The sequence below is a fragment of the Zeugodacus cucurbitae genome, chromosome 5 (genome assembly GCF_028554725.1).
Source record: "Zeugodacus cucurbitae isolate PBARC_wt_2022May chromosome 5, idZeuCucr1.2, whole genome shotgun sequence".
Lineage (NCBI taxonomy): Eukaryota > Metazoa > Arthropoda > Insecta > Diptera > Tephritidae > Zeugodacus > Zeugodacus cucurbitae.
This window is the reverse complement of record NC_071670.1, coordinates 71,056,049-71,194,025: the sequence shown is the minus strand read 5'-3', so window position 1 is coordinate 71,194,025 and position 137,977 is coordinate 71,056,049. Positions and strand designations below refer to the sequence as shown.

Sequence of the window (137,977 nt, the reverse complement as noted above, 5' to 3'; positions counted from 1 at the left end):
GCTTTATACTTGTGCACCGTCATTCCTTTCAACAGATTTCGATACAATCAAGGTAACTTTGCATTTGCATTTAGGTCATATGGGTGATAAAAACCGATAGGTGGCGCACCGGAGTCGAATTATTGTCAAAGCTTTATCTATCATCCGATTTTGGTCATATCCGGGACATATATATATATATATCTACATGTAATTTTAAATACTGAAAGCTTGACACATCGATAAAATCAGGCTTGGATAAACCATTTTAAATTAGACGTAATACAATTCGATAGATGGCGCCGGAATCGAATTATTGTCAAACCTTTCTCCATCCACCGATTTCAGTCACATTTGGTGTATATGATTTTCGTGAATAGTTGGCTTCTGGTAGTCCATTTTTAAGTTTCCAACAATAATCCGCTAGCATTCCTGCGCTCCATTTCCCTTGATTGTGCTTCTCCGTTAAGGAAATATGCTGATGGAACCTCTAGCCTAGTTCGTCACTCACAGCACCCAAATTTGTCGTAAAGAAATCTAGATGAGAGTCCATTTTTAAAGACATATTACACCTCCAAGATTTATATAACATTATAAGTTCATTTATTATGTATTTGCAAGGTTTCGATTTATGGTTTCCTAGAAAACTTTGGACAACGTTCACAAAACACTTCCAGGCGACATTTTCCTGATCATTCAGATTTCTTCAAAGCTCTTATACTTTATCAGTTGCTGTATTTCTGGGCCTAAAAATATTCGCTATTTAATTTTTGACTCGTTGAGTCGTGATTCGTAATTTATCTCATCGATTTGGAGGCTTTGGCGCAGTCAGTTCGACTCTATATAAGATGGGTCAGTTGGTCGAAGACAAGTTGGGATACTTGGTAAAAAATTTATGAAGAACACAATAATTTATTTCAATGAAAAATTCTTTCATTCTCGTGTTAATCTATGTATTTTTAATTTAAAGAGAAAGCAGTTGATTGAAATGGAAGAACACTACGCTTTAATATTAAACGCCATTGACACAAATATAATCGACACACTTCATTTGATGTTGCGCTTCATTTGAATTTTTCTTTTGTGATTATCAAGAGAACAGTTATAGAGAACAATGACTATTTAATAACACATACTTCCAACACAACACCTCGAATAATAACGAATTTAATACAAGAAATGGAAAAATAATATTATTGAATTTTGCGGTGAATTCATTGAATAAAACAACAATAACAACAGCAACAACAAAATGTGAAAACCCGGAATTAAGCAGAACAAAAATGAAATCAATTGCGCAATTTTGAGCAGAAGCGCAATGTTATATTTATGTAATAAAAATGACAATAAATGATAAGAATGAAATTGACTTTTGATGGCTCTCGTGACACCTGCAGGCATTTTACACAAGCCAATTCAATACTAGTGAAACTGTCAACACAGCGAGGTGCAGGAGGCGGAGTGTGTATGCATTACATAAGCGCTGAAGTCGAGTTAAGTGTTGCCAATCGAAGTGTGGTCAACAATAACCTATTCCAGTCAATCTATTTTCTTTGTGGCTTCAATGATATTTCCAACCACAAAATTAGATAAACTATCATTGAAACAGGCCTGAGGCATCGTTATTAGCCGCTCATCAGCAGCTCATCAAAATTTGCCAAAATTGAGTTTTGCCTTTTTTTGTCGCGCAGTCACAGATACTTAGTCAGGGGTGAGTTGCCGTTAGCTTGTAAGTACCCACAGAATGGCAGTGAGTTCATCAAACATCAGTTCACTGCCAAATCAATGGCAATTGAAGCTGCAGTTGACACGGGTGCCATCGCCCATGAATGATGCTGAATTGTAAATGTGTTGACGTTTCCTGCCTCTGTGCGCGCCGAGCAGGTGTGTTTATAGCGTTGTCGAAGTGGTGATGACTGTTACCCCGCACTAGTCAATGTCATGTGTAAGTATGTTTGGCGCTATGGGATACAAACATACACCCGTACACGGGAGTCCCACATTTGCGTTGACACGATTGCGCTTTGTGATGTGAGATGTGGTGACATGCACCGGAAACGGTTAAGACAATGTTATGTTTATGCACTTATACGTAAACACCGATAAGCACTTTAGCAGTTTGCCTGTAGGTGCCAGGGCGTATGCGCAACATTCATACTTGCCAATTGACATTCACACTCGTGCATGAGAAACGGTCGCGGCGAGCAATTTCAACATTTGCTGCGACATTTGAGAGCGATTACCAATAAATGTATACAAAACAAATTAAATAGGTTTGCACTTCCGCTAAATATATAAAATATTTAATATTTTTGACGATTTTTTCATATTATAAGATGAGATGAGAAGTGATGAGGGAAAATAAAATCAAGATTTGATGCTAAAACCTTAAAGAGAGTCCTGAAGGTCAATATACATACATAATAGAGTTATGTTCAAAAATTAACGGGAATTTAAATTTTTTTTTAATATTAATTTTTTGAAAAAAAAAATTTAAAAATTAAATTTATTCATTCGTCAGGAGCACAGATACCAACATAATAAAAAAGAAGAAAAAAATTACAATTGGACTCTTCAAACCGGTGAGATTTTACAAATCCATTTATTTTTTAAACATACATTAAACAAGAAAAAAAACGTAAACTTCGGCTAAAGACGTAAGAAAAAGTAAGTAAAAAAAAAGAAAACATTTTACTAATTCTTTTTAGCCGGGTTGTTTGCTAGAAACATATATAACTTTAACCGATCTGAACAATTTCTTCGGAGATTATATTATTACCTTAAGCAGTAATCCATGTCAAACTTCGTGAAGATACCACGTCAAATGCGAAAATTTTCCATACAAGCCCTTGATTCCGATCGTTCAGTTTGTATGGCAGCTATATAATATAGTGGTCAGATATCGGCAGTTCCGACAAATGAGCAGCATGCAAAATTTCAAAACGATATCTTAAAAACTGAAGGACTAGTTCGTATATATACAGACACACAGACGGACTAAATCGACTCAGTTCACTGATCATTTATATATATACTTTATAGGGCCTCCGACGCTTCCTTCTGGAAGTTACAAACTTCGTGACAAACTTAATATACCCTGTTCAGGGTATAAAAATTAATAGAGATTACTGAGGGCAAACAAGTTATTTATTCCATCTCCCTTTCTAAGGTTTGTTAATTTTGAGAATCTGCAAATCAATATATAATACATAAATCGAAGAACTTTAGCAGTTTGGGTCTATGGAGAATCTCTCTTTCTCTCTTATCTTTCTTATCAAATATTTTTGTCTCGGAACATGTAATAAATAATATATTCAAATATATTTCACTTGATAGTGAGTATTTGATTAAATAGTTAAATTTTTATTATTTTAATTTTCCTCTGCGAATCATATTTTATTCGCGGCATTCGAGCTCCATATGTGCTCATCAAAAATCGTAAAAAATATGACGGACATTCGTTTGAAAAACAGCAATAAAAGAGAATATGAAAAGTGCTGGCAATTTTCACGCTCACGCTCACCAAAGCAATCCGCAATCACTAAACGCATCCGTTGAGAAACCGTAAAACTGTAATATCTGCATTTGCGTTGGGGTATCTGTGACGGTATGAAGGCTGAAATGTACACTTTATTAAAAAAAACAACAAAACAAAAAAAGGAAAAACTTGTGAAAACACGCGTGCACGCTCGCATTTTATAGCGGGTATGTCGCTGTATGTTTTTGGCAATGCGTTGCAATTTTCGGATTTCATTCTCGTATCCGTTTAAGCAACGCATTTATCACGCCTTTTATTTTCACTCGCCACGATACGTGCGCGCAATTTTTATGCTCTTTATTGCTTTATTTTTTGTGTTGTGTTTTCATGTTTCTTTGCGCATTTCTCTAACCTGCTGTTGACCATTCGCATGCGTTTTCCCAATAAACTATTCGCGGCTTGTGTGAGCATGCTAGAACATAGACTCACAATAAAAACAGAATAAATACGGTTATGCCATGGTCCATGTTCGCACCTGCGAGATGCAGTCGCTGTAATGCGTACTTCAAGGAGGACGTGTGCGTACACTAACACTCGACTCAAGGTCGGTCTACAAGCTGCAGTGAAAAAGCGTTGTCTATTAGTAATGTATGAGTACTCGAGTTTTTCTGCAAATATTTCCCTAGATTAAGCTGTACCACTATACTCGTATTGCACTGAGTTTATTTGCTTTGCACTCTCAGTTCGCGATTCGCACTTTATCACAAGCAGCATGCGGGGTGAGCAAAAATATCTGCATACTGCAGAGATGAGACAAAAGTCAGTCGCACAAATTTTCGAGGTGTTGCACTGGAATAGGATTTGACCACAAACTAGGTTTGACTGATGATGCCGATTAACCCGTTGACAACAGAAACTGAATGAGCTCAAACCGTAGAAAATATACCTTTCTTGAGACTTAAGATGAATCAAGACTGCTGAAAATAATTTTCAAGTGGGGGAAGGAAATATACTTTTTCTACAACAACAATATCCTTAAATCACAATGAGGGATTAAATCACATTTTCCGAACCCAAAAATACAGTTAGTCCTGCAATCTCGGCGATCGATATTTTAAATATCAACTTTTTGTTCGTTTTCATCCCGATTCTTAAAATAATAATGGAAGTATTAGTACAGTTACAAACAAAATAAAAATATTATAACTTGAAAGTGACTGATAAGAAAAATTAAAATAAATTGTAGGAAGAAACACACATTTCTTCGACGCATCTCGGTTGTGAATAAAATCATCCGTTCACCCCTTGTCGTTTGACCACTTTATTTTTTAATTTTTTTTTTAATTTTTTTCTGAACCATCAACATCTCAAGAATATTGTGTTAAAGTTTTAGGTCATTCGGAGAAAAACTAACGAAGCAGGTTGAATAACGGTACCTCCAGCTACCTGCGCTGAGTGTACAAAACTTTGAATCCATTTTCCCAAATATGCCACTTTTAAAGTCGGTGACCAGCCTACAGAAAAAACGACTGCATCGATCGTTTTGAAATTTTGAACAAATATTCTACATATATATAGCTCTCGAATGACGTCGTTTTCCAGAAATAATTTAATTACTAACAATTTTACAATAACAAATGGGTCGATTTTTTCGTCTAAAATCGTTATTTGGCTTGAAAGTGGTACCAAAAATTTAAAAATTTAAAAATTAAAAAAAACTCGACGTCAATTGAAAGATAAACTTATAAACTAAAGAAAGCATTTTGATTTTTTGGTTTCGGATGATCCAGTGATGCTGTAGGCTGGTCACCGCACAAAAACTTCTTTTCGAGGTGCCTGTAGAGATCGATGATAAATCCGTTATTCCTCGCTATTTTTCGATAAAACTTTTTTAAATATCCTTCAAATGTTGTACTTTCATAAAATAATAAGTAAAATAAACCTACAACAATAATATTTTCTAAAAAAATTCATGAAAAAAGGTCTTTTTTCGACGAAACAAACCTTACCTCCCTTAAATAAATAGATTTTTACATGAATGTATATATTGTTCTCACAAGTTGATTCCACTGCAACGCACGCCGTTGCAGCAACGTACAGACGTCACGACGAATGATCTGAATTCGTACGTTTGTTATTTCACATGTTTGGGCCAAAATACTTATGACTGTCGCGACTCTCATGTTTATGATTACTACATATGTATGTACATGTAAACTGAGTGCCCGCCCTGTCTTTACGAGCGATTTTACGCTTTGCGTTATTATTGATACGAGTAATGTAGGTAAAAACGAGAATTTCCACTTACGCTTCGCTGCAATGAAAAGAGAAGAGTGAAAATGGGTTATTAGTTAACGTTTGGTAGTTAAAAACTCTTCGGTAATAAAAACTTAATGGCTGCTCATGAGCAAAACAGCTACGAAATTAGTGTGAAAATGTGGATAACAATAAATGGAGAGATATGAGTGTGATGTGGTGCTGTACAAATGTGTTTGCTGCATACATATGTATATTGTAGAAGATTTTATGAGCACTTCGTTAGAGTGCAGAACTCTTGAAGTCATAACGTTCGACTCCGGATATCTGGAGATATTTTTTGTTGTTTGTATTTGTAAATTACACTTACTACTAAAAGTAGCGATAAAATATGCGCGCAAAACTGAAACAAAACCAAAAAAATCCTGTTCAAAATTCATAAATTTCTGTTAATGCCACTTGCAATTCCTCCAGCCCCCACAGCTATAATAAATACATGATCGATGTAAGCGCACAAAACTGTGCAAAAGGAAGAGCAAAAATGCGGAAAAGAAGTTGCAGCAGCATTAACAATGTTGCGAACAAGTTTAAACGGCTGTCGGAAAAAAATTAGCAAAAACAATTTGCAAGTGAAATATGTCTGAACCCGAGCTGTGTCGCCTTTGGTGTGGTTACACGGTCCGTTATGCCGTGCAGCTGCATGACATATTGGCTTTTGGCCACCAACCGTGCAACAAATGGCAGCCTCCACTCTGGCGGCCGAATGCAACATGTAGCGACGAGCCAAGCGAAGAGAGACAGTGTCAGCAAAACTTCGCCCACGTCGACCCGAGTGACCCCCCCTCTAGGCGACATAATAAATTGTAAGGCAAATAGAAGATAAATTGGCGAATAACTTATATATGTAAATGGAACGGATGGAAAGTGGCAAGGTAGCAATGGGAGAAAGCATAAATTTCGCATGCATTTAGTTTAAGGGCGCTCAAGACAAGCAGTAAGTAGGAGGAATTATTACAGCATAAATGAGCTCGGGTTATTTTTAGAAATAACGGAAAGTTCTGTGACTTTTTCAAATGCAAATAGCAGTCAAATTCTGTTAAGTGATATACACAAATGACAATTTAGAGAGAGAGCTGAGAACTGAGAATCATACAGTTATGGATTTTGTTTAAATTTTTATTAAATTATTTATAAATTTTTGAAATACAGTTGAACTTCCCTAGCTCGAATCACCATAATCCACAAAAAACACTTCGAGTTAAAGAGACTAACGAGTTACGAAAGGTAATTTGTATGAAATTTGACTTCTATTGCCAATTCAAGAAGTCGAGTAATGGAGAACTTCGAGTTATGGAAGTTTGACTTTTCAAGAATCATTATTTGAGGTTATGTTCGAACAAGGTTACGACATTAAAAATGAAATGCGTCAACCTTTCGGAAACGTCGTCAAACTTGTGGAACTATCCATTTCTAGAAGAGTTGACTTTTCAATAAAATCAATCATTGCAAGAAATTCGCGATGACTTGGCTTTGAGCGCAAAGCATTGATGAATTCAAGATTGCTTTATGAGGCTACACACTTTCCACGGCTGGAGATGTTCGTTTGGTTTAAAATCTGTGGGATTTGTGGAAAGCTTGGCTTAAAAATTTATTTGAGTATAAAAGGGTTCCTACGTTCTGTCGACTACGACTATATTATCACACGCAAACATTGTCTACGTCTAAGGCCTTTATTGTAACTCTAAGTTCCAGTTAACTAAAACATGTATACTCATAAATATAAGACTCCAGTACAAGAAGAAGAATGTCTTTATCCTGCTAACATTTTGGGGCAACAGCTGCGCTATAAATAATCAGAGAGTATGCAAAAGTGCGCAAAAATTATTGCGAAAGCAATGGAAAACTGCGAAATTATTATGATTAATTACGCGCGCCAGAAGTGTCAGACATGGCGGCGAAGCAGTCAACCGAAAGTAAAAAGGTAAGCGTTGCCAACTACGAGTAAGACACTCGAACTACAAGAAGAGTGCAAGGACAACTGGACAACAACAACAACATCGCAGACAATGAGTACAACTGCAAGGGCAGACAAAATAAAAAAAAAAAAACAAATTAAATAATGAAACAAAAACAACAACAACTAAAATAATAATAATAATAAGTCATAATTAAGTATCTCAACGAAAGGTCAAGATCAAAACCAAACAAATGCAAATGGAAAAACAAGCCAAGCAAAATACTAACACAAATAAATAACGGTAATTACGCAGCCGAGGGAATTTCCACAACAACACACGCCGAAGGGAAGCTCCTGCGAAAATGAGCGAAAATTAATGCAGAATGCGGCAACAACAACAACTACAACAAGGCATCATGTAAATTTTGTGTAAACAAATGATTGTTGTGTGTGTGCCACTTGCAATTCGCAACAACGAAATTAAATGCCACAACGCAGCAACAACCAACAACAACAAAATTAAAACAAATATTGCTGCCAGCGAAGTGAACTAAGTCGAAGTGAAGATTGTGGACCTGTGGAGGAATGTAAATTTCCATTAGAAGAAAATGCAAGCGCAGCAAATGCGGCTAAGCGAAAGCTAAAGAAGAAGAAGAAGAAGCAGCAGCAACAAATTAAGTAACTAATGAAACTTGTTCCCTCGGACGAACTGCATATGATGCATAAATAATTTCACACACTCGCCATACAATCGGACTGAAGAAAGCAACTGCAGACTGTAGAAGAATTGGACAGCGAACGAAATGAATTCCTGCAGACTTAACCAACGACCTTGCCATAAGTCGACTTACTGTCACGGTGAAAACAGAAATTCCAGCGTTTACGCTCACCTCCTATGTATGTATGTGCGCGCACATTGTAAATCGCCCCCAGGTCGCTGTTTACCGTAATGTCTGACCATCAACAAAAGGTAGCGGCGTGAGCAGCTTGTCGCCTGTCACTCGCAAGTCAACCGTCTGACGAGGTGTTGCAATTGCAAAAACAACACCGAGAGAGCAGGGCGGAGAGAGACAAATAAACAATCGCACTCGAGTTCATTAATATTAATTAAATAATCTTGTTGGGGAAAAAAGTTGGCGACTTATAGAAATACCAACACTCGGCAGGGAGCTGATGTCATTTCAGGTGTGGAGTCGTTTTGGCGACGTTCTCAGTTCAGTGGTCCTTTCAAGCAAAGTTTTCTTTTAATTTTAAATAAAGCATTTTACTGTTTGGTTAAATTTTCTTAAATAGAAACCAGTGATCCGATGACACGGCACTAGGAGTTTTCGAGAGAAAGGTTTTGCAGAAGATTTATGGTCCCTTAAACATTGCCAGCTACGCTGGCTGGGTCATGTTGTTCGAATGGACGAAAGAGCCCCAGCTCTGAGAGTTTTCGATGCAGTACCCGCTGGTGGAAGCCGAGGAAGAGGGAGGCCTCCACTCCGATGGAAGAACCAGGTAGCGAAGGACCTGTCTTCACTTGGTATTACCAATTGGCGCCAAACTGCCAAAAGGAGAGATGCGTGGCGCGCTGTTGTGGACTCGGCTATAACCGAGTAAGCGGTGTCTACGCCAGTCAAGAAGAAGAAGAAGAAACCAGTGATTCAATTTGGTAATCTAGGAAAACAAAATGAAAAGAATTCTGAGATTAGGTACATTTGATCGGTCTCTTCTTTCACCATCAGCTGATATAATTTTGAATACATGCAGAACTGGAGACATTACTGTATCTCTTCGAACGACATGTTCCAGACAGAGTATCTGGTGATTTTTGATTCACTCGGCAAGCCCTTAGGCCCATCCTGGTGTACAATGCCAAATTGTGGAAGGTATTGAGGATATCAAATTGTATTCGATATTCAGTAGGTTTAGTCTACGAGTATTGTTTTTCAAGCGGTGATACAGTTATAAATTGAAGTTTATGCTCAGTCCTGACTCTCCGGTAAATAAACAGTGATAAAAATTCCATGAGATTGTTAGACCACCGAATAAATTCACGACGCTACTGACCCAAGGATATTTTATATTCCATGGATATTTTAAATCTCTTATCCAAGCCCTTTCAAAAGACGTTTTGAGACGAGTTCAGATTAAGAACTAGCTTGTTTGAAATCTCTCTCTCTCTCTCTCTCTCTTACACTCCGTCGCCTCCATAGGTGATTTAAACGAGTCCCATTATCTTGTTTAGCAACGAAGAACTGAGTATCTTGGAAGTAACATTAGTTAGGTCCGAGATTTTATAAGGTACCAAACATTTCGGGAATACACACGATTTAAAATAAAAAATTAAAAGGGTATATAGGGCTGTATAATATTTCGGTTTTCACTTGCATTGCTTTTTAATTAAAGTCCATGAAAAAATACCGATGTACTGAAATGTTTTCATAATTACATAACGAATATATGACACAAGTATTATTTGATTGTGTGTATTCACTGGCATTCGACATTTTTTGTATACGTTGTGATGCAATGGTATTTTAATTCAATTAGCTCAAAGCCTATAATTGCACATTCGTTTCCATCATTTCATTTGCATTGTGGTGGAAACGCACTAGCACACACACACACACACAAAGCCACTTACAATTCCTCCACCTCGAGCTCATCGTCATCGTCCTCCAAATTCGGATCGTCCACCATGTCCTCGAAATCGTTGATGCTCGGCCGACGACTGGTGCTGGGCTGCACCCGCCTACCGACGCCCTGCATCTCGTCCTCGTCCTCATCGCTTTCGATTTCGAATTCCTCGGCGTCGCGTCGATTGCCGTAGCGTTCAGGCATTTTCGATTGTTATTTTCTTTTTTAACACAGTTAATTCAATAAGAGTCCAGTTCGCTGGTGAAATTTTTAATGTCACAAAAATTACGCAGAATTCAAATAACTTGGAATGCTTTTGTTATTCCGTATTTTTTTAATACACAACCGTATATCCCTTCGGCCTCAACTGTCTTCTAAAGAATCACAATATCCTTTACGGAAACTTCAAAGTCCTTTTCAGTCCAATTATGGATTATCCTTTGCAGAATTTTTTTATTTCGAATAAAAACACACGAGAATCCTGTTAATCGTCACTTTGGAGCCACGAAAACCAATCGAACGCACGTAAGAACGCCAACTGTTTCCACGCGTGGTCGCCAGCCACGTCTTCACCTCGTAGCAAAGACGCCAACCATTCTTGTGGGGCTTCTCGCAAAGGTTGGAACTGGGTCTTAATTGAATTAGCGCGAATATTCAGATTTTCAGCTTCGCAACGAACAGCGGAATGGAAAGGGAATGTCGCGAAATCGAAATATGTCAGACTGCATGTTAGCCCATTTTTAAACCACACCTTCCTACATTTTCGCATTTCTTGAAATGAAATTATGATTTACAAGAGCAAAAGTGAACAGGAATACTTTTAAAGTGTGGCTAGGTCAGGGTTACAACCTGTTGGATAAGTAAAGGCCTGTCTAAACAAAAGAAACGAACAAAACGTTTTAAGATAGGGATGTTTTAACAACACCAACGCGGTAATCCAATACAACACTCATTTCATTGTAACATTTTTTAACGGTTATTCATAAAATAACGATAAACTTGATATTTAGTTTTTCGAAAGAAAAATGACAATTGCGGTTTGAAAACCGAAAACTTTTAAGTTAATAAGGATAGACTATAACATGAGCCTCCTTACTACGTTTTTGTTTCACAAAGGAGATCAATATCTTCATATACTCATAATATTGAAAAGATCGCCAATTTTCTTCCTTTAGACTTGCCACAGGAAAGGAAGGAAAATATTTGGAAAAATGTCCTGAGGAGGCTAAAAAAGTATTCTCACTTTGTTTATACCCATACGAGTATATTAGAGTCTGGCTTCAGCATCGGCCAAAAATTAGGAATCGGTCGGACAGTAGAGTATATACATCTTGTTTAAGAATGTAACAATTAGTGGCTGGTATCTCTTTTTCCGATAATCGCATTTGTGAATGCGATTTGTCCACAAACGCGTCTCTGATTTACAAATATTTTGCAGTAAACACCACAAACTATATATATATACATACGAGTATGATATATTTCGCAAAGGCCCAATTAATTAGTTCGTTGCATGCGACGTAAATAATCACGTGAGCAAATGTGAGTCCGAATGCGGTCACTTTTGTCGTGGCTGCGCGGATTTTGCTTTGTACATAACGGTTATGCGAGTATGTTGGAAAACCAAGAAAGACCGTCATACTCGCGTATATAATGTGAATATTACGAGCAAAACAGAGCAAATAGAATTGTAAATTTAGAAAAAAAATAGAAAAATCATTGAATGTCAATGCGCTGGAAGCCAACAATGTGCAGGTGATGTAACTAAGGGCAAAATATAAATACCTGTTCGAGCCAATTTTAAAGAACATTCCTAAGTAGTCTTACAAAATTAATTTTATTATTTATCACCAAACAATTGCGCCTAGATTTATGCATTTTTTTAGCGAACCCTAGATTCCAAGCTGGAGATTTCCCAATGTCATTCTTGTTATATTCGCCGATGGATCGGTAGTGACCCAATAATTCCGATTTACACCAAGAAAATCTCCCAAAACTCAGAATAAGATTCCAAACTGGTCCTCAGTCCATATTAGTTTTGTTTCTCTACCAGTTTTTTCTTATCTTATCAAATTGATCATGATGATGAGACGAGTTGTTTTCTTGATTGAGATATATTTTTAAAACTTGGTACACATGTTCATCGACACGCTAAGGAGATTATTATTGTCACTGAATTTAGCTATTTCTAATGTACCCCAGTCAAATAATTATATGTGCATTTCTGCTTTTGTTTAGATTTCTTATTCACTGTTATTTTTTGGATGCCGGTAAATGTGGAATAAAAGGTTGATATGTTACCGTTACTATGCCACGAAAATTGTTTCATACTTTTCTCGTTCGTTGTACAGTTACATTAAGAATGTGCTTGTGAATTGGGTATTGCATAGCAAATATTTATATGTGCACAATCAGTTTAGCGGATCTTTCTTACTGATAGTGTCGCAGCAAAAACTTTTTTTCCTAAAATTTGTTTTCAAAATTATTATAGGTGCATTAACTTAATGAATTATTAAAAAAATTGATTACATTTATTTAACTTTAAGCCTAAAATTCCTCGTGGTACTAGTTTATCAGCCGAGGAACAAGTAATAATTATAGGAATGCATAAAAGCGGTTCCAAAATGGCTCTAGACCAAAGCGACATCGGAACTGTATCTCAAAATTTCTTAAAAACCCCACTAATTATGGTATAGTGCGACGCAGCGGACGAAAAACAACATTGATGAGCGGTGCGAAAGGATGATTCGACGGCTAGTAGTTGCGGACTTGATAAGCAGCGATCAAAAATTGACCTAGTTAAGACAGAAAATCACAATAAATATAATTTTTCAAATTATACATAAAAATCAGTTTCTGAAACACACCTCCATGGCACCTAAACCAACGCTAAAGAAAGACACAATAAAGCACATTTGAGGTTTGCAAATAAATACCAATTCTGTGCCGATGAGTGATAGAATACAGTCTTTAGTGACGAAAAAAAATTAAATTTGGTCGGCACAGGTCATTGCAAGAAATATTGGAGAGATTCGCACCAGGAACGACGGTTCTACTACAAGCGATGTTATGGAAGCGGTACCTTGATTTCATGGGCTGCATTTTGCTGCTGTGGAAAGCTATCTACATGTTTTATATTCACTCAAATGAATGCTAATATCAATGTAGATCTTTTGGATAGCGAGTTAATAAAATTTGTTGGCAATATTTATGCATATAATTGGACATATCGAAAGGATAACGCTTCAATCCACACGAAGAACATCTTTAACGACCGGAAAATTCCGGTATTACAATGTGCAGCATTGAGTTCGAACCTAAATCCTATTGAGGATCTCTGAGGGAACCTCTCTGCTCCTGTTTTCTAAAACGGAAAGCAGTTTGAGACAGTACGTCACCTTAAATTAGCCATAAAGCAAGAATTTGCCAATATTTACATAACTATTCTGCAGTCAATAGTTAATACTCTAATTAAGTGGCTTAATTTAGTTTTAAAATATAAGGACAATTCTACTGACTATTAAAATAAACATTTCTTTCAGTTAAACTCAAATGTATAGGCTTTACTGGTTAAAATAGTAAAATGCACATATAAATATTTACTATTAGCTTAAACTTCAATTCTGTTTTATAGTTTAAAAAATATTTTGAAATTTCTTATTTTTTTGTTTTTTATATCGTATACCGTATTAATAATAACAAACCTGCATACTCAGAATTATTTTGCAATTTTGTAATCTTTAATTTTTTTTGCAAAAAGTTCATGCACATATAATTATTTGACTGAGAAATATCTAAGCGTTGAAATAGTTATATCTGAGCTTAAATATTTTTGATTTACATGAGTTCATTACGGTGTGTTCAAAAAATGAGTTGTAAAACTTCACGGCTTTGGAGAGTCCAACTCTCAAAAATTTTTCAAAAATAAAGAGAACCCTAAAGCGCTGTCGTTTTACAAGTACATACAAGAGAAATCGCTGAAAAGCTTTCTTAAAAATAGAGTTTGAGAAGTGTTCCGACGATTGGAAGAAGCGCTGGCATAAGTGCATTACCTCGAAGGGGAGTATTTTATAGGCGACAACATTAATGTAGACGAAAAAAAAAATTTGCGTTTCTTTTGAACACACATCGTATGGTAGAGAACTAAAAAGTGAAAATTTTGTAATTTATCTCGGTTGCTTCGATGATGAGTGAGAATATAATTAATTTCCCAAATTATTGCTAAAAGCGAGACAGAAAAAATCAGTTAATCAATGATAATATTGGCTTAGTAAACCGTTATTACATCAACACTTTTGCTTCAAACCTCCTTAACGCTAAAAACGCTTGTGAAACATCAATAAAAATAAAAATAAAAAATAAAAAACAGAAAAACATAAAGCAAAACATGAAATATCAAATACCAAATAAATCAACGCCATGAATATTAATGGATTTATTGGAAGAGATAAGAGAGCAAATCAAATTGGCAATTCAAAGCAGCACACCTATTAGCCCCAGCCATTAAGCGACTGACTGCAATTAGCTGTATCAGCGGGTCGTCAACGGTATGTATATGAGTATTGTTGTTGTTGTTGTTATTGTGACTGAATAAATTCCGCGCATTTGACTGATAAGACGAAGCGTTTGTGTCAATAAGCGCCCGCGCGTTCGCAAATGTAGTCATTCATTTATTCATTCATAAATTCGGAAACGTGAACGATTTCAGTTGAACATTATTGTTGTTGTTGTTGTGCTGTGAGTAAGCGCCAAAGTCATTTAAATACTACTATTTGGCGGGCTAAATACATACAAGCGAACAAAGCGAAACAATAAACGACCGTTTTAAGTTCGCTTGCACGCGACAACGAGTCTTTACGTGTGCGTGTGTTGTTGTATTCCAGCGACTAAATTTTAGCGTATAATTGTTTTTGTTGTTTTTGTCGACTCACTGCAATGAACGTTACTTAGCAGCGCCGTTGACTAACGGCGACTTTGACATTTTAACCCGTTAATATGTTTCGATTAAGCGCCGCTGTGACAGTAAGGTGCGGGGGGCTGTGAAACTTAATTGATGCTGCCCCTGCCTAGTGGCGCGTTCTAGACAACCAGCTACAATTAAGACACCAACGAAAAACAAGCGAATGCGACACATATAAATAAAAAGATTTGCTCGCTGTCATTTATGAGAATCAAATTAATCGCAATTATTTACTTTACCCTCGTCGCTATCTGCCTGCAACGCCCTTGCTCCAGCCTCCTCAACGAACGGCCTAGTTGAACGCATGGCGCAGCAGTCAGTGTTATTGTGCTTGTTGCAGCTGGTGTGTGAGATCACTTGATAGCTTCAAGTGGAATGGTGGAGTTGTTGGCACTTCACTCGTTGGCACTAAGTGCCTACAATTGTTTGTGTAATGCCGATTGAGTGTCAATGTCAAGGACAAATGGCTGTCAATATTGCCACTGATGCTGACCACTTCCAGAGGAAAAACAAAAAATGCTCATAAAGCGTTTGAACACAAATATTCTTAAACGAATGTTGGAGATGAAATAAGAGCAGTAGAAGTGTCTAAATTTAGAACCCATATGTTTCGCTAGCTGCTCGCCAAATCTTGAAGGTCATTTAACATTCAAACATTTCTTACGACAGTCGTCGGATCCATGGGAGACCATAGGTGTTACGCTCCAGAGAAAGACAAACCCGTGAGCTTATTCAACTTTTCGTCGGTGTTTAAGGTTATATGGTTTATTTCTATATCACGTACTGAGTCGGATGAGGATATACCCATTATTCAGTCCATTTCCTTCCGTTTCTAATGTACTTCACATAAGGAGGAGAACTGGTGGACAAGATTTCTATGCGATTAATACGCAGACTACTTGTGACTTTATCCATGACACGACGAACCTATAAAAGGTGACTTGAATCTCTTAGCCCTTCCACTGTTCCTCGGCATCTACTGGCTATTATGTAATTATCCGTGACACGAAGGCTTTATAAGGCGATAATTAAGATCGTTCAAATTCTTAAACTGTTTCAAAAGTAGGGGTAAGTGACAAAGAAGGAAGGTCATACGCTCGCTTATGAAAGATAAGTTTTAAAAGATAAGTGTTTTATTTGTTTTGACACAATTAGGGAGGGGATCTATATGCACATACATACATACTTATATGCACGCGCACATGGGACAATATTTGCTTGATAATTTTATTAAACTTTAAGTGGCGTTAATTGTTTGAGTAAACCTCAAATGGCAACCTTGCTGCTCGGCACAGCCGGTAGTTGCCGCTAATAATTAAAAATGCAAATTGTATAACTGTGGTGACACGGTAAAAAAGCTTAAGTCAACTTGCGTTAATTTTGACTATTTATAATTTTCTTATTGGAGAGACACCACGAAATGTTAATATCTTAAAAAATACTATGGGAACAGAGACAGTTAATTCACTCAAATAGTTATACTAATACATACACACATATTACTGAATGGTTTTTGAGCCAAATTCACACTTTAACCGCACTCGACTTAAGCCTTTTCAAGAAAAAAACATATTTCCACAGATGTTTACCCAAATATGAATGATAAAGTACATAAATTATATAAGCATGAAAATAAGCTTCCGCAGTCACTAACCAGAGAAGGTGCAAATTAGCCATTCAATTTCAATAGCAAAAGCTTTAGTTCTAAATGACCATAGCAAACAATGCCAGCAAGGCCAGCAACTGCTAAGCGAATCGGCGCATAAGCAAAACACGCGTTCAGCGGCACTTTATAGCAGCTTATTAAACGAAATCATACAAACTCCGCAACAGCGCGCATTTCAAGTAGAGAAATGCTACAGAAACGCGAAAATGTTGTTTACAACGCGCAGAGTTGATTATCGAGCGACGGCAGGTGGTGAGCACATTCACACCCACTTCTGCTAGGAGCCGCTACCAGCACTTGACCTTGAAAGCAAGTAGCAATTTTGAATGCAAACACCGGCTGCGGCGTTAGCTCACCGCTCAGCACTCTCGCTTCAATATCGCCGAAAAGCGGCGGTCGCATTGTGGTGGACTCACTTGTTGGGAATGTGGTGAGCGGTCGCACATTTTTGATAAGCAAATCACGAACTCGAAATCTCTTATGTGCATATGTAAGCAAGTGTCGTGTGAGTGTGTGCTTGTGTTGCATTTGTAATTTTTTACTTTCGTAAGCCTTTGAGCGTACAACGCACGACGCTTTGGGTTACAGCACTTTGCTGACTGGCTGACTACCTGGGAGGTAAATCACCGACGCGAAATGCACTGCCATGCCAAACGGTGTGATGAGCAGCACGTGTAGTTGACATTTCTGACGTCAAATATGTGCTACTATGAACTTGTGTGAATGTCTGAATGTGCATATCTACCTTAGCGATAATATATACATAGATAGATACATATGTACAGGTGTAGATAATGTGAATGTCAGCTATCAAACGCTGACGTTTAGCTCGCACTTTGTTTTCTAAAACACCACTCACGAATTGGAATATTTGCCGAATTTTGTGTGTAAAATGAGCTTTAATCAAGTATAGATAGGTAAGTAATATAAGAAAGTACGGAAGTAAAATATATGGCTTACCCATTGCTGGTGGTGTCCAAGCCATTGGTGCCGTTGAATCCATTCTCCGGCCCACCCGAATTAGCCTCTGGAGACGTTGGTATTGGACGGTAATTCAGTGGAGTAATATCCGGGTCCACCTCATCGAGGAAGACAACATCGTGTACCGGAGTTGTGCGATGATCGGCATTCGCGAAATTCAATTCACGGAAAGGCCCATTTAAGAGGCAACGCAAAGTGGGTGCAGTGGCATCACTGGGCAGCTAGAATAATACAAAAAAAAATTAAGCCAAAACCCAAATCTATCGACCTCAAAAATATCACATTAATTTGTTTGCTTTGTTGTTGTGATTATTTTTGAGAATCTTTATAGTTATGTACCTTAATTTTCGTGTTAGACGCTGAAAACATTGAATCTTGAAATTTCATAGCACAATATCGAAATCAATCAGACACTGAGATAACACAAAAACAAAACACATGTAGGTAAACAAAATCAAGACCTGCCGTACATTGAGTATTGTAATCTCTAATGGGAATGGTGTGTGAGGTGAACGACGCTCGGCGCTACCGCAAACGCAACGTCATCAAAATATAAACAAAAATCACTAAAATATATGCATGCATATACATAAGTATGTACACTTGTGTGCGCAATTGTTAATTGAAACGATCGCCTCGCTCGTTCTCCCAATTTACGGCAAGAGGCAATGTTTTCCAACTGGAAGGAGGTTTGTAAACAAATATTTGCGCTCGTTATCGATTGGTGAATCAATTGAAACAACAACTATAAATATAAGCTGCTACGGCATTCGCACACGCGTACTTCATAATTCGAACATTTTGTTGTTGGAGGCGCATACGCACGCTCAAAAACCCATTTGATTATATTCTTAAGTGAATGTGACTTTTTCTCAATTCTAATTAGATTTTGTGGGCTTTGCTTATTTAAAGAACTCAGCAGAATTACCAAAAACGCTGGAAATAACTAGAAACTACTTTCGGCGGACCAACTACTTGAATTTGGGCACGTTTCGCAATACACTTTTCACTGATTAAGCTCTACAATTAATCTTCTTGCACTAATATGGTATCACAATATTGAGAAATCTCCAATTGTCGAAAAATCACAGATAATCATTAACATTTTGCAATTTAGCGCGACGAAGCCGACATTTCGCGGTTTTTTATTTTTCGTAGCTTTTTCCAGCCGTCACCGCACATTAATCGTCACTTTGGCGTTTCTTTAAGATACTTTTCTGTCTTGCCTTGTATTAGGTTAATTCAAGCGTGAGATATATATTTATACGCGGACAATAACAAAGCGACGGTAACTTTGTCAAACAAAAGTCAGCTGATGGTAATATACTGACAATTGTCTGAACGTAACTCACCTCAATAAGCGAAATACAAGAAATGATCATTCGTTGGCTTATCTTGTGTTTCATTATCGCTATATCTTTTACGAAGAGATAAAAGCGAGTGAATGAGATGGATAATTTAGTAAGCGGTGGTGAGATAAATAGTTCTTCATTTCAATTAATTGTAAGTCAGAAATGATCTTACCATAGTTTCTTCCGTAAACAATGTTATGGAAAATGAAGCAAAATTATTATTGAAAATTAAGTTAATTGGCTTTTACATAATGTTAATCTGGAGCTGAAAGCAAAAAACATAAAAAGACTTTAAGTAGATGGTCCTATGGATTCGGGTTGATTTAAAATTTAATATTGAGGCTATTTACTGTTGAGTTAAGCTTTTAATATAAGCTATATAATGAATGGCTGAAAAATATATTACACACACAACATTTCAGTGCATATTATTAGTTCCATACATATTGCTTGCAACCCTGTAAATGTCGTAATCTTTCCACTTAATCATGTTAACACATTTATTATTATTAAGATTTTTTAAATAAAAATAACAGAATACACAAGTGCATATTACTCTGCTGGATAACCGCATACTTTAGTAGTAATCGGTTAATATCTTTGTACTTTATACAACACTAAAAATGCACTCGCTACTTCCGCTACTCGTTATTTGCATGTGGATTTCTATCTATTTAATGAATTAGAAGGAGACAGCTAATATGCCGTATCGCATTTCGGCGGCGCGGTTATATGTGAGAAAAGAACAGCGATATACACATGGAAGCCGACTAAGTTTGACAGCATCAGAAAAATAATTCTTGCTCGCGAATATCATAAAGCAGTGGAATAAATATTAAAAGAAAAACAAACTTTGCAAACTAAATAATAATAAAACGTGAGTAAAACACATTATTGTTTTTCCTTAAGGTGCACATAACTCTCTACACTTGAATTTATAGTTGAAAAACGTGGAGCAACGAAAAATTCAAAAGCAAAAACATATCGAGCCAGTGTCACAGCGCCGGTCAAGAGCTGCCTTGTTACGGGCAATTGGATAAAAGCACGCCGCTTCTAGAGCCTTCTTCCTCCTAAAGTGAAATAACACTGCCACAGAATCAACATGTCTCATACAATACTTTTAGTGCAACCTGCTTCACGCCCTGAAACGCGCACCTACAGCGACTACGAAAGTGTCAATGAATGCATGGAGGGCGTTTGCAAAATCTACGAAGAACACCTGAAAAGGCGCAATCCCAACACACCTACAATTACATACGATATCAGTCAACTGTTCGATTTTGTTGATCAATTGGCGGATATCAGTTGCCTCGTTTATCAGAAGTCGACAAACACTTATGCTCCCTACAATAAGGAGTGGATTAAGGAGAAGATCTACGTGCTGCTGCGACAGGCGGCAGGCAATTCAAATTGATGTGGTAGACGATATGCTTGAGAGCTGTTAGCAACATATAAACGCAATACGGAAGGAACGGAATCAGTTTTGTAATAGAATCTACTACAATTGTGCGGAAATCGATACAATATGTAATGAAATTTTATTTAAAAACAAAAACCAACTTTTGTCCAAAGCTAATCAAATAATTTGAGGCTTTTAAGTCATTGCAACACACATAACGCTACTCGAAAAGCACTGTAGAAAAAACAAGTCATTTAATTTCATCTTCAAAACCTTACAGTAAACACAATTGACAAGAACACTTTTTTGTATTTTTGCTACAACAACATTGAATTAAATATTTATGTAATCATTTATAACAAAACGAATAACAATATTTACTTTTCACATTATCCTGCAGCAGACTGCAGCAACTGATTAGCTGTTTCAGAAACTGAACGTACTGAACCTCGAAGTATTTGAAACTCTAATTTGTGGGCACTTGAACACCTTAATTAAACTTTTAGCGATAAGATGGTAGTAATAAGTATTTCTTGAAGTTTGTGTTTGAGGTAAATGCAAGTTCCGCATAGATTTTGTAAACTGCGAATGCAGTTACTTTTGTAAATGGAAGCGAATGGACGTGTACACTTTGAACAATAAATGTTAGAAAACCAAAGGGGACCTTTTTATTATCTTCATAAAACGCTTGCCGCTATATCGTCGAACTTTGCGGTTTACTTGATTACTGCATTTATAGAAGTACGCTTTCATACATACATACATAGAACGCAACTTATTTATGTAGATTGTTTGGAAAATGCTGGCGTAAAACTTGGCTTGGCTTTGTGTAATTAGCGGCAACGACGTTACAATGTCTTCAATAGGAAACTTATTGTTGTTGTAATTAGAACATAGAGAAACAATTCTCATAATTAAACATTTTTTTAGACTTTTGTTGACAAAATATTGACAGCTTCTTCTGCTGTTCCGAGTGAACTATTGTATGGACCAAAAGTCGAATGTTATATTTTACTAACTGTGAGTAATTAAAAACTTGTTACGGTACACGTGCTACAACTCTCTAATATTCAAATTCTTTATAGAATATTTATTTTAGGAACGTATATTTCATTACAAGTCGATAAACTTTTTTTAGCGTTTAAAATGCTATTGAACGAATAAAATACTGGAAAATTATGCAATACAATTAATGGAGAAAAATTTGCATCCACGTTCGCAAAAAAAAAACAGTTAGCTTCGAATTCTGTATAATTTCAATATGGTTTCACTTTCAATACTTGTTGTTGTTATAATTATGCAAAATGATGTAGAGTTAACAGTATTGGTCGGATAAATTTGGGTCCGTTCCGGTTCGTAGACCCGATTGTCGTAGGCTATATGTACGTATATATAGCAACATCAATACTATATACCTCAGCTGTGATGATCCCTTCATGAAGTCAATACTTTGAGTGTTTAATAAAGCACTAACAACAATTATAGCCATACTCCCAAAATAGTAATTAAACAGCGAACATGCGAACTTGAACTATGAGTCGATCACAATGTTGAGGTCAACTTCAATCGTTTTTTTTTTTTTTGTTTTTGTTTTTGTGTTTTTCTCAGAGCTAACACTGTTTTGCGATTTTGAGAATGAATATCGTTCTGAATAATTAACAAATACGTATTCACAATTAAGGCAGTTCAAATGAGAACTGGTTTTTCGACAGGTGCGATACACCAACACAGCCTGTTAATACGTGACTAATACAGACGAACAATCAATTTTGCACTTAATTGCAATAATTTTATTTCATACATAACTATAGCACTAAATTGATTTAAAAAATGCATTACTACAGGTAATGCCACAACTTCCCAAGCACAGCGAGAGTTGAATGGATAAACCGACACACAGATTCGACGACGGTGGACGTAGCATCGTTGCACATACATATACCTTAGTTATGTAGCCTTTGCCTCTCTGCAGCAGTTTCAGTTTCCATTTCATATTCGATTTCCACTTTAGGCTTCTTGGTTCGACGTTTCGCTGTTTTACTGCTGCTCGCCGTGTCTGCGGGCGCTTGTTTACTTGATTTCGCTGGAGCACGTACAAAGGCACCGGGCGCTGGTGTATCCTGTGTTGCATGCAAAAACTTTAATTAGTTTAAATTAATTATAGTGTTGTTGAGAGCAACTCAAGCACTAAATCTATTTGTTATTTTTTGGTTTCCTAAACATTTTTATTGTACACATAATTGGTATGATTCGCGAAAATTATTTAATTATTTAATAGTTGGACAAAGGGAACTTTCAACTTTGAACGGCGACAAGGTGAAGCGCTAAACAATTTCATTGTTTTTTACACCACTGTATTATTTACTACTGTACACAAGTACTTAATTATTATACAAACTGTTTATTTGGCATTTTTCAAATTAACACGCTATAACGTAGCTTTTATTCTTATTTATTGAAGTCTGGCGAGCTGCGTTGCACATGCGCGACAATTGCGAAAGGCAGCAAGAAAAATAAATTGGTATCACAAATATATCATTATAATCCGCATTATTACGTTACTAAAAACACTTTGAGTGGAAATCTAACTTTTTACTCAGACACGACACTCACGCAATAAAAGTTGCTGTTTAAACACCGCTTATTATTTATTACAGCGCGACGAGCCAATCAGAATGAAAGCGCTTGGCGTACTAAAGCAACTGTTTTTTCAGAATGCATATAAATGTAATGAATGACAACAGCATACGATGAGCGGAAATAAGATCCGAAATGTTTTATCATCTATCAAAGTACAATGTGATCTAAGCAGTCACTTCACGTTAATCTCAGCTAATAAGATAACTGATGGCGGGAGCAGAAGATGTAGTATGTGTTAAGGTCCAATTACGAAACACAAATAAAAAAATTTACTACAAATTTAAAAGCTAACGAATTGTTTAACAGTGTTACTTAACTGCGAGCACAGGAGACAATAAACTGAAACTTTGTTGTCGTACGAAAACCGCAAAAAATGCATAAGTTTTTAAATGTCAATAAAACAAAACCAAATGATAACTGCTATATGCAATATATGCTTATAAAAATTAGGGGCTATACTACTCACCTCTATATCGTCAGCATCGTTGTCGCTATCTGAAGCTGTGAAGTCGCTATCCACCTCAATTTCCTCCCGTTCGCCCGAATCACTATCCGCATCGTCATCATCATCGTCGTCTTCTTCATCAGAATCGGCTTCCACGAATTCTTCGTCCAACAATTCACGGCGCACCTCCTCATCAACTTCCATTTCCTTTTCGACCTCTTGCTCTTCCTCGTCGCTGGCCTCCTCATCTTCCACCTCTTCCGCTTCCAACGCTTTATTGAATGCAGTTTGTGGGAAGTTGTATATGTCTTGGTATGTGCCGCTTTTCAAACGCTCCAACAGCTCTTTTTCAATGTGATTATCAATTTTAGCTGCTATTAAGGCCTTTTTCTCTCTGCGCGATTCCCTTCGCTCGATCTTGCGCGATAGCGGCACTATCAATTTCTGCCTTCGTAACTTCAGTTTACGCATACGTATGAGATACTGTGTAATTTTCAGAAATCGTTGTTTGTTTTTCGCAATCATATATTTCGGCCAAAACACAAGGTTTTCATTGATCTGTTCGAGCGCCTTTTCAAAGTTGCGTGATAGTTTCACGCGCTCCCACAATTTGTTGGGCATATGCGCTCGTTCCGCGGTCTTCATGTATAAATAAATGATACCCTTTTCTTCGCGAACTGTGGCATATTGTGAGTTGGCCAGCGGGCATGTTCGGCGCGTACACAGACCGGTTAAATTGTATTCATGTCGACAGAATGTGCGCGTATCGGTCCTGTTAAAGTAATCAAATACAAATAAGTGATAAATAATTACAGTAGACGTTTATTTATGTACAACTCACTTGACTTTGTGTGAACAAAAGGATTTGTTTATTATACTCCACACCACCTGTAATAGGAAATGATTTTACTATTTAATAACAATTAAAAAATTTCAATATTATGGCTTACATCGTCGTGTTGCATCGTGCTTTAGTTTTTAATACAATAAAGTGGTAAAAATATATTTAAATTTAATAAACACTAGTGTAAAAAACACGTGTGTAAACCAAACTCAAAAAACCGTCCAAAGATGCGAATTGTCAAATCCATTGACAGCTGTTTTGCCGTATACAAATGTTGCCACCTCTTATTTTTAAACAATTTATTTAATTAAGTAATTAATAACTTGAATTAATAAATAATTAAAGATTAAGCTCTTTAAATAAATATTTAATTAAGAGTCTATTCAATGCGAAAAGAGTAATGAGTTTTTAATTACACATTTGTAGACATCCTACGTATTTATTACCTTTTTTTTGATTGTTACAGTGCTGCCAAGCCACTGGTGTGTTACTGCGAATTGGCGGTCTTTCCCATTATTCACCACATGATGGAATTTATTGTGGCCAAAGTAAAAATAAAAAAGTGACAAACAGTTGTAGAACGCGTTGGTAATAACAGCGCGCATTTTGTTTAAAGTTAAAACCAATTATTTGTGAATAAGTTAGATTTTATTAATTGGTAAAATGTATAATCAACTGCTGCTATCGCTGGCGGTGAGCGCGGTTCCAATCCTTGCTTTTGCATTTGTGGGATTTTTACTGCTGCACAAACTATACGTGAAAATTCGGTAATCTCGCGTTCAATTGGGGCACACCAAAATTTCTAACCTCCTTGAACCGGTTTAATTTTGCGCTTACAAATATAATTTTCACAAGATTTTTTTTATTGTCAATATTTGCAAATTTATTCTGTGACATTGAACGTGATTTTCGCATGGTAAACGCAATTAACAAACTTTTTTTTAGCTCCAATTTCGATGTTAACGTAAATTGCTGGTTTTGCAATCAAAATACGCGCGTACCCTACCTGGAGTCGAACAGCTGGACGTGCCCTCACTGTGAACAATACAATGGATTCACCAAAGATGGCGATTACAACCGTGAAATATTTTCACAACTTGATTGCAGCAATTCATCTGCAGGTATAGCGAGGCTCGATCAATCAACTGAACATGATTCCTCAGAATCAGCGCTGTGCGCTCCCAAGAATGGGTTTTGTAACGAGTGCAATGAAGCACAAAGGTTGAAAGTGGAGAAGCTGGCACAATTTGAACCCACTAAGGAATCACGTTTCGATGAAGAACTAAAAGCTTTTAAGTGAGTATACTTTCAAAAAATACAAAAACAAATAATTGATTTACATACATAATGCTTTTAGAGTGAAATTGGAGCAACAATATCGTTTATGCAGCACATGTGAACGTCATTTAGGCAAAGTACTGCATCAGAAGAAGAAAATGGTTCTTGGATCCAAATTTCTTGATTTCATTATAAAAGGTGCTGAAACATTGAAACAACCACATTTCAGCCAAGTCCGACATGTGCAGCGGCAGCACTGGAAACGCCGTCTATCGCTTCACATAACTCTACTGACAATAGTGAATTTGTTTTGTTTGTGCTGCATGTTGCCGACATTGACGCGTGAGCATCTCACATCAATATTGGGTGAGCGAGTCGGTGAGCAGCTGTTTATAGTCATTTCACACGTGTTGGCATTGTGTCGTGTGTTGACCGCATACCTGACACAAATTGGCGCGCATCCATTGTTTGAGAAGTGCAAACTGTTCTCGCGTACAATTTTCATGATGCTTATGTATTCGCTTGGTTTGAAAATGCCCCAAATCACACGCATTAACTTTTTTTCGCTTTACGTGCTGGCATATCCGTTCGCGTTACTGGGCATATCTTTCGGCTATAAAATTTTTGATGGTTTCAAACTGACACGTTTCACCTTTTTGTTGGCCTTATGGAGCGGTTTCGCCGGCGGTCTAATGGAGGAGCAGCTACACTTTTCGCCCAACACTTTAATGGTTTGTTTTTGTACCAATAAAATTTATTTTGTCCAAAAACTTTACTTAATCTTTTCCTTCAGCTCATCGCTTCAGCGCTAACCCTTTTCCTTTCGTTGACAAATGATGTTGAACTTTCGCCGAAACTTCATGATACTAGTACCACCAGCTTCCATAAAATCTATTCCGAGGACTACCTGAGCGATGAGGACACAATTAGCATGCTAAGCCAACAGTTCAATTGCAGTAACGCAAGCACCGTTCGGTCGCCTTCAATGCGTGTACGATCATCGCCACAGCAAAAGACTCAGCTTTGTAAATCGCCAGTTACCTCGTCAACTCTTTCTTTGCACAACACGACAAGCACACAATTTTCTCCCAACTCCACATACAAAACCTCGTACTTTGATCTGCCACAAAATTCACACTCAATTCGGTCTCATTATGCCGCTTCGTCCATTGGCGACTTTAACTCTGCGCTCTCATCCGCCACCTTGACCCCACGCTCGCCATTTTTTGGTTCACACCTGGACATAAACAACCATGAACGTGTACGCTCGCCAATGTTTGGTCAAAGTGGAAACTGCACCAACGCCTCAGTATTAAATGCATCTTTCAGCGGTGAATCCAATGCACATTTGTCAGCACAGAAGAACGGTTTTTACGGTCAATATCGCATCGGCGGACCAATGAGCCAGCGAAACTTCGCAGGAAATTCCGGTGCATTACACTCCCCATTTTCATTGTCCAGCAACACGGTGTATCAGCGTCCAGCTTCGACCAATTTACTCACGCCATCTCGCTTCAGCACCACTTGTCTGGCACAAACGACTGACACGCCCTGGTTGTCAACCGGTTCGTTGAACCAACTTAACAAACATTTTCCCGAACCACGTCAAACGATGACCACTATTGGCGAGAATTTATCGCGCGCTTCATCGCAGTCCTCGGGGTTTGAGTCACAAAACGACCGCTTGAATGTCTCCCGTGAAAACTCGTTCACCAATGAAGGCAACGACATTGCGGCGCATCCTCCTACAGTTGCAGAAGTCCCACGTGGTTTCCAGCCAATTGACACTGGCAGCCGTTCGGCTTTCTCACCACGCCCGTCGCTTTTGTCCAACCCTCAATTAGCAGCTCCGTTGACAGCAAGTTGTGGCTTGGCATCACCTGCCGCCAGCCAAGCGCCATCGGAATTATGGGGTGCACCCGCTCAAAGAAACGGACTCGGTGGTCTGGATATTTTCAATTTGCGCAAAATAAATGATGAACTGCCACTGCCCACTCACAAATATAAACGCGGTGATCTGCTCAAAAAGTGGAAGGAGAGCCAAATGATTTCCTAACCGCTAGACAATCAGCTGATTTCATACACATGACTGTTTTTACCACCTTATACTGAATAATTTTCATTTAATTTATGATAACTAAGAAATTTTTAGTTTAGTTAAATTTATACATATACATACAGTTAAGTTTGCGCAGAGCCAAAAGCGAAGTGTAATTTATTGTTTAGTTAACAAGATAATCGTAATTTTTTACTGTTGCAAATAGCACAATTGTTTTACAGCAACGTTGTACATACATATATATTATTATATTTTTACTGTTTAAACAAAAGACGCTACAAGAACGCAATGATTGAAAAACACACAAAGTTGCGTTAAAATAATTTTGAGTTGCTGACATAATACTGACTACATTAATGGTTGCATTAGTGGTTTCGGATTGTAATTTTATTTTTGAAGTTCTAGTTGTAATTGTAAACTAAGCACTGCCATGTAAACTGATTTATAAATTGTTTCTACAAGTTGTTGACATGTTCAAACAAATGTCTTAAGGAATAAAGGCTATCTTCAGATTTTCATAAAATAACGTTTTTCTTTTCAAATGCTGAACAGGTAATGTTATGCTAAAAATGTGTCAGTATTTCCATTGAGTAAATACATACATACACATACTCAAACTTATAATAATTCGTCAAGGTCATCTATTTGTTGTTGCTTGTAATTTGACATCTAGAGTCATTTATACTTCGCATAAACTTATTTAAAAAAACCGTAAGCTATAGGTTTTTTATATATTAAGAAATTGTCACAAATAGAAATTAGTTTATGAATCTCCAGTTTTAGAATCAACTTTTTGTTTTTATAAAGGAATATTTTTTATGTGCGGATCGGTGCAACCCTGCACATTGTTTGGATCAAAACACTATTATCACTGCATTCGCATTTCACCCACCACCCACCTATTGGTGCACCGACACTTTGGGAGAGAGTGAGAAGGCGGCACACGCTCCCAGCTCCCAGCCACCTGCTGATATCAAAAGCAAAAGTTTGCAAACATCGCCACTCTCGGCCGCAATAAGCATTTGATAGTCAGTCAGTCAAGTTTCGTTGACATTGAACTGAAGCAATGAGTGGAAGGCGCACAGTGATTATCTTCAAATCCGAATCGGAGAGTAGTGACCGGTACGCGGAGGAATTGCATGCCAATGGCTTCAATCCGATATTCGTGCCAACACTCAGTTTCGGTTTCAAGAATTTGGAACAATTGCGAGGCAAATTGCAAACGCCCGACAACTTCGCTGGCATCATTTTCACCAGCCCGCGCTGCGTCGAAGCCGTTTGTGAAGCATTGCAGTTTGCCGAACTGCATGGCGGTTGGAAACTATTGCATAATTATGCAGTTGGCGAGGTCACACACAATTTGGCACTGTCGTCGCTGCAACAACTATTCACGCATGGCAAGCAAACAGGTAATGCCCGCAATCTGGGCGATTACATAGTGGACACGTTCGACGGTTCGCGCAACTTGCCGTTGCTGCTGCCTTGCGGAAATCTTCGCACTGATTTGCTGCTCTCGAAGTTGGTGGAAAACGGTTTTCAGGTGGACGCATGTGAAGTGTACGAGACAGTTTGTCACCCGGCGTTGGCCGAGAATATGGAACGCGCCTTACAGGCCGACAACATCGAGTACTTTGCCTTCTTCTCGCCATCGGGCGTGAATTGCGTGCATGAATACTGCAAAGCTCACAATGTGAATATGGACAAATGGAAGTTGGTGGCAATAGGACCAAGCACGCGTTTGGCTATGGAGGAGCGTGGTCTGCAAGTGTTTCAAACAGCCGAGCGACCTTCGGTGGAATACCTCATCAAGGTTTTATTGAATCCGAGTGTTGGGCGGCCAAAGCCGACTGGTGAAATAAAAGCGGAAGACTAGTAAATTGTTGTTGAGTGGTGGGAGTGATTCCCAGCTGTTTGAAGTTTTTCCTTTTATCTAATTAACTGTTAAACGCCGTACAAAGGGTGGCCTTATCGAATATTTATAATGTTTGTGATCGAATGTATTGTAAATACATATATACACGTTTTTATTTACATACTTATGTATATATGCACATTCATTCGTTTAATTGCAGTGAAAACAAATAATTGTTATTGTAATAAATGCATCTAATATACAAGTAGATACGGTGCATACATATGTATGTAAGCAATTTTATAAGAAAACGTTCAAATTGATCGGCATATTTTTAAATTTTTTCTATTATTAAGCACATGAAAGTCAGCTAAAGCGCTGTAAATAAGCATAGAGGCAAGATATGTGCAACTTGCACTTTCGATGAAATTACACATGCATTGGTGATGTACACATATTGTTGGTACATATGTAGTTCTCTCAAGAAGTGATCTAATAAAATACACAATTTTTTTCTTTGTTCAATTTCCGAGTTTTTATTTATTTTCTCCTTACATATAAATATATCAATAAATATATTGTAAGAGCTCACTTTAGACCGTCTTCACTCGTATGCACATACCACACACACACACATGTGGATCCGAAATAAATAATTATTTTTCGTCTATTCAAACAGTTGTGTCTCATATAAATTATCTATTATTCACAAGTGCTACAGATACTTAAACGTAATTTAATTGGATTTAACGTTTGTGTAAAAGTAACGGAACTCGTAGGCGTTGCATTTTCGTAAACAAATTCGGTACAAAAATACAGTTGATGTAATATACGCTAATTTGATTTCATGGCAAATATATGAAGGTATTCAATCTTGGCGAGTATGTAAACAGTGTAAATATTCCAGCTGAAAATAAAAAGTTTACAAGCTTATCGAAAAACGGGCAGGTGGATGGTGTGAATAAATCAACAATTTTGTTGGTGTCAAGCAATACCGCCTAAATAGTTCTAGGGAATGCCACTGAGGTTATTTCTATTACATATGTAGGTCCAGCTCTTATAGAAGAACTATTTGAGTTACATCTATAGGTTATTAATGTTGATGATTCACAATAAAAAATCCCAACAATTCACGCGGCCTTTGGACTCCTGTTCACATTTGTTCCGTTTCATGGAGCTGAATGTGAACTTGTAGGTAATAGAAAACTAGAAATTAAAAGATCAGATTTCATATCAAAATCAATATTGTTTTATTTATAAATCATCCATTTGACTTTTTATTGTTCCATTAAAACCATTTTATTTTTTACATTTAAGAATATTCATTTCATCGCATTTCTATATTTATATGTATGTATACAAAACTTGAACTTCACTCTGCACGAAGAACCAAATGACTTGTTGCTAAGTTTCAAAAGTTTAGTGTTGATTAGTTAATTAATTCAGCAATTTTTTGCATTTTGTATTGGCCTACCAAGTGGTTGAGAATTCAGTACATTCATCTTCTCTACAGTTGTAATACTTTATCTTCAAAAACAAAAAAAAAAATAAAACCTTAGCTATAACCTAGTGGAATTAAACATGCTTTTAATTGCAAAACACGAAAAAACATATAATTAGTTGGGAGAAAGTGGTAACGATAAGACAGCTGTAACAAGTTGCATTCAGAGTCGGTCCGTGTTGTGTGTTATTGCGACGTCAAGTCAATCCCATTGGCGCAAATCCTTAGCATAATACTCAATCCTCCCACTATAACAAAGGTGCAGTTATGAATTCTTTCATTCAATCCATTGGTGGTGGTGTTTATTACGCTTAGAACAAATGCAAAAAAAGGTTGTGTCTCTAATTTCAGTAGACTCGTGACTTAAAGTAAATATTATTGTAGTTTGTTAGTTAGTGTAGGCTTTTGGAAACCCCATTTCCCTTTTGCTCAAAACTTGAAGTTCTTGCGTCATTTACGTTCATCTTTCAACCTCTTCTTCTTCTTCTAATAATACAATGTTTTATTTTTATTTTATTATATTATGTATAATATAATTATTTTTGCCAATGAATAATAACAATTTTTTAATGTAAATGGATTCCCGTTGCGTTGCTCTTTTCTGCTTGCTTGAATGATTACGACTTCCATTTATATTTATCCTTTCAAATTAATAGTACTGTTATTTAATAATAATGTGTAATAATTATATATATAGAACAACTATACCTTAAATTATCTTTTATATCATTTAAAAGTTTTTCTCAAAAAAACAAAAAAAAAATACAATTTATATATATCTGTATTGTGTATATATATAAAGTTGGTACTCAATAATAAAATAATTAAGACGGAACGATTCAGAAAATGCGTGGATCTACGTTTCTCATTTTGGCGATTGTGTGTATGTGGCTAAAAAGGAGAAAAACAATTGACATTTTAGTATCGCGCGGGAAAGTTGGTTTTCAATTTCAGATTTCAAAATTACTCTTTTCTTTTATTTTCGCAAACTTTCAGTTTTAGTTTAAATACTTAGAAGCTTTTAAATAAATGCCAAAAGCACAGGAATATTTGTAAATTAAATTTAAAAAGAATGAACAAAAGGCAGAAAACAAAGTAAATGTAAACGATTTCACAATGAAATCGCTAACTTTTAGGAGGAACAGCATTTCTTCTGTTTTTGTTTTTTTTCTTGTTTGCCATTAGATTTATGTACTTTTATTCAAAAAGGAAAGAAAATGCATTTGATTGTTTCTACGAATTTGAATTGTAAGCGTTTTTTTCATTTTTCATTATCATTTTTGTTTTTGTTTTATGTTCTTCTTTAGGGTATTTTATCTACTTTGCGACATCGAAGACTTTATCTTATCAAAAGTGTATCAAATTTCAATTCTTAATTCGTAAATAGTAATGCTTTCATTTAAATAATGATCGACTTGCATACGGCCGATCGAACGGAGGTGTGTTTTTCGTTAGTTGGTTGATTGCTTGCTGGGAATTGTTGTTGTTGTTTTTATTGTTGAAATAGCCGCTGCTGTTGATCTTGTTGTTCTATACAAAGGACTGGCTGGACATCATAGTACCATACCAGTCATCCTCGGCCAGTGCGCACCAAGCTCCCACTCACCAATTTACATATTTTCAAATTGGTCCACGCGACGCTTTGTGTTGCCCTTACGGATTTCGCGCAATGTCTTGTATTTGTCGCGACCTTGACGCACGTTCTCCCGATGGATCTTATCGTTTTGCGTTTCTTTCGTTTCGTCACGTGATTGTGCCAAGTCTTGTTTCAGAGCCTGCAAATGAGAATTATAAATTGACGAATTGACGTTAAGAACAGGCTAACATATCACAATTATATGCAAGTCGCAAACTCACCTTCAACTGATCATGCAGGCGCTCGTTGCGCTCGGCCAGTGTGCGTCTGTCCTCGATGGGGTCCTTGATATGTTCATCTGTATCCAGATCGCGTGAAACATCGCCGCCACCGTCACCATTCGTCAGCTCCTCCTCATTCTCGTTCTCATCTTCGGCCACATGGTGATGTTGGGGTGTCGTTGACGCGGCCAAGAGCGCTGCAGCAGCTTCCGCCTGAAAGTGCCACATTTAGAGTTAGCATTTTGTTCGAAGACAACAAAAGTAAGATTTATGCCAGTTTGTTTACCTGCTTGCGTCTGGCTTCTTCCACTTCGTCTTGTAGACGTTTGGTCTCTTCATCCTTGGCGTTCACCTCGTCCTGAATGCGTTGTACTTCCATTTGTTTGGTCATGATCTCCTCCTCCAGCTTGGCCTTCTCAGCTGCCTCCATATTCTTGGCCTCCTCAAGGCGCTGCAACATTGCTTGCAGTTCTTTCTGGCGCAGCTCCAATTCGTCCTTGGCTGCCTGCAATTGACGTAATTGCTCTTCCAGACGGCGAATCATCTCCTGTGCTTCCAGCAGGTCCTTCTGAGAGCGCTCCATTTCTTCTTGCATCTGCTTCAGACGATCCTCGTACTCTTGCTGCTTCTTCTCTGCACGTTCGCGTGCCGCTAGTGCCAACTGCAACTTCTCCCTGAAACAGGAAACATACAGTAAACAATCAGTAGAGGAAATTAAAATTTTGAGTCTCTACACAAACTCACCGTTCTTGCTGCTTGGCATTCTTCTCCTCGCGTGCCTGCGCCTTCATCTGCTGCACATCGATTGTGTCGGGCTTGCGACGTCTCATGTACAGTTCGTGGTTGCCCATGCACAAGGCCAGGATTCGTTTGTTGATGCGTACACGCGGCGCAAAGAAGACAAAGTCGGGCGCTTTCTTATCGATTGGCTTGATAATGAACTTTTTGTCCGAAAATGAAATATTACGGATTTCCGACCAAGGGAAACCGATTTTCGGCGTCAACTTGTCGTCCTGCTCGTAGATATTCAGGCCAAGTGCGTCCACACCCAACCACAGGTCGGTGCCCTTCTTGTTGCGGATTTCGAAGTAATTTACGCCATACATCTCGAGATCCTGTGCGATCTTCAAGTACTCCATCATGGCGTCCTCGCGCAACATGCCGCGATGCTCCTTCCACCAATTCATAATCGACTGCTCCCACTCATCCTTGGACATTTTGTGTTGGTCGATGACACGTTGCGGCAATAGGCGGTCGTTGGCCAAAAAGCCGGCTGTGTGCATGCTCTTGTTGTAGTCGCCGTGACGCGCTTGAACGGCGTAAGAGGCGAGCAGCACGGACGTTTCCGGGGGACAGTAGATTTCGTCGGATAGTATGGCATTCTTCACTTGCAAATAGAACAGGCGCAGTGTAATGTCTTGAATGAGCTCCTCGGCGACATCTTCCGGGTAGAATTTGGCGCGGAATCTGAACTGCAGAGGATTCTCCTTCTTCACGTCCTGATTCAAAACCTATACGAGGGGCAAGATGACAAAGAAAATATCGGTGAGAGCATATTAGATTGGCATGGTCAAAGGGAATTAGAGACAGATTTCAACAAATTCGTAAAACAATTACCCAAGTGGAGAATGGCATTGATCCAGTCTATTGACATACGATGCGATTTATGGGTGCATTAGTAAGAATGAGAGAAAGGTGGCAAATAAATGTTTCATATTATAAATGTACTCCTTCGATTTGTATAAAAACAGCGCGCGAAAGGATCAACAAAAACAAAAATAAATGTAAAAAAAAATTGGAAACATCGAAACTAAGACTAAGGCACTACACTATATTGGAGTATAAGAGATCGAAAATAAACTAAAAAAAACTCATTTCACAAGATTTACAAAGGAAACAACACTTGAGGGTCACATATTGAATTACTTTCGTTTAGCTCGTTGTCTACATTCCAACTCTGGCTAAAGCGGGTTGCAACAACTACACATTTGTATTGGTATGGACTTGCTCTACAGATGATGAATACGACGGGCTCACCATATCGTCGGCATCGTCGTCTTCGTCACTAACATCATTGCTGTTCTGATGGCCATCGGCTGTTTTCTTATCCACATATTTCTTAACGCGTTTCAAATACTTTATGGTTTTTATGGCTGGCGACTCTGGCTGTGCGGCAGCCATTGTGTATATAGAAATATTGATTATTTTTAGATTTTATTTCGTTTTTCATATTAAAATTTAATAAGAAATGATAAAACGACAAATGTGTGTGTAGGTATTCGCAGGTTTTGAATATAGAAATGTTTTTAACTGAAATTATATGCGTCCTTGCGATAGATTTTTCAACGATTGGATTCAGTGAAACGATATAAATTTTTTAAATTTTTGTTATTTTCATGAAAAAGCGGTAATGTGTACAACAAGTTCGCTGTTAATTTAAGAAAAACTATTTGTCACCGATAGAACTGTTGACAGACATTACTTCTCAATTTGATGTAACAAAAGAAACCATTCGAGAAAATTTAGTTACTCGCATTCGCCGCGGATCCGATCGCCTTTTTTGTGTTTGTTTAAGGCAGCGCTACTCGACATTCAAATTTCAAACAAATGAATATAGAAATCAATAAACCAATTCATGTCAAAATAACTTTATTCAATTCAGATGAATCTTTTATGATCGAACAAAATGAGAATGAGTTATGAAATGTCAATGAATTTTTGTGTTTTTGAAAAGTATAAATATATACACCATCGTACGATGATGGAATAATCTTAAGGTAATGACGTTGTTCGCCAAGGGAGAAGAGATCTCGTCGTAGGATCTATCTATCATCCATATTCATTTCCTAACCTCAAAAATTTCGAATTTACTTAGTTTTCTAAATATAATAATATTGGTAAACTTTTCAAGAAATATTAAAAAAGTAACAATAAATAAGAGAAATATAAAATCTAGACTTTCCATAATTTTTATCTTCATTTGAAACTTTCAGAACTGCACTTTTTATTCTTTGCTCGTAAGTTATAGAAAAAAATTATTATTATAATTTTTATTGTATATAATTTACGTTACCCACTATAGAATAATCGCGAAATTCCGATGATTTTGAGTGAAGCAGAAAAATTAGGTTTAAAAAAAACCTTCTTTAAGTAATATACAAAATGTTGATGACATGTTTTATCCTTATCATACTTTATATCGTATGTTTTTCTAATCAATATTCTTTGCATACATTGAATTCAAAATGAGCCCCAAATAGTTCAGCTTTCCGAAAACAAAAATCAAAAATTAACTCAAGCCTAAAAGAAAATTAAAAAAAACGATTGCTGCGATAATTTGCAGTCCATAACTTACCTTTTTGTAAAGTTTAATCCATGTGGAATCACCCTTTGAATCGGTGTACTGCAGGCCAAAGAACCAGACCTCACGCAGGCCGATCGTTTTGACGACCTGGTCGAAGAGCTGCTTGCCGGTGGTCGTGTGTTGTATGGCAAACTCCAGCTCAGCGTCCATGGTGGTGACGCGTACATTTAGCTACAAGAAAAACAAAAAGAAGTTCGTTAGAAAATATGAAAGACACAAGAAATCAAAGCACAACAAAACCCGTGCAGTGCAAATCACTTTAATTACATAAAAATTCCGCTTTCGGTGAATCAAAAAGGAAGTGCAGAAAAATAGACAAATCGTCAGTTGGGCGGAAAGGTATGCGCTAACGCTCTAAACGCTTGAATAGCATTGTCGCACAGATGGGTGGGCGTGCAAGGCGGTTGCTTAGCGGCAAATCGCTATTGTTACTGCGATTATGCAACAATCTATTTAATTTGTATGTAGTACTTGTCTCGATCGATCGATTACTGTTGAATCTATGTATTTGCTGCTTTTTTTCTTCATTTGCGCTGTGGACTATTGATTTTGTTGCTAACAATTGTACTTCGCGAAAAGCACGTCAAGTGCGAGTCAATGAGAAGCGACAAGCAATTCGACAGCAGCGATAGCGATAAATATGGAAATATTTCAATTTTGCATTTGAGGCTTGGTAGAGCATGGATAGGGGTGAGGGAGGTGAGGGGGCGTCATTTGGGCATATACTACCTGTAAGTAACGGAGAGACGCGAGCGTCGGCCGAGTGTCACGCTTACATGCACGTGATGTCACACTCAAACAACAGCTGTTGTCTACACACGCACGCATTTCCCCACATTCGTGAAAACAACTCGGACAGACAGATCCAATGGAGCGGTGCGGTGCATGCGAACACATCAAATCGCTACGATAAACACACACACACACACTCACACTCAAATTAAATGAAAAGCACACGCGAACAATTGTCAAGGAGTGGGCAGGGGGAGAGGGGTTCGTGAAGCATTACTGCTTAGTGCTCATTAGCAATTGGACAGTGGTCAGCAGCAATAGTGGACGCTCGCTCTAGACTTGCATTTGCTTATTTTGCATGTACTTAAGCTTATACATATGTATGAACTGGTGTATAGTACAGTCAATAGGTGTAGCATACGAATAGCAAACCGAATGCACGCACCGCCATGGCAAAAACAAAAACAACAGCGCAACGGCGACCAGCTTAGTAGCATGTGACGAGTTCGTTGGGGTTTTACGGCGCTTATATGACCGCTTTGCGCGGTGCTTTGCTGGGCATAGCAAAAAGCTTGCATAACCGAACGGCAAACAGGTTCCAATAGCGTTGGAGAAAACGCATGAGTGCGTTTAAATTAATTCACATCCGACACGGTGCGGCAAAGGGGATCTCAAAAGAAATGACGCATTAAGAAACTTGATTGTGGAAAGCAATGCAAAGCAATCCTTCAACTTGACCAACCATTTACTCAAACATTAATTTTTACTTAATCCTCTCCCTCTAAGAAGACCTCATATACCGTTATTGAAATGTAAGCTTGATCTCAACAGGTTTCCTTGACCTAAATGGTTGCTTTAAATTATCACCCGCCCGTCCGCGAAAAGTTTCACAGTTTATGCTAAGTAAAAGAGCGAAATATCATAGCGCAAATTCATAGTTTCGAGTTTGTTTTTGGTCTCAGCGCGTCTAATTTTCAGTTAGACGTGCAACAAACGTGCGAATGTCCAATCCAATTAACGTTTCTGGGTTAATGCATTCATAGTCCAAACGCACAGAAAATGTGTGCAGCACAAAGCCAAGCATAACTGCACATATGAACATATGTACATATATACATGTGAATATATATACATATATTATATAGTTCGGGATGAAAATCAAGTAAACCGGTAGGAAATCAAGTAAACTTTGAACTAGTGCGAATGATAGGAGTCTTGAGATCTCATAAACATAATATTTTTATAGCTTAAAAAAATAAGACCTTTTCTAATACAAACAAAATATGAAATAGAATTAGTAAATTACAAAAAGGGGTAGTGAAGTGTCTTATAAAATATAATATCTGCGTCTTTTCTCTTATAACAATAACTTTATAGCTTGTTACGAGGAAAGGAGCAGCATAATGTCAGCTTATAGGCAAAAGACTCTTTTTGCTGTATCTTTAACTATCGGCGACCTCTCCGCAACAAGAAATCATCGGTGTAAACGCAGCGTTATCATTATTACTGGTTGCGCCACCCCACCCTACAGCATAACGGACACAATGCAATAATACTATATACAAACTTGTCACGCTTAATACGATTTTATTGTAATACAAAGTATCAAAAGAGGCGCCAATTGAAGTGACAGTAAGAAGACAGGAAGCCACGGAGATTCTGTGAACTTTAAAAATTAAATTTGTATTATCTGCTTTCAAACACATAATCTGAGTGAAAGCGTTCTCATGAAATTAACAAAAGGCCGAAGAAACCGTAAAGTCACTGCTTGGTATAATTTTTATAGAAAAATAAATGGTTTTTATAATCTCACAACAGCTAGGAGTTTTCCTAGAAATTCTTTGGACTTTGTAATTTAATGATATTTCAATATTATTTTTAAAGTTCAGCAGTTTTTCACACAAAGTCATACCGGTTCCACTACCAATAATTACAACATTTCTTTGAATAAATACTATTTATAATTAAATATATAAATATTTAATGCACGAACCGTTTTTTGTTTCCAACTGCCAACGTAGCGCGGCAGCCGGACCCGGCTATCGGACACGACCATTGGGCCAAGCTTTAATTTGTTTAATTTATAAATTGCTACCACTTTTCACACTTTGTTCAGCGATTATTAAATGCACTCGCTATAGCGTTCTTCGAAGCGAATTGCTTGCACTTTGTTCCAGAAGACCGTTTGTTTTAGATTTGTCGAACGCGAAGAAACCGTTCTTTTAAGCGTTTCCGTCAAGACTGAAATGCTTTCCAACGAATTCCAACGTTATAAATCAATTTCAGAACGCCAACAACCTCAGCAACCCCCAGCACTACATGTGTAGATGGCCTCTGAGCCATCCACTCTTGGAGGGTGGGCCATTTGGGCCCTCGTTAGATACTACTAACTGTCCCTCACTGCCTGTCGATGTTCGAGACGAATGGTATATTGGCACGTTGTACACACCACACCTTCATGCCTCCACAATTAGCAACAACAACAGCAACACCGATCTGGCGAGTAAGTAGCCACACGCAAGCCCAGCGCCGCAACGGAAACACATTTTAAGCGTGAAAGCAGTGTTACGCCCTGCGCGCCAACACAAGAGTATGTCTGCTTGCGTGTAATTGAAGAAGCTAACATCTAGCAATGGCTAGAAACAAAAAGAATACAAGCAACATGCACTTGCAGTACACACCCGCGCTAAATTAGAGTGAAGTAAATAAGGTCGGCGCAAAGCTGGGATCGCGACGGTAGTAATGGGGAGCAACCTTATAAATTCAACCCCTCGAATGGGCATGGAACATCATCCTCATATGTAAATGTAAATAGAAATAAAATGCAATGGTGTGTTTCGTTGTTGTTGTTCCATTTGAATGCCTGAAGGAATTAGGTAACGCAAAATACGCAAATGGAGCAATGGAGCCTCGCCAACCACTTATTGATGATGGCAAAGTGCCGTTAAGCAAATAAACAATGAACGTGTAAGCGTTATATTTATTTACCGTAAAGCAAAATGATGTACGAGCGCACACACACAGGTTCATGTATGTGTGTGTGAGTGTGCGTACTATCTTTTTAGCGCACTAGGTCATTCCGAGTCCACAGCATGAAGTAATTTACGCAACATTTGCCAAGTCAGTGGCTATTTATTTACATATTTTATCGAATGATTTTACGTACATCAGCGTAGTTTGTCTTGTGTCGGTTATGTACATAAATTGACGCTCATACACCTGTATCGATGCCGTTCAATGAGACACCCCCCGGATAATGCTCGTTGTTGGCGGGAGACCAAGCCCATTAATTTTTGTCTGAAACGATTTATAGAAAAACAAAAACACAACAACAAGAACATTGCGCTTGCTGAATAATATGTAGGCCACTGACTGAGGCTGAGTCATGCCGTGAGAATCAAAACAAACAGAAAACGGAAATGGCAATAAACTGTTATTTTCTTCCATTCTAATGTTCCACCCACTGAATGTCAATCTACGCGAAATGGAAAAGCTAAAACATGTTGCAGCTGTCCGTCCGCTTAAGTCTTATTTTTGGATATTTGCCTAAATATAAAACTTTGGAACTCGGAGGCATGCAACAAATTATGAAATATTATTTCAAAAGGAAAATATTTATAGAAACATTTTTAGGCCTATGAGTCCATAATTAGAAAAAAATAAACGGCCGAGAATGAAATATTCATCGGCTAGTATCCAGAACTAACATGGGGAGTATCGGATGGCATCGAAAATATGACTAGTAAAGTATAAAAGTATATTTTAAAATTATTATTAACGGTATAACTAATTTTTATTGCAGGAATAATACGTTCTCAAAAAGATGTAGGTACAATGGCCAGGCACAGTCTGTTTTTTCTCCGCAGGGCCACCACTTGGGCAGAACTAACATGGGGAGTATCGGATGGCATCGAAAATATGACTAGTAAAATATAAAAGTATATTTTAAAATTATTATTAACGGTATAACTAATTTTTATTGCAGGAATAATACGTTCTCAAAAAGATCGGATCAGTTAAACAATGGTTGACCTTGAAAAGTAAGTAAAATTGGCAACTTCGTTTTTAAATACTACAGTCTCCTCAAACCAAATAATTAAATCTTAAGATAGCAATTTTTCCTCGTTAGAAATTTATATTAATTATTGAACAAAAAAATTAAAAATTGAACAAAGCTAAAAAAATAGTTTACCCTATGTATAACAATGCATACTTCATTGCGGAATTCGGCACTGTTTATGTTTTTTGTTTAATTTTATCCATAACTTTAGCTAATATTAAGAAAAGCACGACCTATTATCGATAATTACGCTAAAAAGCCCACAATTATTTTTATATATTTTTCGATAATTAGCAATTTTATATTAAAATTCTGGCAATGATTAATTTCGCCTCTCTTTCGAACTATTTATATTCAACCCAAAGCGGTGCAAACCATAATTTCCCCACTAGAGGCAATGTGTCATTAAAAGTCAACTGATTTATATTTTTAAACCTTACACTCATGTCTCACGTCAACGCACCCACGTCCACCCACCGTATGAGTAATGCCGGTATTGTATAACTAGCGCTGAGGTGCGCAGTGGGGGCTGTTGTAAGCCACACTTAATAATTTGGTAAGCGACTGTCAGTCGTTGCTGCATAAAAAGCTCATTGCGCTGTGCATTTGTAATTTGTGTGAGAAAGTTAAAAATAAAATATTTTCAATTTTCTGTTTTATTTTGGTTTTTAATATTGTTACGCAAATAGAAAAAAATGAGTCCTTTTGTAGAGAAATATTTCTATAACAAGCGCCGTAACCTTTGAAAATTTTAATTTTATCATTTGCATGTTTCCTATTGATTTTCTTTTTTAATGTCGTATTGCGGTATTTTCGATTTTAACTGATTTGCGCCATTAACTATTGACATCACGCCTACTGCATAACTCTAAGCTTCTTTATTTATAACGCCAAAATGTCTTTGACGTAGCGTTTTCAAAATAATATCTGACATTTATAATCACTGCGGGCACTTGAAATGGTAGTTTATGGGAACTACAAGAGTATTTGCACTTAAGCTCAGTATGTGAGAGTACATGTACATACATACATACATATAAATTGGTTAGCAATTATCGTAGGTTACACTTCTTGTACAATATTTTTTTCCTTGGCTCTAAATTTGCGCAAGAAATGTTTTCATATTGATAGCAAGAAACTCGCACAAAATCATGGGTTCTACAATGACACACTCTATCTTGTTCTGTGCATAAAGAAAATTTCGTGATTTCCACATTGCGTTAATCGATATATTATTTGGCACCTTAAGAGCTTATCAATATTACAAATATTTCCATTTCATACATACCGATTTGCGCGACATTTTGGTATGTGGCTCCTCCGCTCTGGTCAGCACAAATCAATTCAGCTTTGTATAGGCAACAGAGTCAGTGCGGAAATAATCTGCAATTAAAGGAAAGGAGTAAAGAAATTAGTAAATATACAATATATTCAATCAATTCAGCTGCAATTAAGTAAATTATAATTAATTTGCTATTTTTACAATTTCTTATAAGAATAATAACTGCAAAGCAGTTAATATGACACATTTAACATTTGCTGGTACTGCTCTCTCTCTCTCTCTGGAGTGAGTCACCGGGTTCATAACAGATTCAGCCAGGTTTTGACTGGTTGCGGCAATGAAGTGTTTACTTTATTCAAACGACTTTTGTCATGAATACATTTTAAATTTGAGTGAAATACAAATAAAAAGTGATTTCATATGAAAGCATGATTCATTGAGAAATAAATATTTCTTTAACATGGATAAAAGCTCACAACATCTAATGTGTAATAAAATAAACAATATGGAACCAGTTTGAAGCTCATATAGGTATACATATTAGTTATTTGGATGCTGAACTTAAAAACAAATATTTTCCGCGAAATTTGAAAAATCATTTTGTTTATTGAAAATTGAAGAAATCGATACAAATTATTTCTTTTAATAATGATACATAATTCTAACATTGTAGAATTCCGATTTTTTTTTAACTCTTAGAAAAATTGTAAATACTTATTTGACCTCTACAACCACACGGACGTGGAAAAGCGGCCCGCAGAGTAAGGTAAACGAACGTTGTGGTGACAAGTGAAATCTTGAAAAATAAGTGAAAAAAACAAGTTTCGCTTTTCTTTATGTTTAGCGCTATTTACACAGCGGTAGCACGGCCATTACAGCTGCTGGACCAGCCCGGCCAGTTTGGTTTAGCGGATTTCACCTAAACCAGGCAAGCAGGACGGACGGACGGACAGTGCATTTATACGCAACTATGTATTATTAAGAAATTGTTGGCAATTAAAGATGTTGACCACATTGTAAAGCTTGAGTTGATGATCATGATAATGGCAATAACGCTGGAGCCACCACTTTTCATAATCACATTGGCCGGGGCCAACGTAACCGAAGCCGAGGAAATGGAAATGCACGTGTTTGCTGCTTGAATATTTAAACTCGCTTGAATGGGTATGAGCGGGTTCATATATTTGGCTATTACTTGCCGACTTTTATACGCTCGAATGATGATGGCATAAATAAAAACCGATTATGTACACACACTGTCGGAAGTACATGTACGGCGGTGACGTTGCATTGACATAATCGTCAAACCACAAATTTGTACAAACGAATTTCCCCCTCCCCACATGGTTGTTGACCAGTCGAGTATTGTTGCTGTTGTTTTGTCTATTATTTACGCTTGCACATTTGCGTCAGTGAAATCGCTAAATAGCATCATTGCAATTGCCAACGTGGCTGAAGGAAACTTCCAAGTTGTTTTATTGTAAGCGTTTTTGCAATAAAAACAAAACATTACACTGAGTTACATGCTTACATATGTATGTATCAACGTATGCATATATAGTATGTACATGATTGATATGTGGTAGGTGTGAATTGCTAGTAAAGTGCAATAATTTCTTGAAAATTATGGGCACAGGTGCAAGGCATTCAAATAAGTCATTAAAAAGCAGGCATTTCATTCAAAATACATATACGTACACTTAGTACATAGTAGTATGGTACGTATGTGTGAGTTTATGTAATATACATATATACCGCCTATAAGCTTAGCTAAGTGGCTGCAGTGCTCGAAGGCAAATAAAAACCCCACATGCCGTTAAAATTTAAATAAACGTTTCTGTGTATATAAATTGTACATACTTATGTATATAGCAAGAAGTGACTTTTAATATATACTTATATTTATGTATATTTGTAGATACATTTGCAAAACGAAAACGTCGAAACGTTTTCAGCTCATTTCAATTTTACCCAAAAACTTTTTTCTCGCTTTGCATCATGGTGCATCTGTTTTGCCTTTGTACATATAATTTTGCACAAATACACACACACTTGAAAGTTCATAATTTGCATTATGCGCCGCGAACGAGACGAAACATACATTTTCATAGCAGCAAAATTCACCTTGAACTTGATTTCATTGGTACACATTTTTTGAGGGTATTTCAGATAAACTGGCCATTATTGCACGTTTTCGCAAGTTTTATTGTGAGCTGCGACAATAACATGACTTATAATAAAGCTTTTGTGTGCAATTTTTACATTATTGCTTATTATATATTTTTGTAAGGCATAATTAAGGCTTTTCATAAAAAAAATTAATAATTGATAAATAATAAAATGCTGTTATAATACAATACACAATTAAAAACAACAAAAAAGTAGCGCTTGAGGCGTATTGTATGAGTATGGCAACTTTTTAACGGGAAAGAAAGCACGAAAGCACGAAATTATACTATTGGGTCCTTCAATGAAATCGTCATTCAAGCTGGAGTGCAATTTTCTTTAATGAAAAAGGAAATAAATAATAAACGACTGTTTATAATCGCTTGCTTGCTTTCGTAAAGTATGCGGTACGCAACCCCTCAGCAACTAAATAATCCGATCATAAATCTAACTTTAGCCTCAATATCAAAAGACGCGCTTCCGTTTTAATTATAGAAGAGAAACACACACACAAAGCAATGAAAGAAAAAACGCATTGACACAAATATTTTCGTTTGAATTTCGGTAAGTAAATAAGAAAAACAAAAACATAAAAAACGTCTTAAAGTGCTGCCAAACATAATGCAAATATACATTGTATAATATGTAGATGTGTGGTGTGCTTCGACTTATCCGAAAGCGAAACGGATATGACGCATTCGCCCCCATCGTTAATAAAGTGGCAAGCGTAAAAAAGTTCGTTAAACAAACACCGAATAATTAAATGAGCATAAGATATTGCGCTACACACAGATATTCATGAATGTACATACATATATTGGCGAAGACTGTGGATTCAACAATTGCTTGCTTACGCCACCAATTGAATAAATAATAATTCAAAGATTAAGAATTATGTCCCCAAAACCTATCTATAATATCACTCATAAAAGCACTTAAAGCAAACGAAACACTTCACATCATTCTCTGCCTTGTTTCAAAAGATGTAACGTGCTTAAATACACACACACACAATAATAATAATAATATAATATATAATCACTTAAGACAGAGAGTATAAAACTCGCTTTCAAGGTAATCAATTGCACGATTATATTAAAATTTTACATAACATTCCGTCTGGGAAGCACAATGAATGCTAAGAAGTTTGGGGAAGATGTTAGCGAGTGGATGGAAGAGTTAAAAACGAAAACAATTAAATTAAAAAAAGGCAACCGCACGCACGTAACTGTGTCAAGTTCAAAATGCTACGAACGCTCTCCACGAACTTTCATATACTATACATATATAATACATAAATAGTAGAAGCAGTAAGAACACGTAAAAGTATTTTTAACAATTTTTGTTTTTTATAATTAAAGTTAAAATGGTTTACTAATGGCTGAAACTTCACTACCGAAATTAACAAATTGCTATTACGATGATCTCATTATGACTGGACACTTTGTAAGCGATAAATGTCTAGATGTGGAGAGTAGCTTTAAATCAGCGAGTGCGGCGTGGAGGAGCAACCCCGTCTCCGCGTCTATTGACGATCGTCGCTGTCGAATTTGGTAAGCAAACTTATGTGCTGTTCACTGTCGCCATTGACACGACGTAAGTGCAAATAAGCCAGCACACAAAAGCGAGCAAAGACGAGTGGAAAGATAAATGGTCAGCGCAAAATGAAAAATATTAATGTGAAATAAACACGAAATGAAAAGCACACTTTACAATTAATTACACAAAAAAAAGCAACCGAATTGATTGTGTTAAGTGCATAATCATACAAAATCATATAATGTCAATGTTGAGCGCCGCGCGATGACATCATAACCACCGACTGCAAACGAGTGTGTGTGACAAAAATCATCAAAAATGTTAACCAGCTAGCGATAAAATGATCGTTTGGAGCGACGAGTGCGGAAATAAAAGAAAAAGAAATTCAAAATGAAAGCAAAAGGCAAAATGAAACGCTCAAATATGAAATTATCTCGAGTGCTCCCCTATAAATGTGTCTGTGAGAGACCGGGCAAACTATTCCAATAAAAGTTAGGCGTTAAATTTAAAAATCGAAATCAAAAGAAAAGCTCGACCTACCGAATTGTAATAGCAATTAAAGCAAATAATGACACATTTGGGCTGAGGGTCGCCAATAACAATTTCGTTTTTATTTTCGTTTTTAAATAAGAGGCACAACAAATTAATTAAGTTCCGTTGTTGGTACCAGCCTTAATATTTAAAACTGGTGCTTAAGTCATGGATCACTGTGCGATTATCAAATCGTATTTCTTATATACAAAGTTCATTTACACCGAAAACCGAGAAGAGTGCTATGAAAGTGAAAGCAAAACAAAGCATTAAAAGCAACTATTCAAAGATTAGAATATGAAAATATTAATTCCAGCAGACAAAGGAAGACAGACAAACTGCAAGACAAAAAAATATAAATAACAAGCAAGTGAGTCAAGCATAATATTAATTATTATTGCCTAATACGTTGCTCAGCATGATGGTACTACAGTCGGCGTGATCCCCACTTCCTCTACACAAAGACACATGCTTATACACACGCAGCAGAACTCGCCAGTACATTAACAGTTCCATGTGGCCGAGCGAGCCTCAATTAACATAGCGAAAATTAGAGAAATATTGCTTCATAAAAAATTAAAAAAATATATATATAAAGTGGTTGGGAGAGATGATTTCAAAATTGTAACGAATTTCATGTCCATAACGGATTTTAGTGTCACGAGACATCAAATGTCAAAGCGTAAGAGAGGGTTTGGAACTGTGAGTGCTCTGTGAGTTGGCACTCGTACGATCAACAAATGGATGAATGAATGAATATTGTCACGGTCATCAGTGAATTGTGGTTGCTCATATGTTATTTAATTTTTTTTTATTCTAAATAATATGGCGATAACGAAGTTACAATAATATAATAAAAAAATAAAAACAAAACAGAATAGCAATAATTGTGGCAATTAAAATAAAGAATTTATCTTTATTACAATTTTTAATAAAAATAATATTATAAAGTTTCTATATTCAATTTCGTAAATGTGGCTAAGTAGATGTTTTTAAGTTGTTTTCCATTCATGTCAAATTACGACGACAAAAGTATTGAAAAACGAAAAAACAACGAGAAGAAGCGAGTAGATATCAAAAATCTTAAGCGCAACTAATTAAGTCCTCATTTGGAATAAATCGCAACGATAAAAGACTTGATGGGCTGCCAAAGTACACGCAAAGCCAAAGCTCACAAATAATCTTACATATATACTTATATAAGTACGTATGCCGATGTTAAATATAGTTTTTATCAAACATAAAAATTCAATATAAAATTCTGTCAGTAGGTTTGTTCACCGCCGTGTTATAGTTAAATTCCATCAAAATACGGCCAGTAGCCGATCGGGCATGTGCGCACGAGCCGTGACTTAATTCTCCACTGGAATCATTAGCGTTTTTTCACACATCTCCAATTCGACATGTTTTTGACATTACTTCACTAATTGTTTTAACAAATCGAGCTTAGAACGTGAGAAACTGGTGAAATTAAGTAATTGCTACCGGCAGAGCAGTTTTCTGTGTATTGCTACAGGGCAAACACAATGAGCAAGCATTTTTTTTCATTTACAATAAATTGTTTGTACGTGTAGAATAAATAAATATATTTTAAATATTTTGGAGACCCTCAAATTGTCAATATAAATATTCTAAATTGAATTCCACAGGCAGCGAATCAAGAATTGCTAGATAAGTTAATCGGAAAGAATGCTTTAGAAATAATATCCAGAAACAGTTTAAACTACTTCGAGGTCGATTGGGGTTTCGAAATAAAATTAAAAAGGCCTAATAAATCAATAAACTAAATTTATGATGCTCATTTGGGTACACAATTGCAACTTATCATTTGATTACTGTGAATACTGAATAATAAATTTGTTTATTAAGTAACAATTTCGGAGGGTGTATACATATATATGTTCGTACATATATCGTAGTAGAAATGATCGCTTATACTTTTAAAATAAATATAATCTAGGGTAGTTACTAAGTCTAGCAAAAGTATTGCCAATACCCGTATGCAGTAAATATCTATATATAAATAATTATACGACAAACAATCATAGATAAGAAACGGTATATAAAGACTAACATAAAATTTGCCTTTAATATACTGACGTATATGGTATTTTCAACAACACAAAATATTATAAGGAATTTTAAGCTTAAAAGTTTAGATGGTTTTACATTAACTACCCGCTGACTAAGCCTTGAATAAAATCCTACAAATTAAGGATGCCAGCAGTTGTTAAATCCTTGCTGAAAAAGTTCTCACAAAACCCATAATTAGGGAAATTTTAGTAATTTAGCAATAACAGAATTTAACATAAACGAAATACCAAAAAATGAGTAAATCAAATAGTTCAAATAACAAGAGTAACAGTTAATTTAAATGCATTTCGTCATTGCTGATAACAAACGAAGTGAATTCGGGCCGGAAAATCCACTATGATTAACTCTAGGCAATATATCACAATTTCAAAACACTTTGGCATAATTTACTCTTAATACCCTTTGCTAATGACCGAATCAATTGGCTAACAACTACCTATAATCCTATGATTTTACACTAATATCATTTCCAATACGAAGGTAAAAATAAAAATATCATAATGGGCGACGGTATTTGTAGAATGCCAGCAAAAGTGTTTGTTCGCCAAGCGTTTGTATGACAGACCTCTCATCAACTCCACTAAAATAAATAATCTTATCATAAGAGCTTATGCAAAATTCTACTGATATGTAAACGAGCACAAACAACGGAAAACAAAACGGGTAAGGGAGTACTTGGTTCGACCAAATGCGAACATTTAATTAATAAATATAGTAAATAATAACCATACCAAATACTGAGAGAACCCAGTTATTATTAGAAATATCTCCAGTTCGATTTTGCTAAATGTTTAGCGACCCCTCGTTCTTTATAGATATCTACGATATAGCCTTGGCGTATATTTGATTCCCGCAGAGACTCTATTCAAGATTAATAATTGTGTTATTAGCAATCTCGTCCATGTAATTTTGCGTCATCGGAACAGCGATTTGACGTTGAAAGACGTCTAAAGCTCTTAAATTTTACCTCGAATATACCACAACAATAGAAAGTTTTTAAGAAACACACGAGCGCTCGAAACATTTCCGTTATATCCTCTATATACAATCATGACCTAATTTATGCTTATCAGTATACTTCATCTTCCTATCCAAACATTTTAAAACCGCAAAACGAGAGGAAGAGTGTTTACGCGATAACATTATATAAAGTATGACTAGAACCATTAAAAGGAAGCTATAAAATAATTCATGACCTTCAAACCACATGCTAGGAAAAAAAGAAGTTTTTGTGTGAGCACCTTCACCTCTTTGAAGGTTCACCCACAAAAAGGTTAAGAAATAAGTTCGTGCAAAAGCCTTTCGTTCATTCACATGATAACACATCTAATGGATTTGCCAAAACAATTGAACATTTATTGGCGCAAAAAACATTTGACGCTCTGAGCGAAAGCTAAATGCTCAATCCAACAATCGAGTACATATATGTATATGTATATGGAAAAACAGGCGTGGGCGATACACCTGTTGAATCGAAGTGAATTGAATTTGGGAAACACTCCATTGAGAGTGGATACTGAAAGAAAAGCGATGACACTGAACTTTTTTGTCGTCAATTTGTGGTGCATTCACCTAATTTAAACAGCAATAAAATGGGTGCGCCACAGAGCAATGACAATTGGCGGAACAGACACAAAGTGAGTTTCTCGGTAAGAGCATACAAGAAAGGTCAATTGAATGACTGAATGTACTTACAACAAACAGATCTGGCATTTAATTATACTTTCAAATATAAAGCGCTTGAAGTTATTGTTGACTGTTTAAAAATATCCTCGTTCTCAAAAGCGGCGAGACTTGTGTGAATCACCGACTGCTCGGCACACTTTCGGTGCAAAATAATTGCATAATTTTCAAGGTGGTAAAAAATTTTCGGCTGGTGACGACGACAATGAACGAGTGTGGACGCAACCGAATAAAGCGCGAGGCATGAGAAAGCCGCTACCTTGGGAGTTAACGTAAAAGAAAGAAGACGCGCACCGTAGAAACAAAAGCAAACAGCCACAGAATGCGAAGAAGAAAAATGCGTCAAAACATGGCACACAATTACACACACATACATTTATAATTACTTAAAGCTAAGATAAACAATCGAGATACCGTCTAAAGGCAATTTTCTGAATTGTTTCAACAAAGTAAATCGCCTCATCAGCGTTTATTAATTCCGCGCTCTCTCGCTCGTTCACTTTTAAAAAAAAATATTAATTTCTATCTGTCTTCTTGCTACGCACACTTCGGTGCGTGCCAGCGTCGCCGCTGACGATGATCGTGCCAATAAAGCGATATTGTAGCTGCTGATAAAGTCATGACCACGCACGGACGGACAGATATGCATGCGTTCTCTTGAGCATAACAAAATGTTGGCAACGGGCTGGTTAAAAGTGAATGTGAAGATGGATATATACATACATATGTATGCATGTGTGTGTGTGTATATATAAATGATATTTGATTGTAATTCTAGCGTAACTAGTTGACTGCACGCAATTCATTTAACGGGCGGGAAAAAACACAAAAGAAATTTATTGTAAAATGAAAACAGAAGTGAAAATCAGTCAAGTTTATCGGCGGCCCAAAGCGAATATCAGAACCAAAAGAGGTGGAAGAAGAAGACATTCGAATTATCAACACTGGGTTAACAGTAGTTTTACGAAGTTATCCGAAGATAAATTAAGTCACCTTATAGAGAGAATGCTGAATATTAGTCAAAGGTGGAGTAACGGCAATCAATCAATTTTTGTTTTGTAGCAATCTAACGTGCGACCCTCTAAGATTTTTCAAAAAATTCATGATTGAGGTCTTTCAAAGTTCCAATTTGTGCCATGGTACACACATCTGTATGTACATTTGTGTAAATGTATGAAAAGCAAATATTGAAATTATGAAATCGCTATAAAAATCGCGTGAATTCAACAGCAATTACAGCGTTGCGGTATTCAGTACGTGGGCAAATGAGGTAAACTATAAATTGCTAAAAAAAACAAACAAAACAAATTTCAGCAGCAAATATATGGCATACACAAAAAATGTGTTTGGGTTTTTTAAGGCAAAAGAGAAAACAACTTGTTTGCATAAAACTACTGTAGATATGCTCATATATGCAAGTGTGTACCACATAATTTAGCGAAATGTCAGCAGAAAAAATTGGCAAGCAAAAACAATTGCTTTTTATGTCTTTCCGCCTCAATGACTGACATTGGATTGTGTTACAAACATATCTACATATCTACATAAATATGTACATATGTATTTTTATTATAGTCTATATTTATTATTTTACATAGATTTATGTCGGTATAAAATCGGCAAACGCCTTAAAACTATCAATGAGCAGCGGATTGTTTAACATGGGGCATCTGGGCTTGGAATCTTTGAAACCATTTTTGTGGTTATAAAGAGTTGTAAATTTAGAAAAGATATACATATAATATCTAGTGGCTCAAGGACGGATTTTCCGAGTATTGAAATTCTTTAAACTTTTGTAGAGTGGGATTATAATAAATAACTATCCTGTGGTGCCCATGGAGCATGACTAATAGTATCTCAACTACAACTTAGCCGTTCTCAAGATACCAAAACAATAACTGATCAAAAATTATATTTTTTCCAAAGATCCAGAGAAATATTTTTGCCAACCTAAACGTGGACCTGATCAATCGAGTTGAATTTTATATAAATATTGGACTTTTTACGAAAAATCCATTTAGAGAATGGAAAATGTGAATCTTGGTTTATAAGTATCTAATAAAACCCGGAAGATGTATGTGTGCCTATTATTCTAACACATAATGACCAGCAGTGTATCTATATGTATTCGTATAGGAATATTGATATGCCTATGTGTATGCCTGAAAGCAATTCAAAGAAAATTGAAAAACGAGCCAACAACCTGTTTGTGTGGAACGAACGCATACATTGCCACATTTCCACTTAGAAGCAATGATTGATTTCAATCATATGACCACGTTAAACTCTATACGACCGACTGGGTATTGGTAATGTTTCCATTTTACGAGCAACTTCTTCTTTGGTTTCTTTTGTGTGCTTTTGTTGTCATCGTCATTTTTATGTTTACCTAATTGAAATCGGCTAAACTGGTTCGCGACACACAGATATTTGTACAGACATTAAAATATGTACGCACTTATAACTGCATATGCGAAAATGTGTCACAAACTGAAATGGATTTCATATACGGCAGTCAAAGTTGCATAATTTTGAAGTCCATCTTTCGAAAAATCATTTGTGGAAAACTGACGAGGTTATGTTAGCATTTAAGCTACGCATGAGCAGTTACAGCATTAATACAAAGCTAGTTGGGAAGACTGGGGTGTTAATTTAACTTTAAAGTGTGAGTCACTTACACACATGTATTTTCAATTTGTAAGTCCAAGTCGAAATGTCCTATAAGGCGATTGTAAAGTTAATGAACTGTGCGTTAAGCTGCCGAAAACGCAATGGTATCGCGTGTTGGCCAAAATTGCAAATCACGTAATTCGACTTCGTGACAAAATATTGGGATGAAAGTGAAGCGAAAAGAAATTGGAAAAATTAACGCTGGCGATCATATACAATCGGAACTCAAAAACACGGTCTTTGACAAAACACATACAAATGTATGTATGTAAGTATAAATATAATAAAAGGAAATAAATAATAAGAAATATGGCAATAATTAATATTCTATACTTGATTCTTAAATAAAAAAAATCATATATTATACTATTTTATTTAATTCCACACTGAATGACGTCATAAAGGCCAGTTATCATGCACATTTCGACGAACAAGTTCGTTATATCTCGAATACCATAAATTGTTTAATGTTTTCAAATGTATGCAAAATTTTTGTTGTTTTCTTAGCAAACTTGAATAATGGCAAAACTATTCGCAAATTATACAATAAACGCCATATCGCACCGCCCGCCTGCTCGTTCATTTCATTAGCGACAGCAGCAGAAACAGAAACAACAACAACAGTGTCGAAAGCATGTGATACGGCGAATCAATGATTTTGCACCTAACAAGTTTTTGTTAACTCGAATAGGTTTCGCAGGCATAGCGGCCAGGAGCGGTGGGTGCATACCAACAACGCACACACACAGATGCACAAACACTTCAGCGACGATTGAGGCATGCAGGCGTTGCTTTGCGTTATCAACTTCATGTAGTGACATAATTTCGTTGGAAATTTTGAAGGAATTTGAAAAATATTAACATTCCTTTTAACAATCGTGTGCGCCACTATATTAGTGGAAAGTAACGATGATTTCATGATTTGGAGCGATTGATTTTGATTGCTTGTAAGTACTTTTGCCGCCCGGTTACAAAACACGAAAACCTGAAGTGGCGGCGATGACTAAAACCGCAAGAATTCCGCTCTAACGCCAAAAGCTCAGCTGACGACTTTGACGTTAATAGAAGGTGACAGCAGCAGCGCGCTGTTGACGACACCGGTTGGGTCGAGTCAGTTATATGCGCCAACGAATACAATTCGTTATCGATTCAATGTAGGTACTACACACAATGTAGATAAAATATGTGAACAACGAGTAATTGAAATGTGTATTTTCGTATTTGCTTTGTGCGCACTCAAGAATCATCTTTTCAAGCGAAATGAATTAGTGGCGCCAATAATTGAAATCAAGTAAATATATTTGAATTTGGGTTTCGATAAATAAGTATTCAAATTACCGCAATTTGTGTTTTGAAAGCGCAGTTTGGTTACTTCACAACAAACTAGCTCCATGGGCGCTCAGCAGCGTTCGCCTGTACAAGTGCAAACGGTCGAACTTTATCTCATGCCTTGAACTTTAGACGGTGTTAAAAAAATTGGCCTCATCAAAGTGTTTATATACAGGTACGCGTTTATTACTTTTTTATGACTGAATAGTAGATATACTCCGCGACAACTGAATAACTCTAAAATGATCATGACGCTGTACCAAAATTTAAGCAAATGCTCTTTTCAAGACAGTCGGCTCTACATAAGTGAAACCACTTTGGATTTGGCCGTTCAATCATTTACTATTTCTTCTTGAACAAAGGGTACTCAAAATAGGCAATAAATCACAACTTCATATCCATTATTAGATTTGAAAAATAAAAAGCAAAAATTGCTGTGCCATTCACGTGACGCGCAGTGTATTTTCATACGGCATGCTGAATAATTTGAAATTCTATGTTGATTTTTTTAATCATTTTATGTAAATTCTGTATGTGCGCCATTGTATGGGTGTGCGTCTGTTGTGCGAGACAACCGATCGGGACATCAAATCAACTTGACAATAGCAATTAGAAATGCCATGTCGTATACAAACAAGGTGATGCTGCTGCTGCCGCTGCTGCTGCTGGTGGCATACATATACCATTTAATTATTTCAAAAGTGAATAAGAAAACGTCTAACGATCGAGGCGTAGCGTGTTTGATAAAATGCCAGGCACTCTGGCCCGCACACACACACTTATGACAGTTGAATTGCTCGCTTGAGCTTCATTGACAAAGCTGGTTTTCGAGCGTTTGCGGCGATTTCAGAGCGTAGCGCAAAGCGGCAGCTTTTCAATTAAAATGCGGCATACTTTTTTAATAATCCACAAAACAATTATTATCATTGCTGGCATTATCGTTAAGCGCGGAAATAGTCGATGAGGCATTGCATTTGCATTGCTACGCTTAATTGCTTTCAAGTAAAAATACTCTAACCATTTTCTAACGCTGTGGGCAAATTTATAAAAAAAAAAAAATATTTTATTTTTTATAACAAAAGCAGTCGCCGCTTTTTTTCCTATAAATTATTAGTTATAATAAGGTCTCTTGACTTTTTGCACTTTGCAATTGCTAATTAAACTCCTGTTTTGCTAAGCTTGTGCATTGTACTAATTAACGCAACAGATGTTTTGAAGAAATTTCATAATCATAAAAAAGTAATTAGTGCACAACAGTAAAAGCGTTGTCGGTTGATCGTCATATTTTCGCAATAGAACAACAGAGGTAGCAGACTATTGTAGAAAATTAATATCTTTCGAACATGAAACATATTTGTATTTTAGCGATATTTATTATGCTATTACTAGAAATTGCTTTCGATGAATGGCACATAATTTAGTTTGCCAATTTGTTCCGTTGTGTAGTTTTTTTTCAACAATATTAGGTTAAGTAAAGCTAATACTAGTTTCCGCCAACAAAAGCGTTGCTGCGGTTTTCAAAACAATTAGTTTAAAAAATTACTAAAGTTGTGACTGGCTCAAACCCTTTTTTGCTATAGCTAATTTTATGTTAGGAAAAAACTACATTCTTCCGGTTTTCATTTTAAAAGTTTCACAAAAGTTTTGTTTTTGTAGTAAAGGTTAGATCCTTACTGCTTAGCGGTAGATATGAGGGATTGTAACCCAAGTTAGCTAGCGTTAGTTCCAACATACGGGTTATTTACTGCGGTTTTGACTATAAGAAGAGAATGTAAAACCCCTGAATGACGAAACTCACAATTGAGGAAACTCACATACCGTACTTAGTATGGTATGTTGGTAACAAGCTTAGATAAGTAGAAGTTTAACTAAGACAAGAAGATACTACAGTTCTGTGTTTCTCGCGGTCTTTCTCTTGATCTTTTCATTCCAATGGCCAGATAAGTCATGTTTAAAGAATTATTACATGTAGCTAAGAATAGCATCTGCGGCTGTAGTATTTGTAATAAAACATAAACTACTAATTTACAGAAAAAATATTCTTCTAACCCACTTATTTGACAAATGAAAATATTTTTAACATAATTTTCCATTCGGACAACCTTTGAAGGCTCGTAAAAGATCATACAAAGTAGGTTCTGTGCGAAGTGTAAGACCCTTGAGAGACAAAACGACCGAAACCACGGGTCAAAGGTTAACTAATGGCACTTAAGAGATTGCCATAATAAAAAATAAAGAATTTCATATTGTAAATGTCACTGTCAGCATAATTAGAACACACGAAATACAGACATAAATAAATTAAAAGAACATCGTCATCATCAACACTACATGTAGCTACGAATATACCCATATTCATTTGCATGCAAGTTTTGAGAAAACCATAATGCTATTGGTGTCAAAGTTCAATGTTTCCATATGAACGCCGCACTTGCCGCCGCATGCGTTCACGAAGACCCACTTTCGTGCATGAAAAACTTGCCGCACTCGCACATTATAGTCGCTTGCCAATTGCATTTCCAATTCCACAGGCCCACTGAGAATTGTGTGGATGCGCGCGCTCAACGCATTGCGTGCACTTCGACAAAGTTCATGCACAACAAAACCAAAAATAGCCATTTGGTGCTGTGAATTTATTGCCAAGTGCAAAATCAATGCCATTTCCTAAATAACACAGCCATAACCATGACCATGTCTAGAATTGGGTGAAGTACTTCAAAAGACATTTGGATGCCAGAATTTTTTATAGCCAATTTGAGAACTCAACAAAAACAAAAAATGGATGCTGTTGGCACATACGGAGTCTAACAACATCAACAATGAGTGTGTGTTAGTAGAGGAAAACGAAGGAAATGTGTTTTCCAAAATTAGTAGGTCAGAATACATTCAAGTGAAAGGTGAATTGAACGGATAGCAAGAAACCTGTTGTCAACCGAAGAAGCTGGAAGAACGAGACATATTTTCCATCTCTTATTTAAAATACTTGCAGTATTATTTTTCGTGATAAGAAGTCAATTTGTTTGAAAATTCTAAACTACTGTCCACAAGTCATGCCGGGAACAGAGAAATTCAAACTTGTGTCTGACATGAGAACTACCCACAAGTATGCAACAGCCGTATGAAGAAGAAGAAAGAAACTTAGAAAACATCAATCAAAGAGTTAAGCGGCCGGTTCTTATACAGATACTGTCAACTTATGCTCAAAGCAAATGCAAGTACGAGCCGCCAGCAAGCGGCAAGCGAACCAAAGCGACAACCAAAAGATTTTACGGAGTTGTTTGTTGTTAGAGCCAGTTTCGTTGTAGCAGCTTATGAAGCACAAGGTTCTTGGCACACCGACCCGGACTTGCTAATGCACGTGTCCACGAACACTTGCACACCGCGAAGAAGCCCAGCCACCACTGTGGTGAAATTTCACATATGCATAAAGGTAAACTTTACAATAAAGTCAGTTTGTTTCTTATATTTGAAGCTTCAAAGAAGTTATGTTGCTTGGCTATGTTGTATTTCTTGATCGTCAGGGTTTTCAAGAACGACAGTTTTATTAAATGTTTAAAAACCGTTACGTAGTCACACTCTTGAGTAGACACCCAAAATGTTACATTTAACAAAGTTAAACATCTTTATGTTCCTCATCTCCACAAGTGTTACGCGGGCAATGTCAAATGGCGAATATATGATTGATTCTCTGTGGACCTTAGCAAGAAATTCGCTTTTTGTTTTTGTGAGACGTTGTCATTCCAACTTTTTTAACTTCTTATTCCAATTCGTTTTAAGGAATATTTAAACTTATGGAATCTTAGATATTACTGTTTTCGCTGCTTTCGCTTCCGGCGCCGGCAACACCTCAATAATATACATATTTCGTTTACAAAAACTGCATTTTCTAAACGCTTGAACACATGTTTTCAATATAAATCTACCAACCACAATGGGGTCCGTTCTCCGTTCCGAGTGTTTACAGTTGTTGATGGCAGCCGTTCTAAGCTGAGAAAATAGGTGAAATTCACCTAGCACCGCAATACCGAATAAGTAACTGCTTCGAACACCGAGCGACTGAGCGAGTTAAGCGATCGAGCGAGCGTCTATCATACACGTAAGCAAGTTTTCCGCTGACTGAATGGTAAATTTTTTTCATAAATTCCGAGACGACTCGCTTATGCCGATTCCAGGTCTGCTTGTTTGGTTAGCATGTACGTATGTATGTGTGTATGCATCAGTGTGTGTGTATCAGTGTGCTACTTTTGCTGCGGTGTTGGTGTTGGTGCCAGTTGTGTTAATGGTAGCACACTGTTGACGTTATAAATAAAGGCAGTTATAATGCAGCAAAAGCAAAAAAGGCAAAGCCTTTGCGACGACGATAACAATGAATTTAAGATAGCAGGAAATAGCGGCGCTGCCACCACCGCCGCAGATACACGATATGCACGAGCATATCAATGGCACTGCCCGCGCGCCTGCGGTGGGTGCATGCCCTAATACATCCACAAGAGTGAGGCTGTAATTCGCGGTTGTTCCGAAGCTAGAAATATAAGACGACGACGCCCTGTAGAGGAAGGCAAACGCATTAGGAAATTTAACTTCATACAAATACTATAATACAAATACTATAATCCGTAAGGCCGAACTAATACAACAATTACTAGTTCCGAACTGGTTTCGTTTTGACTAAAGCGAATTGGTGGGAATTTTAAGGCATTTTTCGGCAAATAAAAAAGTTTTAACTGTTTTATTACTATTTTTGGTAAAAAGAAATATTTTTCTTGAAATCATAACCTCGAATTTCACTAATAGTTGAAGATGAATTATGACTCGGGTAAGAAATAAGTATATGGTCTTATAAAATAAATAGCAACATAATAACAATTTAATGAAATTACTATTTTTCTGTAAAAAAAGTGTTTATTTGTCCATGAGGGTCGTTTCCCAAAAACATGTAAATTTTCAATTAAACTGAAAAGTAATTACGTGACTTCATCATTAAATGCTTGCGCGCCCAATCAAACATAACACAGTCATTATCACATCGTAAAGGGAAGTTATACACTGGTGTGTCGTAATCAGCGCACTTTTAGGAAAATAAATTTAGAATTCTTTTTAATTATCTACATAACTTCAAGTGTGTGTAGATAGGCCACGACCAGACAAAACACAATGATTATTAAGAAGCTGACGGCACAAAAGAAACAAACAAATGAAATCATGACGTGAGATTGTAATAAAACACGTTAACACGAAGTGGTCGGTCGCAATAACACACACCGACCGACAAACGTTAACAAAATGGTAGAGCCGAGCAGTAGTTCTGTTGTAAGTGGCTCTTTGGTGAAGAGCTGAAGCTACTGAACTGGTTCTAATAAAAATACAATTTAAAATATAAATAGGTGTATAAGTCACTGAAGGAATTGCCAAAGCTAACAATGCGCCAAGAGTTATTTTTCGAATTTTGCGACATCGCCAGAGCAGCTACATACCAGAACCAACACCCACCCACCCCCTTCTTCATGGTCAACCTCGCGCGGGCACAATAAATACCAAACCAAAACGCAGATAAGATATTCGGCGCGACGCAGCACATAAAATACGGTGAACCTTGAGAACATCGCTTAAATTCATTACACATGCACGTAAGTGCTATTGCTCAATATGCACTTGTTCTGAATTTTGGAAAATATGAATGTGATACATGCATGTGTGTTAAGTACACTGCTGGAAAAAAGGAGAAAACTTACATTCATAAAATATGTATATACATCATTTTCCTAACATCTTGTCTAAAATAGAAGAATCTGTATATGCAACTGCGAAACCTATGAAATACCCCAAGAATAGGTGTGGGCGAGGGAAAATTACAAATACGATATTGTAAAATAAATATATTTGAGGCATTAGTGGATCTAAAAGACGACTCAAAGACGCGAAATAATACCTAGAAATGCTTCATTGTCTAAATATGATATAAGAAACATTACAAACATGTCTTAAATCTTTTAAAGATACGGTACAGCAAATTAGCCATCACAATGAACAGATCTTAACCACAAAGAACATCAATGGGGGTCTTAAAGAAACGGATTGAGAAGTATTCTGGCAAAAATATAGGAGTCATGAAACAATGTGTAATGATCTTGTGAAAGTAATAATACTTACACTTTAAAGCGCTAGCTTCGACGATTTTGTTGTGTAGCTATTTTTTTCTCTTTAATATCACAGAAACTTGCAATGGTGTTTTTCACAATTTTTTATTAGACATATGCTGCACTAGCAAACATATTTCTATTGCTGTAAACTAAAAAAAAAGAAGATAATTATATTTTGATTTTCAATAGGTTTGCATTAAACTAAACACTTGGTTTTTTAAGGTTCGGATTTTATTATAATTTTTTTTTTTTGTCAGTTTGGCAGTTTTGCACCAAGGTATATCCATTTAATCCTGTTTAACCGAAATCACAACGCTCCATTTTAACGCGATATATACAATGATTATTGAGCTTAGTCTCAAGTCTTAATTGTTTATGTGTATGACAGTGTTTATCTGTTATTATCACTTTTTAACGGTAGATTAGGCACTTGCAATAATCTGGTTCCGGTTCTGACCAGCAATAAACTAAGCAAGTGGACTCACTATTAAAAGTTGTGCTGAAAAGTAGCGTCGGCTGAGGGCAAGCACGAACATAACACGATGTTTAAACAAATCTCTGAGTTTAAAAATATTTTTTGACAACTTTTGCATTTAGCGTTCATGCAATATGAATAAACGCGGCAGTAACAGCAACAGCATGACTTAAACTGGCACTCTTCCTGGTGCCAAGGCAGACAACACACACATTATCAGTATGCTGGCGAGTCCCAGAAGTCAATGCCACATTGCGTCGCCTGCTGCTGTCATTGCCCACTGCTCGAAATCGCAAAGCGCTTTTCCGCGCCACCAGTCAACCGCGCCGGCCCTGCTCACTTTTGCTCTTTTTCTGTCTTTCACTTTCTCAACAAGTGATTGCAACGACGCGCCACGACAACTTTCGACGAATGAACTGCACAAAGCGGAATGCAAGAAAAATTCAAATTAACGACACAAAAAATATTCAAATTATAGACGCTTGCCAAATAATAAACACAACAGAGGTGGAAGGAAGCCACCACTACCACATTCCATGCAAATAACTTCGGTCACAGCAATATTGTTTCAACAATTGTCAAGAGTTAAACAAAAAAAAAATCAAAAAGCACTCACACAAATACGATACGCACACAAGCACACAATAGCAATGAAAGAAACAATTGCACTTGTGTGGAAAACAGCGGCGAACGGAACAAATGTGAACGTGAACACAAATTCGATGCACAACAAACTGCTCGAAACGAAAGTCAAATGCAAAATGATGACGATTTGGAAAACTAATGGAAGCAAGCGAGTGCCGCAAAGAGAGCCGTATGTGGAACGCCAAAGCCACAGCACTCTCAAGTACAAATTCGCTTACAAAAACAGACAGCCATGGCAATTTGATACCACAGCGAGCGAGGAGCTGGAGGCAACTCAATGAATTGAGCACATAATGAGCTATCAACGTATGGAGCGGTGCTGTTCACTTCTCCTTCCACATATGCGCCGCTGTGGAGCGCTCCAACCGATTTTAAGTCGCACTCGGAGCTTAAAATCTCGTGCATACCACACACTCGTACGCATGGTACACACACACACACAACCAAATCTGTGTATAATAAAGACCCAGCCCCAACCGAGCTTCAAGCAGTTAAATGTGAGTTCGTGTGCTGTGGTAGCTTTTCGTTGCAGTGTGTGTTAGCGTGGTTTTTGTTTTGTACGTTGGTTCGTTCATCTGTCCTTAACCGACATGCTAAAGCAACGCAAAGCAAGCTTCATATTTATCTACAGATATGCAAGCGTAGATATTCGCACCAACACGCGCCCATTTACACGTGTAAATGTGTGTGCTTGTAGTGGAAAGTTTTCAGTAGTTGTGGAGAAGTTGCTGTTACAAAGGTAGTTTAGAATAATGCTCTCAGGTGATCGCGTTGGTGCTTCCAATTGTACCAACAGATCAACAGCGAATTATCAGCACTGTTTTAGATACATTTTCATATCTTTGACGCAGAGCGTAGCTTGAGTAGTGATCACAGAACATCGCTTGTAATTTCTCTCTTTCTGTGTAAATACAGAAATTATTTGAACTGAGTACAATATCATTCATTTCATTGTAAAGCACCTCTTAGTGCTACGGAGATGAGATCAGGGGAAATAAGAACTTTGGAACGCAAAACATTAAAAACTGCACAGAAATATATTTTTTGACTTCATAAAACTTCATGCAAATATGATTACCAGGTGAGAAGTGGAAAAATTCATAATATTCAGATGGTAATATGGTTTTGGAGATATATGCGAACTGTTTCATTTGTTTCTGAGCATATATTCAAAAAGTGACCATTTTGAGAGTAGTAGAACCAGCACAAGTTAAAAAACTGAAGGTACAACATGAGGGCTTGGGAATGACGCCGGTTCATAATGAACCTAAATTACATACCTACAGTTGTGGTATGTACATATATATCAGTCATGTATTATTGATAAATAGAACAAGAAGTATACACATATGTATGTGCGTAGCATGATGTCATAACCGCAAATAAAATAAATATTAAAAAAAAAAAATCATGAGACGTTAAAGTTTGATTACGTTTCTATCGAGAACAAGTCAAATTTCTGTACTGTAACTGTATTGGTCCAGAATTCCGCGAATAACAAAACAAGCACAATTTAGTTCTTCTTACCTGCATTTGCACAAAATGAATCACTCACACAAAAATAAAAGCAAATATAAAATCAAATATTTGTACGTACCGCATATATTGTGTGGAGACACCCAAAAAGCTCCAAAGGCATACACATTCCCACTCTTACGTAGATCCATGTATACTTGACAGCTTCAAAAACAAAAATACACACAACAACCAGACAGAGATCGTGCAAAACAGGTTTCAATATATTTGGATGCGGGAGAAGGGGGCGCATCACAACAACTAAAAGCCGGCGAGCAATTCGCTAGAACATCATCGTATAACCACAGCCCAAAAAGTAGGAATACACAACACTCACTACACCTCTGGAGATCAATGCAAAAAACTGCATAACATCAATCAAGTAAAATTAAAATTATTATTAGTAGCAGTGTTATTGCGGCTCCCTTGGCCCCATTCCCATTGAAAACAGTGTTGACAATTTATAAATGCTGCATTATATCTATAATATATGTACATATGTATGCAGTTTTAGTTGGTCTCATCACAACAGATTTTATCTCAATGCAAACAGCGTAACCCAAGCCTGTTTGGACTCCCTCTTCGCCGCCAGCAAGCAAATAGAAAACTCATTTTCTTACATCGACTTTATAAACATCTACATAGTATGTTGTGCATTTAAAATGAAAATAAAAATAATTCATGTGAAAGAGATGGAAACACAAAATAACAATGAGCAGCAGATTATCCAAGTAAATTGCATGCCAACTACAAAACATCTCGGTTCTACAGGTGTTCGAAGCAAAGTAAGGGCAGCATCTACATTTATTTATATAATATAAATATGTATATATGCATGTACATATGTATGCACTTAAGTTTGTCTAATATTTGAAGAAATGAACAAAATTTTGCTTTATGTTTGTTTTGAGCATTCCATTGTTTCTTCCGAAAACTACCTTTCATAAATTTAACGTCCATGCTTGGGCACACATACTTTATACATTCATATGTACATATATATGTAGATAAATATACATACAAAATTACTTTCTTGTTGCATATGCACCGAGACTCATTCGGACAAGACTTAGAGGAGCAGTAACTAATAAAAAAAAAATGGAATTGTAAATTGAATTTAAACAACTTATTCCTTTTTCCGATTTATCCGTAAAATTTAAACTCATCAAATAGCTTTGTGCTGGACAACTTGTATGTTAGTTAAATGTGGAACCACATCTAAAGAGTTGACCAAAGTATTAAGACCAAGTTTTACTTATTATATGGACACATGCGTGGAATACAGGTAAACGTGAAACTATTAGTGTACATATTGTGAATACAACACCAACATACTCTCAATATTAAATTAAATAAATATTAAAATGAACAGCCCGAATACTTGATAAACGATCAAATCCTAAGTGAGGTTAGGTTATTGGGTCGGTTTGGACAGCGGGATCCAATATCGTGATATCACATCAATCCACTTAAATTATTGAGTTAGATGTTTGCCGCATAGTTAGTTGTATAGTGGAAATTTTATATGACCAATTAGATCCGCGCCGTTGGAAAACATTATTGTTTCTTCACATTTCATATATTCTACATAGCTTTATTGAAATAATAATTTACACACTTTGCACCTTTCCCAATGACTCACTTTGGAGGCACTTCCAAAAGAAAATGCAATTTCAAGAACACATTGACAACTCAATTTGCCGGCAATTCGGCATTTCAACATTTTTACTGTCTCGTTATGAGTTCCTGAGTATTTACCAATAAGGAATGTGTGTTACTTACTTGATTTATGAATCCTTGAAGAAAAACCGTTGATAATAATGCAATTTGGCCAGAAATAACTCGACAAATAAAAAAATTCCGATAGTCTTTCTGACACTGCGTAAATGGACGAGCGGCGAAAAAGCCGTAAACAGAAGAATAAAAACGCAAAAAGCCACAAATGACGAGTCGTTCGTTTGTACTAACGAACGAATGGCGTGGAATTGACAAAGGCGGTTACTTTTCGCTTTGAGTTTTGCCTTTATTTTTTCACTCCCTAGTTGTTTTACACCAGCGAAGCTTACTTATTTGTTTCACTTTGTCATTCAATTAATTGAACGATTTTTACAATCGCTAACATTAATGAAATCATAAAACTTTCGAAATGAAAACTCAACAAAAATAGGAAGAATGAATGAAGGTATGTCGCCTGTGTTGCGCTCGCACTTTTGGCAAAAAGCAAAATGACGTTGAAAGAAACTTATAACAAAAGGGCCGGCAAAGTATAGCCTTGCCAGACTTCTTTTTTTAGGTTATATGAAATGACTACTCGGATTTATATTATACCAAATACGATTTTACCAACTTGAAGAACTGTCAATTGTACGAAATATTTCCGAAATAATTAATAATTAGAGATTTACTTTCAGCCACTTTATTGCTGAGCACATTAATACATTTAGTAGACAATCTAAAATTCAGTAATTATGCATAGGTATAAAATGGACAAATGCTTTGAAAATATGAAATTCTATAAAATTTGTAATCATTCAAACTCTATCCTCATTTACTCAGCGCCAGAATCTTTCTTTTCAATCTCACTTTTGCCAATCTCAGATACCGTGGTACCAGAAGCAGGCGTTGGGCCACCGGTGCCGCCTGATCCTGCAGCAGCTAAAGGTGGGACTGTACCAGTTACTGGTTGTTGTTGTGGTAAAACAGGGTTATGGGGTGGTTGTTGACCATAAACATCATGTGGCTGAGGTTGTGCTGACACAGGTCCACCATGCTCGGGATAATGTACAGGCGAACCGTTGTGTTGTGGTGGTGGTCGAGGATTCATATAATGTGAGCCTGGGGGTGGACCGTAAGGTTGTTGGTAGTGTGGATAAGGAGCATATTGACCGTAGGGCTGAGCAGGATGCGCTCCGTATTGCGGTTGATAATACGGGGATCGAGTAGGTCCAGTTGGGGCGCCGTAATTGCCATAACCGCCATGAGGAGGCATAGCTGACATGGATTGATGTGGCGGTAAATGAGGTGGTAAGTGTGTATGTGTTGGAGGAGGAGGATGATGTGGATGCATTGGCATCGTTGATGGAACTGGTTGGGTTGGCGGCGGTTGCTGTGTAGTTTGTGGTTGCGGTGGTTGCTGATTCGGTTGGTTTACAGCTTGTGGTGGTGGTGTTTGAGCTGGTGGCACACTAATCTGAGATGGTGGATTTGTTGAAGTTGCAGATGGTAGGGGATGATTTGTAGTAGTAGTGTTTTCTATGGGACCCGATTGTGGAGGTGGAGTTGGTGTTGGAGTTGGTACTTTAACAGGTTGTCCAGATTTTATATTCGATGACGTTGGTGATTTGTTGTTACCATCTTTTATTGATTCAACTCCTGTTTTACCAGCAGATTTTTGAAGCTCTGGCCTACAGGGTAACGGTGCTGATGGTTTTGGGGTTGGTTCAATGTCCATTGGCTCCGGTTCTGTTTTACTGCCGCATTCATTCCCATCTCTTGGAGCTTGTAGTGGTTGTGTGCTTGGAATTGCAATATTCGAATCTTTTTTCCCTAAAGTAAACAAAAAATGAAGCAAATATTAAACTAATAATTAAAACGATTTAATGTACAATCACAAATCTTACCTGAAGCTGGCATAACACCAGTGTTAGGCTGCACGGTTGCAGAAACGATTTTCTCTTCATTGGGAGTACTCACTACTTGTGGTACAGTCGCAGTAGAAATAGCAGCTTGGGGGTGCTCATCTACGCGTTGACGTTCTCGCTTAATTTCTTCATATATTTTAACAACCATTTTCTGGAATGTATCATCATCTACCGCAGGTTTGCAGTGTCGCTTTAATTCTTCTTGGAAAGCCTCACTAGATTCAACCATACGTTGTTTTTTGGCCTCGAACTTTTCTTCCATTTGTTGTAGTTCAGCTTCAAGCTTAGTCTGATGCATAGTTAGTGAGCTTACTTGACGTTTCAATACCTGCATACGTTGGGTAGTTACTACAGAACGCACATCCGGTACTACAGCGTCCGAAAATATCTCATTGATGAGCCGGTGATTTCTCAAATAGCGCGCATATGCTACATGTTTGAATGAATATCCTTCATCCGGGTCGTCTTCGTCTTCTGCAGGTTGTATATCAATCCGCCTTTCTTGCTGACTTTTACCACTGGATCGTGAAGGTGTCTCATGGACATCGGAATCGGTTTTTACTTTGCTCTTAGCAGCGAGAAATGTTAGGTATGCCGGTGAATTGTGGTACGTTTTCAATGCTTTTTCATACTCAGCTTTGTCGGCCTCATACTCATCAATGAATTCCTGCTTTTCGGATTCTGTTAGCTGCTTCCACATTGCACCGATCTTCTTTCCCAACTCCCATAATTTTAGGTCTGGATACTGCGCCTTAACACTATCCCAAATTCGTTTGGAATATCTCATGTATGGCAGTACCGGCTTCTCTGGAGGCTTTGGAGGTTTAGGTGTCCGTGACTCGGACTGATTTTTTGAGCTTGATGATTTGCCTGCCTTCTGAGGAGTAAAAGCGGGATTACCATAGTTACTATGAGTGAAAATTGGTGTGGTATCTTTATTTCGGTCTGAACCTCCACCAGCTCCGGAAGAACGCGAGCGGCTACTACCAGAGCCGCTGCTAGGTGCTGGAGTTGGCGGTCCTGTTGGCGCACCAACCGCAATTTGTTTGTAATTGCTTGGTAGAGACATTATGTCTTAAAAAATATTAACATATACAGTTTATTTATTTTCAATTCCACGATACTATTTGGCGTCGTCCACAGAAAAATCACACACAATTCTACAAAATGGTCTGTCAATTATTGACGACACAGAGTTGCCAACAGCATAAATAACACAAATAATTAATCAAATTACTTTTCACTTGACGTTTAAAAAGTTCTTGAACAGCTGATTTAATCATTGTAGAGAATGTCGAGTTTTTTAATTTTACGTGCGTTGAGAATTTCGCTAAATCAAAATCCTGGACGAAATTTATATAGATTAAGTTTCGGCAGACAATTAACTTTATCGTCCAAACAGTTAAATACATTTTCCAATTTTCCGCAACGACTTCCAACACACAGAACCTTTGTGTCTACAAACGAAAACAAGGATGGCACAAACGCAACATTGGTGGATAGCAACACATATGAGCGAGTTTGCTCAGAGACTCTAGACGCATTGTGTGACTATTTTGAAGAACTCACAGAGAATGCTCCAAGTTTAACCTCCTGCGATGTCACATATGGAGTATTTATTCAATATTTACATACATTCATCAAATATTAAATTGATTTAATTTCGCAGGATGGAGTACTCACAGTCAAATTTGGGAATGAGTTTGGAACCTACGTGATAAATCGCCAGACACCTAATAAACAGATTTGGCTTAGTTCTCCGACAAGTGGGCCGAAGCGTTATGATTACGTAGCAACTGAAGGGCAGTTAGGACGATGGATTTACAAACATAATGGGGAATGTTTACATGACCTTTTACAGAGGGAGTTGAAAAAAATACTGAAGGAACAAGAATTCGACTTTTCTCAACTTCCTTATGGAAAATAAATGTGAAAACAACGATGTACAAATGAGATCTATTTATTTAACAGATTTTGCACATATTAGTTATGCAACACTCAAAAATGTAGGCTTCAGAAAATCATTTGACTCTATTAATTATCTGCTCTAAAAGTTTATTTTGTATATCCAAAGCCCGTTCTTGCAATAAAAGTGTCTGCCTCAGCAAGCTCATTTTTTCTTCATGTCGTCGCTGTTGAGCATCATTGTAATCCGCAAGTGTCATATCAACCTTTTTATCACCGGAAACAACGGATTTCTCCTTTGTATTCGATATCCTCTCTGTTTGTGGATTAGGCAATTTCCGCTTTGAATAGCGTAAATTCGTAAGTGGAGTTTCTTTTGATTCGCTTCGCTCACGTTTATAATTTGTAACTACCGAACCGTCCTTACACTCTATATTTCTGTTGTGGTCATCAACTGAGATTTCCTCCGTGTGTTTTGGCCTCTCTTCAATGGCACGTGTCTCCGTTTCAATCTGTAAATTGAATAGTGCATCATCTCGGTGTATTCGAATGTGCTTGTTTTTACGTGCAGTTAGCGGAAGCTTTTCATTATTTATTGTATTTAAAATTAATTTGTCATTATAAATTTCGTGAAGTGGTTGAAAATAAACAAATTCGTCTGCTTCCTTTTTGGAAGAAACACAAAAATACTGTCGGCGAAGCTGTGTAAACTTCTGCCGCACTTGTTGGGCATCAAAGTCAAAATAGCTCTCTCGCATATCTTTGGAAATGTCTTCCCAGACGCTTTCGTATAATTTTTGAATTTCTTGAGGATCATTCATCTTCTTTTCATACTTATTGCGATACAGTGCTATAAGACAGTGTACAGCATTCGGATAAAAAGTATCCTCCAACGTAGTTTCCGTCTTAACGAGGTGTTGTGCTGGACTGTTATGGGCACTTCCACTGACCTCTTCGATGTCATCTGTAACACACTCATCTAAGTACTCCACATTCTCCACTTCTTCATCAACAGTCGGCGACGGTACAAGAGCGATTTTAGTTTTCTGTGCAGCTCTTTTGTTATTGCGGCATTGCATTCTCGAATTAGTATAAAATTTAAAGTGTGTATGATATATAATAGTTTAAAAGTATTTATTAATTGTTATGTTACTAAAGACAAATATGCACTTATCAATATATAAACTAATGCCAAGTTAAAACAACAATATATGACAAATTGTAATAGAAGCTTAAAGTGAAGATAGAGTACAGCCATAGAAGAGTAATATTTATTAGGTTCCCTCACGTTCAATTTTTCCCAAGTACTTTTTTTATAAAGCAATCATAGTATTAAATATATACTATATATATTATAAGCGCTTTGGACTTTAATGCATCAAATTGCACATAAAATGTAATACACTTGTACATAAGGATTGGGAATAATTATTATTTTTATATTGGAACTTCAAAATATATTCAAACTGATTCTGCACTTATTCATTTTCAAGACATGAGGCCCTGCTTGACGAAAAAATACTCATATTTATATATGGTCAGAAACTCTCACTTCAGCTATATTTCTGAATCTAATATGACAGCAAACATTTTCTACCGGCACAACTGTGTTTGTGTTTTAAATTTTTATAACTTTTACAACTTATACTTACCGTTATACGTATCCATATTATATCACAGAACACTAAAATATAGTTGCATTTATTGTTATATTTCACCCCGATGCCGGTTAAATCGGCAATTAAATTTTAAAACAGGTTTTCTCATATTTTCAAATATTCGAATTTTTCATAAAAAAATCGTGAATGACTGCAAAACAATCAGATATTTTTAAAGAAAGAAGTCATAAAAATTATAAACGCATACATTAATATAACGAACTTGGGCCTATAAGATACCCTTATAGGTATTCAAAAGCTGAAATCATATTCACCATGCGAAAAAGTCACATCTTAATACAACTTTTTAGTCACATATAGCATACATGATATATACATTTTTGCTAGAAATCTTAAAGTGTACGTGTACAATGTTCATTTTTATTTGCAAAATACGATACCTATTCGACATAAAGTACTTAGTTTCCGAGTCTTTTTAGCTATCCTGAAATAACAAATTCCGTTTATTTAATTTTGAAAATATTCGGCATTCGTATAAGTACATACGTACCGAGAGAGACGTAAAAGCTTTTATTCTTAGTCGATATTTATTGCTTGCAAAATTTAATGAGGGCCTTGGCCATACACATTATTGTAGCCCATATTTTGCGGAGGACCTTGTGGTTGCTGTCCCATGAAATTTTGCATGCCGTATTGCTGACCATCTCCCATACCCCATTGTTGGTAGCCCGGATAACCAGGTCCGCCACTGTTATTATAGCCCATAGTATTATAATATGACTGATTATTCATCGCACCCATTTGATTGTAGCCACCACCGCCTGGATATGCTTGCGGCTGTGGCTGCTGACCTTGTTGATAGTAAGGCATAGTAGTTGACGGCCCTGATGGGTTTTGCTGCTGTTGCATTGTTGGATTTTTCGGAACTTTGGGCGGAATTGGCACATTTGATCTGGTCGGTATCTGTTGTCCTTTGCCATCATTTGTTTGTGTCGTTTTAATGTTGTTTTTCTGATTTGAATTACTCTGTTGCAATGAGCCCATCAAATTGGCAATCAAATTTTGCGTATCGCTCAGAGATATATTAAGGCCAGCACGATTAAAGGTCAACGCATTCGGTGAAGATGACACCGGAACAATAGGTGCTGGAGCTTGTACAGGCGCCGGCTTCATTAGGGAGCGAGACGTACTGGGCTCGTGGGACAACATGGAGTCGGCTTTAGATTGACGTGAATTGTCACTTACTTTGCGGAACGCTGCCTTAAACACATCATCTACATTATAATCATCATCCTCGTCTTCATCATCTAGACTAAATCTATTTGGATTAGAAGCACTGGCACCACGACGGCGATCATCATAATCATCATCGTCGTGGTGACTACGTCCTCGGCTACTACTTGGAACCGGCGAATCATCAAAACGACTATCACGAGTACGCGACCTTTCTCGGTGATTGGACTTACTTGTACCAGCTGATGGTGATGAATAAGCAGCGCCTGTTAGGTCAGCCAGATTAACAAATTTTCTCAGTTTCTCAACACGAATTGGATCAGCTGTTTCCAACTTTTTTAGATGTGCTATCAAATGATGTTGCTCCTCACTCGATAAGTGCTTAAAGTTTTGCAATAGCGTTTGTAAATCAGAGTCGGTTAAAGATTCCAACATGTTGCCAGCACCATCATTCTTTGTTTCTTTATCGACTGTCTCATTTGAAGCATCGTTTTCATTAATGTGGCCACGAACACTACCGACACTCATTTCATTTTCCAATAACTCTTCCACAATACCTGGTAAGGCAGCCAATGCGGCAGATGTCGGTGTGGACGACGCTGGTACATATATACCTAATTGGGCTAACAAACCTCCGAGTTGTAAAGCTTTACCATCTATTTCTCGTTTTTCTTTCGATAGTTTCACGAATAAAAGGAATAAGAAAATCAACTTATTCATATCCTCGGTGGATACATCCTCGCGTCCTTGAAAAACTAAAGCGGCAGCCAATTTGGTGGAAATAAGTTGGCGGTCAAATGGTAATTCTTTAATACTAACACTGTCGGATTTCTTTAATGGGTTCACTTTATTGGCTGATTCGCCGTTATCGTTAGTGTTTGCAACCTCAGGGTTATTAATATTTGATGAGTTACCTAAGTGGATGTTGAAAATAAAAAATATCATTTAATATTTGAATGCCAAAATGGAGGACATATTATGTTATGAAATATTTTAGCTTTTACTCTTATTTTTCGTTGCGATAGACCCCTATATCACTGTTGGATATTTGGCTTCTCGTCATCCCATTGTAGTATTTTCACTCACACTTTAAACTTTAGTACGGATGCACGAAGTGGGCAAAAATTAAACGATTTTGAATAAGAAACGTAATTAAATGTAAATCTTTTCGCAAAAGCTTCGATTGCTTGGACAAAAGCCGTGACGGTCAAAATATTTCACAATTCACTTGATTTAAGTATGAGTACAAATAAATCTAATTCTTGCATTTTAGTAAATACGTTAGACGAACGAGTGTAATCACACATTTTATATGGAAATTTGCCACCATACAAAATTTGAATTGGCGATAATGCTTTCCACGCTCCTCTCGGAACAAATCGCAATTGTATATAAAAGTTGCAACAACAATTTTAAAACGTTTTATCAGAACCCGAGTCGAAAACTTGAATTTCCCTTTTCATTATTGCATACATTTTGTTTTTATAAATATATAAATTACCTTAACTTAATATACCTTAATATAATAATGCAACTAGACGCTGTATACATAATGTTACAAATTTGATATAAAAATTATTCGCTATATGCATACATATGTACATAAGTGATGCGATCTTAAAATACGTTTTTGTAAAACTTTTATTTATTTTACTATGTAATATATAAATAAAAATAATAACGTTAAAATATACATAGAATATGTCTTTTAAAGTTTTGTACTTACTGTTTCAAAATTATTTGTACCTACCTTTTGAAGAAACTTGGTGAATTACGGTCGCAATATTTTTTATAGCTTTCTTAACAGCTCGGATTTTTTGTTGGTCGTCTAGCACGTCCGCAATTATTATACCTTTCAATTTCTCTTTGATTGTTTCAAAAAATACGACGTGATCCTCATTCAACAACAAATCGTCTGCCGAATTGGCCTTCACCTTCTCCAATGCCAAAGCTTTGCCCAATAAATCTACTACTTTTGGTCCAAGACTGCCCAGATGGTCCTCAAGAGCTGTAAGCAAACGCAATACTGCAACAACCGTCAGCGGCCCATCGTTTTCAGGTTCAGCTTCTTCTCTGGTCGTTGCAGATTTAGAATTCGGAGATGGTGAACGTTCATATTTTGGATACTGGTGAGGTTCGAGAATGCGATAATGTGCTGATCCACCATAATGCGCTGAAGACGGTACTGCTGCATATCTCCCGCGTGGTGGATACGATGAACTGAAATAATCACTTTCAACCGATGGTGCAAAACCTCGTGATGGATGGCGATGACGCTGGGAATGCATAGGATACGCATTGTAATCATCCGAAAGTGGACTTTTTGACAATGAAGAGGATCGATCACGCGACCGCTTATATTCGCGACTGCGTGAGTTACGTGGCGACTTGGATCGGGGTCGTCGTGAACGAGAATGGGAACGTGAACGTGTTCGTGTTCGTGTACGGCGACCTCGACCGCGAACCGGAGATTCATCGTCACTTATATTTATAATATCGCCCGAAGCTTTGGACCGTTTTTTGGCAATGTCAATACCACGATCGGAAACCTTTGGTCCTAAAACGTGGCCACCAGACGTTACACCAACTGCATTTCGCGCAATATGTACTTTGTATTTTTCCTTCAGTTGGTCGACCATCTCCTCGGCATTTTCTGGCAAACCAATTTTCACTTTAATTTCTTTCTTCTTTTTTTCTACTTCAGCATTGAATAAATCCTTCATACGTTTAGTCCAGAAAGTAATCCATTCAGGTTTGTAATCGTATTTATTGGGATCTGTCTTCTTTTCTATCTGTAACTCCTTATAACGTCGATTCCAGAACTTCTTCCATTCATCAGGATACAGAGGATGTTTTTCCGGGTTCTTATCATAATCTTGTTGCACTTCTTCCATTTGTTTAAGTTGTATATCAAGCATGCATCTATATTTTTCCCACTTATATTTTTCCTGAGCAATGTGCGAAGCTTGCAGGGATAATTCTTTTGGTGTTGGAAGTTTCTTTTCGGCTTCCTTACGCTCTTCACTTCGTTCCTCTTCGAAAGGCGGCGAACGTCGAACCCGCGGCAACACTCGATAAGCGGGAGATTGTTCTCGCTTTTTTACTTTCTTTGAACTTGACTGTCCGTCGGAGTCACTTGAAATTTCGTCCAAGTCATCGCGATTTGATTTCATAGAAAAATCTTCATTTATACGTTTTGGAGCTTTAATAGTTATTTGTAACGTTTGTTCCATCTTATTTGTGGTTGCAGTCGAAATGGGTTCCCAAAGAGACCTGTCAATCACATCAAGAAAGTTTGGGCCATTCCGTTCGTCGAAATGGAACTTATTATTAATTTCTCCAACAAATTTTGCTTTCATACGACGAAAATCATCGCTATTGGCAACCAATAATTTTAAACGACCATGGTGATCCTCAATAGCTTTAGATAATTTTTGCACAACACTCAAAAGAATCTGATGCGAATTCGGCTTGTACTTTACGGGATTGAATTCACGAACCGCCGTTGGGAAATGTTTTTCTAGATACTTTAGACGATGATTATAAGATGTCCAGTGCTGCATTATGGTGCGTGGATCTCCACGCTTATCACAAAGTACACAAAAGTAACCCGGCTCACGACGGTCATCCTCATGCAATTCAAGTGTATACTCAAGTCCAACAAGAGCATTACCTTTGTATTGATCAATCGCCTTTTGGATTTGAGGGTCACGATTTATTTCATCTTCAAAACCAGGCGGAACGGGTTCTCCAGCAATGATATTCATATTTTCACAAAATAACACAAAATCCTATTCACTAGTTATAAACTCTCGCGAACGTAGTAAAATTCGTCCATAAAAATGGAAAAGTTGAAATTTTCGTGATTTGGGTTTATATATAATAGCACAAATAATCAGGCCAAATATTGTTGAATATCTGCTTTTATTAAGATCTAATAAAACTAAACTAAATTAATGAATTATGCTTGTTCAATAAATGTATAATTATATATTCTTTATAGAAATTTTCTTTCTATTACACACAAGAGACGCCTGAAAAAAATGATATGAATATTTCAGCTTTGTATGCGACGTCAGTAAAAAGCAGTGTTGCATATTCGAATAATATCTTCTATTACAATTTTTGCCCGCAATTAAATGGTGAATTCTTAAATATTTTGACATTTCTGCATTGAATCCATTTTGGGGGTATTCACCATTTTTGTCTAAAAACTTGCATAAACCGTTGTACCCTTTGGATTTTGTAAATGTGAATGACGAAACTGATTTTATTTATTACTTTTTTTAATAAAAGGTTTTCCATTGCTATATATCTTTATCACCGACACCTTTTCGTATTGTTTAAAAATGGAACAAAAAACTATTTTCCACGACTTCAAATATGAAACTATGCAAAATGTTTACATGTTAAGTAATGTGTTTATTTACAATGTATTAGTACATAATATACATATAATATTGCTAACACACACTAATACTTTGCTAAAAGTGTCCAAAAACCCTTGTTCTTGGCAGATTTTACTTACTTTTGTTCCTAACCTAAAAATGATACAGTTATAATTTAAAGTGAAGAAGTGTGAGATTTTACTCAAATTAATTTATGCCCAAAAATATTGCGCAGTTTAAATTAAAACAAGTAAATTTTACAATCTTAATGTTGATATTATGAAGTACGGAAGAATTGTAATTATTTTGGATATATATGTTCTAACCCTGCTTTTCCATAATGAATATACAGGATGAATATATGAGTTTGAAGCGGAAACGCTTAAAAAACTAACTCGACAAGCTCAATTGAAATTGCAATCACAATAATATTGTGTGCACTTCTATACATCTATTCTAAATTCTAATAGTTTCAGTTATCTTAAGTTATTCATATGCATGTAGAAAGTCTCACATTTATTTGTGAGCTCGAAATATAACAAATGTCTTAGTCCGGCATGTCGATACTGATTATGGGCATTACCGGTTTCATGCTATCATTCTTTGCTCCCTTTTTGCTCTTTTTATCATGCTTATCGAAGTCGCCTGTGTGTACATTGCTGGTAGAAGCATCCAAAGGAACTGACTGCGCTGCTGCCGAACGATCGACGTGATAAGAGATATTGCCATATTCCTGCAAGAAAGGCATGGCCGACAATAGAAATTGGTGGAATGATTTACGTATTCCGAACCACCATTTGTTTCCACCTTTCGCACTGAAACTTAATCCAATAAGTGCAGAGAGCGAAATCATTAGGGGACTGAATACAATCATATAAGGAAATTTTAGTTCTCCTTCCAGTTTATCACAAATCACAACCTGTTAATGATTTTAGCTTATAGTATTCAGCGTAAAAACACAATTCGTCGTCACATACCTGAAAACACAGCAGTGGAAGAACTGTGCATATATTTCCCACGGCCGCATTCAAGGCAGCTCTTTTTTGTTGTAACGATATTTCCGGTGCACGCATCATAATACCGCAAAATATTACATTGTATAGCACACCTATAGAAATGGTTTAATCAATAATGAGTTGAGATCAAAATGCACATTTCGATTACTTACTAACTAAGCTCAAGCAAATAACTATCCACATTGGCACAAACACCACTTCCCAATTCCAGTTTACGAATTGATCTAATTTGAGCGGCAACGAGACGAACTGCAAAGCGTTAACCGCCAAAAATAGCTCCAACTCAAAGGAACGGTCGTGCTTAACAGCCCATACACAAGCTCCGACACTCGCTACCGAACCAAATATTAACGGTATGAACACCAGCACCCAGAGATGACGGCCAGAGCTTAATTTGTCGCATGCGAGCAATTCAAACATTAGTAATATAAGATGGAGTGAGAGGGATATTAGCATCGCCTTGAATTGGGTGTAAGAATCACCTTCAAGTCTAGAATAAAAACAGAAACCATGATATTTAAATGCGATTTGAAATGCCAAAACTATAGCATTACCGGTAATGTGGGTATCGGCACCAAACTACAGCCCCCACTGCGGCACCCAAAATGGCGATTCCTTTCCATATCCATAATGGCATAAAAATTGCCCAATATGGCCAATCTAAAAACAAATTGTTGAAAATAGTTGCATTCAAATGAAAGATATTTCAAAAACTTACCAATGCCACCATCCAAGCGAAGAGCAAACAATATTATGAATCCAAGCAAGCTGCAGTGCACTACGAATTTGCTGCAAGAGAAAAATAAAGAATGGCAAATATAGAGAATTAATAATATATAATATAATATTTCGAAATATCTCAGACATTTAATTGTGATATCTTGAAATTAACATAATGCTGTGCATTTCTTTGTATGTTCCACATCTGTTAAGTTGATTTTCGATGAAATGACTCTTTACCACTTGTTTTCAGCTTACCTGGGATTAAAATCCCTGAAAAATGATTGCAAGTTCATAACCAGCTACTCCTCTTTGCGTTCCAAGGTTAAAGCGATAACCAAAAATGTTTCTTAAGTGATTGTTCCTTTATATAAAAATACAGGATGCTGTCGTGGAATTAGTAGTTGTTCAAGTTGATATCTTTTCTTTAAATTTGATACACTTACAGATCACATAACTATATCTTCTGTGATTGAAATCTAGACATTTTTTAACGATATTTATCTGCCTAAATATATTTGAGAGTAAATTGTTTAACTTTTCTTCTGCCTACGCTGGTACAAAACAATAAAACAGAATAAAATAAGCCAGGCAACAGAGACAATGTTGACGTATGTCAGATAAAAGAAAATCATAATATTATGGGTTGCCAACTCACTACAACAAATGTATGAATATTGGTAAAAACTTCGTTTTCATGAACATAATGTATTTTTGAAGTTATGAACAATTAAATGAAACTATATTATCATAACATTATTTAAATTCTCTACATCTTCATTCTAATTCTTCATGCATCTTAAATTACCAGAGCAGAATTTAAAATGGGATTAAACATTCATTTAATACATTTACAGCTCAATCTACCTTCACACAAAGCCAATATAAATATTCACCAAAACTGTTTTAAATGCGTATTACATTAAATCCAACTTATTTATTAAGTTGTAATCGCATCTTGTTTTGTTTTAGTGGTAACTACTGCTAAAAGTGGAGATAAGAAATTGAAAAGTGTTATCTCTTCAAACTCACCACACACGTGGTGGAAATTCACCCAAACGTCAAAACGAACGTCATTGCACTTTTTCGTTCTTTTCGTCGGAAAATTTGTGAACTTTCCCACTTTTTATTTCGAAATTCGGGGAAGATTTTAATAAGACCTGTATAAAAAGCGTGATAAATTGCAGAAAAAAGTGTTCGAATTGAGAAACTTGTGTGTGTAAATAAATATGGGGAATGTTTTGGCCGCATCGTCGAGCTCTAGCTCATCGCTGGACGCTGCCAAATTGGGATTACCGGAATTGTCAAGTCCATCGCAAAGCCCGTCCGCTACTGCAGCGACGTCTGCGACGCCTTCTGCCGCTGTTGTAGGTGATGTGAAAGAGTCAAAGCTCGAGAATCCAGGAACCGTCGAAGAACTGCATAAGAAATGTAAAGGTAAGCGTGTGCGTTCTTTCATATCACCGGTTTTAAGCCACTACAAGTGATGACATAACCCAAACGCATGTGAAAGAATGGTGTTTTCATGTTATTCGTTTTGGTGGTGGAAATGACAGCGCACAAGTGTAGCACGCTGCTACACATACATCAAAGAATCCCCTCACACTTATGTTTTTTTATGTACAAAATTACATGTTCATTAATTTGATATGAAATGTTTATCTTTTGTTACTTTATAGATATTCAAGCTATGACCTTTGAAGGTGCGAAAATTATGCTTAATAAGGGCTTAAGTAATCATTTTCAAGTTTCGCACACTTTGAACCTCTGCAGTACACAGCCCAGTGGGTATCGCTTTGGTGCTACTTACGTAGGTACCAAACAGTTTGGGCCTTCAGAGGCTTTCCCAGTATTGCTGGGTGACATTGATCCATCTGGAAACCTCAATGCCAATGTTATACACCAATTCACCCCGCGCATTCGTTGCAAATTCGCCTCGCAAGTAAGTGTATTAAATTTTACTACAATAAATTATTGTTTTTTGATTGAAAATATATATTTATTCCGCAGATACAAGATTCTAAACTCACAGCTGCCCAGTTAACAACCGATTACCGTGGTGATGACTATACCGCCTCCCTAACCGTTGGCAATCCAAACATTTTTAATAATTCAGGCGTCTTCGTTGGGCACTATTTACAGTCAGTAACTGATCATATCGCACTCGGTGCAGAACTTGCATACCAATATGGTCCCAATGTACCCGGCGGCCAAATAGCTGTGGTATCAGCTGTTGGTCGATATTCACAAGCCGATTCCGTGTGGTCGGGCACCTTGGGACCTGGTGGCATTCACATCTGCTATTATCAAAAGGCCAGTGAACAATTGCAAATTGGTGTGGAAGTAGAAACTAGTCTAAGAATGCAGGAGGCTGTTGCAACGATTGGTTATCAAGTTGACTTGCCGAAGGCCGATCTCGTTTTCAGAGGTAAACGCGCATCTATTTCTAAGTGTATAATCTTTTTTTATTTAATTTGTTTTTTTTTTGTAATTGTAGGTTCCTTCGATTCCAATTGGAATGTGTGTGGTGTGCTGGAGAAACGGTTACAACCGCTTCCATTTTCATTTGCTTTAAGCGGACGTTTGAATCATACCAAAAATCAGTTTAGACTGGGTTGCGGCTTGATAATTGGATAATTAGCTTTTCAGTTAATAGGTGTAAAGGGAGCAGCGTCTGTGACTGCAGTAACAGTTGCAGAGTTGAAGGCGGCGGAGAGTTTAGAATAACAACAATTACAGTAGTATCAAACAACACAACAACAGTAGAAGGGCTGGCAGAAAATGATTTACCATCAAAACCAATATACATTTATCAAAGACTACAACTTTTATTTACGAGAACAATGACTATTCAGAACACATTTAAATTAACAATACGTAGTTTTACTTCTTCGGTAGTGAAGTGACTTCCGCAATGGTGAAATATTAGTGTTTACATTTGTCAAACCTGAACGACATTTAAATTGCCACAGTGAATATTAAATTTAAAACGCCGTTCCACTTGCCAAAAGAACTCACTAATGTGCAACTTTAGATTTTCACCACTAACAGTAAAGAGTGACTACACAAAATGAAAAAGAATCAATTTGAAAAGCAGAATTGGTGCAAGTCATGCTCTGCGCTATGTAAACAATAAACGTCATTGTAGTTACAGTTAATTAAATATGATTTACAGACTCCTTTTATAGTTAAACTATTTGTTATAAACAAAACCGAAATTTTGTCTTTTATTTGTTTGAGAAGAAATTTAACATTTAACAACAAAATTCAAATTTCAAATCAAATCCATTCAAATTTATTGTTAAGAAGAAATAAATGAAATTGAGAAATTTACACATACATACCTAGAAATATCATTATCTGCGCTCTAAAGCGTAGTGTCTGCAGACGATGGCGAGAAACGAAGGCAGCACCTCAACTGGCAGCAGACGCTAGTTATGAATGTGTATGTACATATGTACGTAATTAGAAATGTTTGAAAATTAAACCAATTTTATGCTTAATTGCTACTTTTGTCATGTTGTGTCTACACATTCGTTTTTGTTGTTTGCGAGTGTCGAAACCAAAAATTAGTACAAATGATTTGCATTTGTTTGATTGCCAAACTCCTTAACAAAATATAAACAAAAACAAAAACAAAAGTTCATGAAAATAAATAAATACTGCTATTTGCGAACTGTGCAAAATACTGCATTTGTATGCTCTTAAATATTAACTTAATTAACCAAATGTGTTTCTTTTATATTATAAATAAATAGTTTGCTTTTAAATTGTTAATTTTGCCAGGCAGACATGAAGTACCGCTGGCTAGCCTCTGGCAATGAGCGGTGAATGGTGGTAAAAGTATAAATGTGAAAGAGAATTTCCAAAAATACATAACAAATAATTCAATAATTCAATGAGCATTTGTTGTTGAAGTTGTAAGAAGGTCACATGAAACACACACACACACACCCACACAAACAGAACAAACAGAACAAACAGCAACTGCAAGTGATTATAAAAGCAACAATTATACAATAAATAGTACACCAACGGCATGCGCCAGCTCAGTTATTTTCACGCATTCAGAAATAAAGTTGAAAATGTTAAGTTGAACTAAATCTAACGGCTTTTGAATGAGGAATATGTATATGTATATTTACCCCAGCAGATTCTCGCCTACTTTAGCCTACCAAGCCACCAAACCAAGTGTGTATGTTTGCCTCCGTCGAGCAGCTGCCGAAATCTGTCACGTTTGCTATAATTAACAGGAGATATTAGAATTGCCACGTTTCATATACACACAAACAATTGCACTTATTCTCTTTCACAAATTGAAGATACACAAGTCGTTGCCATCAGATATTTGGCCGATCACTCGGGCGATGCAATTTTAATTGCACCATTCTTGTTTTGTAATTTGTTGTTACTGTAATATGTATGTATATTGTATTTGCAAATAGGAGCATATGTATGTAGAGGTCTTTGTGTGTATGTTGCACGAGTTGGCAGAAGTGCAATGATGCAACCAATTCTGATTGGCATTGACTAGAACGCGTGAGGCTGTGGGACAGATGGACGCAATCAACAGGTGATATACATATCTAATTATATGCTTGTATATATATATTTAAATTAACACAACAACAATAAATGTAAAATAAAATAAAAATGAATAATAACTTACCGATCCCAAATGGCAGCAGATCTACCGAAGGGGCAGCAGATAAAATTCGTGGCATTTCTGGTACCGCAGAACCGGCTGTAATAGGAATATAATGCCGTATTCAAGGGGGCTCCGCATGACACTAACCACCTCTTTGCGTGCTCAATTAAGCCCACCCATGGAAGACCCCATTTTCCTTTGGTCCAACTCTGTCGAAACAGCTCGTTTCCTGAGTCTCCCGTTAGATGACTTCGATGGCAAATTGATATGTGTTGGCCGGTTCAACCAGGTCTAGATAACCGTTACAACAACAATTATGGAATTAAGGATTTTCAATACCACAACAACTGCAACCAGAAACCAGCCGCCAATATCGAATTGGGTTTTATCGCCTTGCCTTTATTTTTAGTTTTTCCAGTCACGAGATGGTCTCTTTCTTTCACAGCATTACAAAAAATCGGAGCGAATACTCAATAAAGACACGAATCTCTTAAATATCATAATTCCGATTTATGCATATGCTAAACTGTTGCCTGAGAAGCTTCTTAAATGTTTCGTACAATCTTCTATCCTACCTAGAAGGATAATCAGATGTTGTCGTTGACCATTTCTTGGCATCAGGAACTTGTTAAAGGAATTTCCAGTCTTCTAAGGCTCTGCGCATAACGGTATAATTAGGAGATTTCATCGAATAGGAGACTTTTAACTCTTCTTAACTTTCGTAGTTCCTGTTAATTTTTGTTATATGTTAATATACCGCATTGAAATTTCTTCGATTGGTGTTCCAATTGTCGGCATGTCTTGACCATTCATTCCAGAGAAGCCACAGTTCTGACAGACACAGTTACAATTGAGACATAGGTGGACTCCTTTTTCCTTTAAGAAGCTACGCAACTGAAGCTTCTCCTCTCTCAGTCATTACCCAAGGTTCATTAAGGGTTTCTTATCACATCTCAATAAAGGGTTGATCATCATTTTCAGGGTTCAGGTGTACGCTTTATTGTAACTCTTTCGTTCATTTGGGTTGTGTTTAATTTCTCAAGAACACGATTTTCTTTCGAAGATATTTTTGTTTTTAATTTGGAATTGTATTAACTTCTTTAAAACCACAATTTCAAAACGGAAGATCTTTTGCAACAACATTTTCATTAATATTGCCGCGCATTCAACTCGATAGCTGATGAGAATTTGTATTTTCCATTCTATGGGCCAATGCAATCCAATCTATAAATACATTGAGATCTCTGTCGTTAATGACAGTTATAGCCGAAGAAGGCGCTCTTTCCTTATTTGGACTAATTTTATTTCGAGGCAGTTATTGGCAGTAATATGGTAAGCAAGACTCTTGTACTGAAGGGATGATGTGGTAGTGCTAAGGTACACATATTTTCAATTACCGTGTTCAACGCATTGTTGTAATTGAGTGGCAAGTAAGAACAATCCACAGACAGCCGAGGCAACGAGGCTACAAATGCCACTTAAATTACATAGCAATTTTCAGCATTAAGAGTCTTAGCTTAATGGCGTTTTGAGTGCATACAAGTCCATATACACACGGACACATCGTTTTCGATGACTGTATCTTGTTTGTTTTTAAGTGATTGTTGTTGGTAATGTTGGTATGTCCGCATTTTAGTCGAACGACCGAATTATGCTTTTACTTTTGATTTAAGCAACACACTTCCGTTTCCGCTCAAAAAGCACTAAGCGTTTAAAATGGTTTCTATTTGTATTTGGAGTGTAACAATTTCACTGACAATAACCAGAGATAACGCAACACAAATACAAAATTATATGCTCAATGGATTTCCTTCCTACTTAGACATATGTATATACTCATTTCTACATCTATTTTATATACCCAGTTGAAAAAGCTCATATTGAAATGCTTTAGTTTTAAATTACTTCAAACTCGACTGGTCAGCCGACTTTCGTTTTTGTACGCAAATTACGCCTTTTTTAAGAAGTACGAAGTTGAGAAAAGATTCTCTCGAATCGAAGCTGTATCCAATTTAAGTACGTTTCAATAAATTTGTAATTTTGCGCTTTCGGAGCTTTCATGGCTGCGTGAAAGCTCACAGTAACATGCTGAATTACATGTCTATTATATTTTAATGCTTTCAAGAACCCTTCATTTCTTTCGGACCAGCTAGTTAATTGATGTGGAGTTTTGCTGGTAAATCTTAAGCATGATCTAAACAGCTAAGCACCGATTTTTCGAAAGCTTTGAGAAAGTTTATCATACATTTTCAAAAAGCTCAATTTTGTTATTAAATATTTGTCGCTTATTATTTATTTTTCGATCTGAATTTCTTCAGAGTTTTTATAAAACTTTAAGCTTTGGTCAAAATATGTGTATTAATATTATTATAATTTTCCGAAAGCTTTGAGAAAGTTTATTAAGAATTTTTAAAAAGCAACTTTGTTATTAAATATTTCTAATGTTAATAATTTGAACTGTAGGTCTACAAAGCTTTAAAGCTTTAAGCTTTGGTATAAATATGTGTATTATTATTAAATATCCGAAAGCTTTGGTAATGTTTTTCCTAAATTTTTTAACAGCGGATTTTTCATATATTCTTTTTAATTTGATCCACAGCTTCAAAGCTTTAAGCTTAAACTGATTTAAGCTTAATATAAAATTTAAAAACTAATTTCATATTTTAGTTTTTTTTTAAACTTTGCTAGAAAATGCGTTCAGCTTTAGAAGCCATTCAAATAGTAACATGCTAAAAGAATATATTAATGAGTTTTCGCAACATCCTTCGGAGAATCTTCACAAGCTTAAAAACTGAAATAAAAAAGGAATGCATAAATACATAAGTACGCTCCACCAAGTGGCCACTAAGCGTTCTAATGAGTTCCTTTCGTCCATCAGTGGCACTTCAAAGTGGCCAAGACGGTCAGTCAGTGCGCTGCTCCGTACTCATTTGAATGTTGGTGTAATTACTCTGTTCTTTGCTCGTTTTTGGGGGAGACTGCTGCTACTTACCGTTATTGGGGGGAAAGTAGATACTTAACATGTTAATTAGCCACGCTTTGCGACGAATAAAATCTTCACTTCACTCGCTGTTTTAAAGCGTTGCCTTGAGGTTTTTACGACCAGAGATCAGCGAAAGCTTACGAGGATTTTATTGATTTTCTTTAATCGCATGGTTTGCTCGTGTCAAAACAATGAACCTCTTTCTTAATTAATGCAATTTAAGAGTTAACAAAAAGTACCGTTATTTTTTTACTTTTTGTGACAAAATCAATAGTTTAATCTTAAAGCGACTGAAGCTGAGTCTTGCGGAAATCACATGTGTCTTGGAGAGTAAAGAATAGCTTAAAGAAACTCCTCAATCTGCAACTATGTGATGCTGTATGCTTGTGCATAAATTGGCGAGAGCTGCAGCTCCTGTGGCCACTCACATGTTGTGCCACAAAATAAATGAGAGGCCAGGACACGTTTTATATTCTGTCTAAATACTTAACGAGCGTATTTTACATAGCCTTCTTTTCCTTTTACTGGATTTACTGGAGTTGCAAATATCTGAGTATGTGTTTGTAGTATTTGGCAACATCATGTGTGCCGGATGCTTGAATACAACAACAAGAGCAACAACAACGACAACGACAACGGCAAACTATGTCATGTAACATTTCTTAGACATTCTTGTAGCTTTACACACTTTTTTGAAGCGAACAAATTTGTTAAATTTTTCTCGGTGATGCACACACACACACACACACATACATGCAAACATATTGACATATGCAAAAATTATATGTATGTGTGTGTGTGTGCGGTAGTTGACTTATTTGCTGGAAGTTCACAGGAGTCGCTGGCTGCCAGACTGCGTCCAGTCACACCAACACACGAGAACATTACCAAATAAATATTTCTATTAAGTAAGTACATACATATGTCTATGTCTATGTGTGCGAGTGTGTGTGTGCGTGCAACACACTAATACATGCCCACTTCGGCGAACGCCAGCAGTTAAGTCGCAGTTTATGAGCACAAAAATGTGTAGAGGAATTTTTGATTTATGCACTCGTCGCCAGCTCGTCCTCGGACTTGTCCTTATAGAGTTTGTTACAGTTTGTTAGAGTTGTTCTTGTTGTTGGCGCTGCTGCTGCTGCTGCTGTTTTTCACATTCATTGCTTTAACAAGTTGCTTGTCAGTGCTAGTGCTGTTGTTGTTGTTGTTGTTAACAATTTTATCATTATTATTATTGTTGTTGTTGTTGTTGGCGAAACACTTGCATTCCTCGCTGTCCTTGTTCGCTGCCAACGGAAGTGGAGACAATTTGTTGAATGCTAAAACTTTGGCACACAGCAAGCGCTAGCCACCTGGCGTCGGCTGGGAGCCAATGCGGAGGGCCGGCCGAGTTGTTTAAGTGAAAAGTTTGTGTTGGAAATTTAATCCATTTAAACGCTTCTGTTCAACGGTTAAGTGCCGCCGCACAGCCAATGACCGTTAAATTGTGTGAACAATGGCTACCTTAAGTACACAAAGCGCTCGGTTTCGTCTTAATTGACGGTTTTATTGGCATTTTTGAGGGCTACAAAGCTCATGCCAGTCGCGACACGCCGCCAGGAAGGCTACGGCGAGCCAAAACAGACCGAGCGATTATCGCGGGAGTGGAGACCCAGACCGGTTGATAGCGATTTGAGTGCGGTAAATGAAGGAAAAAAATCAAGCATCATAGAAAGAAGCTGCAAAGTGAAATAAAGAGAACAAAAAAGAAAAAAAGTCGAAGACGGATAATGACGGAGGCTGACGAAGTGTTTTGCTGCAATGTAAACATTTACAATTCAATTAGACCAATTAACGGTAATCTCGGTAAATGTCGACGCAATGATTAGCAATTAGAGCACAATGAACAAGTGGGGCTCAGAACACTCATACATACATGAACTTCCGAGCAAGATTAGACGAAAATGATAGATAGATTTCCGTCTAGGAAATCAGAAATTGGGGCATATTGAAGAATTATTGCAAAAATTCAATGAGAGCATATTCTTAGCTCTTTAATAGACAGTTGCTTTGCAGTCGCTCAATAACCAGATGCCGAAGTAACTTGCAGCGAAAGGATGCATGCCAAAGTAAAAGCTTTAGATATCAACACTTAGTGTAAGCTAACTTTTCTATATTTTGATTAATATTATATGAAATGGATCATGAAATATGATGATATGAAATCTTTCCATGTAGCCGTTTACACGGCAGTCGGAACAACGGACCCCGGTTTTATACGACAAAGCACTATCAACTCGGTAGCATTATCGATACAACACAAAAAAAAAACAGTTTTTAATGGCACCTACTTTGTCTCAAGAAAGCTTAGCATTCAGAGGAAATAACCTTTTTACGACCGAATGAACGTCATCAATATGTTTGTAGACCAAGTAAGTTTACTACTTATAAGATACTCAGTCTGTCTGACTCTTTTGAGAGGCGAAGATAACTTTGCTTGGATGTGATATTGCCATAAATCTTATAAGACCTTGTAGAAACTCCGAGATAGGTTGATTTGAAATAGACTTTCGAACAAACTTGATAAATTTTCGAGATCAGAATTGAACTGCTTTTATTAATAGAAGTCACAATATGCTAATTCGGAAGCCTTTTTATTTACAAAAATCTCATTAAATCCGTTCTAATATCTGATTTATATATCAGTCCGTGATTTGGACTCTCTAGAAGAGTTCGCACAAAAGAGTTCGGTTGGGGTTTGACATTGCTCGGACTTTGCATGAGAAACTTATGAAATACTTTTTAATAAATTGATTTAAATTTTGGATGTGGAGCCTGAGTTAGAAAAGCAGACAAAAAGGAAGTTACATAAATCAGGGAAAAAATTGGATAGTGAAACTCACAGTATGAGCCATAAAATACTAAAATATTTTTTATTTTAGACCACACACACATACAAATATATTTTCCATATGACCGCGTAAGCGAGTACAAAGCGCAGAGCCTTGCTAATTCTCGCCTTTCCGCCTGATTTTGAGGAATTGCATTTTTCCACAGCCTCAAAGCAGCTCAAACCACCAAACACACACACACCCATAGCCGCAGCCACAATGGGGCTCAAAAACAAAAGCAAAAGTGTGTGCGGTGTAAACAACAACAACACCGCAATCGAGTGCATTGCCGGGCGCAGCCGAGTATGGCGAGATATTTCACAATCGCTCCGCAAGGCATGAGTATTTCATTTCACGCAGCTGTTGACGACTTTTATGGACAATTAAAAACCCAAACAACAAGCGAGAAATGTGGCATTCCGAAAAACGTTGTGTGTGTGTGCGTGTATGGGCGTCAAGACGACTGACCACCAACAATCGGACACCAGGCGCTGCGCCGCAATTTGTGTGCTCATGCGTGGCTGAACAAGCGAATTCGCAGAGCAGCAAAGAGTCGGGGGAATCTGCAAACTGGCGATTTTTGTGCGGAAATGCCTTGAAAAAATGGGGCTCTACAAATTGGGCAATCATTTTGAGAGTGTGAAAAATGCGGTTGTAAATTGCTAGGGAAGAATAATTGAAATCAAAATCTGTTGTACACTAGCCTAGCATCCATATCCATGCAGAAGAGATGACGGGCTCCAGTTGCCTTCGTGAAACAAGAGTGACCCTCGCGCAATGTCGTTCTGGATATTAAACTCCTACTAATCCTAGACCCCGACATACCGAATGTATGTCTTACAATAAGAAGAAGTAGCACCAACTTCCTTCACGAAATGGTCAGCTCTATATAATCGAAACAGATTTATATCTAGTTAAGGATTGCAAACTTAGCAGCACTCCCTGACACCATTTGAATAGGTGTTAGTTTGTCACAGTAATAAACCAACATCATTGGATTGGTCCACCTACTATATGAGACATATTCACCTTCAAAAGCCTTTTAACATAATTGGTTCAATGCTAGAGTAATCTTTAACACTTTTAGTAATCCTTTTTCGCAGCTTTAAGTGGACTTTGGTCCATTCTGCCATTGATTCATTGACTTTTTGACTGATTGCGGCTGCCACTCTGCGGGTCATTGAGTGCGTTGCTGTGTCAAGAATTGAGCTCATCTTTGCGGCTCATTGATTTTTGGCCACAAAACCCGCGCCAAGCAGAACCACAAGAACAACAGCAAAGCGCAAAACTCCAGTAAATAGCTTTAAGTGCAATAGTGTGGCAGTGTGGCCCCAGCCCTCCACATCCTAATCCATACGTCGTAGTACTCAAGCTCTGCCAGCCACCAGCGGTTAGCGGCTTCGATTCATTCTCGGAAATTATATGTGCCCTCTTGTTGTAATATTTGAGCTGCGCGTGCTTGTTATACTACGCCACTTGTATTGCCGAGAGGCAAGTTGTGTTCCCGCATTTTTTACTCGCATCTAACGGTTGGTTACTCCAGTTGTTATTGCTCTTCCTGCTTTGCCCGGCTGTTGTCCTGCGGCTGCAACCGCAACACTTTATCATTCCTCGACGTCTATCCTTTTTAGCCGCTGCAACTGGAGTAGCTCGGGAGTATTCGCATACCAAATACACATACATACATACGTTCATATGTGCTTTCATGCTGTGTGTTTCATGTAGTCACGTGTGTCTGTTGCGTTATGATGATTCATCAATTTTGTTTGAAATTCAATGTTTTAACTTAAGCCTTTAGAGCTGTTAACCTTCCATTTGCTTTTGTCTGCCTTTGGCTTTTTAGCGCGCGCTCAGTGCTTTGGCTTTCAGTCGGACACAATGACATCAAAGTCTCGTGTGAGTGTGTGTGTGTGTATGCAGTAAAGCATATTTATATATTAATTTAAATATATGCAGTTATTCGAGGGATTTGGTATGCGTTTAACGGTAAAAGAGGCTTTAAAGCGGAAGCGTTGGTTAAAGCAAATGTTCGAAATAAAGGATGAATGAACGCATTAACGTATTACTTTCACATTATATCAGGTACTTACGCGTATTCTTTTTTGATTATTCCAAATTGTATAGTTTGTGTGCTTAAAAATAATTAATATTATTAATAAAATTCATAATTAAAAGTAAAAATATTTAATCGAAAACTCTTTAAGATTTTGTTAGTACAATGTGACTTTAAACGACTTTTTGCAGTAGCTTGAGGTAAATTAAATACATTTTTGAATTTCAAAATCTTGGATTTTTTTTTTATTTTGCTAAAAAGACATAGTCAAACAAAAACAAAAACTAATTCTAAAAGTATTGAACAAATAATTTCTTTATAATTTAAGGGGTTACGGCAAAAACGGTTTATTTTCAATATTTTTTTTTAATATATAGAATTAAATATTTTTTAATTAGTTTTTAGACTTTAAACTTGAACATATACGAAGAAAAAGAATTAAAATTGGTTTATGCTAGAGGAGGAGGTAAAAATGGCTAAAATTTCTTTTAAATTATATCTCGAAAACCTCTCTAAAATTTCATCAAGATCTCTAGAAATATTGACAACTGGCTTTGAAAACAAGTTACAGTTGACAATAAAGCTAGCCTGCGGCGCACAATTTGTTGAGACTGTATATCCAACACTATTACCCGGATTGACTTGGAATTTTAAGACAATATTCTAGAGTTGTTGAAAAATATAATAAAGAAAAAATTCCTAAATTCAACGAAAATGTAATCTATAATATACATTTTGCTTAATAACTATTCATAAATGTCTGAAATTGGTATGTAATATTTTGTTGAATAAACCATAATATTAGGTTAGAAGCACCGAGGTCCTCGTGTTCGATATATACTATAAACATAGTATTTGTGCAAAGTTCTGCACCGATATCTTCACTAGTACTTACTTTATATATTGTAAAGTAAACGATTCAGATCAGAGTTCAGTCTTCAAAGTTCTGGTATATAGGAAGTAGGCGAGGTTGTGAAGCGATTTGGCCTATTTTCACGACATATCATTGGGAAAGGGAAGGAAATTGGGTAAGGAAACTATTACAAACCAAGTTTCATTGAAATCGGTCGAGTAGTGCCTGAGATATGGTTTTTGACCCATAAGTGAGCGACGCCACGCCCATTTTCCATTTTGTAAAAAAAATCTGAGTGCAGCTTCCATCTGCCATTTCTTATGTGAAATTTAGTGTTTCTGACGTTTTTTCGTTAGAGACTTAACCCACTTTTAGTAATTTTCAACCTAACCTTTGTATGGGAGGTGGGCGTGGTTATTATTCGATTTCTTTAATTTTTGGACTGTATTAAGAAGTGGCTAAAAAAACGACTGCAGAAAGTTTGGTTTATATAGCTCTATTGGTTTCCGAGATATGTACAAAAAACCTATTTGGGGCGGGGCCCCGCTCACTTCCCAAAAAAATTACATCCCCTTCATAGTGCGATCCTTCATACCAAATTTTATTTCCATAGCTTTATTTATGGCTTAGTTATGGCATTTTATGTGTTTTCGGTTTTCGCCATTTTGAAGGCGTGGCAGTGGTCCAATTTTGCTCATTTTCGAAAGCAACCTTCCTATGGTGCCAAGAAATAAGTAGGCCAAGTTTCATCAAAATATCTTAATTTTTACTCAAGTTACAGCTTGCACAGACGGACGGACGGACGGACGGACAGACAGACATTCGGATTTGAACTCCACTTTTCACCCTGATCACTTTGGTATATATAACTATATCTAACTCGTTCATTTTTGGGTGTTACAAACAACCGTTATGTGAACAAAACTATAATACTCTCTTTAGCAACTTTGTTGCGAGAGTATAAAAATTAATTTTTGTAACTCAGGAAACATATTCAGAGCACTATCTCAAGAACTAATTAAGATCTCATAGATATTTTTTTATAAATAATTAATTTATCATAGATCCGTTTCTGACGTAATATTGAAAAATAAATTTCTCGAGCAATTTTACATGCATGAGTACAAGAAATCTACAACGTTAATGTCTTTCTAAAATTATGACCGTTAGAATGTGAAAGCAAGCTCTGATAAGGTCGTACTATTTCCCACTATTTATTGAACTCTTATATTTGAGCAATACGCATGTCCAGAGCGGACAGTGAGAGACAAAGCATAACGGTTTGCCACTGCCGGTATCGTGGCGCTTTTGAACTCGTAACTCAAAAACAGTTAACTGCTGCGTGTTGACGTTGAAGGGGTTGCCGAAAAGCTGTTTGCATAATATTTTACGCCTTCATGTCCGTTAACGCAAGATAGTTACGCTTACGTGCTAAGATATCTTTAGAATTGTTTCCATTTTTCTATATTTCAATTGCAGAAAAATCTTTTTTTTGTTTTTTTTTCAAAACTTCTTAGTCTGATCATTAAATATACTTCATTTTCATTTTAGGTCTTTATCTGAATATTAGAAATATTTCCCCGTTTCCAAATCAAAATTCGAAATTTGGAATCAAAAATAACACGGATTTCTCTAATTTGTAGCTGGGTTCCAGTGGAGATAGCGTTTTTTTAAGGTACCCAGTTTGTAAACAGTACAAAATCGAGAAATCGACTTTATTCTTTATTCCAAATTTTCATTTTATTTTATTATTTTGAAATCGTACGACGTGTGATAGCATCGACCGATTCATACTCTTTGTCCTTATATCCTTCCCTTGCACGGTCTGCTCTATACTATATTGCAGTGATCACGTTTATTTGCCGATTCGTAAAAACAATCTTTACGTGGTTTACAATATTATCGTCACTTGCATTCAAAGCAACCACTGCAAACACCCTGTAGCCGCATCCAACAGTTCAATAGGTAAACAAATTCAAAAACGTGGCGAAAGGATAACAAAAAACAAAAAAAAGTGAACGTGGAGTTGCTGCTAACGGTTTGTATTTGAGAAACGTGACTTTCAAAGGCATGAGCGAAAAGCGGTATGAGCCAAAGTTGTAGAACAGTAGAAGGATAATCATTTCTTAGTACATACTTATGTTTTTTAGACTACGAGTCTAAGTAGTGTAATTGTGTCTGCATTGAGGAAATTAGGGTAGTTAAAAGAGTCGAAAGAGTTCAGAAAGAAAAGACATGCATTATGGTGGTGTCTGGGCCAGATCGTACGGTTCGATTTCACTATCTTAAGCAACCATTGATCAGAACATTTTACAATTATTAACTTTCTGCTGTGAACTTTAAAGAATTATGTCATGAAGTAATGTAAAGAAAAGCTCAATTAGAGCTATATATACATATAGGAATAAAGTTAAAAATGGTCGGTATTCCAAATATGAAAAAATTTCAACGATTTTGAGATATAGTATATTTCGACAATGGAGTTATTATCTTGGGTTTTCGGATTGTTATCAACCATAAGTTTAAGCAAAAATAATAAGCGGCTGACAGCGGCATTAGTGGCCTCAGTGTGACTTTACGGGGCTGCCATTACATAAGTATATATACATACATATGTGTATTAGTGCCAGGTAGTTGCATTTGGGTGTGTGTGTGTGTATCGAAAAACTGTTGCCGGAAGCTGTCATGACTGTGCTCTGCTTCGACTCGTGAAAAGTTCACGTTAGACATTGCCCGCCTCGACGATGGGGTCCACATGTGTTGGTGCATACAAACGCTTTTTTGTATGGCACATTACGATTCCATATGTACTCGCATTTTCATCGACCATGCAATTTTGTATGTAAATATTAGTGCACCCTTTTCCCTGGGCACGTAGACGTGTGTGTGCTTTTCTTGCGCTTAGCTAGTTTTACTGCGATTGTGACGTGTTTCTACGATAATTCTTTCAATGACTTCGTATGAATATTGAATACTCAATACTTCTTTAAGATATCTACCGTAAGCAGTATATTAGTGAGGAGAATCTAACTATTTTGAAAGTTGTGTTTTCAAAGTATCTTCTTTTCAAAACTACCATGGATTTCATGGAACTCGGATTCATTAAATAAGAGCGTTCTTGCTCACTTAGTCTGAAAGTAGTTAGTTCTTGTTTGATATATGGTAGATGGTTTTTTGAAATGTTTCGTCCTTTGGTTAATGTTTGGACAAATATCTCAACAAATATATATAAATATAGTAATATATACCTTGGTAACCTAAAGGAAGTCTCTCAACCCAAGACCCAATGCTGCTTGTAGATGTTTGCAACGGTTTCGCCTCGGAGACCTCAAAAATTTAAATGAAATTCTTTAATTGGAACTGTTCTGTGATCCATCAAACAATCTTAAGATCTCTACACCCCTATATTTTTAGGGCAAACACAAATTTTCACACTATAAAAAGTCTTACCTAAACTTTTGCTATATCTTATTAGTGTCCGACCGATACCAAAATTGTGGCCGATGCCGATTAATTGGCCCGTCGGCAAAGAGTCGGCCGCTGCCGATGCCGATTCTTTCATCAACAACTTTACTTAGTAAATTAGTAAATTAAAGACAAATAACATCACAAAATCGGTAAACAACTCAATGCATATGTAAATATGAAGTTGTTTATTAATTTAATTAATATTTAACTTATTATAAGATATATGTTGATATAACAAATAAGTTTTCTCAAAGCGAATCTTATTCGATAGTTTATAATTTCAAAAATATCCTGTGAAGCGTATCTTGAATAGTTTTTGAATGGCAACGTTCTAAAGAGCAAACGCTCATGTTCTTGAATATATTTACTATACAATGACCTACGATCTTTTTGATTTGTTGAAAGTTGTCACTTTGCCATTTAAAAAACGACCATTTTTGACCTAAAAATCGATTTTTTTCAGAACTACGCCATTTTGTTAATGTTTGATATTTTTCAATTATTCTAGGGAATATAATAAACTTTAACAACCTTTTTAAATTTTTGTGTTTCAGTTACTCACTCGGCCGGAATCATGTCAGCAGTTGGGGAACATTTTTTTTTGGCACCTCTCAAGATAACCCATAACTCCTTTAGTTTTAAAAATCTTTGTAAAATAAAAATATTAAAATATAGTTCAAAGTACACCTTATTATGTCCAAAAAACTTCGAAACATTCGACCGAGTATTTTCTTTAAAAAAAAATTCACTAAAATTATAATTTTTCATGGGTTACACTGGGTTACCTCTTAAGGACAAATATGGGCATTAAGGCCAATATTCGAAAATTGTAGATCTGGTAAAAATAATCCGTTATTTTCAAAGAGATGACTTTTGTCATTTATATCTCGCATTGTGAAAGGCGGCAAATAGTGATAGTGACTCAATAGAAACTTTGGAAGCTTGTTTGGGAGGTTCTTTTCAATGCACCTTATAGTCCAGGCCAGCACCAAGTGATTATTACGTGACCCTGTCTATGGCAAACTTTTAAAAATAGATTAACCTAGTTACGAATGCTTCTATAATAGTGACTTTATGACATTATCTTCAAAATCTCAACAGCTTTAAATAAAACTGTACATATTTGACATAAATCGAATGTTTTTAGCAGTGCTAAATAAAATGCAAAATTATTCAATTTCTTTATACTAGACTTAAATTATCACCATGATGAATTGTTAGTTTAGTCAAATGTGATTCACTGTGTTTTATATGGTAAACAGAAGAATTAAAATTTTATGCTCTAAAGAAATCCAAAAAGTAAAAAAAATGTATTTTAGTATAATCCGAAAGAAGTAGAAAGAATCGGCCAAATATGGCCGATGCCTAATTTTGTGGCCGATACTGGCTGATGCCGACACCAAGGCCGATTAATTGGTCGGTCTCTACATCTTATCATACATCTAATGAATCCATACCCAATAACAGATCCGAATTTCAATACAGGCAAGGACTATAAAATCTGCAGCATTTTTCAAGTTCATTTCAGGATTTCGCATTAGTCCTTCGCGGAACAATTACAAAAATTTGAACTGACACGAATAATGTGTTATGAATGGAAGATGTTTGACGGGTTTAATAGATCTAAAGATTTATGACGATAATCTGTAGTGAACTATCGCCTAGATCACTGTGTAAATATATAAATCGTGAATGCGGGTAGTGAATGTTAGGTAATTCATCTTAAAGGAGTTTCATTCATGTCTTTTCTGGAAAAAGTTAAATATAAACCTTATCTTTCTTTTAAAGAAAGCGGACTCAATTTGAGTTGTTAGAATAACATAAAATTAGGAATATGAAGCTGCAATCCTCGCCAGTTCATTACGGAAGCCGGCTGCACGGAGACGGATCGTCAGCAACAAGAGACAAGACAAAGAGTGACAACTAAAAATTATGCAAACAAGAAGCTAGCAGAACTAAGCAAAATTAAATGAATTCATTACCATAAACAAATTTATTTAAGCTGACAAATGCCGTGAGCGGCTCAGCAGAAGCAACAACCGGCAACAGAGCAGCGGCAGCTGAGCGTGACGCCGGCAACATGAAGTTCAGTTCAACTCAAGGAGTTGTCAAAAGTTCGAGAGCATGAAGCAGCGCGAGGAGGCGGCAAGAAATGAAAAATAACATAAATAAAAATTAGCTGAGAAAGGAAAGGAAAAATTGCAGTGAACAAGATGCATCATAAGCAATCGCACAAGCACACGCAAACACATACACATCGGAGCTGAGAATATGCATAATAGATGTGTTTAATAGACTCACGTGCGCCCCTGCATGCGAGAGAAGGAGGCAGCCACATATGCACACACGCACAAAGGCTGATAACGAGGTGAAGAAATATAACAGCCGTAGAAACATGCAAAGAAGTTGAAGCTGCACGAAGACAGTGGCGCTTGAAAATAATCAAATTTCCGACAAACAACAAGCAGCGCATATGTGCATGTGTGCGTGGCTTTCATGTGGCCCGGGGACGTACATACATGTTGTTGGGGGAAGCAAGCAGACCGAAAAGACTCTGCTGTCAGCTTGTCCGCCAACAGGCATATTTATAAAACTCCCCACACATAAACACACGCACACAAACACATTTTTCCTTCAAGTGCAACACACTGCATTTTCAGCCCTACTGTCTTTACTGCCTTTACTGTGTGTATATTTGTGTTGGTTTTTGTGTGGTGAGTCTCAAATATTTTCAAAGCGGCAGCAGTTGAAAATACATTTTTCTTCTTCCCCGAAAATTATTATGTGCTGTGAATCATCAAGCAGTGCATTCGCTTTGCAAATTGAAGACGTTGTTTCCTTTTTTAGAACTTTGTCGCTTCTACTTTTTGCTTTTTGGCGCCTACTGGAAACACCAAGTGAAGCCAGGTCACTTTCCACTTGCGGGTACTGCATCGAACACTTTCAGAGCGGGAGTGTTTTTATCCATCTGTACAACATGACCTAGCCAGCGTAGCCGCTGTCTTTTTATTTGCTGAACTATGTCAATGTCGTCGTATAAATCAAACAGCTCATAGTTCCATCGTCTGCGGTATTCGCCGTTGCCAATGTTCAGAGAACCATAAATCTTACGCAAAACCTTTCTCTCGAAAACTCCAAGAGTCGTCTAATCTGATGTTGACATCGTCCAAGCTTCTGCACCGTAAAGCTGGACGGGAATGATGAGAGACTTGTAGAGTTTGATTTTGGTTTGTCGAGAGAGGACTTTACTGTTCAATTGAATACTTAGTCCAAAGTAGCACCTGTTGGTAAGAGTGATTCTGCGTTGGATTTCGAGGCTGACATTGTTGGTGTTGTTAATGCTGGTTCCCAGATAAACGAAATTATCTACAACTTCAAAGTAAACATCTAAACTGGTTACACTATATATTTGGAAAGAACTTTGTAATATTTTGAGGCCCAAGAATTACACAGTCACACAAAAAAATGTTTGTCATGACCTGGGGCTCTTACTATGTTTGCCTTATGTTTTTGGGCTCGCAGAATTCGACCCATCATTTAATTTAACTCCACCAGATCAGAAAACTAATATGGTGGACAGCCTTATTTTAAATTCATCGAATTCGCTCGTTATTTGGGGGTTCTCGAGGTCGCTGATTACGAATCCGGTGTCGATTTTTAAAAAATCAAAATGGCGAATCGCTTCAAACTCGTTCTGGGAGGTTCTTGGGGTCGCGGACCTACGGTGATACCCAGCTTACCTTCACTTCATTCACACAATTTTAGAGAAATTTGAAATCACTGACCAATCGAAATGTAAAAAATCGGACTTTGGGTGACCCCGCAACATTGAACAAGACTGACCTCAGGCGATCATTTCCAAAGTAAATAAAAGTGGCCTCACGTAACAGAGTTGACTTCACGCAACTTTTCAAAATACAAAAAACCGATCTTATATGACTCCTCAAAAAGTAAACGTACTTGATCTCAAGTCACCCTTTACAATGTTAGAAAATAAACCAGACCGCAAATATACTTTCTAAATAACCGGATAATTCTTCAAACTAAACCTCACGTGATTCTTCAGAATTTAAACAAACCTGACCTCTGGTGAAGCCTCAAAATATAATCAAAACTGACCTTTGGCTGGTGTCAATGAACTTTGACAGCTCACTAAATACTTAATTCAGCTGTCACATATAGTGACAAAATTTTCATATGAATACCCTTGACTGAGTTGACCGTTCATTTTAAGAATCTTCCATGTTTTTGTAGCGAGAAAGCTCAATCTCAGCTATGGAAATAAATTTCATACGTTTCAACTGAATTTTGCTCAATTTTCCAATTATAACACATTGCAACAAATTAATTATAATTACGCCTACAGCATTGACGTGCAACGATTTTATGGCAAATTTTCACAATTTGATTTCATTTCACAAATGCAGTCGAAACAGAGGTTACTCATACGCCACGGCTGAGCCCCGTGGTTGAGCGGCATTGAAAATTGCATTCACAACCTCAAAAATTATTCGCAAAACTTTTCTTTTGTTTCCGCCAAGGGCTGGTTGGTGGGGGACGGGAACAAAGTTTTACCGCAATCGCATAAGGGCGCAAAGTTAAGGCGGCTCCAAATGTTGATCTCTATGTGTGGCTGTGAGTATGTGCATATGTTGTAGGTGTGTTTCAGTTTGCATAATCGCATTTACTCAAATTCTCTATTTTATGCTAAACGCATGTACATATATGTATGTACAGTTATCCATATAAGTACATATGTATGTAGATATGAATGCCCGGCGCTTGTGTGTGATTGCTTTTTGCTTCAGCCGCTGGGCTTGTGATATGTTGTTGGGCGTTTATGCCGTTCGTGTTTTCCGTAATTTAACTATTTGAAATATGCAAACAAACACACACACACATGAACATACAAGCGCAAGCCATCCTTGCAACCGAAGTGCAACTTTAGTTATGCGCTTTTTGTTCTGCTTTTTTGCTCGCTTTTTGTTGGCGGACTATTTTTTGCGCCACAAAACCACAACTTCAGGTTAGAATTACATACTGTGGAGAAACAAAGGAGCGCAACTCAAACAAAAACCTAAAACCCAAAACGTTCAAATAATATGAAAGCACACAAAACACTGACTCACTGACTCACTGAGTGAATGTGTGTGTGCGAGTGTGTGTCTGTGTGAGTGAGCTATATGGATGGTGTGTGTAAGTGTTGAGCGGCGTGTTTGAAGTGTGGATTTGTTAAAGATCAACCAAGTGGCAGTGATAAGCCAAGTGAATGTCATTATTGTTTGCGAAAGTTCTTCACATCTTTTACGCACTCACACGTCGCCAACAGCCCGCATATACACACACCCACACACTCACACACATATATGGGTGCACCTGGCCGCCAACACACGCCATGTCAATCACAGGTGTGCTCTCGGCGCTGTGTTGTGGTGTGTTTGTGGCGGGTGGCCATTCCAACTCATGTGCGTATTAGATTCTATGCTTTTTACCGTTATTTGCTTGTTTGTTTACCGAGACCACTGCTTGCGCGTGTATGTGTTTTTGAATGCAGGAAAGGGGGGCTGTGTGCGCATTGTTGCAAACGTTGCTGGTGTCGGATTAAGTTCTGCATATGGTAAATACGCATTTTTTCGTCAGCTAAAATTTTATAACTGTGAACTCTCGACATTTAACCATGCACAGGTGTGTGTGTGGAAGTCTTATACTGACTTCAAGTAATTTTTACGTTATCATATTTTTAAATGGTTATGGCAAAAAGTAAATGCAAAGTTTTACCATTGTGCATGCAGAGCTACGATTGTTTTGAAATCGTATCTACAGAATTCTTCATAAAGTCAGAGAGAACTAGAATTTCAACAGCAAATATTTCTTAACTCTTCATAAAGTTAAAGTTTACGGTAAAGTTAATAGATCCTGATATTGAAAATAGAATTAGGTGAAGAACCATAGAAACAAGTAAGTATTAAGTTCGGCTCTAACCGAACATTTTATACTCTCGAAATTTATTTATTTTATTTTATTAAGACAACACACAATTGGACCCATATTTTTGACTTAAAGCCTACTAGAATAAATAAAATCATTATAGGTATAGTTGGCGTTATTCCTGGACCGATTTCACTAATTTTCGCCACAAAGCTACACTATATATCACATATAATCGCTCTATATGACATAAAGTGCATTGGAAGTTTAAAAACCCTAATGGCAGGTGTATGGGAGCTAAAGGAAGTTTTGACCCGATTTTAATCAGTTTTAGCACAGCGGCACATTATTGAAAGAAATTCGTTTCCTCTGAAATCGATATCTGAATGATTTACTGATATTTTCGCCAAAAAAGGTATCCATAGACACTGAGGTATTCATGTTCGATACCTGGGGCCTTGAAAGTTACAGTCTGATTTGGACAATTTTCAAATGAGTGACCCCAGACCTGCATGCAGTGATTGTACAAAGTTTTCTTCATTGGTTCCTGATTTATATCATTAAAGTGAACGAATCAAATGGAATTTATAGTAACATCAGGGTCGAGTAGGCCTGAGATATGGTTTTTGATCCATAAGTGGGCATTTTACATTTGTATACCAATCTGAGTTTCATTAGTGAGAATCTTCACGTCAGGACAACATTAGATAGATAGGCAACCATTGTTCCAATAACCTCACCCCTTCTTTTTCTTTTGCAGGGCAATGTAGGAGGACAAGATATATAGATAATATTCTGAGGTATGCCCTTGGTTCTAGGTCTACTTCATCTAACCCTATTGTAATAAGCCACTTAACAGCACACGACGGCTGATAGATGTGACTTGCACTCTCCTAGAATCCATTGTTGCAATAATCTGACTCCTTCTTCTTGCGATTAGCAGGAGGACTAGGCCAATTGCGCTTATGTCATTACTTCTCCGCTTTAATGTCCTTGTCGTAGCATTCGGCCAAGCCTGTATTTCTCCTCACGTCTACAACGAAAATTTTCATCTCTCAAAAGTTCTTCTCGTTTTTTTAAGAACCACCTTGTCGGACAATATCATCCTACACCGTTTATAAAATAATATTTGTATTCTCAAGCTATTCTTTAAGTTCAAGTTGGTAATAATAATATTTAGAATCCGGATCCGTTCCGGTTACGAATATGCGACTGTCGTGAGACTCGTCGTAGTGACCTTTCATCCGTCCTTTCTTAATCAACGTACTTTTCCGTTTCTTTTCCTTCACATTTCAAGAGCTGCTTCGTCGAGTAATAACATCCTTCAGCTTTTTGTAAAATATAAGAGAATTTTATTTTTAAATTTCTTGAAGTTCAAGATGGACAAAATTGGCAACAACTTCTAGATTCTCATCTTTTAGATTCTTCCTAGAAGCATTTTTGCTTGTTATTTATCTGAGGATATGAGATAGCAGCCCTGACATATTACAGTCTCCCTATATTTTCTTTGTTGTACAAATATAATTTTCTTCTGAATGATTTCGGAATGACCAATTTAAAAGAGTTTATCGAAAATCTATATATACTCACGAGCAACGATGGCAAGTACTGAACACTTTTTGAGGCATTGCGTACTACTCGGTGGCTTAGCTAATAACATAACACTATTTCTTCCGCACCAACAATGTATCCATGGCTACTCACAGTCCACGTGTTAATTAAATTATACAAGCGCGATATCTCCAATCGATAGCCAGGGGATATGTAAATATTAATTGAGGAACATTAATATGGCGTCTTATCGCCGCTGATATAAAGTAATGACATTAAGTAATTAATTAACGCGTCGCTAATTGAGAGCACTTATAAATTGAAGCGTAGCTGGTAATTAGTATGCAGTGCACTTTTGAATGCCAGGCATCTATACAAAAATAAGAGAGCTACAATTAAAGACTTCGAGTGAAGAATATTCCGGAAATGTTAAAAACGTGTCTCATCATTATTTCTGGGCTGATACTCATGGCTGAAAGCATGCCGAAGCAGAGGGGTGAAGAGCGGATGCGTTTCTTTATTGATGAAGTCAATCGCGATCATGAGCCGTACGCCAACCTGACGCTCTACATGGTGGACCGCTACATCAGCTCGAAGACCAGCACGCTCATCATAATGGAGAATTGTGAGCTCTGCATGCAGGGATTGCAAAATATGCATACGCGGTTGTTGCGCTACTTCCTGAAGGGCTTCAATCCCACCATGTCGCTGCAGCTGTTCTTTGGACTGCCCGAGGACAGGCTGTGGGACTACAACCTTTTCATCGTTGACTCCATGCATGCTTTCAAGTAAAATTCATCTGTTCATATATTATATTAAAAATTAAGTGTTTATAAAGCCGTCTTTTGTTTTAGAAATATCAGTATCAACATTCCGGAAACCAGTTATGAATACCAATTCCACTTCTTCATAGTATTAACGTTGAAGACGAGATCAAGCGAGGTCGCGGCTCATCATATGAGGGAGATATTCGCCGAATGCTTGCGTTTCAATGTGGACAATGTTGTGGTCATGCTCGAGTTGGACAAAATGAAATTCGGCTTTTTCACTTACTATCTGTATGATAGAGTTCACTGCCGTCAAGGCGGAAAAATTGAGATTCTTCATTTCAACACATATTTCAATGGCAGCTTGGCGCACGACCGTCTCTTTCCCCAGCATTTGCAAAATTTTTACGGTTGTCCTCTGTCAATTTGCTTGCAATTGGGTTATCCCTTACTCGGTTTTCATGGCAATCGCAGTGATCCGGGTCATTTGCAGAATCTGCGCCGACTGGCCGGCATTGAAGGGGATCTCTTGAGGGATCTATCTAAGGCATTGAATTTTCGCGTTAAGTTTTCCATACCGAAGGAGCAAAGTGTAATTGGCTCACATAAAAATTCGACGGGCTGCTTTGCAGAGGTAAGTTAGACGAATTTATTCCTCGTCAGAATTCTGAGAACCTCATTGCATTTAAATGCTTTTAGTTGGCTGCCGGAAAGGCGGACATCGCAATCGGTTGCTTGAGCAGTACGGAGGGTTTACGTCATGTCTTTAGCAATTCCGTGTCATACCATCAGACCCTCTATGTCTTTATCGTGCGTAGTGGCTTGCAATTTGGACCCATCAAACAACTCACACAGGCCTTCTGCGCGAACGTTTGGTTATCGATTGGAGTCTGCTGTATTATCGGCATGATTTTCATACGTCTAATAATAAGTTGCGCTAGTTCGAGCGTGTGCGAGAAGTTGGTTGGACAACGCGAACACAGCGACTCCACCAATTTGATTGTTGTAATGATGGGTAATCCCCTTAAAGCTTTACCGCGTCGTAACAGCGCACGAATATTACTCATGTCTTGGCTGTTAGCAACACTGGTGCTGCGTAACGCCTATCAAGCCAAATTATTCGATAGTTTGCGCATTTCCAGGCGTATACCGATACCGCGCAGCATTTCTGGTCTCGAAGCGAAAAATTATAAACTTATCTCCGACAAATATGTAGATTTCTACCCGAGCAATTTGACGCGCCTTATATCCAACATTACGCAACGGTATCACATAGTGCAGCAGAGTGAAACAGAACGGTTGATCACTTACTCTTTGCTGGACACTTTGGCTTGGCATAATCGTCAAAACTGGAATACCAGTCGTTTGCGTATGTGGATGAGCCGATCTTTAACGTACAGATATTCATGTATTTCCAGAAACACTCTATACTACGTTCGATCTTCGATTACTGCATAAATAAACTGATGACGGCTGGCATTACATCATATACTGCAGAGAAACATGTTAAGAGACATTTCCAGGTAATGAACGCGTTTTCGCAACGCCTGCCGGCCATTAGCAGCAACATGTTGCGGGGACTATACATGTTGTACGGAATGCTTATGACAATAGCCTGTACTCTGTTTGCGCTCGAGCTCTTGACTAGAAACGTGCCATCTGTGAAACGAGCCATGGATTGGATACACTATGTGGGACGGAAGTAGATTGTTAGGTGGCTAAAAATATTATGTTATGTAGTGTCTATTGAATGATATAGTCACCAATTTATTATGCCTCAGTGAGGGTTCATAACAATCGTTGGAAATACAATCTCGCTAGATAGTGCTGTGGAAGGAATGTGTACTTATATAGCTTTAGCTTTTACTATTGCACCGCCCAGCGACATTATGACATACATACGTTTACATCATTACTATTTATTAATAATAACACGCGCTGAAATGTATGCTATGTTTATACAAGTTAATATGTTAAAATTCTGATTAGTGTTTATGGAAATCTGTACATTATTATTATTTAGACTTCGAACAATACTCGTTAAATATTATACAATATTAATGTTAAAATATTCAATAAATCTTCAATAATATTGATCAATATTTTCAAAATTTGTTATTAAACATCTACCGACAACGCGAACAATAGCTCTGTGTGCAATTGAGCATATAGCGCCTGTGGAAATTGCTGGCAGGTGCGATGCAGCATAAACTATTCTATTGGACTCACTGAAACAGGTTCTACGAAGGCTTCCAAGCTAGAACGTTCAGAAGTGAAAGCATCGGCTATTGTGTCGCAGCGCTAAGTCTTAGCGGCTCCTTCTCAGACGGAAGCCGCGAGTCAAGGAGGAAGGAACTTTCCTAAGGCTTAGTTTCATGTTACCATTACACGGCCTTTCGAGTAGATATGTCTGCAATTAAGATAGCGGTAAATGAATTGCTCCGAAGAAGTGTAGCATCCTTCAGGGATGAGCTGCAGAGGATAGAGCTGCAATTATTCATACTGTAAAGCCATTTTATTTTTATATCGGTCTTGTTTAAGTATCGGGTCTCAATGGACTCGCTGAGAACTGCAGAACGGATCAGCTCGCAAGAAAGAGCACTCGTGGTTTCTATTTCTGGAGCTGGGAACGAGCTCCATTTGGCCTAGAGTGGAACGCAAGATGTCTGCGGAACTACTTACTTTTAAAAATTTGCACCTTGTCGCAATAGGCTTTTAAAATTAACCTTACCTATCAAACATATATGGAAAGATTTTCTAGATAAGTAAAACAAAATTATCTTAGGCAAAGTTAAATATGAGAAATATTATTATTTCTCAGGTGCTAATGGAGTGATGTTGTAGAAAGTTATCTTGACAATATTAATAAAGTTGAGTAAAAATTTTAGACTACACATATACCTCTCTATAACTGACTTACTACTTATTCTAGCAATGAGGGTCTAGATTAAAGCAGTGTCTTTAGAAGTACATCTTCCGTAGCGTCTATACCAACACTACCAGAATCGAAGACAAGCAAACCTCGGTATGACAAGACAAAAATAACCGAACTTGTGAACTAAGACATCGCAAAATTACAACGATTATTCTACAACAACTACCAGCCACTGCAAATGCACGCTTAACTATGTGACACTAACAATTTCATCATAAATGTCGCAAATAAAATCACTGACAGTCGAGCGGCAAAAGCAACAACGAGCGGCGAGTAAATGACATTCTGCAAAATGTCAAAATCAGCAGAAGAATGATTGTCATCATTAATGTAAATATCAACATAATTTTTAACAGCGACAACACAAGCAAAGACTGTTGCAACAAGCTCAAATCAAGCCAACAACTGCAATAACAATGACGTTCAACATGTTGCAACCTCAATGTCAACTTCACTTTCATTGTCAGCAACAGTGAAAATTTCCATTTGCTGTTGTTGTTTTTGCTGTTATTGTTGCAGTTGTATCGTTGACTTAACGTGGAATTGGCTGACAGGTCGTCAGGTAGCAGTGGCAGCAACATATTTAAACTTGCCCGGCTCACAACGAGCGCCAGCTAAAGCTGTGGCTGTCACCCACACATGCATATATGTTGTTGGTGGGGCTGCGAAGCAGGCCTGCACTTTTTAACCTCAAGTCAAACCCAAATGCAATGCGAAGCTTGTTGCTGTCATCGGCATGCTATGCGATGCGATGCCATGCGGTTAAGTTGCTGATATATTTATGTGCATCAAAAGTGAATTATTAATATGGAAAATAAACTTTCACAGGCGTTGCATATGTGTGTGCGTGTGTGTGTGTGCATACTTGCTCTTTTAAATAATTGCAAACGGAAAGGGAAGTGCTGGTTTGCATTTGTTGAAGCTTGAGTAAACTTCGGCTTGTGTGCGCATTACATACTTGAGCAGTATTTATGCTCGTGCTACATACACACATACATACACACAATGTTTGTGTTGTAAATATGCGGCATTTATGAGATTTAAGATTTAACATATGCACATACAGCGGTTATTCCAACATTTAATCAAGCTTAAAGCGGTAGTCAACTGAGAGCCTTTAAAATGCTTAAGTACTTGTGGGTTTTCGTTTGCATTTCGGATGTGATATAATTTATTCTTTAAAATCTCACAATTTTTATAAGAAAATTTTGTTTGAAAAGAATATGGAAAAGATATGGATCAAGAGCATACATTTTTGAAAAGGATTCCAACCATGTATTAACCTTCTCTGTAATTCATAAGAATCAAATCTAAAAACGGCCCTGAATATCACTAGAGCGGAGTGGGATGGGGACGAGGTGGACAAATACACGGATATAAGTATCTATATGGACGGATCGAAACTAGATAAATGAGTTGAAGGTGGTGACTTTTTAGATACCAGAATCGCTTTCCGACTACCACATCATTGCAGTGTCTTTTAAGCGAAGATCACTGAAATCAAGACAGTCCTTCTCGTATTGACAAAGAAAATTGAATTCAAAAAGTTTTAAATTAATAAAGCCTCTTAGAGTCTTTTCGCATTTAGTGAAAGAATGTCGTGAGCCATTAGTCGAACTAGTTCCCTTTTTAACGATAAACCTGCAATGGGTCCCTGGACATACTGATGTTCCAGGTAACTGTGAATCAGATGAGTTAGCCAGATAAGGTTGTTGATGCTGTTGGATTCTAATTAAAAGGGGCATGCCTTTGGCTACTTGTAGACATTTAATTGCTATGCAAGTCATAGATTTAACTGCACTCACTATGGTTATAACTCATACAGCTCATTGTTCAATCGACTGCGGTATTCGCCGTTGCCAATGTTCAAGTGTCCATAAATCCTTTGCAAAACCTTTCTCTCGAAAACTCCTAGAGTCGTCTCATCGGATGTTGATATCGTACACGCCTTTATACCATAAAGCTGCACGGGAATAATGAGCGCCTTGTAGATATTGGTTTTTGTTCGTCAAGAGAAGACTTTATTTTTCAATCCAAATTCAAAGTAGCACCTGTTGGCAAGTGTGAGCTTGGGTTGGATTTCCATTGTTGGTGTAGTTGATGCTGTTTCCATGGGAGCCAAGACACGAATGTGCTGGCTGTTAGTTTGATGACAGAAGACCACCAGACCATTCGATCCGCTTCCTTATCCGGTCTGAAAAAAGCAGAACTAACGGCGCGGGTGATATTGATTATTGATTATTACTGAAATTTTAAAGGAATGATATAAGAACTCTAGTAGAAGTGCTAACAGGTCACTGTCTGATTGGAAGACATACCAGCAAACCGGTGATACCAGACAATGATTACTGCAGGAGCTGCCAAGAAGTAGAAGAAGAAGAAGACCTGTTGTGTATCCGTGCCCATGACAGTCGGTTTTATGTAACCGGAATGGATCCGGATATTTATCTGGTCAAGGACTGATCAAAGGATCGCAACCTCAGGCTAGCGAATTCCCCTCAACATTGTAAGAAATTTACTATATTCTATAGCAATAACCTCCCTATATTAGTCGATCATTTTAATTTTTTGGTTTTGATATTGTGTTTTGGAACAGATGAAAAGCTGTTGGACTCATAAAGAAAGTTTTGCTATGATTAAGTTTGGTCAGATATCTAGACTAAGGAATCCGATCATATTTATAAGATTGTTAGACTTTTTAAATTTTACAGTTTGCTTATGCCGTTATTTTTTAAGAATAGTGTTTATTGAAATTACTGAAAATATTTTTTTAATTCGTCTAAGACCTCTTGAGGATGAGGAATGGATGAATACGTAACTTCCTTAAAACCAGTAGCTGACTTTTGTTATAAACTTTGCTAAGATTTAAGCCACTACATTAAGAGCCGTTAGTATTATTGTAATTAAAATGTTTATTCAGCAATTATGTAACTCGCCACTTTACACTCAATCTTGCATTAATCAAATTCTGCTACAGCCACGACTGCGTACACACACACACACATGAACAAGGGCATGCCATGCACCCAGCGCCGAAGGAGAAGAAGTAATAACTAAACTATTCGCACTTTGCTTGTCATCAGCACACACACGCTTGCAATGCGCTTGCAATTTGTTAAGTCAACAGCACTGCACATGACATGCAACTAATTTCACGCCAGCGCTAGTGCAAACTAAGCACCAACAACAACAGCAACAACAGTGCCATCATCATCATCATCATAATGCGAGCAAGCAAACAAACAAATCGCTTGAAGTGCCACTGGAGTACATGAAATTGAATTATAAATGAGCTCAAGTGATTTTTCCATTACCGAACACCGCCAAGTGGATGGTGGCGAAAGCAAAAAAAAAACAACAACATCAACAACAAAAACAAAAACGCACACAAATAATAATAATTGCTCGGTGTAAGGGGTGTTGCACATTAGCAGCTGCCACAAATGCTAAGTGTAAATTGCCGCAAATTGTAGCAAATGTGGCAAGTGCGCTTCACCGACTGCCTGCTGTTGTTGTTGTTGTGCATGCGTGTGCAAGTGAAGGCTCAAGATGTGCGCAAAGAACCAACGGCGAACGAACGAGCAGCACACACTTCGGCTGCACTTTTGGCTGTTCGCGTGTGGGTGTGTGTGTGCGTGTGTTAGTTTTTCTCTGATTCATTTGCAACATTACACTTGCAACCACAAAACCCTAATTGCGCATTTTGCGCCGATTGCGACGACTCCTTCGGTGGCTTTGCCTCACACGGTGGCGCGGCGGCGGTGGCGGTGGCTGTTGTTGACTGCCGCACACCCCGGCCCGCACTTTGCCTCGGGTGCGACGCCGTTAAGTGGCAAATATGTCAGCGTCAGGCGGCATAATTCAACTTGAAGCGGCGTGTAAGTGAAGTGGCCGTGCTGAGCAGCACAGCTTAGTAGTTGCTACTGTTGAAGCCGCGTACGGTGGCATGCCGGGGAGTGAGGTGACTGCCGCTATTCCCGCCGCATCCTCTTTGTGGCCGTTCTGGCTGCGCCTACAGCGTTGCAAGCTCGCACATTGTTGCGGTTGTTATATGGTACATCCGTTCGCTGAGTGTGCGCCGCTGCATATGTTGCATGCCACCAGAAACAACAACAACGCATTCGTGCGTTTGTGCTGACGTTTGCGTTTTCATTCAAAACCGTGTCAAGATGGCAAATTTATGTGCGTGGCATTGGTGGCACATTCGGCTTGACAGCCGTTGTGGATATATGTGTTGTTGCATTAATTGAAGAAGTCCATTTGGTGGCATGCTGAGTGAGTGTCAAAAGCACTAAATTATATAGTAAATCATTTTGATGATAATTAATTCCGCACACTTCATAGACATTTGGCCTGGGCCCCTAATGCATACCTGCTTCACTTTGAAAGGTGCTGATATAGTACACGCTGAATATTAGGGAAATATTTGTAATAATGACATAAATATAATATAATAATATTTTTCAATAAAGAAATTATTTTTATACCCTGAACAGGGTATATTAAGTTTGTCAAGAAGTTTGTAACACCCAGAAGGAAGCGTCGGAGGCCCTATAAAGTATATATATGTATAAATGATCAGTATGTTGAACTGAGTCGATTTAGCCATGTCCGTCTGTCTGTATATATACGAACTAGTCCTTCAGTTTTTAAGATATCGTTTTGAAATTTTGCAGATGTTATTTTCTCTTCAAGAAGCTGCTCATTTGTCGGAACTGCCGATATCGGACCACTATATTATATAGTTGCCATACAAACCGTACGATCGGAATCAAGGGCTTGTATGGAAAACTTCCGCATTTTACTTCATATCATCACGAAATTTGGTGTGAGTTATTGTTCATAGAAATAGTTTAATCTCCAAAAAAATTGTTTAGATCAGTTCATCTGTAAAATATTACTCATACGCCACTGCAACCAACACTGGGAGAAATTTAAAGAAGCAGGGCTTTCGGTCCCTAACGATTTAAAAGGAATGTAGATTTCTGGGAGCTCATAACTGAGGTATTTCAGTCACTCTTGTCAACAAATGCTACGTTGGACTGACTAGCCAATTGAAAAGTAAAGTCCTCTCTTGACGAACAAAAACCAAACTCTGATATATGGGGCAGAACCGCGGACTGTATCGATATCCGATGAGACGACATTAAGGTTTTCGAGTTTTGGTATTTCCAATTGAGAAAAAAGAAAAATTCAAATTTTTGAATTTCCATGAAAGAATTGAAAGTTGCAAATATGGATAGTTCTAACTTCGAGACTTTAATATTGCAGTTCAAGACATGAACAAATTCAACTAGTAGTCTTTATTTTAGCATCAAACACCAACGTTGAACTGCATAAACTTCGACTTGACATATCGAATAACAACAAAAGTCGGCAGAATTATGGCGGAAACAGTAAATACGAAACACATCGGCATATCCAAATAAATAAATGTATGTATGTATGATTTCACTTGCGCGTAACACATTGTGCTTCAAAGTATCGAATAACCGACATTCAAGCGTCAATAATTTATTCATAACCTCACATTTATTATGCAAATATTTTGCGGACATACAATCAACCGTCATTGGGTACTGCTGTGCAGGCACAAACGAAATCAAGCAATAACATAAAAGCCATATCAAACAAACACACAAAGATCAACAACACAAAGAGTGTTGCCACATGGCCGACCTGCACCCGGACCCCAACCGGAACGCAGCATTTCTTTTGGTGAGCGTCGGTGGGCGCCTGGCGCGCATGTGAGAAGCGGTGGCCAAGCGCATTCGCTTCAATGACTGACTAACTGACGAAGTAAATATATTTTATTGCTGAGTGTTGTTGTTGGTTGTTGACAGGAAGTGTGCGAATAAGCGTCACGTTGTTGTTGTTGCAGCCGCTGCTTGACTGATTTTGCTATGTTGTTATTGGTGTTTTTATAGCTCTGCTGATTTGCTTATTTTCGTTTTGCTGCATTGTGTTCTGTGCGTCTGCGACACATTCACCAAGTCTGGCTCATTTGAATTAGGTTGCATAATAATTTCATTGCCCCGAAGCAGCGCTGATAAACGCACGCACACACACACATCCGGATTTATGTGTGTATGTAAATAAAGTGAAAAGAATAAATGTTTATTTATCGAGAATATCCTGGATGACTATAATGTTTATGCTTATGAAAGCAATAAAATTTTCTAAGCAATTTACAAATTATTTGCCTGCACAAACACATAACATAAATAAATATTGGCTTAAATAGGTTATTTAACAGTACAGGGTGCTGCAAGAGGCATACATATGTTTTTAATAAAGGATTTGCTTGAAAATAAAAAACCATATATCAGAAGCTCTTTTAATAATATTTTGTTGACACTCTGATGTTACCGATGAAAAATGGTCGAAATCGGTTAACAACCACGCCTACTTTCCGATTTTGAATTCTGTCGGATCTCTTCCCTTTACAATATACATATGTATATATCAGGAACCAATGAAAATATCGGAACAAACTTGTATATATTATTTATAATGGTAAATATCACAGATATTTTAAAGAAGTTCAGAGTGTTTCTGTGCTATAAATGTAAATATATATACCCAACCTTAGCCCTACTTGTTGTATTCAAATTTTTTCGATTTTTAGAAAATAAATAACAATATTTAAAAATATTCCAAAAAACAAGTAAGGAAAGGCTAAATGCGGGTGCAACCGAACATTTTATACTCTCGCAATTTATTAAAGAAATTTAATTTAGATAACACACAAATTTACCCATAAATTCGGAATAAAGTTTAATACAATAACGAAAATCAGTATATATAGTATATGAGGGCTGAGGTAATTCCTGAACCGATTTCATTCATTTTCACCAGCAAGGTACACTATATCCAAGACTATACGCTCACTTAATTTTGCTAAGATATCTCACATATTAACCAATACATATGTATATGCGGAATAAAGCCACAGTATTTTTGAAAAACCTATAATTAGGTACAGGGGAGCTAGGAGATGTTATGACCCAATTTTAATAATTTTTGGAAAAGAGACACACTATTAGAAGAAAACAATTTCCTCTGAATTACATTAAATTATCTGAAATTTTCGGTTCAAATTTACCCTTAGGCGCTGAGATCAACATGTTCGATATCTGGGGCCTTGAAAAGTTATAGTCCGTTTTCGACAATTTTTTCACAAGTGAAACCAGAGATGATATGCACTAATTGTGTAAAGTTTTATTCCGCTATCTTCATTGGTTCCTTATGTTTACATTATAAAGTGAAGGAATAAGATGGATTTCAAAATTGAGTTATAAGGAAAGTAGTCGTGGTTGTGAACCGATTTTGCCCATTTTTTATCCGTGTTATCAGGGTGCCAATAAAATATTATATACCGAATTTCATTGAAATCTGTCGAGTAGTTCCTGAGATATGGTTTTTGACTCATAGTGTGGGCGATGCCACGCCTATTTTTCATTTTGTAAAAAAATCTGAGTGCAGATTTAGTGTTTTTGTCGTTTTTCGTTAGTGAGTTAACCTACTTTAGTAACTCTCAACCTAACCTTTGTATGGGAGGTGGGCGTGGTTATTATCCGATTTCAACTATTTTCATGGTGTGTGGTGGGGTACGTATGAGAACCGACTGAAGAAAGTTTAACCAAACAAATAACCCATTTGGGGGGGGGGGGGGGCCACGTCCACTTTCCCAAAAAAATTACTTCCAAATATGCCCCTTCTTAGTTTTGCCCATTTTCGAAAGTAACCTCCTCGGGGTGCCAAGGAATACGTGTTCCAAGTTTTGTTAAGATATCTCAATTTTTACTCAAGTTATCCGTTGCACGGACAGACAGGATCTAACTCGTTTAGTTTCAAGACTTACAAACAACCGTTATGTGAACAAAACTATAATACTCTCTTAGCAACTTTGTTGCGAGAGTATAAAAAATTCGTACATTCATATTCCGTCACCCTGTATCTGCCCGCCGGCGAAATAACGAAGTAGGCAATTTATATTATTTCGCTTTGATTCTCATTTATTTACTTGGCTATTGCAGCAGCAACGCTGACTCTGATCAGCAATTCATTTCGGCAAAGCAAATTTCGTTGTTGCTTGCGGCGGCAATTCATCAACATTCTACTTAGCTGTAAAGAATACGAGGGCGAAAGCAGACGTACCCTACGCGATGCTAGTTGCTGAACCAAATCTGTCTTCCCCCATTCGCTTGGCATATGACTATATCAACTGTTTCTATTACGTATTTGTTAAATTTTTATTCCGTGGAGTTGTGCGAGTGTTCACGTTCATCACGTCGCCTGCCAAGAAATAAAGAAATCGTAAAATTGCATGCCGCATATGCTGATTGTGTTGCAAGCGCTGCTGCTTTGCTGCATATGTGGCAAGTTGCGTGAAATTTCATGCATCTGTCAGTGGCAGCAGCAGCGGCAGTAGCTGGAAGCAGACACAGAAGCGATGGCGGATTGCCTCGAAACACTTGGCATATTCTTGGCAAGCTTTCTGTATTCTCCGTTGCATTTGTTGTTGTTGTTGTTGGAAGTAACTTTTCAAAGTACTTTATTTGCTAAGCAAAACACAAGGAAGCTGGTTGCATCAGGTTGTACGAGTATATGAGGGGGTCTGTGCATTTATCATGTCTGTCTGACATTTTGACGAATTTCTTGGCAAATGCTTGGGATAATCAAATGTTTTCTACATTTTCCTTTTTATTTGCCCATTGGTGGGGCTTTGAAATGCATTCACTGTATTATTATTATTTTGGTTTAATTTGTTGTTGTTAAATGTTTGTTTGTTGTACTCTAAATGAACTCCTTTGATTGCGTTCCAGTTGATTGATGGCGAGGAAAGTATTATTCTCCTGTTGAAGCTTCATTTCGAGTCAGCCGGAAGAGAGAGCATTTCGAAAGAATGATAAGATTAGATAAAATGGGGTTCCTGAAATTTCCAACACGTCTTCTTTTTCATTTCCTATGGTCGGGAACCCACATTATGGACACGAGGAATTTTTCCACAAGTAAGCTCAAACCATCTAGCAGTTCTTGACTACGCTTGAATTAATCTTTGGGGACGACAAAGACAGTAATGCCGTCTGACTCTCTGTCCATATATTTTCCTCCTTTATTCTTATAGCAAAACCTTTTATAGCATGATCTTTCTTCTTTCGAACATTTCACCTTTCGGAACCATTCCCTTTGGTTCATTGTATTGTTACTAGAAGCCCTGGAATAATTAAAAACATTGTTATGAAGTGAAGACACTTTCTCCCTTCTGCTAAACTGCTAAATTCTCTGATAATTCCACTTTTATTTTTCCTTAATTACGGAGTTCATCAACTGAAATCTCTGTTAATCCGAACTCAATATCCGAGAGCCTCAAGATGATGACAATTTTTAATTCACTTTAGTTCAATGAACCAGCCACATTTAGGCCATATTTTCACCAATCTGTTCCTATGCTCATAAACTCAGGATTTTTGTAATAAATGAAAGCAAAAAAAAAAAAACGAAGGAAAAAGTAAAATACAAATTTTCATAAAGTCTTAACGATTCTTAAATGATGGATGACGTCCGCCAAGTAAATTTTGCCTACACTCTGATAATTTCATGCATCTTAGCTGATGAAGTAGTCTTAATAGATTTACCGGCAAAAAAGTGCTTTGGGATGAGGTAGTCTTATCTAGAAAGCCATTAAACATATTCCTCGCACAACAACACCAATACCAGCGTTGAGTTGTTGTTATTGAAGCGGCAACATTAGCGACTTCACACAGTTTCCCTACGAAAATTTCACGCTGGGGAAGCGGAAACTTTTGCTTTTGATAAAAATTCTGTAGCGACAGCTCCTCCTGCTCCAGAGTGTAGCCTACATGTGGGCGCGCAGCGAAGTGAGCTGGAGCAGTCGTAGTCGTAGTCGTCTACAATACATAAGTGCAAGAAAATGTACAAAATAAACTTTTGGCATTGATTTATCATAATTTCGTTTATCAATGCATTCGATTAGGCTGCCGAGGAGCCGAGCCGAACAATGTCCATTCAGTGTATTCAATCTTCATTAGCGTTGGGTGGAAATATATGTTTGTATCTCTTATTTATTTTAGCGGTGTTAGCTTGGGATTCTGAAATTTAAAAATTTACTTTTAAAATTAATTCAAAAAATTTAATTTTCTTTTTTAATTTGAGGAGTTTGATATTTTCCAAATCTGTTAATAATTAAAGACTCCAATGAGACGGTGTCACAAACCCACTTATAGACATCAAACTGTTTCAAACTCATAAACGGCTGTCATAACTTCTGCTTTTCCTCTCTCTTTCATAACTATAAAAGCCGTTTGCTCCCTTCAATGACTAAGCAACCTGCTGCCGGTTGAGTTGTCCAGTCAATTGTGCAATAATCGATAGACAACGATGGTCAGTTGCTCTTCCTTGATGACATTATTGTCGTCCATTGCACTCAACGCACGCTTTTTCTTAGTATTATTGTTGTTGTTTGTTTCTTTGGGCAGTTACCACCACTATTTTATGCAGTTTCAAGTGTAGTTGACATCACCAACCACCAACCACCATCCACTGTCCGCTGACGATTTGATGATGTCATTGTTGTCACATTTTATCATTTGGGCCTCTGGCCGTACTCATCGATTGCTCTTGGCAACACGTGTACTTGATTATCAATTGCTTGAGGCACGCTGAATGCTGAGCATTTTTGTATGTATTTGTTGTTATTTCGATACTCGCTTCTACGTTCGTGTTGTTGTTCGCTTTGAGCTTTGCTAGATGGATCTCAAAGTCGGAGGCTGTCTGCTTCTTGGTGCTGGCATTTTTTCGGTGTGAGTGTGTGTGTCTGTATTCTCGATTGATTGAAATTCACTCGAGCAATTGCAAATTGGGTACGTGTTCGAAATTCGAGTTTGTTTGGGTCTAAATTTGGCTGCATGGATGATTTACTCTGCTGTTGCCGTAAAAAATATAAAAAAATTTAGAATTTAATGATGTCTATAAATACGCAGAGGTTGTTGGCCTGGGAAGTCGCAGTCATAAGCATATGTGTGAAATTATGAGTGTGGTGAGTATGAACTTTCTAAGAAAAAAATTTATTTTTTTAAGTGTTTGTAAGATTTTGAGCTTCATATTCTCAACTTAATTGTGAAAAATATGAATATCTGAAAATTTGCTTCATTGTAAATTCCAATAGACTAACGAAAATCATTATTGTACAAATACTCACCGTAGTGTTCACTTTCGATTCTTACTTTAAGAGAAAACACAATTGATTCCGAATCGTTATAAAGGGTATTTAATAAAAAATTGGCGATGTTATACAAATGAAAGTTATATATGATTTATATGTTTGATGAATTGTTATGACAATGTTTGTTTTCAAAATGTTAATATATGTATATAAAAAATGTATTATATATTGATAACCGTGATGCTGCGAAAAACGGAGGTGCTTAACGATCGGCTACGTATCGACGAAAGGTGGCGCGAGATCCTTTCTCGTTCCTTTTTGTTGAACTTTTGTGCTGAGTGGTGTCATCATGTTGATGTATGTGTATGTTTGTGTGTGTGTGTGTGTGTGTGGTGTTCTCTCTCGTGATGAGGTGAATGTAACGTATCAGTGTGGTGCTTTTGATTATGTGGTGATTGGTGTGTTTCTGTGTGGTGAAATGATTTGGCTGTGCGTCTTCCTTCAGACTCATTTAGCCAATTATATTAGTGAAGGGATGCTGAAGTAAGTTCTGGACCGATTTCACGCACTCTCGCCACCAACTCACAATATATCCAAGATTTTACGTTCACTTAAATTTGCCAAGATTCCCTCTGAATTACATTAAAAGATCTGAGAGATTTACCGGAATTTTCGGTAAAAAATTAAACTCAGGCACCCAGGTCTTCATGTTCGATATCTGGGGCCTTGAAAAGTTATTGTCCGATTTCGAAAAATTCTAAATGAGCGATGTCACACCTCCAATGTAGTATTTGTACGACGTTTCATTGCGATATATTCATTAGTTATTGTTATATATATATATGTATATTGTAAAGTGAATTAATGAGATTAAATTCAGAATTATATTATATTTCAACTAGGCGTGGGTGTGAAACGATTTCAATCACTTTTTCCTGTAAAATATCAAAACATTGTTGCATACCAAATTTAGTTGGAATTGGTCACATTTCGTTCGACGATTTGTATGGTCTTTGAGAGACAGAGCTTTTGTTCTTTGCGTGCTTTTATTCTTTCCGCGAGTAAAAAGGGTTCTAATACCCTCCGAGGAGAAATGATCATCGTGTGAAATTCGAAAACGAAGGAAGATAAAATTAACTTTAAGATAAAAACTAAATGAGTTCAGCTTTAAGCAGTCAACTATTACCGCTGTCTCAGACAAATGGATCAATAGAATTAAGTACCGTTATAATACCGTATTCTTTTTCCTTCACTTTCACACAACTGTAACTATTTTTAACACGTAAACTTTTTTTTTGTAAATTGTATATGTTTTCACGAGCAAACTGGTTTCCCTTTCTCCATACAATCGATTTCCCCGCAAATAAATCATTTTATTGCTTGAGTCATGCGACTCCAACATTTGCCTATTATTTTCACATTTTTCAATTTCAGCTACATGATGCCACTTTTGTTGCTGTAAAATATTTATGCAAAGTCGCGACAGTTGCCCAGTTGCTCCCACTCGCTCCATCCGAAGCTGTCAAATATTCATAACTTACAAATGTTTTTCTACCTGATTTTATTATACAATACAATACAAAAAATAGAGACACCGTTTCGCCCCTCTCCTCTCTTACTCTATCACTCTCTTTCTCTCGTCAGCAACTTTTGAAGCACTGCTGCGGTGCGGGGTTTCCACTTCACTACGCCGTTTCGTGTTGTGATTATTTCTGCTTGTTTTGCCATTTTACCGTTCATGGTTATTGCTATACCGTTACATTTCATTTGTTCAATATTAGTGCTGCGAAAAAACGAAAGAAAAGAAAGACAGACAAACCAGAAAGTTGCTCGGACGCGCGACGATTGTGCAACACGGCCGTTGCTATTGTTGCTAGTGTTGTTGCAATGGCTTGCGCGTTTGTTGGCTGCCACTTCATGTTGCCACAGCTGTGACGTATTATTTGTTGTAGTTTTTGCTGTTGTTGTTTATTGTATATTGTTTTGCTAAAATGACAACTGCTGTTGCGGCATCGTAATTGTTTTTGTTGTTGTTGCTATGTATTATTGCCACAACGATTGAATTCTTGCTTCGGTTGCAGCTTATTTCTTTTTGCCACTCAACCATTGCCTCCGCCCACACACCCACACTTCTCAGCCACTTGCGTTATTTGCTTTAAGTTGTTGCAACATAAATCATTTTTCCTGCTGCGAGTTCTTCAACACGAGTTTTTTCGCTGAGTTCGTACATTTTCGAACACACACACGTCTACAACAATAGCAACAACACCCGTTGACTGGCTGAGTGTTGGAAAACAGAAGCGAAACAAAAACTTAACCGAAGTCATAAGTTATTTCGCCTGGCGAAAGTGGCTCGGCGGCGGCGTCGAAGAAGCCGGAGGAATCCGCCGAGAAAATGTGGCAAGTTAGTGACCGTTATCTGCCACAAGGATGGATAGGCTGCCTCAAGTGTATACAGGTAATACAAATAATATACATATATATGGGGGGTGTGTGTTGCACGTCTTAGCAAAAGGTGCGTTTTGCGTCTTAACCTCAAACATGCCCCCAAGTATCGGTTTTTACCCGTCCGTGTTTGCAACACTTTTTTGCCAGTCTCATATTTCATATGCCACATTAGTGCTTCGGCCGCGTCTTAAACTTTTAACGAAAAAGGAGCGATTGAAGATACCTTCTCACCACCGCAACACCTTCAATTCGTGTCGGCTCCATTACTTACCTGCCACAACAGCGCCATTATTCAAGCATTTTGCTACATTTTGCTTAAGTTGCTCGATTTTCATGTTTCACTCTTTCGCCTTTCACACTGCTGGCACACGTGCGCCGTTAACCAGCTGAGTCATTTGTACTTGTTGGTGTGCGTGTTATTGTTATTGTTGTTGTAGACTTCCTCACATGTGTTTATGCATGTATTTCCCGCAATGAGTGTAATTTATGCATGAGGCTCATGTTTCTTGTACGTGTCAATACGCTTCGGCTTCTAGGTCAGACATGACAACAACAACAACAACAACTTCAATAATGCATGGAAAATATTGTCTGCAACACTAGCCGAAGCTTTGCTGGTCAATACTTCACTTATCTTGTGGTTGACCAGGCTCTGAACATACGAATTAGGTACCCTCTAGGAAAAGCTTGCCACTCTTGTTTTAGATTTGCTGTGTATATATTAGGTCTACAACTTTGCTTCCGCCGTTTTTTGTAAATTTAAGTTATTTTGTATAATAACGGTTACAAATATCGATGAGCCTCAGCCGCACATTTCTTGTAGACCTAATATTATATGTTCCAGATCAGTGTGATAGGTCCAATAGCTTAATATCGAATTAATTTCATCTTCGAGATTTATGGCTAAGTCCACCCTTCGATTAGTTCCGTAGTTTTCTAACGTTGTTCAGCTTCGTAAGTATTTGAAATGTGAAGACCTGACACTAATTTACGAATTTGAGTACTCGCGGCACACACTGGACAGAGACAGTGTACTCTAAAAATGTTGATAACATTTCTCGGAGCAGTGCTGTCTTCAAAGCCCTTTCCTGTGGACCAACAACTTCTTACTTATATATTCGATTTTCGCAAATTGTTTTCTATGCTATCCAGAAAACTGTATTTGTTCACATTTCTCTCCTCTATCTTCGCTCCGCTTCTTGTGGCTATTTATATTAGTTGCTTTGCTGGCTAAGTATTTTCTTAACGGTTCCATGGTATTTTGCATGTATTGTTTTTGTTGTTGTATGTGTTTTGCAAGTGTTGTAATGATTTATTTAAAAGTTGTTAAACGATTTGCTATAAATCAGTGTGGCCCGTTATTTGTTTGCCTTAACCGATGGGTTTTTCTGTAGGTGAAATATGTGTCTTTTCTCACTCTGATTGCTGACACTTCATAGCCAGAGCTTTGACCATTTACATAAGTGCAATTGCTTACAGGTGTCCTGAGCTTGAATACCCTTTTACAATGCTCTCGATAGCTTTTGGTCTTAAGTGTGTGTGTGTGATACGAGGGTAGACAAAATTGTTGCTGGGTTGGGCTTCAATTCAGCAGATCTTTAAAATTTCAGTGGATAACTTTGTCTTTAGAAAATGATTGTAAATACATATATTTCATTGAATATTTTTCATTGATTAAAAAAAAAAAAAAATTAATAAAGAGTTTATTAAGTATTTTTTGTTAGTACTCGTATATTACCGTTATAAAATCAGCATTGTTTTTATGTTAGTTGTACTAAAACTAACAGAAGTAGTTCACTAGTAGTCCTGAAATATTTATCGATCTTATGGGAGTTTTCATCACCTACCCTCGTATATAGTGTACTCTTTATCAGCTTCATTGATTTATTGCTTTCATTGGAATACATTTTACTCCGAAGCTTGTAGTGTTCGTTAAATTGTATTTTAGGTCCTTAAGATAACGGTTAAACATTATTTTTGCCCATTGTTTTGTTGTTTTTATTGCGAACCTTAGTATGATTTATGGAAAGTAGTTTAGATACAGTATTTTAGGAAAATACACGGAGATATACGAGGTATGCTCAAGAAATAGCAGGAATTTTCGTTTCTTTGAAAAAAAGATTTATTAATTAATCTACCGTGTGCATTTCTCAAACGCGATCTTTGGTTCTTTCAGTATATCTGACATCTGGGGCATGTTTCCAGTATTGTTTTTGGTCAAGAATTCTCGAACAAGCAACGAATTATGAACTTTTAACAAACGAAACTTGCCAAGCTTATAACAAGATGTCTATCCTTAGCGACCTTAAAATTGCCGTTATTTTTTTTTAATAATCTTGTATATAAATGTACTTGATTGCAGTCTTTTTTGACAAACCTTTCTCTCTTCAAGTCGTTTTGACTTCACTTGTTTTGGGAGGACTCATAGTTGATATAAAGGTTAAGGTTTTAATCCTTCTAAATTTGGCTTCGATCTAAAGGTTTCACCTCATTCGGGGCAAAACTGTCTATTTTCTGTAGGTAATTACTCTCTACTCTCTATTAAGATAAAGCCATTATACTGTGGAGGCCTCTATATACATCTATAACTTCATAAGGCCCCCACAATAACCCCACAAACGTCCAGTTTTGAACGTCTTTTAATTTTATATCCAACACTCTTGTAACTCTAAACTCGCCTCGGAGCTTATTTAACGCCACAACAAGTGTGAAGTGGCAAACCAAGCGGTTCTCAAGTTCAATCTTAATAGGCGAACACAAGTGCCGCTGTTCACGAGCAAGAACAACCAGCAACAACTTGACTCAGTGAACACATTCAAACACATTTTGTTGTTGTTGTTGTTGGTTTGAAGTCTCATTTAACAAATTAATTGCCGCTTAATGCTTTTCAGCAACTTTCTTGAGTTCTCTTAGCGTTTGCATGGTTCGATGAGCGCTGCAGTGCCACACGCGTGCCACATCCGGCAGCGGCAGCCAACAAGATCTAAGAAAAACAAGGATGCGGAGGATAATGTTTTTATTACACTCCTTCTCCTCCCCTCCCCCTCCATGGGTATTGGCTGACGTTGAAATCGCGCCAAATGATTCAATTTAAATTAATTATTATTTGTGCCACAAGTGTTTTTGCGTCGCGCGGACGCACAACCACACACACGCGGGCTTATGAATTGTTGCCTCACACTGCAAAACTTTTAATTATGGTTGCAAGCGTGCAACGTCCTCATGCAACAGCGTGAAATGAAGTGAAACTGTGCTGTGTTGTTTTTGCTCTTACATATTTTGTTGTTGTTGTAAACTTTTCACAGCATCGATTAAAATGAATGGTTCTGCTGATGATGCGCAGCGAGCGCTGCTGTAATAAAAAGGCAGCAAATTTTGCCGACAAACTTGGCACTTCACTCTAGTGCTTGTTGTTGTTGGCAAGTTGTTGCAAGGCGATTTGCTTTATAGTTTTTATACCCAGTGCACCGGCAGTGGAATGGTATTCAATACATTCATGTTTGTTGTTGCATAATTTTTTTCATTTTTTGATGAATTGTCGACATCCAGATTCCGCGGATCTAATCTCATATATGTCCATAGAATGAAATATACATTTTGATTCCGAGAGACTTTTTCATCTAAGAAATACAGTTGAAGATTTTACATTGTTTTGATCATCCTTCTGATTTAATAAATCGAATATTTATATTAAGGGAGAGAGATTTGAAATTTCCTCATTTCTATGTCTTAAGATATGGTCCCGAACTATAGTCGAGCCCATGAATTTTCAATTGGGATGGATTTGATTTAGTTTTATAAATTAAGCGATTACTTCTGCGGTTTCCATCGAGAGATTGATCGATTCCTGAGTTAGTTTTAGAAGTTGAAGTTTAGGTATTTCTTTGTTGATCTTTAATAGAACTTAGAGCCGTATTCAAGTTTTAGAGTTTCCTTCCTCAAATGTTGAATCTAATAGCCCCCTCTTGAAAGTATACATTTCATTAAATCTAACATTTTTAAGTCCTTTAAGTAGACTCACCATTGGGCGAATAACCTAGATTCTTTCATTCTTATGATTTTAGGTAAGTTAAAGAGTTCCTGTGGCTGCATTGGGTATAACTTATATAAATATCTATAGTTTGCTTCAAGATCCCCTCCGTTCGAAGTTGCCTCTCTCACCTGTGCGCACTCACCCCTCAACCAGAGTTTGCATCAACTTCTTTTTCGGTTAGTTGCACTAACGTTGGCGCTAACGCAGCGAAATTTGTTGAGATTCAATTTTGTCAAAAGTTTGCCATAATCATCTGCGCCCTCGGGCAGGTGTAACATCCGTGGCGAGTGCGGTTAGCAACAGTTGTGCTAGCCAATTCTTTCCATTAGTCCGCATTGCAGTTAACGAGGTAGAGTGCGATAGTGAGAGAGAAGCAAAAAGAAGTTCAACTAGCGAAATCGAAGTTGAAGCAAAAAAAATGTTATTTTGCTAATTTGTTGTTGTTTTTCTTAATTTTTTTAATTACTATTTTTGTTGTTGAAGTGCGACTGCAGACTGTTATTGGTGTTTTTTTGTTAGTTGCTAGTAAAACTTTTGTTTATGCGTCGTTTAAAGCAATCTTCTTTAATACTTGGGGCAAGGGCAAGTATCTTGAGTGTCAGGGGGGATTTATAATTGAAATCTCTTCGAGTTTGAGTAGAGGTGGAACAAAAGTTCTATTGAGTAGGCAACGGTTGGTGAATTAACATTTTTCTGGTTTTGCGAAATGAGGAGGTTAGCGGGCTCTGTCTTTCTGCAACTTCTATGGATGATCTCGTGTGGTATTTTGCACAATCACTGCTCAAGATGACATAACTTCTACCATAGACGAAACGTCCCGAGTTCCACACATATCTACTAAGGCGACTAGTTCGAAGGCTCTTAGCTCCCCTCGATCAGTAGAGAAGTCGGAGAAAGGGTGTTCCAATACATCCCTTAGACAAAATGGAAGTGATGAAATTATTCTACTTCGCCATCTTCTAGGCAACTTCGAGAGGCAATCAGATGGCTAACAACCGGACACCAGCCACAAATTCCATAACCAGGAAGAAGCTTACAGACTGAACGACTTCTGAAGGAATTTTGGGAGTACATTGCTTGTCGGGGAATAAGCGGTGGAAAGTGATGAACTACGACAGATTTTAGAGCAAACTTTTAGTTGAGATATCTCGTTACTGTTTTCTTCCACGCAAAGGTCCAGTTCAACGTTTTGCTTTGCACTTTGTATGCATTTCATTTGTTGCGAATGAAGTGAAGTTAATGAAGTTGCTAACCGGCTGTGGAGTGCTTGGCTATTTGTTGTTACACTTTGGTGTTGCCATTAATTACTTTCAAATGAGTTCAAAGTGCATATAAAAGAGAAATTGTGAAGTTTCCTTTTCAGCCATCGTCCGCACCAATACCAGTGGGTCAGTTGCTTACGTCTTTGGACCTACCCTCCGCAACTGAAACTACTTGGACCACAAATTGCACTCAAGAATACTGTGCTCAATACTATGAGTACACTTTTAGTTTACCACCTCTCACTCCCTGCGCTCCCAGCTGCACTGTGTGCGATGCTTAGTGTCGCCATTGGCCAGACCACTTTAATTTATTTTAGCCTCAAAATTCAATTAAGCAAAACCTCAATGTCCAATAAGGCAATGCGTACGCCGGCAAACAAAAGCATTTCATGCTACAGAGGGCACAGAGTTCCAGCTACAAAGCTATACACTCGAACTCTACAAGGGTTCAATATTATTTTCTCACTCGAGCGTGCTTGGCTGGGTGAATATGTGTGTTTATTGTTGTGTGGTGGTGCAGTCGCGTCTTCTTTGCCACTTCAGACGACAATGCTGCATGCCACAACCACTCCAATTGTCTAACCAAGACGCATTGTCGCACTTCAATGGCACAAAATTGCGATGCGGCAGTTGGTCTTGGCCACGGTCCAGCCATTCAATCATTCAGTCAAGCAGTCAACCAGTTGCCCCGGCATTCCGGCATTCAGTGGGCTATTGTTTATTTATTTGCTTCAGTTGGCTTATTGTTTTATGACCGTAATATTGAACTTTAGCGTTATTGTTGTTGTCACTGTGGCCGGAAGGAAGCACGCAAGGAGGCTAGGAAGTAAACGAGTACCTGCAACGTACGAGTTAAAGCAAATATGTATGTCCGTTGGCGTGTATTTAGTCAGCAATAAACTACTTGAAGGCTGGAAGACAAAATCAAGCTTTGATTAAATTGAGTCGGATGCAATAAAAATATAATACACTCGGCGAGCGATGAAGAATGTCCGCAAAATAAGGTAAATAAATGGAATGAAAATGTGCTCGAAGAGAAGATTATTTACTCTCGTTGGATAATCAAATATATTACGAGTTTGAGTGTCTTATATGAGTACCATTTATGTTCTTTAAGAAAGATTTACATAAGGCTATATATTCTAGTTATCTTTGTTTTACATATCGCCATACAATTTTAGTAAACGATGATGATTTTGGAAGTAATATAATGATGTATAATATATATGTAAAATATATCCTTTTACATAACGGTTTACGTTAAGTCTAGGGGCAGATCTCCCCGACTACCGAAAATCTCACTTAAGAACTCACTACTTTCCTTTAGGGCACCCAAATACACATAACGGTTCAGATCATATCACGATTCGACAAAGCGCTTGGACTTTGTAACATAGCTCTTAAGTCGGCTTATGTCAATTCCAGTTATTTTTCTAAGTCCGCCGAAGGTGTGCCTCGGTGTTTCTACCTCAGTCTGGTGTATGCTGTTCTATGTTCACAGGAGGAAGTATTTGGATGATTCCTACTCGCTTTCTAAATAGCTTTGGTAATTCCGGCAGTATCCATAATCCCACCGCATGAGTACCACAGCTATGATAACCTTTCCTGGGGAAAGCAGTTTGAAGAACCGTTTTCGGTACACCGCGTGCGATAAAGGCCTCACTGTTGTACAAGTTCTGGTTCTTGATCAGTGTTTGGAGAGCTCACACGGAATGAGTCCAGAGCTCTAGCACAAGTCTTTGACTTCTAGTCGAGCTTATAGGAGTAGTCCATATTCCAAACCTTGAATATCAGTCGGAATATACAATATACAGTCGGAACAGTACATTCTAACATGTGGTTCCATTCTGGAACAGCTTAAAGGAAGAAAATAAAACTGTGTATAAGAAAATCTATAATTTATTCCATATTGTGAACATTACATACGAGAAAAGAAACTTTTCCACTTCACGCAATATTCCCACCTAACCACACTTTATTATTGTCAAAACTATATTTTTATCACATCAACCTCTTATCAGCATTAACAAAACTTTCGAAAACTTCTGATTGTCTCTCGATGCAAATGTTCCAATAACTTTAACGAAATCATTGAAGCCGAAACTTGTTGGACAATGATTACTCGTATAGAATTACTTATACCATTCTTGTGTGAGCAGATGTTTGTCTTAGAAATAAATACTTATTCACACATGACTATTTCTTGAAATGCCAAACAAAGGAGGGCGAAAAGTTTTGCTGTTATCCCTTCGATACTTCCAATTAACACACAGCAGTTTTTGTGCGGTTTTCTGCTTTCTCACCTGTGCCATTTCGATAAAGAGAAAACTATAGGTATTCATAAAATAATTGGATTAATGCATGTGAGAATTTGGAAATTACTCTATTTTTGTCATTATCTTAAATTAAAACTTTTCTTTGCATAGAACTTGAATTCGTCAGATACATGGAATGGGAACATACCCGGCAGGAAATGTAGCGGCGCTCTAGGTATGCTACTACTTTTTCAAGAACTTTATAAAATGCAAGATGAGTGGTTCGAAATGGGTTGTAGTACTCCGTGACATTGGAAACCTATAACTATATTTTTTATAGGTTTTATTGAATGCAAAAATGATTGTTAATTTGATTTTAAGGAATAGTAAAATTACTTGACTCACATTTAGTGAGCTCAGGGACATAATTGTTACTCTACTATCGAAGTGGATACTCATTTGAATGAGGCTGTATTTCGGAGCAGTTCATATACCTATTTTTTTGATTGCAGACACCTCTGCTAGACACCCACAATAGTGATCTGGTAAACTGAAACAAAAAAAATCGTGGAAAAAACATTGTCAATTTGACTTCAAATATTTCCTACAGGCTCTATGCGAGTTTGGAAGTGTGTTAGTTGTGTGTCGGGTTTGTTTTCCAGTTGACAAAAGTTGGTCAAGTAAATTGATTGAGTTATTATTGAAATTGAAATGTGTCGATGAGGTTTACCTAAAATGTTTTCGATAGAATTATACTCACAATAACATGCCGATATACATATGTACATATCTGGATATATAACTACATATTTTATTACTGATAATTTGAAGGGAAAGTTCTGGTGAGTTGCGGCATTTCATATGCAATTAGCATTGGTTTTTATGAAAATGGGCTGAGTTCGAGCGATTATAGTGAGTAAAGGTATATTGATATGCATATGTAGAACGTATATATAAATTAAAATAAATTTAGTTTGAGATGTAATTTAGAACAATAATGTTATTTTTTGTGGATATTAAATGTTAATTAAACATAAAAATTCTTCGAGTTATGCAAGTTCCACTCTATTTGTCTTTAGGCACATATTCCTCTAAAGGAGCATTTCAGAGAATATTTTGCGATTACTATTGAGAGACCAAATTGAGAAGCAGGATAAGGAATACATTAAATCTAGTTTCTTAGAATACGAGACTTACTTAGATTTTTGAAATATTTCTCTGTATTAAATATAAGTAGATAAACTCGGAGTAATTCTAATGACATCAACTAGGCGGAAGCACAACAGCCTCGTTAAGTCGAGATCAATAACTTTCTAAATTCAAAGGCACTCAGCTGCGAGGGCCGACTTTTCAACTTGTTAAATGAAATATCACAACTAGCTGAGTCTCTACAAAAATAATCCACGTATGTAGAGTCCTTTTAGATAATTTATCACACATTTGGAAATTTTTATGAGTACATCTCTGACGGGACTCACTCCCCCTGCAGACAATGTTTTATTGACACATCTTTTTTGTCGTACGGTACTTTACTGCCGAATCGTACGTGTCTAAGCGCGTTAAAGCGAAAGCAAATAACAGTTAGAATGTTGGGGAAAAAAGTCACTTTGACTTGTTTGCCCGCCGTGGGCAGTTTTCGCCGCACTTCTGTTGACGACTTCAATGGACCAATTCATATTGTCTCGCCTTTGCGCTAGTGTCGCATTGTTGTTTTTGCCACCTCCAACTCCTCCACTTCCACCGTCAGCGCCAAATGTCCAATGGCACTCAAATTAATAACCCTAATAAAGTGTCCTTGACAGACGGCTGAGAGGGCGGGAGGGAGCAGACACTTCATAAAAATCACAGCGAACTGGCACAAAACGCTCGAGCACGCCCGCATTGGACAGCACACGCACTCGTCGGGGTGGGGGCCAATGAAGCTTGACAACAAAAACAGGCATGTGAACTTACTGACGGACTTAGAGTCTATCGTTTCGATATAAATACTCGTCGTATGTAACGGTATATATGGAAGTATGTGTATCGTACACATGAGTGAGAGAATCGGCTTAGAGTGTGTTCGTGTGTGTGCGTGTATGGATGAGGGGGTGTGTGTGTCATACGGGGATTCTGTTGGCTATTTCTGACGTTTGGTAAGTATTTAGGGACACAACAATGTACGCCACAACAAAAACTGACGCCTCGGGACTGGTCAGCACTGCTATTCCACGAGACCACCCCAGCGTTGCGCTCGGTACACACACGGTGTGGGGTACTAGTCGATGGAGAGTTTCGGCTGCAATACAGCATTGTTTGTTTTGTTTTATGGAGGTGTGTGTGTGCGAGCGCTTGTGACATAATTTAATAAAAATGTCAAACTGTCAAAAGCAACAGTTCACGGCACTGTCTGCAACGGTTGTTTGGTTTTGTCTTCGTTGTGCCAATTTGAAGAGATTACTGTGTGAAACCAAGTGCTTGGATACAAACAAAAGCGAAAATTTAGTGAAAAGATGGATTAGAAAGTGGTTCGCACCCGAATACTTGCTCCTAAACAGGTAGCCGCAACAGTGGGACTACTTACTGGAAGCAGTGGAATAGGTATACATGTGACGAGGCTAGAAACTCTATGTCCAGCTTTTGCAATACTGAGGTTGCTGGAGAACCCATCATCATGGTCCACAGCGACACCTGCATTTGAACCTAACCTTACTCAGGGCACAAATTCTTAAATATGAAAATTTAAAACTTAAAAAATATCTTTTATGAATATTGAATGAAAAAATGTGTGCGACTACATTTTGAACCATTTACCTTTCTGAAAAAGTGCAATAAGTGTACACAAACACACTGATCTGCATTTTAAATATTGGCAAAAAAAATTTAGTGCTTCAGAGAAAAAACTTTGTTCAATCAGTCGGAAAACTATTTCCGGCGTTTTAGTTACAAATGCAGTTGTTTCCACACGATGCAGCACCGCGCACTCCAACACACACACTGACACATTATTTGAGCCATGATGGCTCCGCACCTTCCCTTACGCGTCGCGCTCAATCGCCGCATACACTTGGTGGCTGCTAAGTTGCCAGTTTGCCAACTCGGCCGGCCGTATCTCGCAGTCACAGTCGAGCTGATCGCGCGTGCAATTTTCTCACTTTTTTCCCGTTGCGCTTTATTTGTCGTCAGTTTGTTTAGATAAGAAAATGCCGCACGTTGCATTGTGCAGCTACACACCGACAACTTCCGTTTCCGTCGCTGCTCCACTGAATTTGCCGCTCCAATTGCACGCGGCACAGTGTTAGTCCTTCGTGTGACCGTGTGTCTGTTGCAGTGAAGAAGATGTAATTTTGAGTTTCAAAGTTGTTTGCCAAACAAGCCGAGCGTTGAATGCGAAAATCTAAAATCGTTAAGGACGCAAAGCTAAACTGCCGTCTGCCGAATCGAACACACAGTGCTGTTGGGCTGCCGGCAGTTGCGAGCGAATGTTTGCATTTGTTGCTTCTGTGCCGGGGGGTAGAAACTGACTCAGGTTCGAAGCCTCGCTGTGTTGACTGTTGACAAGTTGACTTGGCAACATGTGTCGGCCGAAATTTAATTTGTGAAATTGAACGAAAATTGTCAAATTTGCATAGTGAAAATTGAGTTGAAGTATATATTTTTAATAAAGTCGCTTGCTGCTAAGATGGCGCAAAACTTTTCTAAAATTTAGTGAAGAAATTAAGTGAGAAAGTAGTAAGCTAAAAATGCGAAAGAAATTTGTTTTTATAAAAATAATGTGGTGCTGCAATGGAGAGAGAGAAAATTGAATTAAATTGACGAAAAAAGTTTAATAGTTCCGTGAAATGATATTGAAATATTTGTTATTTAATTTCAGATACTGTTTTTACTGCTATTCGCAGTGAAAGAAAAATATTTTAGTATTTGAAACCATTTAGCTATTACTTTACAATGGATAACTCAAAATTCATTGAAGATATCACAGATACCAGAGATGATACCAAGTAAGGCGGGTTAAGTTGGGGTGTGACCGAGAATTCTATACACTCGCAATTCATTTATGTAATTATATTATGACAAAACTCAATTGGGCCCATATATTTGACACAAAGTCCCACAGGATAACGATCATCATCATATACATATGATATATGAGGGCTGAGATAATTCCTGGACCGATCTTACTCATGCTCACCACCACCAAGCTACATTATATCCAGATGATATGTTCACTTAATTTCGGTTCGGCATCTCACATATTAACCGATATATAGGGTATAAAGTCCACCGGAAGTTTGAAAATTCGTACATCAGGAATAATATATCTGGACGGGGTCATTGACCTCACTCAAAACAATAAACAAATATATCATGTGATATTGTAATGAAATCACGTGATCTGGGCGGTGTCATTGACCTCACTTAAAAATTGTAAAAAAAAATATCACGCGACCTTGAATTGACATGACCTGATCTGGGCGGAGTCGATAACCTGTAAACAAAAATATCACGTGACCTTGAAGTGACATCACGTGATCTGAGCGGGGTCAATGACCCGTAAACAAAAATATCACGGGACCTTGAAATGCCCTCAGGTGATCAGAGTGTGGTCATTGACCTCACTCAAAAATTTAATCATAAATATCATGTGAACTTGATGTGACATCACGTGATCCGGGCGGGGTAAATGACCTCTAAATAGAAGTATCACGTGATCTTGAAATGTCATCACGTGATCAGGTGGGGTCATTGACCTCACTCAAAAATGTAAACAAAAATATCACGTGATCTTGAAATGTCATCACGTGATCAGGGTGGGGTCATTGATCTGTAAAAAGAAATATCGCGTGATCTTGAAATGTCATCACATGATCAGGGTGGGGTCATTGACCTCACTCAAAAATGTAAACAGAAATATCATGTGACCTTGATGTGACATCACGTGATCTGGGCGGGGTCATTGACCTGTAAAAAGAAATATCACGTGATCTTGAAATGTAACCACGTGATCAGGGTGTGGTCATTGACCTCACTCAAAAATGTAAACAAAAATATCACGTTATCTTGAAATGATATCACGGGATCAGGGTGGGGTCATTGACCTCACTCAAAAATGTAAACAAAAATATCACGTTATCATAAAATATTATCACGTGATCATGGTGGGGTCAATGAAATGTAAACAAAAATTGTCACGTGATCTTGTAACTACATCACGTGATCACTTAAAAATTGTACACAAAAATATCACGTGACTTTCAATTGACATCACGTGATCTGGGTGGGTTCAATGACACGTAAACAAAAATATGAAATTGAAATGCCCTCACGTGCTCAGGGTGTGGTCATTGACCTTACTCAAAAATGTAAACAAAAATATCACGTGGTCTTGATGTGATATCTGAAACAAGATATGGGATAACCCATGGAACCAGACATGGGAATGATGTGCCGGAACCGTAAATGAAGCAACCGGAAAAATTTTACCGGAAAGGATGTTCGAAATGACGGAAGTGGAAAAACATCTCTTCTCCAGAAAGTCCTTAGTGACGGAAGCAGCGTCAGCTTCAGGGCTTAACATAAATGTTTCCTGTTAATAGAAAACTTCGGTTTGTATCATATCCCGCTTCCGTTATGTGAGTTTTTCAAGATTTAGCTAATTACAAATAAAATATAATTTCAAGCTCGAATTTTCTTCATTTTACTTTTTTAAATGAACCCACACAAGAAACGGGAAGTACATACATATGTATGGAAGCGTGTGTAAAAACTTATAACTTTGTTTAAAGCCGTGTGAAGCCGGAGCGGTCGGAAGGAAAATATGTAAATTTGATTGAGGTCGGTCGAGTAGTTCCTGAGATATTGTCTTTCACCCAATAGTGGGCGACGCCACACCATTCTCCCTTTTTTATACCAAATTTTACCTTTATAGCTTTAATTATCAAATCATTCAACACTGAACTATGAGCTTACAACTTTACGATTACTTTAAAGGGATACAGACAGTGATAAAGGGAAAGACCAAATCAAAGATATTCAATGTTACGTATACGCCATGTACTATTTAAATCTACAAGTGTTAAGCTGCTTGACTTCAGGAATTAAATTTACTTTCTTACTTTGAGAAAACACATATTTGAGAGAACAAAGCATATCGACACACATTTATATAACAAGAAGTAGGCAAGCAATGGCAACAATCGAAAGCCAAAAGGGCGATTTGTGCGACATGAAAAACCGAAATCCATTACAACTTTCTAATAATGGAAATTAAAAGTCTGCCAACTTGTTGGACGCGCGCATACACCTACAGAAACTGCTTTGCTGTTGTTGTTGTTGTTGCGGTGGCGACTGATTGTCATTGCTTTGGTGCAAACTTTGATAATTAAAGTTTGCAGCGCAAAAAAAAAAAACGAAGTAGAATACAAAAGCGGAAATACTTTCGTGGGCATGAAGAAAACGAGATGAAATAAAAATAAATAAAAAAGTACCGCTACTGCAGAGCGCCAACGATTTTCTGTAGCAGTGTAACAATAAACTAGTAGCTAAATACATTTCAAGCAGATAATATAAAATGCCACTCTCTCGAGTTGGTAATGCAAGTAAAGCCGCAAAACACGTACTCACACACACACACATACAAATTCGTGTGTAAAAAGGAGTTGGAGAAACTCTTTCGTGTATTTTTATTTATTTACTTTTCGTTTATTTCGCCTTTATTGCACACATTCCTTCGCTGCTAACTAACTAACTGGCTAACTGGCCATTCGAACTCGGCTAATTGCTGTTGCTGCTGCTGCTAATTATTTTGTGCCACCGCCACGACCTCGCACTCGTAATTCAACTTGGATCTCAACTGTCTTACGAAAGTATTTGTGAAATATACCCGTGCTTGTGCTCCGGGTGTATCGAAAGTCGTTAAAGTACATTCTTTGGCGAAAAGTTAGGTCATCGCATTTGGTGTGCATGTTTTCTTACGAATTTCTTATTTGTTCATTAGGGTGTGCTGTAAGGAATATTACGCTTATTAAAGGGTGGAAAATATTATCAATTAATATGAATTTAAGTTCTCTCATCTTCACTGCTTTTAACATTTATAATAGAATTTCTTTTAAATGGTTGAACTTTTTTTAGTTTTTATTTTAAGAGTTGGTAAATTTAAAATGGAGTTTTCGTCACCCACATTTTGGTCAAAAATCATACCTCAAGAACTACTTGACCAATTTCAAACAAATTTGGTACATAACATTTCATGACATAATGATGTTACGGTTGAAAAACACGTGGAATTGGTTCAAAGCCACGTCTACTTCGCATATAATACAATTGTGTATTCTATCTGAGTCGTTCACTTTAAAATCTAAAATCTCTGTGTACAAATACTGCATTTATTGTATGGTATCGCCTGTTTAAAAATTGAAAGCCCCAGATAGCGAACATGAAGACCTCAGGGAAAACGAATTATTTAATCGGAAATGCAGGTAAATCTCTCAAATGTTTTTAAGAATTTCAGTGCGAATATTTTTCTCGGACTTTAACTTTTCAAGGCCCCAGATATCGAATATGAAGATCTCAGTGCCAATGAATAAGTTTTTTTTTTTAAAACATTGTAAAATATTTGATATTTAAAAAAATTATTGGGAATAATTTTTCTTCAAATAAAATTGGATGAATACATCCTCTGGCCCCTATGAACCTGTTAAAATTTATTTTCAAACTTCCGGTGAATTTTATGCCGTACATATCGGTTAAGATGTGAGATCCCTTAGCTAAATTAAGTGAATGTATAATCATGGATAAAATTTAGTTTGATGGCAAAAACTATTGAGAGCGATCCAGGATCCAGAGCTCCTATATATAGCCCTCCCTTACCTGTATGTTTATGTTTGCTTATTAAATGTAATTCTTTTGTTTTTCTAATTACTATTACTGTTTAATTAATATCTAACCAATCACTGCTTTCGTCAGAATTAAAATAATTCTCTTTTTACCAATAATATTTGACCTCCATCCTCCGTCGACCTCCACTTGCCGCTCTCCGCTTTGATTTTTCCAACGCACACAATTCGCTTGTAATTCGTATGTTTATTTCACTCAAAACAGAGTTTTTTCATTTTCATTTTTGTTTTGCTATCGTTGCTACAGCTGGCTTAATCCTTTCCGAATTTTACACAAACTCACCACTCGAACCAGCCGACGGCCCGGCCCGCCCGCTCAACGCTCGAAATGAATTTGAAATATTTTTATCTAAAATACTTTGCGGATTATTCGAGCGACTGACTAATGCAGAGCAGACAACAGAATAAAGCAGCAAAACAGTAGGAGGTTTGACGATAGAGAGAGTGTACGAGGTGCGGAGGAGGGTGTAAACAGTTAAATTCCGCAATGAGTGCGGCAGGGCTCCAGTAACCGCACTGCATCGCCGCCTAATTCCGTAATGCCTGTGCAATTGTGTGGCCCAAACATCCAAACATCAGCAACAGATCAGAAGGCATACACCGCAATCAGCAGTTCAGGCCCCTCCTCTCTCACGCCTATTAACACGTTGTAGCTGCTGCGTTGTTGCTTGTTGTGGATGTTGGGTGTGTGTGTGGGTGTGTGTTGTGTGGGTACTTATGATCCTCTGCTTAGTTGTTGTTTTGTTGTGCACAATTGGTTTTTCCATTTGTCATTTGTAGCATTCTCATAGAGACAACGTTCGTAGATTAGAAATTGGAAAAGTTTTTCATCAATTTTCACATGACATTTGTGTTGATTTTCATTTCATTTCGTTTCGTTTTATTTCATTCATTCCATTTGTTTTTATTTATTTTATTCATTTTCATTTTCGTTTTCATTGCATTTGCATTGCTACTCCCATTTTACATTTGCTTGTGCAGTTCAATTGGTTTGTTGTTTGTTGTTGTTGCTGTTGTTTTTATTGCTGCAAGCAAACAAAAATATTTATTCTCAAATTAAATGGGAATTTTGCAATTTAAATTGCCAAAGCGAAATGCAAAACTACAAATTAAAGGCGATTCACCATGGTAGCTTTTGAGGCGCTTTCATCGCTCTTCTTGTGTGTGCGTGTGTGTTTGTGTTTGTGTGAGTAAAGGGCGGGTGTGCGGGTGATAAGTTTAATTTGTTGATTTTAATTTGTGAACTCTTTGAGTATTTTGCACCTTTTATTGACCGACCATTTAAAGATAACTCAAAACATTTAGTTTTTGTGCACTTTGTGTTTAACAAAATGATTGCTTGTGATTTCTCGATAACGACAACTGTTAATCCAATTTGACAATTTGAGAAATTACAGTATACGGTTTTCTGTGAGAGATAAATGAGTGAATGATTTTTTTCAAGGCAGTAGTCTGCTTTAGAAGCCGAAAAAAAGCATTTATTTTAGCATTTTTTTAAAGGGAAGGAAATGATTGCGGTAAACGGAATTTTAAGACGATAGTGTACTATATTTAAGGCTTAAAAACAATATTTATTATTAAAAAATATTGAAATTTTTTCAAAGTTGTAAGTATTTTTCTGGAGCGCCTGGAGTCTGCACTTGTAAATCGGTGCCGGTGATGGAGGTCGTGCGATGCATCTGAAACAGTCGAACCAATTTTCATAAGTTCCTTTTCTTTATGAAGTAAAAAAATACCGAAGAACTTATAAAATTCCAAATTTTTTCGAAGTTTTTTAAAGACATATTCTTGGATAGTTTTGGAAGAGATTTAAAACAAAACAAAAAAATCGATTTTTTGAAGCCTGTAAAGCAGACTACTGCCTTACGAATAACTTGATTCAAAACAGCTGCGGAGAAGTAACAGTGTGGTTTAGAAACAGTGCAAAGTTGAAGGTAAAAACGGAGATGAGCTTTAAGCAGACCCAAAAAATATTGAAAGAATCTCGAAATGTTTCGTTTCGAAAATAATCAAACAAATTTTTTTCAAATATTTACTCTAGTTTTTATTAACAAAAAAAAAAGAAAAGCTTCTCTTTTGCTTTTCGGAAAACCTTGTCTCAAAAAATCTTGTTAAAGTCCTGAAAAACGTTTTTCTAGTCCATTTTTTTATAGCTTTTATTACAAAATCATTCGCATTGTTCAGATTGTATGCTAAGTTAATATTTTCCTGTCTCAGCACACTTTTGCCTCTCATGAGGAAAGCTTTTCAGAAAAGCTCGTTTCAAAAGATGTCTTTAAAATAGTTTTAATAGGACGTTCATACACTTGCTTTTTATATTTTTTACTAACAGCTTGACATATTTCTTATGAAAAGTTTTTTCGGAGCTTTTTGAAAGATTATATCAAGACAGATTAAAGATGATATCAAATATATTGGATGTGAATGCAATTGCCAATACATCTGAGATTATATCGATTTATACTCAATTTGGTTTGGCATTTCACAATGAACAGATTGACTCCGAAACCATGTTTTAGCTGTTGGCATACGGCCCCAATTGCTTCAAAAAGTGGTCGATGACGATGGGATATCTGGGCTGGAATTTATTCGAACCACTTGCTCGAAATCATTTTTAAAACATAAAGGCATATAGAGTGGTGTGGTATCTATATAATAAAATGGCTAAATTATTAGCCATAATACTAAATCTTATGAGTTTAAAAGACCACACATTATATATTTATATATATATATTTTATTTTAACTATATAGTCATGCGAGTTAAAAAAAGTTAAAAGCAGTGACTGTTTCTTGTTTTTTATAGCATTTAGGCAGCAAGCACTTAGTTGTCTTCACATGAAAGAAAAATAAATAGAATAAAAGTAAAAATGTATTGGGAAATGACTCCCTTATCTTGCTGCCTTTGAACTTTTTACCTGAGGCACATTAATTTATTTTCCCTGTGATGTCATATGTCTCGTATGGCTCAGCACCTGGTGAGACACG

At 37.2% G+C, this 137,977-nt stretch overlaps 11 protein-coding genes across 20 annotated transcripts; 6 read left to right on the top strand and 5 right to left on the bottom strand.

Moving 5' to 3' along the window:
- Positions 1-17,980: 17,980 nt before the first annotated feature.
- Positions 17,981-24,840, bottom strand: LOC105218305 (protein MAK16 homolog). Of its 2 annotated transcripts, XM_029044195.2 has the most exons (5): positions 24,686-24,840; positions 24,577-24,623; positions 23,757-24,507; positions 22,593-22,770; positions 17,981-18,120 (listed from the first exon to the last, which is right to left on the bottom strand). In XM_029044195.2, exons 1-4 carry the CDS (start codon positions 24,698-24,700, stop codon positions 22,594-22,596), a joined length of 990 nt encoding a protein of 329 aa, XP_028900028.1. In that variant the 5' UTR covers positions 24,701-24,840; the 3' UTR covers positions 17,981-18,120; position 22,593. The 2 variants fall into 2 exon arrangements, with proteins under 2 accessions (XP_028900028.1, XP_011192116.1); XM_011193814.3 differs by lacking the exon at positions 17,981-18,120 and having other exon boundaries at positions 22,414-22,770.
- LOC105218304 (enhancer of rudimentary homolog) lies at positions 19,969-21,308 on the top strand. Its single transcript, XM_011193812.3, has 2 exons — positions 19,969-20,128; positions 20,193-21,308. Exon 2 carries the CDS (start codon positions 20,354-20,356, stop codon positions 20,663-20,665), a length of 312 nt encoding a protein of 103 aa, XP_011192114.1. The 5' UTR covers positions 19,969-20,128; positions 20,193-20,353; the 3' UTR covers positions 20,666-21,308.
- A 287-nt stretch (positions 24,841-25,127) lies between the features above and the next one.
- LOC105218306 (uncharacterized) lies at positions 25,128-28,442 on the top strand. Its single transcript, XM_011193815.3, has 4 exons — positions 25,128-25,346; positions 25,525-25,875; positions 25,937-26,588; positions 26,651-28,442. Exons 1-4 carry the CDS (start codon positions 25,243-25,245, stop codon positions 27,911-27,913), a joined length of 2,370 nt encoding a protein of 789 aa, XP_011192117.1. The 5' UTR covers positions 25,128-25,242; the 3' UTR covers positions 27,914-28,442.
- Positions 28,443-28,692: 250 nt separating this feature from the next.
- Positions 28,693-32,884, top strand: LOC105218307 (uroporphyrinogen-III synthase). The gene has a single exon (XM_011193816.3). It carries the CDS (start codon positions 28,983-28,985, stop codon positions 29,787-29,789), a length of 807 nt encoding a protein of 268 aa, XP_011192118.1. The 5' UTR covers positions 28,693-28,982; the 3' UTR covers positions 29,790-32,884.
- Positions 32,426-65,571, bottom strand: Moe_0 (moesin/ezrin/radixin homolog 1). 7 transcript variants are annotated; one of them, XM_011193819.3, is made up of 8 exons: positions 61,808-61,964; positions 60,727-60,865; positions 42,571-42,665; positions 36,482-36,661; positions 33,871-34,637; positions 33,413-33,800; positions 33,127-33,339; positions 32,426-33,044 (listed from the first exon to the last, which is right to left on the bottom strand). In XM_011193819.3, the coding sequence occupies exons 3-8, from the start codon at positions 42,583-42,585 to the stop codon at positions 32,880-32,882; spliced, it is 1,728 nt and encodes a 575-aa protein (XP_011192121.1). In that variant the 5' UTR covers positions 42,586-42,665; positions 60,727-60,865; positions 61,808-61,964; the 3' UTR covers positions 32,426-32,879. The 7 variants fall into 7 exon arrangements, with proteins under 7 accessions (XP_011192121.1, XP_054087537.1, XP_054087538.1 ...); XM_054231562.1 differs by lacking the exons at positions 60,727-60,865; positions 61,808-61,964 and adding an exon at positions 65,134-65,571; XM_054231563.1 differs by lacking the exon at positions 60,727-60,865 and having other exon boundaries at positions 61,808-61,947.
- A 328-nt stretch (positions 65,572-65,899) lies between these two features.
- LOC128922163 (SWI/SNF-related matrix-associated actin-dependent regulator of chromatin subfamily E member 1) lies at positions 65,900-68,193 on the bottom strand. The gene is made up of 2 exons (XM_054231816.1): positions 66,957-68,193; positions 65,900-66,897 (listed from the first exon to the last, which is right to left on the bottom strand). Exons 1-2 carry the CDS (start codon positions 68,059-68,061, stop codon positions 65,900-65,902), a joined length of 2,103 nt encoding a protein of 700 aa, XP_054087791.1. The 5' UTR covers positions 68,062-68,193.
- A 44-nt stretch (positions 68,194-68,237) lies between these two features.
- Positions 68,238-69,100, top strand: LOC105218311 (frataxin homolog, mitochondrial). The gene is made up of 2 exons (XM_011193826.3): positions 68,238-68,604; positions 68,662-69,100. Exons 1-2 carry the CDS (start codon positions 68,284-68,286, stop codon positions 68,917-68,919), a joined length of 579 nt encoding a protein of 192 aa, XP_011192128.1. The 5' UTR covers positions 68,238-68,283; the 3' UTR covers positions 68,920-69,100.
- On the bottom strand, positions 68,937-75,766 carry LOC105218310 (uncharacterized protein CG7065). Of its 2 annotated transcripts, XR_008471352.1 has the most exons (3): positions 73,500-75,766; positions 71,067-72,663; positions 68,937-71,000 (listed from the first exon to the last, which is right to left on the bottom strand). XR_008471352.1 is itself a non-coding variant. In XM_054231554.1 (2 exons), the coding sequence occupies exons 1-2, from the start codon at positions 75,514-75,516 to the stop codon at positions 71,120-71,122; spliced, it is 3,561 nt and encodes a 1,186-aa protein (XP_054087529.1). In that variant the 5' UTR covers positions 75,517-75,766; the 3' UTR covers positions 68,937-71,119. The 2 variants fall into 2 exon arrangements, 1 of the variants encoding a protein (XP_054087529.1); XM_054231554.1 differs by having other exon boundaries at positions 68,937-72,663.
- A 775-nt stretch (positions 75,767-76,541) lies between these two features.
- On the bottom strand, positions 76,542-78,480 carry LOC105218313 (transmembrane protein 185B). 2 transcript variants are annotated; one of them, XM_011193828.3, is made up of 7 exons: positions 78,320-78,480; positions 78,132-78,259; positions 77,872-77,942; positions 77,708-77,813; positions 77,306-77,643; positions 77,115-77,245; positions 76,542-77,056 (listed from the first exon to the last, which is right to left on the bottom strand). In XM_011193828.3, exons 2-7 carry the CDS (start codon positions 78,167-78,169, stop codon positions 76,685-76,687), a joined length of 1,056 nt encoding a protein of 351 aa, XP_011192130.1. In that variant the 5' UTR covers positions 78,170-78,259; positions 78,320-78,480; the 3' UTR covers positions 76,542-76,684. The 2 variants fall into 2 exon arrangements, with proteins under 2 accessions (XP_011192130.1, XP_028900020.1); XM_029044187.2 differs by having other exon boundaries at positions 78,132-78,451.
- A 438-nt stretch (positions 78,481-78,918) lies between these two features.
- LOC105218314 (mitochondrial import receptor subunit TOM40 homolog 1) lies at positions 78,919-81,602 on the top strand. The gene is made up of 4 exons (XM_011193829.3): positions 78,919-79,310; positions 79,553-79,815; positions 79,884-80,301; positions 80,371-81,602. Exons 1-4 carry the CDS (start codon positions 79,103-79,105, stop codon positions 80,508-80,510), a joined length of 1,029 nt encoding a protein of 342 aa, XP_011192131.1. The 5' UTR covers positions 78,919-79,102; the 3' UTR covers positions 80,511-81,602.
- A 21,051-nt stretch (positions 81,603-102,653) lies between these two features.
- LOC105218318 (uncharacterized) lies at positions 102,654-104,921 on the top strand. The gene is given in 4 exon segments (XM_011193831.3): positions 102,654-103,015; positions 103,082-103,628; positions 103,694-104,360; positions 104,363-104,921. Coding segments are annotated over 4 exon segments (1,914 nt in total). The 3' UTR covers positions 104,701-104,921.
- The last annotated feature ends 33,056 nt before the right edge of the window (positions 104,922-137,977 follow it).

What these genes read in the sequence shown, in the direction of transcription:
- LOC105218307 (XM_011193816.3), top strand. Translation starts at nt 28,983, where the DNA reads ATGAGTGGAAGGCGCACAGTGATTATCTTCAAATCCGAATCGGAGAGT.
- Moe_0 (XM_011193817.3), bottom strand. Translation starts at nt 39,278, where the DNA reads ATGGTCGTGTCCGATAGCCGGGTCCGGCTGCCGCGCTACGTTGGCAGT. An exon ending in GGATTAAACTTTACAAAAAG is followed by an intron (nt 34,638 to 36,481) that starts GTAAGTTATGGA and finishes CCCCTCGTATAG; the next exon opens with GTTTTGAATCAGGACGTGAA. An exon ending in AAGAAGCCAGACGCAAGCAG is followed by an intron (nt 33,340 to 33,412) that starts GTAAACAAACTG and finishes TGGCACTTTCAG; the next exon opens with GCGGAAGCTGCTGCAGCGCT.
- LOC128922163 (XM_054231816.1), bottom strand. Translation starts at nt 68,061, where the DNA reads ATGTCTCTACCAAGCAATTACAAACAAATTGCGGTTGGTGCGCCAACA. An exon ending in TTCAGGTAAGATTTGTGATT is followed by an intron (nt 66,898 to 66,956) that starts GTACATTAAATC and finishes TGTTTACTTTAG; the next exon opens with GGAAAAAAGATTCGAATATT.
- LOC105218304 (XM_011193812.3), top strand. Translation starts at nt 20,354, where the DNA reads ATGTCTCATACAATACTTTTAGTGCAACCTGCTTCACGCCCTGAAACG.
- LOC105218310 (XM_054231554.1), bottom strand. Translation starts at nt 75,516, where the DNA reads ATGAATATCATTGCTGGAGAACCCGTTCCGCCTGGTTTTGAAGATGAA. An exon ending in TCACCAAGTTTCTTCAAAAG is followed by an intron (nt 72,664 to 73,499) that starts GTAGGTACAAAT and finishes ACATCCACTTAG; the next exon opens with GTAACTCATCAAATATTAAT.
- LOC105218313 (XM_011193828.3), bottom strand. Translation starts at nt 78,169, where the DNA reads ATGAACTTGCAATCATTTTTCAGGGATTTTAATCCCAG. An exon ending in TTCAGGGATTTTAATCCCAG is followed by an intron (nt 77,943 to 78,131) that starts GTAAGCTGAAAA and finishes TTTCTCTTGCAG; the next exon opens with CAAATTCGTAGTGCACTGCA. An exon ending in TGCCGATACCCACATTACCG is followed by an intron (nt 77,644 to 77,707) that starts GTAATGCTATAG and finishes TTTTTATTCTAG; the next exon opens with ACTTGAAGGTGATTCTTACA.
- LOC105218314 (XM_011193829.3), top strand. Translation starts at nt 79,103, where the DNA reads ATGGGGAATGTTTTGGCCGCATCGTCGAGCTCTAGCTCATCGCTGGAC. An exon ending in ACTGCATAAGAAATGTAAAG is followed by an intron (nt 79,311 to 79,552) that starts GTAAGCGTGTGC and finishes GTTACTTTATAG; the next exon opens with ATATTCAAGCTATGACCTTT. An exon ending in GTTGCAAATTCGCCTCGCAA is followed by an intron (nt 79,816 to 79,883) that starts GTAAGTGTATTA and finishes TTTATTCCGCAG; the next exon opens with ATACAAGATTCTAAACTCAC.
- LOC105218311 (XM_011193826.3), top strand. Translation starts at nt 68,284, where the DNA reads ATGTCGAGTTTTTTAATTTTACGTGCGTTGAGAATTTCGCTAAATCAA. An exon ending in CCTGCGATGTCACATATGGA is followed by an intron (nt 68,605 to 68,661) that starts GTATTTATTCAA and finishes TTAATTTCGCAG; the next exon opens with GATGGAGTACTCACAGTCAA.
- LOC105218305 (XM_029044195.2), bottom strand. An exon ending in TTTTGTTCACACAAAGTCAA is followed by an intron (nt 24,508 to 24,576) that starts GTGAGTTGTACA and finishes TTACTTTAACAG; the next exon opens with GACCGATACGCGCACATTCT. An exon ending in ACGATGCTGACGATATAGAG is followed by an intron (nt 22,771 to 23,756) that starts GTGAGTAGTATA and finishes CATGCAACACAG; the next exon opens with GATACACCAGCGCCCGGTGC.
- LOC105218306 (XM_011193815.3), top strand. Translation starts at nt 25,243, where the DNA reads ATGTATAATCAACTGCTGCTATCGCTGGCGGTGAGCGCGGTTCCAATC. An exon ending in AAACTATACGTGAAAATTCG is followed by an intron (nt 25,347 to 25,524) that starts GTAATCTCGCGT and finishes ACTTTTTTTTAG; the next exon opens with CTCCAATTTCGATGTTAACG. An exon ending in GAAGAACTAAAAGCTTTTAA is followed by an intron (nt 25,876 to 25,936) that starts GTGAGTATACTT and finishes TAATGCTTTTAG; the next exon opens with AGTGAAATTGGAGCAACAAT.